The following is a 111450-nucleotide window of genomic DNA, read 5'->3' on the forward strand; positions in this document are numbered from 1 at the left end:
AAAGTAATTTTCTTTTTTTTTTTCCCTCAAAAATTGAAGTTTCAACAATTGCTTTTACTTCAGTGCAGAAAAAAATAAAATCAGAACCATATTAAAATCTTCCAAATCATGATTACCGCATTCACCTGAAATATATGAGATTCAAAGTTATGTCTTTGCATTGAATTAGGCAGATTATTGACATTGCCAGGTCTGAAGGTTTTCCTTCCTTAGTGGCTTTGGCCAGGAATGCCATTCTGATCATGTGAAAACTTCATAAAGAAATATTCATAAAAATATGTATGTTCTGCTTAAATGTTTTGATTTTTATAAGTTGGAATTAGCTAACAAAACTCCCCACTACATCTAATGCATCATTCTTAAATAGCAGCAGCTTTTAAACTAAACATCAACAACAAGGAAGTACCACCTGCTATTTATGTATTTTTTGTTGATAAAATTGCCATAATCAATACCTTAAGCAATAAACTGTGTTGGCAGATTTTGTTTATATCATAATTAATTATTTGACTCTTTGGTTTATGTGATTTAAGTTCAAAGTAATTGTTAATTATTACATGATTATTGCTGCATATCAGCCAAGGTTCACTCTTTTCTTTACCACAGTCTAGATAAAGAAAAAACGTGCTCTCACAAAATCTCAACTGCCTTCTAGAAATATGTCAGAGGAAACTTCCTTTATGTGCAATGACAGAGGAAAGGCTTACATTGGGCCCTTTGGCATTGAGAAGCATCCTGAAGGTAGGAACAGCTTTAAACTATCAGCAAATCCAAGATGCTTAGAGAAGCTCTGTCCCAACAGGTTACTGAGTGCCCTCAAGCCCAGGCACACTACAGGGTCACTCCTGCTGGAATAAGCTTTGTACTGCAAAAGGTAGGTTAATTTACTCGTGTTGCTGAGTAAACACTGGCTAAACACATACTGGCTAAATCATCCACATCCACTCCACGGCCTACCAGTAGAAAAAAAGTATGAATCCTTACAAGGCAGTGGCTGCTGCCAGCTGTGCAGAATTCAACACTTAATTCATGGAGGGCGGGGAGAACAGGAGTCAGTTTGGAGAGGCTGGGGGTTGTCTCCACCTGTCGGTATCACAGCTGATTTTGAACAATCAAGATATGTGCCTGCCAAAATAGGAGCACTGGGGATGGTGTATTGACTCTATAGCTGCCTTAGGTGAAATCAACTGAATTTCTTCCTGTGGACATGCACATGTTAAACTAGGCAGTGAAGGCACAAACAATGGATTTCACAAAGGCAAGGTCTATGGAGAATTTAGGAAAAGGAAAGATTCCCACTCCATAGGTCAGCCAAAAATTAGGATCAAGAAGCATCTGAGCCTAGATAGAAATCTAAAAAATAAGTGTAAAATTATCATCCCAGCAACTGAAATTATTCTATTTAGCTGCCTTTGTTATTTAGGGATCATTTGCTTTTTACCTGAGAAATTCCTCTGTTTTGGTTTTCTTCTCAGGTTAAGCTACAGAAAACTGAATACCTGTACACAGAAACAATTCCAAGATGTAACTTTACTTTCTTTTTTTTTATCCTCTGAATCTCTGAAATCTGTGGTTGTGGTCTCTGTCAGTCTTCCCCCAGGTTTTTTTAGCACAGAGCAAAATGACAATTGATTTTTAATGATCAGCAAATACACTCTCCCTTATGACTAGGAAAACCAGGAGTCACTTGTGTCTTGAGCCTAGTATAAGCATTTGTGTTGGTCAGGCTAATGTAAGTACCTGGAAGAAGGATGTGTAGTGAAAAATGACAAAGCTGAATTTGAAGGGATAGAGAGTCATCGTGGGACCGTAAGTATTAGGGTGAAACATCACACACAAATTAAATTTTGAGTGTTCCTTAGGTCTCACTATTTGGGATTTTTGGTGAGTATTGACAGAAAATATGCATGAAAAGAAAGTAGGGCAGAAACACAGAGAACAGAGAAGTAAGAATGGGATAACAAAAACATGGGAATGAGAAGAGTACAAGAGGGAAGTGTGGAAGATGCCCAGAAGAGTCCTAATACACAACAGAAGAATTTTCATTGAAACTGGAACTGAAAGAGTACTTTTAATACACCTATCATTTTATAAAAGGTTTTGGTTTTTTCTTTGAACATAAATTATACAAAGTATGAGGTGTCTGGTGCTATGTAACAACTTATCTCCCTGTCCCATTCCTTTTTCCCTTCTCATTAAACTGCCAGCTCACGCAGACATATAGTCCCTTATAGAGAGGGCTTTCCTTAATGGGGGTCATAGGTGGTGTCAGTGTTTGTGTTTAGTACTACCCCACTCCTACTAAATTAGATTCTAATGTAATATAAGTGTGGGGGTTCATTAAAAGCAGTAATAGCAACAACAACAACAAACAAGAAAAGTATCACAAACTGCCTGAAACGTCTGCCAATTTCAAAAAAAAATTGACTGAAAATGAGGGTTCTGGTAAAAATCCCCTCCACTTACTCTCTTTAAATTCAGTCTTGTCTTGAAATGAGCCGTGAAAAATCCAGCTAATTTCCTCTACCACTCTACTTCTCAGCCAAAACCATTTTCACCTACCTCTTTGATTAATTCATCCTTACCCTAGACTTCATTTTGTTCACTTAAACTGGTAGTAATGTGTGAGGGATGAATTAATACATTGCTTCTTAATGTGATTTCCAAGGCTCATATTAGTAATACTAGGGGGCCCCTGGTGGTCTAGTGGTTAGGGTGCAGGACTCTCACCGCTGCGACCCGGGTTCGATTCCCGGCCCCCCGGGCAGATGGAGCTCGTCAGCCCTGTAAGGCAATCCATCTAAGAGAAGGTCACTCTAAACAAACCTACGTCCTGGGGACCTCACTGCCACTGTCCAAGCTTGCTCGGCCCCGGCAGATGAACCTCAGGATTAAAGGGTGGGCTCAGTTCAGCGCACGCTGTGTCTCACCTAAAAAATCCACTGCGCAGGCTCGAAGGGTTAATGACCTTTCCCAAATCTTCGCTCGCAAAGACTGGCCATTATTATTAGTAATACTGTAAAATAGTGCTCTGTAACATCTCTTAGTCCAGCAGTTATTTGTACAACTCCTTGCAGTTTAAAATTGCACAGCTGCACGAATTTCACTTGGAGAATGGTTGGCAAAATGCCAGCTATTGAATCAAATAAATTCATTATAAATTCATATAGTTCTGCATTCATCTGCATATAAACCACATTAATTTTCACTAAATCATAGTTATACTGATACAATGCTATTCACAAAAATTACTGTTCTATTTATACTGTTCTATTTATACCATGTATACAGTTGGCATTATGGCATAAAAATATACACTGGAACTATATTCCTTTCAAATCTTAACCTGCTTATGCATTTAATAGATATTAACTTAAAAAGTGTACATTTCCTTGTAGAAAGACAGGAATGACAACAAATGATTTATGATGGTTTGTATTGCATCAGGAGATTTTTCAAAGTTCACTTGCCAAATCTTTTCTGTTTAGATTTATTTATTTTCCTTTATGAAAATTCTCAGTTTGACAGGGTTGTGCTTCTTAATTTCATTTCAGCTTAAACAGATTTGTTTCAAATGCTAATATTGAAAGTTAATTGTAACTTCTACCTCTAAATTAACACAACTGAAATACTGTGTGTGCTTTCTAGAGGAAGGAAACTGATATAATTTTAAGGATTTCTTTTATTTTTTAGGAGTTGTTTTAGCTGAAATTGTCTTTTACCTCAGCTCTGAAAAAAATTCCCGAGAAGAAATCATTACAGGACACAGATTACCTGAAGGGTATGTATAATACTAATATAAGACTTATAGTAAATAGAAATCTTCCTTGTGCAATCTTTCTGAAAGTCGGGAAATAACAGCTGTTATGTGATATGATATCTTTATTGCAAACATAATACTCAAGTTAGTGCTTTTCATTACTGATACAGGATGAGGTCATGGGAGACTACATAAGGGATTCCATAAAGAACACACAAGAAAATGGAATCTATTAATAAATACATAAATGCAAATGTCTTCTTGTACAACTACATATTTTGTACAAGTTTGTGTGCTCAGTAAACTCTTGGTTAGCATGTTTTCATGCACCTACAGCAGATTCATGATTGTCAGTTCCTACCTCTGTCCTGTGTCCTACTGAAATATTAATGAATTGCACAAGAATTCCCTGATATCTACAGTCATTTGATACCAAGCCGACTTAAAAAAATTCCATAAGCAGTCACAGGTACACTTTGAACTATTAACTTGTTGTTGTTAAGCAAAAATAGCATGTTGGCATTTTAACAGTGTTGTAAACCTTGTTTTGGAAGATTTTGTGACAAGGAAAATTATATACTTTTGTAGCAGTTTAGACCAAGGCCTTAAAAAAAAAAATCTTTAGAAATGCTAAAATTCCCACATCTCTTTGAGGTAGATTTATGGGTGTTATACTTTCAACTCAGGGGCATATTAACAGCTTTTCTGTGCTTATGCAGTACCTAACACCTTTTTTTTTTTTTCCTAGTAGTGGTCTATCTCCACCAGCAAACTCTGAATTGTCGTGTAACTCTGGTTCCTATTGTCATGGGTAGAACCCCGCCTAAGGGCAATCAGAGGCGTGATCTCAGCTGCAGCTCTTCCATAGGAAGTCTAAGCCTTTGCTTATCTGTAGAAAAGATCCACTAGAGAAGGCTTTCTCATTTTTGTAGCTCTTCGGCAGGTATTCTTGATCTATGATATATTTGTCTAAACATTATGGTTAGCTTCAGCACTTTCAATAGAAAGATTTATTTCCAACCCAGTTATCATTTTGTGGAACTAGATTTAGGAAGAAACATGAATATAAGATAGGACACTGGCAGTTGTGGTGCTGTTTTATCATCTCAAGCTGAAATGTTTCATTGTGATGTGATGGTACTTGGAATAAGTTGTGACAATAAAAACGGTGCCAACAGCTTGTCGCTGTTCATGGTTCATGGTTCTCTTAATATCAGCAAACAGAATTGATAATAACAACTACCACTATCAACAGGGCTCAGCAAAAGGTTACACAGATGATCAGCTGCTACTTACTTCCAGCTGTAGTTTTCTCTCTCTGATGGCAATGCACAAAAATGTTACTCTCACATTGGCTAGAGCCATCTGTAGAACCTTTACAAAACTTAAGAGCAAATCTAAAAGACATTTGAGTGCCCAAGTCATGCTCTGGAAAAGATAAAAAAAATGTAGATAGGATTTAAGTTGTTAGACACTGAAGTATTTTTCAGGTCTTTGTCTGCCACATTTGCTGAAGGTAATGAAGGTATTTTGTTGTCTGTCATGCTTCCTAAAAAGAGTTGGCAATTCCATCTTCAGATTGGTTCCTACTTCAAAAAATTCCTGCATAATTTCCTTTCCCATAAGTAATGAAGAAGTGGAAATAAACAACCCAAGATGTTTCATTATTTGAAAAGAGATCCAGTCTAATTTGAGGCCTGCACTTGCTTTGAGGTAATAATATCAACATTTCATGGAAATTTATAGTTTTAATTAATCAGTAATTGATTTATAGAGTGTCTGCACAGGTTACTTAGACTATGAAAAACTATTTAGCTTTTCTCCCAAGTGACTGAAATAATCAAAATAATTTCTCAGTCTTTCAATCACTTTAAATGAAAGCTTTATCCCGTTCATTTTTGACCTCCTGACAGAATCAACCGTCATTTAAGTAAAAAAAAAGGTAGTGTTTTTCCACAGAAAGTCACAGAAGCAGTAGACTGCACGTGAGGCCAGCTGGGTTGTTCTGGAGCACACAGTAGAGGAGAGGAGCTGCTTCTGTGATCTGTGGAAGGGTACCCCCAGATCTGCCCACTGGGAACACAATGGTTTGTTGCCTTTTTACCGCAGAGTAACGATTATTATGGGTCCATCTGCCTACAGCACATAACATGGATCATGCATGGTATCAAACAAACGCTATCAGCAAGAAAACAGGTTTTAGAGGGAAAGTGAGAACCTTCTAAAAGGTCTCACGGTGTAATCATTCGGAAAAAAAAAAAGACAAAAAGAAGAGGAGAAGAAGCCAGATAGTGTTTTTAATATAGCACATCTCAACAAGCAGCTCCATGCAGACCTAAGTGGAAAGCCAAACCTTGCCTGCTGGTGTCCTTTCCCGGGCACCGTGGGAAGAGATGCTCTCTGGTGGACAGAAAGAAAAGCTGGTTTGAGAAACCTGCTGCTGTGCCCTCGGTGAGCTAGATGAGGCTCAGGAGAGGACGCAAGGCTGAGAAGCGGCAAAGAGTGCATTTCATCTATGACAACCTGCCGGGAGAGTGGGATTGAGGAAGGGAGTCTGACCCATTGCCCGCTCATCCAAAGCGCCCGAACGGAGATCTGTGGATGTCCTGTGCACCCGGCTGCGGACTAGGCGCGGACCCCGGGCTCCCATAGGACAAGGTGGCTGGAGCGCCTCAGCCTTGGCTCCGAGCGCCAGGCAGGGCAGCTCCTGTCCGCTCCCGCCCTGCCCAGCGCCGCGCTGGGACGGCGGGCACAGCCCCGATCCCGCCGCCACCCTCGCACAGCTCTCCGCCGATCCCGCCGGGTGCTCTGTCAGTCAGGGCATCGCCGTCCCCGCACGGCAGCCTCTGCGGGAGCGGCGGGAGGCTCCGCCTCCGGCCGTCCGGGAACAGCCTGATAAAGGCAGGTGCGGGCAAGCAGCTGGACCCCAGCTCGAAGCATCTGCCTGTGCGCGGAGCCCCTGACCCGCCCTTGGCCACCCCGCGCAAGGCGATACCCGAGCCCGCCGGGGCGGTGTGGGACGGGACGGGACGGGACGGGACTGGAGCCTCCCGACGCCGGCCGCGCGCGCCGCTGTCCCGCCGCCTTGAGCCGTCGGGCGCGTCTCTGCGAAGGGACAAGGACCTCGCCCCCAAGGACCTCCGAAGAGGCGGGATTTCTCCGGGAAGGGGAAGCAGGATTTTGTTGTGTGACTTGGAGATGAGGCAGGTATCTGGAGTGGGGCTCCTCTTGGGGCTGATGGCTCTCCCAGTGGCGCTGGGACAGAGAAGCTCGGAAAGCGCTAAAAATAGCAACCAAAGCTTTGCCATCGTCTCTTTCAAATGGGATCACGTCAAGGAGCCTTATATCATTGCACTCTGGATACTTGTGGCCAGCTTGGCCAAAATCGGTAAGTCCGGAGTTATATATTAATACATGTCCTCTTCCTTTCCCTTCCCCCTTCCCCTTCTTGCACCCAACGTAAATGAGGAAAGCTTGTCATAAGTCCACTGACCCGTTTTCAGGGGGTTTACTGTACTCTGTCCTGATTTCATAATACAGCCTTACACAGTGCTTAGTAGGGTGATTTTCACCTGCCTCAAGGTGTTACCTAGTTCATTTTCACCGCCCAGACTGTGTCTTCTGCATCTGTCTCCTTGTAAAGCCTTGCAATTCCTTGAGACCTTTCATTCCTGTTGCTCCCGGGAAAACTTTTTGCAAAAGTGAAACAGAAATCGAGCCTTTTAGCTTACACAATACCTGTTCCACTTTACGGTGTGCCATTCTCCTGATTATGATTGTTAGCTCTATCAGCCAGTAAAATCAAAAATAAACACTATAAACTACACGTATGAACGTAGCATTCTCAGCTTTGAAGTGCATTGCTGAATTAGTGAAAGAGCATGGTTTATAAAGGTAAAAGAGCATGGTTTATAAAGGTAATATGTATTATCAGACCATTTGATGTAGCTGAAAAAATTCAAGCTTTCGAGCACACAGAATTTTCTTCAAGAAATTAGAATCAATGAAAAACAAGGACTTAACCTAACTTCGGTATAGTTTAAATGAATTTTTATTAATGCTCTAACTCTTGTGTCCTGAACTTCGTGACTCTTCTGAAAGCATTTTTATATCAATAATGCTCTTTGCTGAACTAGAAGAGTCATTGTTCAATTGGAATGTATTTTATTTCATATATGCTATTGTTTTCAGACCTTTTACCTTGAAACTTGAAAAGGTAAAAAGACTTCCAGTTTGGCTAACACTGTAAATGTCATTTCCATTTTCAAGAAATCTTCTCTATAATCAGTTTCAACTCAGAAGGTCAGCTGAAAATCCTATTAATATTTTTCTGAACTTGTACTCTTAGTACTAATTTGATGTACCAGAATCACATTCTACGGATTTTACATGTCACAGAGAATGAAAGATGTAAAAAGGTATACTCAGGTATATTCTGTCTAGCACAAAAGACAAGCACAGTAAGACTTGCGTGGAAAATGCTGTTTCCAAATCCAAATAAAACATTTTAAAAATGAGTATTAAGTTATGTAAAAGTGATACCGTACAGCACTTTTCAGCAATATTTGCATCTTGGGTTTCACTTGATTAACCATAGATATATAACTAAATACCTTTATCTGAACCTTTATCTAAACCATGCAAATAGTTTGTGTTCAGATGGTTGCTGCAGCACCTAGATTACATAAGAACCAGTTTTGTTTTAATTGACTTTTATTGATGGGTTATAGCAATTAGAAAGCTGGGGAAACCACATACAGGAAAAAACTGACAACACTGAGTCGCTATAAAATTGTGCAGACTAAACTAAAACAGGCTACTCATTTGAACCTTCTTTTTGTGATACTTTTCTAAATAAGTATAGTTATTAAGGCGGCTTTGTGTTATTTAGCCTTTGCTGCTCTGTACATGTGCCACAGTTGTACAGAGTAATATTAGTACTGCACAGCTATATCAGTGTGTCTCTGAAACCCAATGAAGCTAACAGAACAGTTAGATTGTACTCTCTTTATATTACAATGGCCTGGATTGAGATTCATTGTGATTAAGATGAACCATTTTACCATGAAGTCCTCAATATAAACTCTTAATAAAGCACTAATTGTCAGGAGCTGAATGGTACTGATTCTGTTTTAAAGTTCTTTGTACTTCTTTCAGAGATGCACAGAGCATGTCACTTACTAGTAGATAGTACCTATCATCAACTCCATCATTTTTCTTCCCCGAAACTCTCAAGCTTCGTTCCTTTCTCTCTTCACATTTGTGTTTGCGATTCTATACTACTCTGGACATTTTCTCTGAAGAAGCAATGGACGACTGCTGTATTCCCCTGAGAGCCTATGAATGCTCCTGCTTTCCCCACCAGTCACAAATAACACATAGACAAGCAGGAATGTACATTCGCTTTCAATAGCTTATTAATGGAGAAAGCCTGAAGGGGTTCATAAAAGTCGATGAGAAAGGGAACAGAAAAAACACAGCTTGTCACCTTTCTATCTACCTTGGTGTGTCAAGGGTTCTGGAAAGTAGGTCAGAAATCTATCAGAAGATTTTGAGTGGCAAGAATCCTCTGCTTGTTCAAAGAAGATTTACATATCCGAAAAGGAGACAGAAAAGAACAGAGAAAGAAAATACAGAACAGCTGTCCTTCAGTCTCTTGCTTTACTACCTGAAGGAGGGCAAAGGTAGCGCTGTCAAAATGCTGGTTTTGCTCTGGGTTTTTCAGCAGGGGAGGAGCTGATCTTATATACTCAAGCTCACTTTTCCACGGCTACAGAGATTGAGAGAGCTGTTTTACTAGTGGATGATAGGCAACTGGGTCAGCAGAGAGTGTTCTGGGAATTGCAGTTGGTAACTGGGGATAAATGTATACAAGAATACTTTGCCTTCTCTTGCATTAGAATAGCCTTAGGCATTCTGTGTTTGTTTTGTTTGTTTGGTTGGTTTTTTTAGTTTCGTTTTTTTCATTTGTGTGGAAGTTTTTTTTAAAAAGTTTCAGTTCATGGTGTCATATGGCTTGGGACTGTATTTATTAGGAGATTCTTACAGATTTTCTGAGGTTTGATGTTTATGTTGTGTACATTCAGAATGCAAATTAGTGCTGACAAGGTATTCTGCAACATAAACTATTGTATGTGAAACCTCATAAGCATCCCAAATACATGAAGAAGTGGCCTAGTGTTTTGGGCTCCGTGGGAAGGAAGCTGCTATTATAGTTTACTTTAGTTTAGTTTTTGTCAAGTCTAAGTATTGCTACAAATGAAACTGTGGAAGAAGAGTCTTCATACACTTGGCTTTCATGCATAATAGGAAATAAATGAATTTGTATCTCGTATGAAACTGCTGATGCATCTTGGTGTACTGTTTTACATATTATAATTGATTTGATTTAACCCTCTTCATTTGAAGTGTTCTAACTCATCATTCTTCCACTTCAAGTGGAACTTTCATAAGGTTCACAATGTTCCATTTTGGCTAATGGTCTTTATTTCCTCTTTTTGATAGGCTTTCTTATCACTATAGATGTGTATCCATATGGGATAGGGCCAATAAACTACTCACAGGTGTAAATCTAAGCCAGAAAAACATCTTATCTATGTGAAGAAGGTACATGAGGTACAACTGAGAACCCTCCTAGTGGACTTTATGTGTCCACTTCCTGATACCTCAGCTTTCCAGATGAAATAAGAAATACCACTGAAAAAAACCCAAACAAACATGCGTTTATCGCTATAGACTAGGGCATTTCCTACCAAAACTATGCAGGTAGAGGGTGTACCATTTTTAACCAACTGCGTACAGAGTACAGTTCTAAGACAAAAGACGTGTACACTGACCAGACTTGCATATGCTTTTTAAATTCACTTTGTCATGTACTCTCCTCTTTCTTTATATGTCTTTCATGGAACATATCTTGAAAATAATCTTTTAATAACAGACCTGTAGAAGATACAAAGAGTGTCTTGGCAGAAAAATCTGCTACAGAAAAAGCCAGAAGTAGGCAGGAAATCAGAAAACAGCTGTGGAAACAAGTGGAAGAAGGAAAGGAATAATGAATCCAGGAGCTAAAATTAGGTAAGAGAAGAAATAGTTTAAACACTAAATATTGTAGACAATTTTTTTTCTTTTCTGAGGATATCTCTCAATTGCAAAAAAAAAAAAAGAAAAACGAGAAAGAAGAATGCTTTCTACTTGGGGGTTATCCAGTGCATGCTTCTCTACTTGTTCAAAATCCTAGGTAACAGAGAAAGATGGTATTTATATTTTCAATGGAGGTTATGTTGGGGAACTTGGAAAATTCCTTAATTCCTTCTTGTAGTTTAAATCCTTTTGTGTACTGTAACATTTTTATGACATTTTTTTCAGAAGGATAAGCAATTAGTCCCCAAATAGTAGTAGTAGTAGTAATAATAATAATAATAATAATAATAATAATAAACAACTTACAAAGCAGTCTATCTGTCTGTCTAGCTGCCTGGATTTGTTCAATATGTGCAGATAAACAACTAGAAGAAATGGTGGGAGAGTGAGTGACTGTGAACAGGAATGAAGAAGGGTACAAAGCCTTTTCACTATTTGAGGCAAATGTCCTGCCAGCTGTTTTTGTTGGTATAGTTTATGCTGCATCTAAGAATGCCACAAAAGCTTGGGGTTTTTATAATTTCTGTGTATTTGTATGTATATTCTAAAGGCTTTTATATTAGAAATTTAAAAGTGGGAGCGAAATATGAATCCAGGACAGTGGGTAAATCCGTCTTCAGGAATGCCACAATGCTTTGGAGGAGGGGGAACAAGTGATTCAATAACAATGAACAAACATTTAGGAGAAGGCTGGTGAAGATACTGTGTCAGATGGACTAGTTGAGTCCATCAGCTCTTGAGACTCCAGGAGGACATGATCTGCAAAACACAATGCATCTCTAAACTTAGAGATATGGATCCCTACAAACACACTAGTTTCTGCATGCCTAGGCTCCTTCACATTGTCTCAAAGTACCCTGAGAAAGGATCTGTTTAGAGTATTTTGTGAACACAAACAATTGCTGTGGAGAATTTTAAGCATGTTAGGGATGGGCTAGGGAAGGAATTGTGAAATGCAGGTCTAACCACCCATCTAATTTCGACTCCTGGGGCAATATTTTCTTTGAAGAAATCAATAACCCTCCCTCCAAAGCAAACTGTCAAAACAAAAGCCCATTTGACTCCAAAGTTTCTCCTCCTGGCATTCTAGGCTACTGATAAGTGTCAGTTACAAAGCGAAAATGATTTAGGGTATTGTTTTAATGAAACAAAATGTGAGAATTGCTCTTCTGTTGCCAATTCTTCAGTAAATAACATCTTTAGGAAGAAATGTTAAAGGATGCTTAGCAGAACTTTATTGGTTGTATTTAACTGAAAATGGAGTTAGAAATTAAAACGTAAAACGGTGTGGATACTATCAGACCCTATAAAGTTTAAACTACCAGCCTTTCCCTGATTGTAGTGCTTGTTAAAAGCTGCTTTCATTAGCAAGTGATAATATGAAAAAAGGCTTTGCACTGTGATTTAGGAAGTCTGAATTGGCTACCTTTCCCTGTTCTGAACAAGATAAGGGAACATCTTTTACCTTTATTGTGAAGTCAGTAGAAGCTGGAACAGGTTAACACACTTCTGGTGGAGGCATATGCATTTCCTTCCCGGATATACATAGAAACGCTATAAATTTGTGCTGGCAACTGTGTTATATATCTGTGATATATATATCTGTGATATATTGGAAAATGCTGTATGTCCTTTTGCAAAGTGCTATTTAGAATACCTGTGATCTAGGAATGTTAAGTACTGTAAAACCTCTGCCTTCTAAGGAATTATCTTTTGTATCCAACATTTTATATATCTTAGGCAGCTGAAAAGAACATTTCCAACATAGAACAATAGCTTTGCATTTCCAAGGCTAGGAACAACTGTGTAAGCCATATTTTTATTGAGTTTAAGAACTGTAAGTGCATGCCCATTCCCACGCTTTATTTCCATTTTACTCTTGTACCTTACTCATCCTTTTCCTCTACTTCCTATCTCTCTGAAACACACATCTCTCTTCTTCCCCCTCCCCCTCCAAGTCTTGCAAGTCTCAAGTCTTAATTATTTAGAGCAGGGAAGAAGATATCAGGATAGTATAATTTGACAAGATTCAGATTACATCCCCTGACTAATAGCAAATGTACAATGGCAACTTGTGTGAATTACATAAGAAAACAATGGCATTTTGAGAATGGCCCTGAATTGAATACAGTTCAGGCATGCATACCTAAGAAAGGATCTCTGCCATCAATTACTTTCAGGCACCTGTGTGCAAAGTGCTCGGCGTTCTCTGCAGAACAATGGAATCCTTTTAATACTGTAATCTTGGGATTTTTGAAACCATTGATTTACTGTCTTCAGAGCTAAAGCCACTTATTACTAAAAGTGATCTACAGACCCCCGAAGTGACTGTAAATCTCCCATGTAGTAACGCAGCAGACCACAGTCCTGCAAGAAATAAGGGCAAGCAGTATATCCTTTCAGGTGTACACAGGTTCTTCAAGCAAAAGGGTCTCTCTTTGTTTTTGTGGGCCTTTTTGAGTCAGAGATGCTTAGCAGGGAAGCTGCAATGTAAATCCTGAATTATTACTTTGTTTAACTCATACAACCAGAAGCCAATAAAAAAATCAGTGAGTTTCACCACCAGTTTGCTTTAAGAAGTGTTTTGAATTCAAATACAAGACTTCTTTTCCCCTGTTTACCAGAGTTTTAATTGCTCTGAAGTAAAGGGGTAATGGATTGCTGAATTCTTCTGTATCTTTCTTATGTCTTGCTCTATTCCAAGAGGAAGTATTGAGTCCAAAGTCATAGAAGAATATTTCTTATCCGAATATTCCATTTCCTTTCAGGAAAATGTCTCTGTGTTTTGTCATCTCTCTGTAGCAGTGCAGTTAAACTAATGTCCCAAAGAACTAGAGGCTCTAATTGTTCTTCAATTTGCTAACAAGTGGCAGCCATTTAAAACTAGAGACCATGAAAAGAGTCCTGGAAAACCACGGAGCATGGCAGATTGGCTGTGGTTAATATTTTGATTGCTTTTTGTAAAACAGTTTGCAGAGTATTCACCCCTATGAAAGGAGTGACTTGATACCCCATTGGATGCTATGTAAAGCACTGTAAAGTCATAAATACTGAAAGTACAGGCTGACAAGGAAGAGCTGACTGAGTTGGAATGCAAGACATCAAGTGGAAACACTTTTAATTAAGGCACGAATATTTAATGTTCATTCATGGAACAAGAAAACTGGAAGGTATTCTGAAAGGCCTGCACAAAACCAGAGTTTTTATGTAGATGGATCTGGAGAGTTTTTTCCTTCCAATAACTGAAAATAGAAGCACTAGTTCTGGATTCACTGATATGCGCCTAGGAGAGAAGTTCTGCATTTGTCTATTGAAAGAAAAAAAATGCCTTGGTGTTTTGTCAAAGCTGAATGTTAAAATAGCAGTAATCACACACCAGGAAAGAAAATCTCAGTGTAGATTGTATACTAATTTTCAAAAGCATGTGGTTATGATTTTTATTTTCTTCAATTACAGATTTTTACAGATGGAAAAAAAAGTAGAAAGGGAAAACTTTATGGATTCATTCACTTCCATAAGCTGGGCTTTGAGGAAATATTAAATATTCAGAAGCCTGCAAAGGTCTTGAACAAGTAAGATTTCATAATGAAAATCTCCCAGGTGCCAACAGATTGTAAACTGATGGAGAAACTTGTTAAACACAAAACTCATAGTTAAAATATTCTAACTCCTTTATTAAAATAAATATTGTTACATTGTTTTGATGGTACAGTAGCATTCCAGGGACTAGGTGACACAGATTGGTATAATATGGCTTTTTGTTAATATTATGTTATGCTAATGTTAATACTGATATACTAGCAATTGTACTGGAGGTATAGTTGTTATGTGACCACATATAAAACTAAATATAGTTGTAGTATGGAGGAGTTACAATCTTCCTACTCCAGTGGAATATCAGAACTGCTGAATATTTGGAGGAAGATTTTCAGGCCTTGGCAGCATAGACATTCTGGGGATGACTTTGGGACAGTAGTGAACTGGGGAAAAGCGACCTTTTAAATTGGGTTAGTCTGTGTTTAAAGCTGAAGTCAGTGATGCACTGCTCATGTGATGTAACTTGTCTCTGAAGCTGATGGATAGGGAAAAAGAACACAGGACTACATGCATTGTGTCCTTTAACACAGACATCAGCTTGATATTTTATTGGATACTGGAACTCCTATAGATTTCACAGAAATCATGGAATAACAGACTCACAGACTGGTTGAGGTTGGAAGGCACAACATCTGGTTCAATGCCCCAGGTCATCTAGGGTGACTTACAGCTGGTTGCCCAGGATCATGTCCAGACAGCATTTGATTATCTCCAAGGAAGGAAACTCCACAATGCTTCTGGGCAACCTGTCCAGTGTTTGGTCACGCTCATACCCTCTGCCAAGCTGGTGTCCAGCTGGATGGCCCTCTGCATATACTGGTGTATGGAGTTGTTGCTCATCAGGTGCAGGACTTTGCATTTCTCCTTGCCAAACTTTACAAGGTTCCTGTCAGCACATTTCCCCAGCCTGTTGAGTCCCTCTGGATGGCGGCCTGACCCTCTGGCCTATCAGCCACTCCTCCGAAATCTGTGTCATCAGAAAACTTGCTGGAGGTACGCTCTTCCCCATCATTCAGATAATTAATGAAGATGTTAAAGAGGACTGGACCCAGTACAGACCCCTTGGGTACACCACTATTTAACAGCCTCCAACTATACTTTGCACCACTGATCACCACCCTCAAGGCCCAGACATTCAGACAGTTTTCAATCCACCTCACTGTCTGCCCATCCAGCCCCTACAACACCACCTCGAGGGGCTGCGAGGCTTTTGCGGAAGACTGTGTCGAAGGCTTTACCTTATTGATGACTCAGTAGACACTAGTCGATTCTCTCCTCTCATCTTCCAGGTGCATCAGTTCATTGTAGAGTTTTATCAGATGGCTTCATGAAGCCATGCTGACTACTCCTGAGGAATTTCTTGTCCTTCATGTGCCTGGTAATGGTTTCCAGATTTAGTTGCTCTATCAATTAGTTCTGTAGATCCTAGTCTTTAAATTAGCAGTGTTCACACGTGGATGGACCTTTATCCACATCCTACGTGGTTGAAGTAAGCAACACATCTGCATGCCGTAGGTATACTTTGATTAACTGGTGCAAAATTGCACGCTACCAGAAGAGAGAAGAATACATGGTGGCCATATAGTGGCCACAATGGTCATGCCATCATGAATTAAAGAAAGGAATGACAGGGTACCAGTATAAGGTTTATCTATCCTGTAACCTGGGTGCTTTCTGGTGAGAATGGCTTCAATTTCCTGTTCCAAATGGCTTCCACTCATATGTCATCCACTCTTCTCTCTTTCCTTATCTGATACAGTATAAGTTTCATCTCTTATTTTAGCCAAAGCTTTTTCCAGGATGAACTGATATTCTAGTGAATAGTACTAGTTGATGGAAACGTGCAGTGAGATCTATTAACTGGTAGTACCAAGCTCAAACAGAAGCTAAATGAGTCAGCAGGAAGATGTGTAAACCTGGAGTTGGTGGTTGGAGTGTACAGTGTTTCCTACAAATCTCTCATCTGCACACAACTGTATGCCAGAAAACACAGCTCTGTAGTTCTCCTCTGTACTGTGCAGGTATTACTTCTGTGTCTTCCACTTGCAGCACTGGCACTTTGAAATCCTATTTCAGTTTCTCTATTTCTAATGGGATTTTTCTCAGGAAGACTGCCCTTGTTCTTCTAAGAAAAGAACCCTAAAGCAAAAAAAAAAAAAACCCACACCAAACCAACCAACTGAAAAAAAAAATTTGTTAGAAATAAAGAACATAGCAGATTCAGAAACTACACTATTTTATTATTTCACAGTGAGATAGATACGGCATTGAAGTCAGTGAAAAATAAACATTTTGTAATCCACCTTCACTCCTTCCTTGCTTGAGTTAATTTGATCTTCTGCTCTGAGGATGAGGTTATTACACTTCACACGAGTCTGAAAAAAACGGACTGTCACATTTTTCATGGAGTTAAGGGGAGCAGCAATTCATTGATATATAATATACTAATCTTATTTGAAACCTTATGTTCTCTAGCTTTTCACTAAACAGAAGTACATCTTGTTTTCATGTCTTGAATACTTGTACTGAAGAAAATGGTAATTAAGTGAAAAACCATAGCTTTTTTTTTTAGGAAAATCTATTACTTTTGAGCACTTAATAAAGCATCTTAATTTTTCAGCCTTTCTTAAGGAATAAAACATGTTTGACCTTACTAAAACCCATAATTTTTAAGGCATGTTCACTTGAATCATGCTGTTTGGTGTTTGAAAGTATGAGGATGTAAAAACACCAGGAGGAAGTATGAAGTTTCCTTCTGTTTATTGTGATTTATAAGTAAAGATTAAAAGTAGTCCAAGATAAACCTGCCACTGTAAGTGGAAATTCAGCTCCTATGTGGGTACGGAAGTACTTATGTCAGGAAAGACCTACGCAAATGTAAGGATGAAGGGTCTTATAGCTGTATTTTCCTCTTGGTGCCTGGTGTAACACATGTTGTTTATCACATAATGGAGGATCCTAATGTGTTGAAAGTCAGTATATCTTGTCTATATGCCCTCATCTGATAAATTTTTTCTGATTGTAGGCAAGTGAAGAAGTACTGAAGCCAAGAGTCGGGTTTGTTCTGTAGTACCTAAAACACAGTGTCCTGGTTCTGGCCAGGACAGGGTTAATTTTTGCGGTAGCCAGGAGGGGGCATAGCTAGAACCCTGAGGTTATCCTATACCACCTCACATCATTTTCCAGGATGGTGGAAGGGCTCCCATTCTGGGTTGTAGGGTTGCAGAGGGAGCAGTTGGGTGTTGTCAAGGGTTTTCTGTGGGGAGTGAGCAATAACATTTGAATCATTCACCTTTTTTCTTGTATCCTCTTTCATTAGTATTGTTGCTGTTCATTGTCTCATTTTATTGCTGCTTTCAGTAAATTGCTCTTATCTCAACCTATAATCTTTACCTTTTGTGCCTCCAATTTTCCTCTCCAACCCACAAGGGGAATGAAGGGGGAGTGATGGAGTGGTGTGTGCTTTGGAGTGTTTCAGTGGGAACACTAAATTGGGGAATACCATTCCAAAAACACAACACACAGTATCTGTACCTGGCTTGGTAAAGAACCCCATACTTTGGGAACTGCTTATCAGTTAAGGATATGATAGAAATGTAGATAAATCATCAAGCAGGTTCAGCTGCTGAAAAACTAAACACTCATAACAGAAATGAAAATTCTAAAAAATATCCTGTATATCACATGCTTACTTAAACGCTAGTGAACGTGGCAGAAAATGGAAAATCCATAAATTTAAGGAAAATTCAGCTGAAAATTGCCTTCTGTCTTGACATTTGTTCACCTTTTTTGCCTTCCTGTCAGATCTAACAGCATATTCAGGTGCACAATTTCAAGAGATTATTGGAAAAACCAATATTAGTAGAAAATTGTGAAGTTTGGCTTTTCATAACACTTTATAGTTCAGAACAAAAGAAGGACTTAATCCACTAACATTTTTTATTTTACAGTTGGTATGAAGCAGTATCACTTCATCTGGGTCTTTCTCTCAGATTGACGCTTTTCCATTCCAGCACTCTTTTTCCAGAACTTACCCTGGCATTTACATGTACATGAAGATGCTACACTAATCCTTTCAGAATTAAATCCACATATATAATTTTTATTCAGCTATAGGCTTTCTCTCATTTATGATTTATATATGTGTAAATAATTGAACTCCTTTTATTGGACATGACTCATCAATGTGCATTCATGGCCCAGAAAGCCAATCATGTCCTGGGGTGCATCAAAAGAAGTGTGGCCAGTAGGCTGAAGGTGGGTGATCCTCTCCCTCTGCTCTGGTGAGACCCTGCCTGGAGTACTGCATCAAGGTCTGGGATCCCCAGCACAGAAAAGACACCAGTCTGTTGGGTTGGGTCCAGAGGAGGGCCATGAAGATGATCAGAGGGCTGGAGCACCCCCCCTATGCAGACAGGCTGAGAGCCTTGGGGTTGTTCAGCTGGAGAAGAGAAGGCTCTGGGGAGATCTCATTGCAGCCTTTCACTACTTAAAGGGTACCTTTAAGAAAGATGGGGACAGACTTTTTAGCAGGGCTTGCTGTGATAGGACAAGGCATAACGGTTCTAAGCTAAAAGATTCAGACTACATATAAGGAAGAATTTTTTTTATGGTGAGGATGGTGAAACACTGGAACAGGTTGCCCAGGGAGGTGGTTAGATGCCCAGTCCCTGGAAACATTCAAGGTCTGGTAGGATGGGGCTCTGAGCAATCGGGTCTAGTTGAATGTCCCTGCTAATTGCAGGAGGATTGGATTAGATGACCTTTAAAGGTCTCTTCCAAGCCAAATCACTTTATGATTCTACTGAGGTCTAACTCCTATATATGTGGTAATAGTAGTGTGGATAGTTTAGTTACATTTGATTCATACTGAATTCTTACTGCTCCCAACATTTAATTTTTTGCATAGATATTTTTAGGAACCTATGCAAAATCTTTTTACTATGTTGGAAGGGATCTGACTATATAAAGGACACTTACTTGTACAAAGCAAAGAATCCTATGTATCATAGAACAGAATCATGTTTTGTTTATGCATGTGACACTCTGGGATGTTTTTTACTTAGGAAGGGATTTGTATCTGGTTTCTACCCTCCCTTTTTTCTTGAAATAAGCAGTCAAGTAAGCAAAAGGTTTGAGTTGTGAGCTGCTTCAAATACAGCTTTAGCCTGTTTTGTTCCCCTCCTTTTTCTTTCTTCACTATGGAAAATCTAATCTTCTCATGAACTTCCTTTTGCATGCTAACCTTTCTCATTTTGCCTGAGTATGCACTACAATACACAAATGCATAACTGAAAAAAGAGCTGTCTTACCACCTTCCTTCTCCATTTCAAAACATAGAAGCTATTTTTGATGTACTACCTTTTGCAGTATAAGGACACTAATTAAACTACGGTTCTTCCTGCTGTTACCATCATGTACTTCACCTCTCAAATGAGATAATGAAGGTATGAGAGTTAATGTATTACTTAATCAGAGAAGCCGTAAGGACAAAAATCAAAAGCCATGTTAAAGCACATTGAATGATAGCAGTATTTCAGAGTCTTTTTCAGGAAAAAGTTAGATGATATAAACTAAGTCCACCTTGCTCTTCTTAAATCTGAGGGAAAATAAATCACGTACCTGGATTTCTGAGCAAATTTACTTTCTTATGGGCAGGAATGAGTGCCTTCAGTAACAAAGCATGTGATGTCTTCTGTTCTCTACTTCCAACACCCCTGCCATGGGCAGGCACATCTTCCACTAAACCAAGTTACCCATGGCCCCATCCAGCCTGGTCCTGAACACCTCCAGAAATGGGAGTCCACAAACTCTCTGGGCAACCTGTTTCAGTACCTCACCACCCTTATAGCAAAGAATTTCTTCCTAATATCAGTTTAAGGCCATCCTCCCCCTCGTCCTATCAACATACTTGAGTTTTTGAAATTACAGACAAGAGTTGTAATCCATCATGAAACTCTTCTCTTAGTTGATGGAGACTCCTCCAACATGAACTGTCCCCCCACATAAGACTCTGGAAAAACTTTGAAGCTTTTCAAGGTGCATGGTAGTATTTACTTTCAATGAAAACTAGCCGGGCATATTTTGTTAGTTCTCTGAAATTAAGGTTTTTTTCAGTTTTAAACAAGAGCTGCTTGACATGCTTACTTATTTTACTACTATAATCAGGAATACTTCCACTGTAATTCCATGCTATTGCAGCTGTACCAAGTAAAATCTTGCCAGGGTGGAATGAAGGGGACAGGAATGTTGCCAGTGCTTGAAAAGAAAGTACTGTCCTATGCCATGACTTGGAGCAGCCCTCATAGCTATTCCCTCTAGACCCTAGGCTTTAATTATGTCCCTCTTGCCCTTCTTAACAGGAACAATCCAATGCCTTGCTAGAAGCAGTACAGGGGAAGAAGAGGAAGTCCCTGTAGTATAGGGACATATTCAGAATACCATATTGGTATTCGCTAAATTATTTCTTCTTCATCTTCTTTTTCTTCTTTGTACAGTAGACATGAATCAGGGAGAAGAACTGGTTCTGTTTTCTGTTCAGACTTTGGTAATTCCTTACACAATTTATCATGACACCAGAACAACTGTTTCCATATATTACTAGTACCGCATTTCATTGCAGTTTTTAATCTGTATGAGCAAATGCCAAAATATTCCTATAGGGAGACCTATATTTCAATTGATTTATCATATTAAAATGAAGGTTAAAAGGAAAAAAATCTAAAATTCATAGTGAGAAATGAGTTAACTCATTTCTTTATTTAACTCATGTTAGTGGAAAAAGGTTTGGCATTTTAAAATAAAAAGATTGCTTTCACTATATGTCAATAAATTTCAGTGAATTTTGAAGACAGTTTTAAAACTGGAGCAGTTGCAATATACACCATTAATAGAAAGTAAATTCTACCTTGTTTTCATGCCCCTAAATGCTTTTTCAATTTATACTGTAATATCAGCTGGATTTTTAGACCTCAGACAATACTTTTTGTCATAACTACCTTAGTGATCAGAAAATAAGCACTAAGTGCACTTACAGTTATTGCTGACTCTTTAACATGCAGTTGGAAGAAGTAATGACAGAAATATGCTGGTTTTATTCTTTTATATATAGAATAGTTCTAGTATGTAACATCTTGAACTGTACTTCTTTATATTTGTGTTCAGTATGGAATATCATGCACTGACAGCAGCCTAAACACAGAAAATTCATAGTAACCCTTAACTGAGTTCAGTCTGTGAGGAATATTAACTTGAGCAAGAAGATTGTCTTTCAGACTTAATTTTAATACCTTTGGATAGAGAGTGAAGCAGTTTTATGAATCTTTTGCTGTCCTGTTTTATATCCTCTACTATACTTCAAGGTGTTTCTAATGTGTACTTTGCTCTCATTTTGAAATATTATTTTTGACTGTTCCCATTTTTCTTTCAGTGCCATTCAGTTCCATAAGGGCCAAATGCTACCACACTTGCACTGCAGTGGGACTGCTCCTTCGAAAAAGAACTATTTGGCATAATTATGATAAACTGTACCTGACTCTTTTAACTTCATTATGTTCTAAGTGCTTATATAGGTAATAGTTGCTTACTCACACACTCCTTTGAATTTGACTTGAGGCTATCTTATTATGTTATGACCTATCAGCTGAGAACATTGACCTGTATGTTGGTTGCATTTTTAATTGCTAACATATTTTGTTAATCGTTGGCCTCCAAAGAACAGCGACCTAAAATCTCCTGCTTAATGAGCTCATTACAATGCTGTATGCTTTGTAAATGGTGGTCATTACATATGTGACAAATAAAGCAAGCTTTCTTGAGCTGGATTGAACCAAACTCAAACCAGTTCATCTAAACAAGTTAAACATGAAGGACTTTTGAACCTTGCTTAGGAGAAATATATCCAAGACTAAATATAAATAGTATTAATAGTCATGTTCATGTAGTATATTTTAAGACAGTACCCAAGATCCAATACCAAAAATGGTTTTTATAGCTTGTTACATAATACATGTATATTATAACTCTGAATTTCTTCAGATATAAAATAACTCCAAGATTTTTCAGTAAATCTTTAAATTTTTGCTAGATTTGGTAAAAGTCTGATTTATAAAATAATTTTGAATTTGCCTAAGTAATATTAATTAGAAGAAATTCATAAAAACTCTTAAGGGTTTTTTACCACTTGTATATAAACAATTCAAAATGGTAACATCAATTCACAGTTCTTGCAGAATACTGTTGTTGCAAGGTCCACAGAACAGAAACTAAAGGACTATAAAATATGCTAGCAGACTCCTGACCAGGAAAAAATACCCCAAGCACACTTTGTTGATAAAGATTAGAAAGGCAAATATAGGCAATAATGATCAGCTTCAGTAATGACGAGTCTGCTCAAACACTTCCTGGACAGACTAGAAATGCAGTTTCCCTAATGCTTTGAATCCTTACTTCAACTGAATTCCTCTTAGGAAACAATAGAAGATTTTTTTCCTTGATTTAGACCTAAATTCATCCACTAATAAGATAGAGGGCATAACAGTTTCCAGATGGGTAAGGTAAGGATGAGATAAAAGTATGAAACCATAAGAAGATTATTTATCAGTCATAGGAAGTCACTAGAATTTAGCTTTTGGACTGATCTTATGCAGGGTTTGGGTTTTGCTTTTTTTTTAATTTACCACTGCATAAAGAGGTGGGGCATCTTACTGAAGGTTTCTGATGACACATTTTTGTAGGCATTACCAGTATTCATGTAGATCTGGCTATTGTACAAGAAAAAACATATAAACTTGAGGAGTAGGGAAGGGATGAAATTCAGTAATACCATGGGCAGTTTCACTCAGGGGCCAATGACAGGAACTGGCATGAGGTTGTGAATGAGAAGAGAGGTGCACATCTGTACAAAGTGAATACACGGTGACTATGAGTCACCCACGTGATAATGAATCCAGGATGTAGCTGAACTATAGATTATGATAGGAAATTATTAATGCTGTTGGACCTGCTTCTATGACTCATGCAGAATGCAGTCTATGTTTCTGATGACTCTGAGTCCACAAAAGTGAACTCAGATTGAAATAGAGAGCTGAAGACTGAAAATAAGTGGTTTGGTTTAAAACAAGCAAATAAAGACAGCGTGTTTTTCTCTGTGCTTATATAATAGGAAATGAAGGAATTAATAGTAGGAGAAAATAGCTATTTAAGAAAATTGATATCACTCTCACAAAAGGAAAATGGATATAAAATAGCTGTGAACAAGCTCAGGCTAGAAATCAGAATGAAGTCTCTAACTCTGCGATGAGAGCTGGTGGTGTGCCTTCACATAGACTTAGCTGGAGCAAAAATCCTCTGAAATGAGGATCATTAAATAATGGTGGTGGGATAATGAAGGCCTGGCCATGCAACCAAATACCTCTTCTAGTACTTATGGTCCTAATTAAAATTCCTAGATACTCTGTGCAGGCTACATAAGCAACTGTTATTAGTTGAAAGGTATGCCTACGGCTATGCAGGCAAGAAATGTGGTGTTTGGTAATGTACAAAACTTAGGAAGTCAAATAACGAAAGAGATCTTTAAAAAGAGATCTAGTACAACTGAGGTCAATGCACAAAGATGAAAAACTGGTGCGTCACGTGAAAATAATAAAAGTTACGAGGATAAAGCAGAAAATGAAAGATCTAAGAGTATAAATAAATCAAGGATAGCAAGTCCAGGAAGTTTATCAGAGGACTAGTAGTTGTAGGTGGGCATGACTGTTGAGAAGGGAACCATAACAAAAGATAAGAGAAATAAAAATACATCAAACTTCATTAAACAGGAAATTGTATCAAAAACTTTCCCTTAGTGAAAATTGGAGTAAGTAGAGATTACACTTATTAGCAAAACTTCTGGAGAAATTTGATCTTAAAGTGGTATCATGGAGCTATGGAGCAAGAGAGTGGCCAGGCATGCATGCCTTCTAGGGATGGTGGAAGCAAAATGATCCCTTCTTGAAAATGCGTGCTCGGTGTTATATTTTAGAGGATGTGCCCATTCTTTAATCAGGTAAACCAATACAATAGGAATGGATTGGGACTTTCCAGAGTCTTTTGAACTTCTCTAATGTCCAGCTACAGCTGATTACAGATGATACAATTTAGGTTACAAACTGACCTATACGTACACTTTGAGCTATTATACAAGCAAGATGAAGCAGATTTTTTGCCATGTCTGCTCTTGGATTTTTTTTTTTTTTTAATAATAACATATATCTGCAGAAGACACCACTGAAAAAGCTGCAGAAAGGGTAGAGCTAAACGGTTTTTGAATGGAATTCCCTTGTTATAATGCTGATAAGATAAGAAAAATTTCATGCTTGCCAGTCAGAGTCCAACTGCCGGAAGATGTTCCTTTGGGCAGAATATTCTTCTGTGAAACTTATCGTGTCTTCTATAAGGAGGTTTCTATGTTGTGCCGTTACAAAAATCTGATTCTATAGTGCCTTGGAGATAGTGTTAATTGTATATCTGAAAAATGAAGAATCACAAAGGAATTTGCAGCATTTTGTTCTCACTTTGGTCAATGGAAGGGTTTTCAGCGGTTACAGAGAATCCAGTCTTGGATCTCAAATTTAAAGCACTCATGACTTAGTTTAGTACAATAACTTCAGTTGCATAAAATAGACTAATAGTATACTGTCAGTGGATATTTGACCCACTAACAAAAATACAAAGACCACACACAGAAAATAACAAAAGACCACATACCTCCCTCTAGCAGTGATAGGAGGAGCTTAGAAATGTTTGCAAATTCATATCTATGCTTTCATGGAAACTATGGAAATTATAAAGCTGAGAATCTTTTAATTTTCTGAATTATTTTGTGACTCCTTGGATTTTATCCAAAGATACATGGAAAAGAAACCTCAGCAGAGAATTACTATCATAATTTCTGATTTTTCTGAATGACATGTTGTGTACTGTGCATGTGCAGTAGGTTTTGTGATGGATTGGAACAATGATATTAGCTGAAAAAATATTTTGTGTTTTCAGGGCCTTGGTTTTACACTGTCAAAGTTAATGGAAATGTAATTATTCGCTTGAAATAGTGCTGAAATGACTGCATAAATCTTGAAATTTAGCAGCATTTTTAACAGGTAGTTTCAGATTTTCATTTTTGTAGTTCTGTATTTTCTAAAGGCGGTAAATATACCTTGAATTGTTCATTTCAGCTGGAAACAAAGCAAAAAAAATCTAGAACTAAGGCATTAAAATGTTTCATTTGATAAGTAAAAATCAGTATTATCTAAAAATAGGTTTCATTAGAGACAATTTGGAAATAAATACGTGAAAACTCTACTTCAGAAAATTTTCTTTGTCTACAAATATTACATTACTTGGGAATGAATTGCACAATATCTTTTCTTTAGTATTTTTAAATTTATTTCCCTTGCTATTTAACCAGTCTTTCTGTCTTCATTTCATTGAGTAACTGAGAAAAATCTTATTTTGTTGAATCAGATCTTGCAAAGCAGTCTCAGACAGCCTTAGAAAGGAAGAGAATTCACCGAATGCTGTAAATTCCAGTGAAGAATTTCATCTAAGTTACTGTATTTTTAAAAGGCCATAAAACCCAGCTTACTTCTTAAAGTATGTTTCATTCTTTGGCTCAAAAGAAACTGGTTCCAGCCAACAAATCATAGATTGCTGATTTGTTTGGTATTTCTCATCAGATAGGTTAAATGCCATAGTACCTTTTTGTGGATCTCAAAGCAAACATATGAAAAGAAATCACAGGATGTTTATACCATGCAATTGTTTCTTAATTTTGTAGAAAGCTTCTAATTAAGCAATGCTCAGCCTGAATTTAAACAGTTTACCCACTAGCCAGTCCAATCCACTTTCAAACCAGGTTTAGCATGTACTGGATGGAAGGCATATGTTTAACTTTTTCATTAATACTGTGTCTAGACTTATGTAGATGAATTCTAAATGCTAAATGTTAAAATGGTAAATGTTAAAATTTATAGATCACAAAATTGTCCTGTGCACTGTTATTCCTCTTATGCCACGGACTGGCTACAATTTTTGTTTCTTTACCCTTTCCCTCTCCTCATTAAAACATATTAATGTACTTTTCCTTATCAATAGCAGTGAAAATAGACTTAATTTCATCTCTTGGTTCCTTACAGAGTAATTTATCTGAGCAGCACTGTATGCTATCCTTCCTGATATTTTTAATTTCTTTCATAACAGAATCAAACTAAACTCCTTGTCCATTAGGAGTTTTCAAACTGTGTTGGATTGTATTTTACTCTTCAGTCAGGTGCAATACCTCGTCATGCTATACATTTAGATGTAATTAAAGCTTCCAATTCTACTTTGTCATGGGGACATAATTCATTTGGTGGGACTATTTTTGGATCTCTTCTAGGCAAGTAAAGGCAAACTTCATGAAATGAAAGTACTATCATTAGGTGAGTTTGTAACACACTCAGAATGTATTAGGGACATCACTTCAGGATAATGAATTGTAAAAAAACCATTAAGGAGTGAATTTGGAATTAATCTCTGTCAATTTTCATACATGTAATAACTACTGATAATGCACAATCTTGATTAAATATATTTCATGCACATAGCCAAAAAACCCCATTAGTTATTGTAAGTGCAAATATGAACTCAAACATCAATATAAGTTCCAAGTGCATCTTAGTCTAAAGCTATTTAATTTCATCAGTTGTGGTATTTTCCTTTTATCTATTTCTATGTTTATAGACATGTTTCTGTTAATCATATGGCATGCTATCTGCCTGAAGAGTTAGCTAGGCAGTTATCTTAAACCAAAGAGAGTCTAGTTTTCAGATTTTGCTTGGGTCAAATGCAATAATGAAAAGAATCTTCTTAGAGGCTCATTCATGCAATGACTTTCCTGTCCATGGCCCTCATCCCTAAACTAACAGAGTGGAAGAATTTATGACTGCTAGTATTAAAATCTGGTACAGATAATCAGTCAATTTGAGTTAAAGGGAACACAGACAGATATGATAGAGCTGATTCCTGGGGAACATGTGATTTATAGGTGGAGACAATGTTATAACCAAAATCAGATTGGCTTCCCAGCATTCAAAACTGGTTTTGGTTGTAAAGGGGAGAATTCTATAGAATATAAATTTTTAGATGGACAAGCTTTCCCCCCTCCCCAAATGCCTAGTTCTAAAAAAATTTTCACAAGTTTATTTTAATTTTTTAACTTTAATGTCTTGTAGTCATGGCTTATCTGCTGACATGAGAGTAGGAAAAACAGACTTTAGTTAGTAAGACTAGCTCAGCAACATTCATTTTCAGGGATAAGGAGATAATCCCTACTCTGTAAGGTGATAAATTAGTTGATAATTCACTGACTGAAAATTCAAGGAATCAAGAATGGCTAGTAGGAAAGATTTTTGAGAAGTTAAATGCTGCAATTTATACACATGGAGTAGTAGCTGGTTTGTTTTACTTTATTTCATTTCTTCTCTCTTTTTCTTTTTTTTCTTTTCCTTAATGCAAGCCCAATTGATTTTATAACAAAGAGAAGAGATGAACTGAGAAAACCCACAGTGTTTGTTTCTGTGAAGTGTTATTCATCTCTTGATTACATGACACAGATGACATAGAAAACTGGCATGGTTTAGTCTGCTTCACTGAATGCAGTTTGTTTTCATGTCTGTTTGCTATTGTATTAATCCTACTTTTTAGCTGTGTTCTAAGATGGCTTCGTTTTCAAGTCTTGTCTACAAACACTCAGGAGCATCTACATTCATGCTCATTGTTGGTGTAGACAGGCTGTTATCATTTTTCCTTTTACGTTTTCTATTCTGATGAGACCAGGGGGGTTATACAGCTTACAGGAACCATGTTATTTTGGGGTTGCTATAATGATGGATGATGCGTCTAACATTGACTGTATAGATGCAGCCAAGACGAAAGCAGACAGTTCAGGAATGGGGCCCTTAAAATCTAAAGGTAACTAGTAAATGTTTGACTAGGACAAATACTTGGGTGGGAAGAAAAACAATGGTCTTTCAGTAAAGTAACCCGGTCTAAGATCTCTACATGATCATGGGAAAGATTCTTCCACTATGGCTTAAGAGTCTGGAAATCTTAATGATAGGTTCTTGTCCAAGCTAGTTTTGAGCTAAATTGCATTAGCATTGTAACAGCTTCAACACAGCTGATGTTCAAACTAGGAGAAAGTTCACTAAAGTGAAACTCACATTTTCAACACAAAGCTATGTAAGTGAAGTCGCATTTATTGGGTCAGTATCACAAAGGGGGTTCAGGGTTCAGGTCATCTGGGACACATCATTACTTAAGATAAACTGAAGAACAAGCTCACAGAAATCCCAAGAAAGTCAATTAAACCATCTGTGCTTCCTTATTATCAAACACTTCTGCCACTTCCTCCTATTTCATATTCCATCTGTTTTTGTAGAATTCTTGTTTTGTAGAATTCTTGTTTTTGTAGAATTTTTGTAGAATTCTTTCTGTTCTTCTTTCTGCTTTCTTTTTTCTTTTATCTGACACCTAACAAGGGCATTTTAAATATATGTTGCTACATGTGTTTGCAGTCTTAGTGGTGTTTCTGTCACTTTGAAAAGTCTGTTTTTACTGTCTGGTTGTGCCGTCTTTCTGTCTCTTTAGATTCACTTATGGCATTCAGTAATATTCCCTCCCTCTGATTATTGGCTATATTAATAGTTTTACCACATCATACCATTACATGTTTTTCTATGACAGATACCATTGACTGCTTGTCTCTATTAACAGATTTGACATATTACTGTAACACACAGATTTTGCGACACTTTATACAAAAGAAAGTAGCCTGTTGCAGAACCATTTTGCATGAATATATCTATATTTGAAGGCACCACTAAAGCCCCCATTCCCTCAGAAAGCCTTTGAATTAACTGAAATCTGTATTACGGAGGTTTTGAGGAAAAGGCTCAAAACGGATCTCCCAGGATATGAGCTTAATTTTGCTCCTGCTGAAGGCTACATTATCAGAATAGTCTATAAATCTAAAAAGAGTTGTCTTGAAACTTGTTCTTCTGTCAGCATTCTTCTCCCATCTTCCAGTATGCCTGTTAGTACACTGATCATTTCTAAACAAATTATTAGGTCAGATGTGTATTTTTAGATACAAAAATAAATAATAAAGTCATATATTTCTAGCATTTCCACCATTTCTTTTCAGTTTTGCACTTACTGCTTTGCATAGAACACTATCTTTCCCTGAACAGATCTTGTATGGAGAAGATAACCCAATAAAGGATAATAAATGTTAATGAATATTGTTTTCATATAAGTTAAAATATGCTGGATAAAATCTGAAAATCAACCTTTATTTTATTCTATAAGTGGCTTTTTACACCTTCTTTATCTCATGCATTCCATACATGCTTTTGGACCTAAGAACAATGAAAGCAAGAAGTTTGTGTGAAGTCAAAACTGCCAGCTAATAAGAGTTGTTGCTCAAATTGTTTCTCCATTTAATTTCTGACTCATTGTTTTCCTTTTTCTTTGCAGTTTTCCATTTGTCCCACAAAGTCACTCGAGTGGTTCCAGAAAGTGCTCTGCTGATTGTCCTCGGTATTGTTCTTGGTGGCATTGTATTGGCAGCAGATCACATTGCCTCCTTCACCCTGACACCAACTGTATTTTTCTTCTATTTGCTGCCCCCCATTGTTTTGGATGCTGGATATTTTATGCCAAATAGATTGTTCTTTGGAAATCTTGGCACAATCCTTTTGTATGCTGTCATTGGGACAATTTGGAATGCTGCCACAACTGGTTTATCTCTCTATGGTGTCTATCTGACAGGAATAATGGGTAAGTTTGATTTATGAAGGCACTACTGTATACCAACTGTTAGCTGGGTGATGATTTACAACTTAACAACTCTTTCCAGCAGAAAAGTTCAATTTTGACAGAAGCAATTTGTAATATCTTTACGAAATTTAACAATGACCTGAGAAATCTTCCCTGGAGACAGCACAAAAGCAACTTGAATCATGTCTCTCGTGCTGTCCTGCTCTAAATGTGTGTGTACACTCTCAGGGTAAAGCTCAGGATTCTTTCTGCTAATGGACGTCTGGACAAAAATACACAGTGAAGGGCTTGTTTCTTTCTGCTGTGATAGAAACCTCAGAAGTTACTGTGAAATGGAAGTGCCTTCCTTCAGTCAGCTTTAATATTAATCAAGGAATGGTTGCTGAGTGGGTATATAGGTGTGACACATTTCCACATCTCTTTTTTGTCTTCTGAGCCTGGAAATTGTAACTGAAGATTTAGAAATTTTAGACTTACAGAACGAGGTAGCAGATGTCTTACTGACAGCAGATGTCTTACTAAAAAAAAAAAGGTCATTTTAATGAGAGCAGTCCAATGGGGTTTGAAAGGGTGCAGAATTTCCCAGACCACAAATCTAAAAAGTGAAGATTCCCTATTGCTTGTGCTTTGCCCAAAGAAACTGTGGATGCCCCATCCCTAGAAGTGTTCAAGGCCAGGTTGGATGAGGCTCTGAGTAACCTGGTAACCTGATCTAGTGGAAGGTGTCCCTGTCTCCCATGGCAGGAGGGATGGACTGAAGGGCGTAAGAGGTCCCTTCCAACACAAACTGTTCTATGATTCTAAGATGCACTCTATCTCAATTATTCTATAATAAAAGGGCACAGAGGTGATAGAACAGGCCCAGAACAGCAGTGCTTAATCTGTACAGACTTGTTCTTTGGACACATGTTATTTAACTGCGGATATTTGTAATATAGACAGCTATGGTAAATTTAGCTTACATTTTATATATTTACCTTACTATAGCTCACATTTTGGAAGGAGCATTTTTTTTCTTTAGAAGTTACAAAGGTGAGAGCTCGGATACAAACACTGTTGACTCTTTATACTGCATCTACAATATCACATTTATAAATAAAATCAGGTTTTCAGGAACAAAATATATGACAGAAGGATGTTGCTATTGCAACATAGTGGGAAAGGATTTCTTTATTTAAATATCCAAGATGCTTCAAATAATTTTAAAAATACCACCAAACTTATTTTCTTAACATTGTGTTCTGGGAAATATAATGAACGATAATTAGTTTGATATAAATCATTAAAGGAAAAGGATTGATCTCTTTATAACGTGAAATGGAAAAGTCAAGTCTTTTCAAAAAAGTTTGTTTTAATTGAAAAATTCTCCTATCTCTTCCTCTTGTCCCAATCAGTAAACAACTCTCATCTAACTGCAAAAGCTGGATTTGGTGTCTACATGTTCTGCTTCATCATTATGCAAATCTTTTAGTGATAGTGTTTACTAGAACTCTGAGCTTACAGTTAAACAGCAGAATCAGCCCTTACCACAGGTCACAGCTAAAGCTCTACAAGATAAATATAGGGATGTTAACAAACGCAAACAATAAACTGACATGCCTGGTGAATTTAAGTTTAGAAAGAACATTAATTGGTATACCGTGGGGACCTGTCTTTGCCACGCCGACATAGTATAACCTACTAGAGTTCTAATTTCAGCTACTAAAAAGGCCAGAGGAGGCTGTCCCTGATTCAAACTGTGCCATTCTCCAGCAAAGCTGAGCAGGACTTTAAAATACCTGCTTGACACCTACTCACTAATCCACTAAATACATTGTGTTGACCTCCAAGATGTCAATAAGTTCTAAGCACCATACTTTGTGATAAACCTTGCTGTTGTTACTTACTTGCTGAAGCTAGGAGAATACCGAGTTACTCATTTTCTAGAAGAGTCTGTAGTAGCTTCTGGTTGAAGTTCTGTGTCATATTTTTGTTTCTATCCTACTTTTTCTACAATTGAAGTGAATAATGCTAAAAGTAATATCATTAAAATGTAGAAATGTAAATCCACTACAGACTAAGATGAACTAAAAACAAGTGACTTTCAACTTTGCCATTCAATGGGCTTGTAGAACTGTCCAGCAATATAAGGGTGCATAATCCAAATTAGATTGCTTAGATTTCCTACATAAATAAACAAAAGCAGCTCTTTGTTTGCATTCAATACCCTTGTAGGAAAATAGAGACGGTGATAAGGACAAAAAAATCCTTCTTTAGAAGTGAAATGAAAAGATTAGCACCTTAACTGTTAACTAATAGTCATATCAATCTGCTTTCCCAGAATAGGAAGAGTTACCTAATCCTAAACCTTTCTGGCTGATTGCACTGAACTGTTCCCCATCTGCTGGAGAACTAACACGTGCGGTATTGTGGAATAATTGTGGCTGTGACTAATGCTTAGAGCAGTTTTTCCTGTACCATCTAGGTCATAGCTGCAACATGCTGAGTGTGTCTAGAAGTCTTAAACTGAGCCCAGCAAACTTATCTTGCTCAGGTGTCGCTGCTGTCAGCTAGTCACTTGGAAATTACTTGTGTTATTAGTCTAAGTAAAAGTCTGATTCAGAAACTCCATGCCTCCTGACAGTGCTTTGTAGGAATTACAGATGTGTCCTAATCTCCCCATAAATATTTGCTCACTAGCTTTGCAAGTCTTCAAAGAATGTACCAATGATTATAATTGGTAACACATAAAAAAGATAAGCAATCTCAGTGAGCCAATTTATTTTAAAACCTTACATTCTATTATACCCTGATCTCTGATAGTTATTGTCATTGGACTTGTTCCTTCCTTAAGCATGCCAGAGGAGGACAACATTTGGTGGAATCATTACTTAGATTCAGGTTCAAGGCTATTCTCAGAATTTTTGGCACAGACTTAAGGTCACTCCTTCAACCCCACTCTCATGCTGAAATGGGTAGATTCAGTCCTTCTTCACGGCCCAATATGTCCAAGAGTGAACAAGACTATTTATATTTTTGAAAATATGAGGTAGTCATATATCTGTGCAAGCTATGAATTTCTGTTTTCAGGGCCTTGCCAAGATTCCCATACACTTCATGGAAAACATTGTAGATGCTCTGATTGGCGGATAGCAGCTAAGAGAATATATACATCTGCAGCTCCATCAGATTATTGGCCATTGTCACATATAACAGGCTGTTGTCTACTCATGTTTCTGGCTGCCCATATAAGTATCCTTTCCTTGAGTAAATATGCCCATATAATTTTGTATCAAAAACATTCGAAATCTAGTTCCTCTTTCAATTATGATCTAAGCACAAAACATTTTGAATTTGAAAAATTACTTCATAAGAATACTTTCTAGAGGAGTGGCCATGTTGTTCTGGAAGTACCTTACAGGCAATATTGATCCTGTGGCTACGGTTACTGACTATCATTGCCTGACTCATGCTTCCAAACCATTTAATCAGATGAATTTCTTCTTTACTTATAGAAATCATGCCTAATACAACTATAGATTAATTTTGGGCATGGGCTTCTGCACTGCATTCTAATGAACAAATTCTCAATATGTTCCTTCTTTGCTCTTCCTCATATAATTTTAGCACCATTACCTCTTAATGAACCTTGCTTACTCCTCCATCCATTAATGAACACAAAGGGAATTTTACTGTTCTATACTATTTCAGAAATCTTTTCCCCAGAAAAAAATGACTGGGGATACTACTACTCCTGATTTCATGAAGAGGGTAAATTGTGCAAGATATTTAGGAAGCTGATCAAAGAGATCTTTGTGGTTCTCCCTTTTCTGCTCCTTTTAAAGTGACAGTGATGTTTGTCTTGGTCTGTTTGCATAACTGAACAAAATAACATTAATAACTAAAAGAAGGTTAAAAAAATACCCAGTTACACTGTTGCCAGAGTTTTGTAGTTCCAAAACATTGTCAAAATTCCTAAGGGGCCACAACACAAATATATTGAGGTACATTTTGGTCCTTCATCTGTTTTTATGGTCCACTTGCAGAAAATTTAACAGTGACCTCATGAATCCTAATTTGGAAACAAGTGGCTTAACTGCACCTATCAATAAATGCCTACTTGAATAAGGAGGCCACAATTGTGTTCAACTGCACTGAGTGTAGTTAAGCCCCACTGTAGAAGTCAAATTTGACCTGTGACATGAACTATTTTGTAATGTTCACTTCAGAAGTACTGGTATAGTCCTCTTGACATCTTGCGAGTTCTCAGTTACCCTATGATAATTTACTTAAGTTAGACAAACCATACCACACACAGATACAAACTCAGTTTAAATATGGGAGCACTTTGCTGTAAGAACAGGCCTGTACTGGTCCTGCTCCCAGAAACAGCTTTGATCCACATGGGCCAATGCTGGATCCAACAAATTTGTAGGAAACAAGATGGCACAGTACTGAACTTCTTAAATAATGTCTGTACCATACTTTCCAGCTGATACCTTAGGATCCCTATTTTGAAGGATTTGACATTATCTCTAATATCACAGTCTGTCATTACTATAGATAATACAGAGCTGATTCCGCTTATTATTTGTTTGCTTTGTTTTTGAAGGCAAACTGAACTCTGGAGTGCTGGACTTCCTCCTCTTTGGCAGCTTAATTGCTGCTGTGGATCCTGTAGCTGTTCTGGCAGTGTTTGAAGAAGTCCATGTCAATGAAGTTCTATTCATCATTGTTTTTGGAGAATCACTTCTGAATGATGCTGTAACTGTGGTAAGTAAATTATACATCCCCAAGTCACCCAAACTCTAGGGTTTTTTTTCTGAAATGCATTTTCCCCTTAAAAGAAATACTGTAGTATCTGTGTGTATCTACGCATGGGCTATTGTAGTGTAGCTCATGGTGTCTTCTGTCTTACTTATGAATCCTATATTGTGAAGATTAGATGTTTCAGCATGAAAGCTATTTGGAGCTGGTAAGTGACATAAAAATATACAGTCCTGGGCTGGACACTTCAAATGAAGTTTCAGGGACGCATGTTTTATTTACCTTTGCTGTTCAAGTAGAGGTTTTATGACTTAATGAAATTAGTTCCAAGGATTTTAAGCCTTTCTTTGCTGTTGTTTTTTAATGCACATAGTCTTTTCTGCATATTTCTGTTATGCCTATAATTTCTATGCATACCTCAACCAGTGAGAAAGAATACTCGCCAAAGTGTTTATGCCTTCTCCCTCTGTTTTACTTCAATCAGATATTTATCAACACATATGTAACAAAGATCCAATTTGGAAAAACTTGTGTGACATTTCTGTTTTGTTTTGTTTTTTTTTTTTCAAACATGTTAATTTTCTTTTTTTATTTAGAAAGACTTTAATAGACTTAAAGAAACTCAAATTTCTACTGATATTTTTATTTTGATTGAAACACCTTTTCTTTTCACATAAAATTTTTTCTTACAATAAAATAGTCGATAGTTTTGTAGTGCAGTGTTAGTAGACAGGGACTAGAAAGTCCCAAGGCAGAAAGGTGCTGTGCAACCAAGTTGCTATACAGCTTCAGTTCACTTTTGGATCATTTCCTGTTTCTGCTCCTGCCTATATCCAAAGGAGGGTAAGACATTTTCACTAGGCTCAGTTTCTTAACTTTTTGCAACCAAGGAAGCAAGGCACTGCAAGGTCACTGGCTGCAGCCTAATTGTTCACACGAATTTGAAAACGGCTTCCAGAGAAACCTAATTGCCCTTTGATATCAGTATCATTAGTAGTTTTGGGGTATTGACAGGAAGAAATATTAAAATAAACCTTTGATGAACTCAAGTATCAACATCACTGGCTTTCAGAAGGAAATGAGTTTTTGTTACTGCGAAATGAACATGAACACTCACTCTACAAATAAAAGAAAATTTGATTCATTGAAGGAAATCTAGAAGAGAAGAGCAAGCATGATCAGGAGTCAGAAAGCACAGTCTGTGAGGAAATTTGAAACAAGTGGAGTTCTTACCTTGAAAATGGAAAGCCTGGAGAAGAAAGTAGATGATATGGCATTCTTTAAACATGAAAATGTAAAAGACTACTCTTACAAAGCAAAGTAACCTGTATACTGTGACTGGGTAAATATGATAAGAATTATCAAGGTTAGTTGCAACAAGGAAAGCTGAGAAAGCCATAGTAAAGTTCTCCTCTGTCACTAGAGGAATTAAGAACAATTTAAACAGGCATATGTCAAAAATGATGCTCATACAAACCTCATTAGGCAGGGGTATGAATAAGGTTATTCATTATTTTAAAAGCTTGTTATTTTAAAAGCTTTAGTACAATTATTGCAGTTTATTCTCTTTTATGTTCAACTTATGTATGTTCAATATATTTCAATTTAGTCTCATTATTAGCATCTTATTAATTATCTTATTTATCTTATACAGGTGATTAAATAAATCTGTCAAATATCTGGATTTTACAGTGAGAAGTGCCTTAGAAAACACATCTCTATGTAACAATCCTTCTTATCAATAGGAAACATTGAAATGAGAAATGGAAAATTGTGGTTTTTTCTTAAAAAAAAAAATTGTTTCTTCTTGCTCCACTGCGTTTTCTCCATTTTGAAAAAATATCAAATCTGCAAAGTCTTCTCCCTCCACACAGAATTTCCCTCAGCCACACACGGTTTCAGGATTCATAATGTTAAGGCCCATAATGAGATTATTTTAATAGGCTCAATTCAGGAGCAATTATTGAGTTAGTCTACTTTTCTTTTCAGGTCCTGTACAATGTGTTTGAAACTTTCGTTGCAATAGGTCCAACGAATGTGACAGGAATTGAATGTCTCAAAGGCATAGGTGTGTAGAATTCAATTCTGTATCTCATATGTGATATATGTGCATATGTAGTATTTTAAACAAAATATTATTAATATGCTATTGGTAACAGCTATTTTTCAACCCTTTTCATTATTACTCATATTACCACACTAGTATGGCATAGACAAATGTCTTAAGAAAACAATTAGATAAATATTCCTGAATATTTGGAAAACTTAATCAGATAGATCTGTTTTCTTTTGAGGAGACTCAACAGTTGTGGAATTAATTTGGTAAGATCACCAAACTTGGTATTTTCTTTGTATTTAATAACATGTCCTTAGTTTCAGCCTATGCTCTCCCTCCCTGCATTCCAGGAAAGTTGAGATTGTGTATAGGCATTCTCACCCCTTATCACTGATTGCCATCCAGTAACGTTTGCCAGTGACTATCAAGAAATTTTATTTACCTAAAAATAGAGTCCCTATTTCCCATTCCAAGCATGACATGATACTTACTACATTATCTTATGAATAAATGTTTTAACAATGACTTTGACATATTCTAGAATATGCTTTTGTGAATACATTTGTTTACAGAACATGGGAAAAAACAGTACAAATTAAATGTAGTGTCTTTTGTATAAAGCTAAAATGGTGAGGCTTAGAAGAAAGTAACCTTGATTTTCTACAGAATGCTACATTCACATACCAAATGCTCAAAAGTATTTCCTGTTGTTTCACTTTAGAAATATATTTTGACATGTCCTCCAAAATTTTCTCTCATTTACTAGCCATTTGCTGTTAGGTCTGTGCAAGAGAATGAATTCAAACCATTGTACTTTTACTGTTTAAGCTGTGTTAGGTTTTGCTTTTCAGTGTCGTTCTTTGTGGTGAGCCTTGGCGGGACACTGGTTGGCATTTTCTTTGCATTCCTGCTCTCACTGGTCAGTCGTTTCACCAAGCACGTGAGAATCATTGAACCTGGATTTGTGTTTATCATTTCCTACCTGTCCTACCTCACAGCAGAGATGCTATCTCTTTCAGCTATCCTGGCGTAAGTTTCTTTTTATTGCTCTCTGGGAAGGGGCTGAGAAGGAAATATGGTTTTTAAAAATATTGAAAGAAAGGCCTAAATTATATAGGACAGCTATAAATATGACACTCATGAAGCTTATGCTGGATAACAGTATTTTCACACTGCAGTAAATTATAATTTGCAAATACTGTCATTCAGCCTTGAAAAGGAATATGTTTTCCAGTATTTGCTGTGCAACATGAGAACTCCTTTACAAAAGACAGACATGACTCTTCCTTCTTAGTTATTAATAATACTTCAATCTTAACAGTTGTCCATTTGTATTGACATCTTTCCCTATAATGTGTAACCAAAGCAATATTTTTCTATGGCATTATGTGAATGTCATTATTCACTGCTCTCTCTGACTTGGCTGGTCTGCTAAGTTTTGCCTAAATTTTGCCTGTTTTGGCTTGAGTACCCCTGTGATCTCTCTTCTTTTAGTACCCATTGACTCCTGGCACACCTTTCTTCTCAGTTTTGCTTATCATGTTTGTAGATGATACAGTAAGTATATCCAAGATCAAAAAATCTTTCTGCAAAGAGGTCACTAGTTTATGTCTAATGTAAACAAGATTTAAAATTTTACATGTAAGACGTATGATAATCTGAAGAGAATTAAAGTCTGTTGTGATCTAATGAAATGCTATCTTCAGGCCTCTTGAGGTTATCTCAGAATGAATGTTTGAGATATGCTTTTTACCTAGACTAGACTTCACAAGGGCTCCTGAGTTTATTTTTTCTTAGGAATTAATGGGGTGGGTTTTTATCACTATGTGACAGACAGATGGAAATAATATTAAATGTTGCAGCAGATATTTTCTGAACAATCGCTTCTTTTTCTAGGATAACCTTCTGTGGCATTTGCTGTCAGAAATATGTCAAAGCTAACATATCTGAACAGTCTTCTACAACTGTAAGATATACCATGAAAATGATGGCCAGTGGAGCAGAAACTATTATCTTCATGTTCCTGGGAATTTCAGCTGTAAATCCAGATATCTGGATGTGGAATACAGCTTTTATTCTGTTGACTCTGGTCTTCATCTCAGTATATAGAGTTATTGGTAAGGGGATAATCTTCCTATTCTTGCACTGTGTTGCTAATGCAATCACATATTCTTTATACCCCTCCCTACAAAATTTGGAGTTCTAGGCTTGTTTCTTTTAAAACATTACCTTTATTTTGGTTGAATTTATGGTTCGGTTTGGGTTAGGAGAGTAGATCTCTACAGTAAGCTTCATCATATGCTGAAAATACAGCAAGATTTCATTTTTGATGATGTGTGAGGATATGACTAGCCCAGCAGCTAACATGAATCATCCAGTGGCTAACCTTTGCTGACCCAGTACATGGTATTGGCAAAATCTCCCAGTGAAGAGGACTTTGTTCTTTAACCAAATATGTGAATCCTGTCAGCCATATCATTCCTTCAGCTCTTTCAAATTTGGTAATAGAGAGATTGTCTTAAGCTAATTTTATGGTTGACTTCAGGTTTTAGACACACAGTGATATCGGACTATACATTAATTACACTGCATGGTCTCTGGCTTAAGAAATAATTCTCAGGGACTGATAAAAAAGTGAGCAAATAAGACTGTGGCAGGTAGTGATTACCTACTGTCAATTTACTGGGGCTGTATAAGTTTGCAAACATTTCAAAATACCAAAAATGACTTGCCCAGCTATGTACATAGTTCTACTGTAGTTTTGCTGAAGTCACAAAAAAGGCATAGAATGAAGCGCTTGTAGAGAGTAACACATGTAGTGATTTGGTGTATGTACTTACACCTGGGAATAAATTAAACTGGTTTATTTGCCTGTTTGTCTTGACTTAAATTCAAATAACAGGTTACATGTCTATCTAGCTGGCAAGTTTCCTAGACTCTGTGTTCTTATTCTGTCTCAGAGGTTCCTGAGCTGAATTAAGTGTCTAGCCCCTTGTCCTCCTTTCTGAACAGTCTGTAAGCATTGTTCATTTAACTGCTTCTCAGTAACTGCTAATGTGCCTGAGGTGTTCAAAAGAGTTTTCAATATCTTGTCTTTGACACTGTTTGTTTTCCTGAAATAAGTGTTTAACTATCCTGTAATAAATGTGCTCAACAATTAAATAGTAAATATTCAGCAATAACAATAAGCACCCATTAAAGTAATTGATCTTAGACACTGGCAAATTACTAAATACCTGATGATACCTCATGCAATTGCAGGTCTCATACCCTGAAGAGGTAGACTGGTGGCATGAATGGATTTTTAAGAGTCCCTTCTTACAGTGAACAGACACTCTTCCCTTGGCACAAGTTCAAAATTCTCTGAAAAGAGAAATATCTGTCTTGCATTGGTTAACAGCACTGGCATGCTGCAGTGGGACATGTGTGCCATGCCACTTGGAGGAGTGGTGAAACTGTTTTTCCTCTGTATGGTGGGAGCTCTGGAACACATTGGGATAACTAGAACTTTAGTTCTCCTGAAGCAGGCAGCATCTCACCTGTATGTCTGAAGACAGTGTTAGCATAACTAGACCACCCTTCCTAAGACAATGACATAAACATTCTCTTTAGTGATTTTTAAAGGGTACCACACTTAGTCCGTAAATCAATGCTGTTTTAACCCGTTTCTATTAAATGACCATGTGAATATCACTGGTTATGGTGCTAGAAATTCTATTCTTTCTCAGTGAATTTCAAAGATCAGGACGCAGCAGAACTTGCCCTGTAGTGCCTGTGCTGGAGGGCAGCGCTCTCAGAAGAAGAGCTGCTGGTTCACAGAAGCAGCTCCATCTAATTCCTTTGACCTGATGTAAAGGAGAAGGCACCAAGTGGGCAGCATAGTGCTACAGAGGGGGAAGTGGGTGGAGTAGATTGTTACGAAAGTGGTGTGGTGGTACCATTTCTGTTACACACAGTTGGGATATTGACATTGCACAAGGGTATTTCTAGACATGCTGACATTTGTTTTTTACAGGTGTAGTTTTACAGACATGGATTCTCAACCGCTACAGAACGGTCCAGTTGGAGATAATAGACCAGGTGGTGATGTCCTATGGTGGACTACGTGGAGCAGTTGCTTTTGCTCTTGTTGCACTTCTGGATAAGGACAAAGTGCATGACAAAAACCTGTTTGTCAGCACAACTATCATTGTTGTGTTTTTTACTGTTATTTTCCAGGTAATTTAACTACTTAAGCATGCTTCTTGCAAGGAGAAGGAGTCCCCCAAAAGTACTGAATGCTTAAAGCAGTTCTCAGCTGAAGGTTGCATATGGTTTCACTGAACTGAAAGAATAATTGAATTTGTAATTTTAGTAACAAAGATCCCATTTTATGTTTTCATATGGGACCACATGGGACAAAACACAATTTCCTCTGTGCTAAAAATTGTTCAGTCTTAGCCACTTAGTATTAATAGTGCCTAGTTAATATCTGATTAAACATCCTTCACCTCATACGAATAACTATAGGGAACAGTCCTTTTAATGGGAAGATAAGTCATTAAGCTGATCTACCTGAGTCTCCTTGCTTTATTATATTTAATAGCAGTGGGACAAGAAAGTATTTAACATCCAAACAAAATAGCACTTTCTGGATGAAAAAGCATTAATTTAAGTGGAGATATGTCAGTATATAGCAGCTTCTAATTTTATCTGAAGTGTATTACAGAAAGTTTAATTGTGGTCACAAACTCCTGATATGTGGAGAAAATACCACAATCAATTGTAAAAAGAATACTTATACACTTCCAGTACCATATTTTTATTATAGAAGTTGTTGGTTGTTGTCTTTTCAAACCTTTGTAACAGAAGCTGAGGGTACAGCATTTTATCTTCTAGAGAGGACGGAGATCAACTGAGAAAGTATGAGAACCACCAAGTAACACACAAATGTGCTCTATTTCTCTTTAACAACACCAGTTGGAGGAAAGTCTAGGAAAACTCAAGTATTTATTATCATGTTTCAATCCTTAGGGACTAACTATCAAGCCTTTGGTACAGTGGCTGAAAGTGAAGAAAACTGAACACAGAGAGCCAAAACTGAATGAGAAACTTCATGGCAGAGTAAGATATTTTAAAATAAAACTATGGTGTCTTTTGGGTGTTTACAGAGCATCTTAAGAGAAAACAAAAATATTAGAGAGAATTTCTTTCCTTGGAAGGGAAGGGACCATGAAATTTCAAGAGCAAAATTCTTCAAACAGTTCAAAAGTTATTTTTAGGTTACTATTTGTCTCCTCTGAGGGGATACTCAACTGAAAGTTCTGGTCTTTCACTTGAGAATTCAATAGGGCTGAGAGTGCTGGGGAAACAGCACAAATTGAATATGCTTTGTCTTCATTTAAAATGAATATTTGATTGACGACTGCTAGGGCAAAGCATGTGCAAGTAAGTTTATTTTTCCATCTTACAAGCTGTTAATGTCTGGAAAAGGTATGAAAAGCAGGCTTTGTAGCTTACATGTTACATAGAAAGATAGTCTACTGCCCAGTACAGATTAATTATATACTGAAATTCCCGATCAATGGCAATAGTTTTAATGCAGTGTGAGTGCTGTGTATTCCTGCATTTATTTACCCTTTTAAAAGATTTTGAAACACAATCTCTTCCAGTTCACTTTCACACAACATTATAAAATTCTTATTCAGTAAAAAACCCCATATATTTTCAATACAAATATAGGTTATAGGATGGAAGACTATAGACAGAATCATCAAGATTGGAAGAGACCTTCAAGAACATCTAGTTCAATCATCAACCCAGCACCACCATAATTACCCCTAAACCATATTTCCAAGTGCCACATCCAGATGCCTCTTGAAACTTCCAGAGACGGTGACTCCACTACCTCCCTGGGTGGCTTATTCCAATGTCTACCCACTCTTTCAGTGAAAAATGTTTTTTGATATATAGTCTGAACATCCCCTGGCTTAATTTAAGACCATTTTAACCTCCTTTCAGGTAGCTGGAGAGAGCAATAAGGTCACCCCCTAAGCCTCCTCCAGACTAAACAACTCCTGTTCCCTGAGCCGTTCTTCATAACACATGTTTTCTAGACCTTTCACCAACTCCAGCACCTCAATGTCCTTTTTGAGGTGAGGGGCCCCAAACTGACCACAGTACTCAAGGTACAGCTTCATCTGTGCCAAATATATCACCCATGTTCTTGCAAATCTAGCATCTGTATATTCTGCAGTAATCACTCCAATGTTCAGAGTAAAATGTTCACAACCACATGCAGAAAAAGACCAAATTGTACCTGCAGCTGCCTTGGTTTGAATCAACAATTATAAACCTTGGATTTATATCAGCCATCTAACATAATCAGGACAAAATTTTGCTCTAGATATTAAAAGAATGATGCCTACTTCTACTCTGAGGGGAGTATGGATTCCTGAAACATCTAAAAAGGCACACTAGGGAAATTGTTCAACTGATTTAATCATTGACACTAATAGTGGCTGATGTACTTCATAGGTCAGAAATGGAGATGGCAAAATGAGTCAATAAAAAGTTTTAAAACTGAATGTTAAAATGGGGGTCTGAGTACCTTCTTGCTGAGAACATTGTAATTCAAGAATAGTTAGTGAATTTATAAAAAACTGGTTAGAAAGCTCAGGACCTTTGAAGAAAAGCTTATAGTAGTTAGTATTTCTGTAAATGGGAAATAAATTTGCTTAACAGCAATAAAATTATTCTGCATAGTCACCTGGTCTAACTTAAAAAAAATTTGAGCTATTTTCTATTTATGCTTTTTTATTTCTTAACCCCACTTTCACTTTCCTAGGCCTTTGATCACATTCTTTCTGCTATAGAAGACATTTCTGGACAAATAGGCCATCATTATCTGAGAGACAAGTAAGTAGTAACTAACTTGGAATGTTGAAATACTGCTAGGAAATCTTATCTGTACATTATCACTTTTTAAGCCTGTGAGTTTAGGGAAAGCAAGGATGTAGAATGTAGTTTAAGAGGTTATATACTGAAAATACTGGAAATATAGCAAATGTGAAAACAGTGTATTTTTGTCCCCTTACAACTGGAATCTGTTCTACAGTTCAGATTATGCCTTTGCAGGTGCCTCAGTTCACATTCAGGAGTCAGATTCTCTCGAGGTTAGAGAACTGGCTATTTGTACAAGTTTTAAGCTAAAATGTTAATGTTGGTACTTTTCTGTAATACTACATTTCATGAAAAATATTTATGTGTGGGGGCATTAAAAAACCTCAGCTACAGCTGGGCTAGCTGCTTATCCTATTTCTACAAAGGATGTGTACAACATCTCTGAAAGTAATGGCAGAGGGTGCTTTAAAATGGCTCTGATAGTTTCAGCCTATTAGTTTGAAACCAATAATGAACTGTTCCCCTCTGTTTATAGCTGATTCGTCTTGAGAGAAGCAAAATTACTCAGCTGACAGATACACCATTTTCTTTAAAGCACATGCGAAGAGTTACCATTATGATGGGCACACTTCCACATCTAGATGAATAAGTGTGGAAAAAAGGACATTAAATCTGGACATCTTTAAGAATGTTATTTCAGGTTAGGCTGTTCTCTTCATGGAGTTAGGTCATTTCATAGGTGCAGGTAGTCACAGTTTTGACCTGCTAACCTCTTTCTGACTCAACATGCCAGTTCCAATCCAAAAGCCATGTGGCTGTGCTAGCTTTCTGCAGAGCACTCCCCTAACCCTTCCTGAGAAGCCAAGTCTATTAGCTTAGGCTTAGCATTATGCTTATGCAATATACAACTACTAGGCTGGAGCTAGACTGTAGTGGAACTTAAGCAGAATTACTCACCTGTGTGCATCCAGTTATAGGGACAGTCTCTTTCCTTTCCTTTTTCTCTTCATTCATTTATGCAGTGAAGAATTTTCCTGAGGCATTCCAGACAGAATATCTTCTTTCTTTTGGTCTAAATTTGTAGTTTACTTTTGGGCAATGAATTTCAGTGGGCTATATATAATATGGGAGAATACATCCCCAATTTTGAAATACTGCCTTGAGGATGGAGCTGTATCTTTTAAGTGGCAGATTAGAGTTTGACTTCTTACATGTCAGAAAGGAATCTCCTTGAATAACAAGGAGTAGCTTAATGTAGATTCATGGTTGAGTGTATGGTTTGGTGATTAATGTATTTTGAATAAGACCATCTTAAGGCTGCCTTTTGGACTCTATATGCATGAAAGTGCTTCCTCAGAGTAATGGCAGCTCCTGCCACCCTCACTGATGGTGACAATCTTGGAAATGTAAATCACAGAAAACACACATCACTACTATTCCCCAGAGCAGAGTACATCAATGGTATGAATAAGGCCCTCTGGTAGAGCTTTTAGAGGAGCACTGTTGTGATTTGATTTTCTAGTCTGGCTGTCCTACAATACAGCTGGGGAAAAGCAGATTATTTTCCAAAGGAGGGAAGAAAATTAAGTATAATCAGAAGCAGAAAAATAAGGGAGCATGATCTCCTAAAGTATAAAATGTCTTACTGAATTTGAAATGGGATACTATAGTCATAGCACTCTTGTTGTAGTAGTGTTGGTAAGTGAACGGATTAAATGCTTTGTGATAGCTGTACAAGTCTGTAGGAGGCTTTTCATTAACTTTACATGCTAATTGAAAAGCTTCAAAACACGATCATATGTTCATCATTTTTTAAAGAGTGTTTAGCTCAAAAAATATCATTTATACTAAATTAAAAATGCTGTGAAACTAAAATTGCTTGTTGCCATTAACACGGTTTGTTTAAATTATCAGGTGGTCCAATTTTGATAGGAAATTCCTCAGAAAAATACTGATGAGAAGGTCTGCTCAAAAATCAAGAGACCAAATCCTTAATGTTTTCCATGAACTCAACTTGAAGGATGCAATTAGCTATGTGGCTGAGGTACTTATGAATACTTGTTGACATATTATAGCATCACTTGGGATTTGATTTTTTAAAATTTATAATATAACCTAAAGTTGATATATTGCAGGAGATGTCTAAAGGAAAAATATTTCCATCTCTGCTTTTTTTTTTTTTTAAATATGTTTTGAATCTCGGTGTTACCTTTTTGAGGAGCTGTAGTTCTCAGTATTATGCCTGATCACCAAGAATTAGTATATTGTACTTACGTCAGTGTACTCTTCTGTTGGATTTTACTGAATATCTTTGTTTCTATATTTACTACATGAAAAAATACTGGAGGAATATTGTCTTTCTGAATGTATCAACAGAGTCTGGCTCCTGCAGAAGAGTGGTTCTATGCAGTGACAAATCTAATTTGAAGAAGCTTACCTTCAAGTGGTGTGGTATATGGCCAAAAGAGTGGACTGCTAATCTCAATCTGCCAGATCATCATAACACAAAAAAAAATAAAAAGTGGGAATGGCAACTTTAATTCAATGAAATCATAACCCCCACAATTCAAAAATTAGGATTAAAGTGATACAACAAATATCAAATGCAATCACAGAATTATGAAGTTAGGGAAACTTAAGATTTGCAATAGGAGAAGTTTTTAAAACTACAGAATAGAAGAAAGTTTCTGACCTTCTGCTGAAGTACCCATCTCAGACTGGAGCAATGTTACCAGATTGTGTAAGAATTCCCAATCTTCTTCAGTATGAAACTAGTCATCTTAGTTCAAATAACCACAAATGTGCAGTGTTCTCATAGTGTAAAAGACAGTTTTAAATGAAATATTTTTAAAGGTGATCTTTGAAATTACAATCTATCTATCCCTATAATCTCCATCTGAACTCTTTTTCACAGCTAGGTGATATATCAGTTAATTTCCTTAATTTAAATAAAATAAATTATTACTACAACTGATAATACTACTGCTACTAAGATCTTTTTTTTTTTTGAATGAGCTACAGCCAGGCGGACTTCTCCCAGTGGAACATGTAATTTCAAAGACTGAATTCAGAAAACAAGATGAAATTCATAAATTATGTTAGTGGGAAAAATGGGGAGTGGTTCAAAAGACAAGCAAATACTTCCTTTTGAGATTTTGTAAGTTACCCATTTGGTTTTCAGACCATCTGAGCTCAAAAACTAATTTACTTTCTTGTGATGCTTTCTGAGTCACACCTCAGAGGCAGAAAGTTAGATAATACTTTGATATAGATGAGCATGAAACTCATGTTCAGATTCAGTGTTGAATTTATTACAGTATTTCCTCTCTTTAACAGATGCAAAGGGCTGTATCACTAAACCATGCAGATTTAGCACCAGAATTTTTGACCAATAATGTCTTCAATTCCACATAGTATAGTCAGATTGCCAATTTTTTAGGAAAGGAAACACAAGAAAACTGACTTTTGCTACCTTAGTCCAAATGTTATTTTTGTATATTGTGTCTTGCAGATAAATTCTGTTGGTGAATGTTTACTGATGTGATAATAATAGACAAAGTAATTAAAAGTTCTGCAAGCTCTACAGAAGTTTTGCAACATAATTTCTTCCAGTGGAAATTAGTTACTAGTTGTGAATCCTAAAGTAATTTCTCTTTTGTCACTTGAATATTTGCTTCAGTGATACACTGCTTTAATGACTTTTTCTTGACTTCTCAAATATGTCTTTGCACTAAATATCTATTAATTACAAGCTGATATTGAAATTGAATCCTTTTCTTCCAGGACAAGTAAAGATCTGCTTTCCCCAGCTGCTTACTTCTCACTTGCAAGAAACTGAGGAGTTTAAAAACAATTTTATATTTTTTCCTTTGTTCAGCTCTGCTGTTATGCTGCATCTATATAACAAACAGGAGCTTGAGAGAGTTCAGTGTCAACCTAAATAAATTCCTTACAGTTGAGAGAGGAGAACCTAAGCCAAGCAAAATAAAAATAATCCAGAGCAGGTGAACAGAAGTGATTTAAAATACTTATAGTTCATAACTTGTTCTGGCTAAAATTCCTCCACTGATGATACGGTATGATGTATATATAAAACATTAAACTTGATTTGGAAAGAAAGTCAGATTCACTTAAGAAAATGGATGGAATGATGCTGTCCCAGAAAGTAATTTTATTAATCTCAAGTTTTCTGCCTGCAGAAGCCAGAGTGTACTGCTTAATGTCATTAGTCTGATCCAACACATACTGTAACATGTACATGGGCTACCACAGCAAAAGAAAGCATTTATTTGATTTGCTCTATGAATATCAAAATGTAAAGGGAACACAGTTCAGTTAAAATTGGAGAAATGTACAAAAAAACTTTTAATGTTCTGCAAGAGAGATGGCTTTTCTTGATGTATTCTTTATTGCTTTTTAAAATGTAGAGACCTGCTATGCGATTTCTCTCTGCCGTGCCTGTAACAAATGTGGATAGAGCCTTCCCAAATCTTTGTTCGCGAAGCCTAGCCATGATGATGATACTTCAAAACCGTAGATGGGTTCAGCCTATGTAACCACAATGTCACCCCAAAAATACCTTTCACCTAAACAAGAGATTACATAAGCTGCAGGGAGATCTGTGACAACATAAATCTGAGTTTTTCAAGCAGTTCACTTCTGTACACTAGTTTTAGAACTGAAAGAAAATCTCATCCCTTCAGTATCTCATTCTGACATGACATAACCTCTTTCAAATAGCCTTGTAGACTTCTATCACCACTTAACGTTTGCTGCTTCCAGTCTGGTACAGAACAGAAAACTTAGTCTTTTATTTTTGAAAATGTTACTGTTAGTGCAGTGATGCGTCAATCCATAGAAATCTATATGTATATTCCTATGCACTTGGCTTGAGACATGGTACAAAGTAAAATTGCAAATCTGTTGAGGCCTAAAAAGTCACTCACCTCCTCAAAATCAATTTAAAAGAGTGGAATAGTTTTACTCTTGGCTTTGTTCATGGGCCTAACGTCACTCAACATAAAGAAACCATAAAACCAAAAAATGGTTTGTAATTGTTACAGAAATACAGCTTTTCCCATGCCTCTTGTGCCGTTTGAGTGCAGCAGTCTCACAAATTATCGGTATTTTCTGATACACATTTTGTCCTAGGTGTTTACAGCTGTAATATGTCTTGTTTCTTTCTGTGACCAGGGAGAACGTAGAGGTTCGTTGGCATTTATACGTTCTCCAAGCACAGACAACATGGTGAATGTGGATTTCAGCAGCCCACTTCCAAGTACTGTGGAAAGCTCTGTCTCTTATTTACTGTAAGTAATGTGGACTGATGGGGACGTATATGAGAGGAAATTGAAACAATGTTTAAAAACCCGAAAAATGCAATTTACAGGGGCTTCATGTGCTACTTTTTTAAAACTTTAATTAATATTTTCTCTCACATAAAATCAGTATACACGGATTTATGTTGTTGCATTTTACACACAAACAGTTTTTTTCAGTAAAAGCTGGTAAGATGAAGCAGACATCCATTTTAGAGTTGTTTCATTTGCCTTTGGTTCACCAACTGCTCTATACATGGCTAGATGTTATTTCTGTATCTGCTCCAGAATAAGTCAAGAGAGAAATGAGGAAAAAAATCACCATGTGGAATTAATGATACATCCACCTGACAGAAAAAAACATAATCTTTTCACATTTCCCATTAGGCATTTGCTCGCTCATTTCCATTTAGCCAGTTCTTACCCTTCCTTTTCTTTTTAAAAAACTTCATCTTCTTTTCTCCCTCTTGTTCCTCATCTTCCTGCTTATTACTCCTCTTCAACAATTAATGATTTTAAAAACTGCTGTTTGTTCTCTTTTTCAGGAGAGAAAAAGCTGGACCAGTTTGCCTCGACATGCAAGCTTTAGAGCAGAGGAGGAAAAGTATCCGGGACACAGAAGATACACTTGCTCATCACACCCTACAACAGTACCTGTATAAACCCAGGCAGGAGGTGAGAGCAAAAGGCTAGCATTGAACTGTTTTCCAGTCTAAAACTAGGAGGTATTATGAACCAAAACTTGGGAGAGAAACTCAAAAGGAGACAACTCGCTGCAAAATCTGCACCCTTGAGGAAGATGGGCTCTTTGTCTGCGTGCTTTCTCACTTGAGAACATGCCTTTTTAACACAATTAGTGTCTTTGAAATCACTGAGGCCAGTGCAGCGCAGAACTGTGTCCAACATAGATTCTAATCAGGATTAAATGGGGTGTATTGACTGAAGTAATTCAGATACTTATAGGGAGAGGCTGACTTTGAATGACAGTCCACTCTTACGTACTTAAGATTCTTGGACTTACACCTGTTTCATAGAGAAGAAAGAAAAACAGAAGTTTCATTAATGCCTTCAGACTAGTTTTTGGTTCATTCTTTCCTATGGAGTTGTTTACATTTCCATGACACTGATTGAATGCATTGATTCAGGGCTTCGAGCTGTATTTCTAAATAAATGAATATTGTCTTCCCTTCCTGGCCACAGCACAAACACCTGTACAGTCGACATGAGATCATGCACAGTGAAGATGATAAACAAGACAAGGAGATTTTCCATAGGACAATGAGGAAGCGCTTAGAATCTTTCAAGAGTACCAAACTAGGAATAAACCATCCCAAGAAGCTCAATAAAATCCACAAGCGAGACCGGGGCCAAAAAAGGGTAAAATACTTTCACAAGGACCCAGTTAAAGCCACCTATTATACAAACTAAGGGCTGGGGAGGGCAGGGAGGACTCTGAAGGGTCCTATGTCCTGCATTTATCTCTGTCCTGTAGAACTTCATGAACTTAAAGGACCTAAGCAAGAAGAGATTAAACTATGAGGTAACTCAGGGGGCATCTTCTCACATTCTCCTTTTCTCTATGTTTTGAGACTCTTCTGGGTGAGAGGTTTCTGATCACTTGGAAAACAACAGACCCTGAACCATGCTACAACACTGTGGGGAGATTTTGCAGGACAGAGGTAGCAGAGAAGCACTACAGCATAGAGCATTCAACCAAATTGATATGAAACTAAGAGGGAACACAGAGCATACAAAGAGACAAAGATTCTGTACATACTATCAGCGTAGGTGGGAAACTAATGGCATTCATATTGAGTCTCAAGCACAGATTACAACATATTTCAGGGTTATGCTGCTGGACTCGTCATTTCAAAGGATGGCACTGCCATTGCTATTTGAAGACATTGGCATTTTTGGTCGCTTTGTTTGCTTTCTTTTCAGAGGAACAGCAGTGTCATACCAAATGGAACCATTCCTTCAGAAAATCCAGTACAAGATTTTACTTTGAAGGAAAAAGGTAAAAAGATTCTTAGATGATTTTCATTAACTGCATTTTACCAGCTACATTACTAGTAAAGCATCACTAAAAGTTTTTGTGATATTTAACAGTGAAACTGCTATTAAAAAGGGGCTTCTAGTAATAATTTAGAACTCAGACTAGTGATCTTCTCCATGCTTAAATGTAATGTCTCTATGGTTTAGAAGTGATTTTTCTAGGAAGCTGGATGACAAACATAATTTTAATTGGCCTTTTTACTCACATTTTTATAATACCACATTTAAATTTTGAAAACAAAACAATGTAGTGGCTACAATACTGCAGTGAAATGAACTTTCAGCTTCCTTTTGGTTAAGGTGCACAGAGCTTCTAACATTTTTCTTTTTCATCACAGCAGGATATGTCTGCCCAGCATATCAGCCATATAAAATTGAGCAGTTGAAATGACATTCTAATCTGGGTTAAAGTCCATTGTTTTAGAAGGGTCTGAATCAGATTTGAGGCTAAGAAAGCACGTTAGTATTCAAGGAGAGCATAGCTTTGGAAGAATAACAGAGTCAGAGACCAGTTTCAGTGCTGAGTCACCCTTCATCATCAAATCTAAAACACAGATCAACCTTGAAATTGTAATCAGAAGCTAACCAGTCTAGGGAGTACTCCTTGCAAAAGTTGGTTTTTCATATAAAGCCCCAAATTCTTAAATATTTTAGCCATTGATGTCAGGCACAGCAATATGTGATGGATGCTTATATGTTTGTTATATAATTATAAAATAATATATGTCACTTTAAAACACTTCAAAATGTGGTTAAAAGCCACTGAACTAACTTTTATTTGTGTTCTTTTCTCTGTTTATGCCTGCAACCCCTTCATGTCAAAGAGAAATCAAGTGAAATAGAGAGGGATTCATCTTTTCTTGATAGCTCCAAGCAAAAATATTTTTCTTTATGCATCTTCTTTGAACCATTTACCGAGTGTTATTTTTCTTTTACTGACAGGGGCAGTACAGGTTGGCTTCCTAAGTGTAATTTTCTCAAACTTTTTTGCATGGGAAAAGCTTCCCAAATATTCATTAGTAAGTCATTCAATGTTGTCTTATTAAAAAACTCTGTAAGATGTTATCATCTACTTAAAACAAAAAAAGCTTAATTGTAAGACAGTCTTAACAAGTGGCCTAGCAGCTATTGCAAAACTTATTCTAATGCAGTAAAAGCAGCAATGACCTCATTAGGTCTAAAATTAGTCAGGATACAAATGACCTTTATAAAGTGATGAAAATGCAGTCACTGCTCATTGTGATGGGGCTTTTGTCAACTCGTGAGCATTTAAGTCACAGAACACAGCAGGAGCAGTGGTGCCATGTCATATGTTGGTGTGTTTAAGTTCCAGGAAGGCAATTCTGTTAGGCAAAAGTTTGGCTAGAGTGTGAAATCTCTTTTTATCACAGCACCATATGTTAATGCAAGCCAGAAACCTGCACTGAGTTTCTTGATATAATTGGTATCTAAGCTGAAACCTGTATATACATTCACATTTCAGTGCCACAACTGTTGATTAAATTTTACCCTTATCTAGATCCTTGTTAAAGATGTATCTGATAACTATGCCAGCATCAAACCAGCATGAAATAGCATTTTCTATCAGAATTGATGAAAATCTCTAATCAAATTGGACTTTCTTTCCCTCCCCCTGCCCCCTCTCCCCAACAGATTTGGAGTTTTCTGAATCAGAAGAAAATAATGATTATGAGACTTTGCATCTGGGCAAAGGAGTTGATTTCCTGGCTAATGTGACGCAACAAAATTTCACAGATAATCCTGCCGGTAAAACTATTTATTACCTACAAAGGTTTTTTTTCTCAAATTTTTTAAAAAATTATTAGAAATGCTGATGATTTAGCCTGGGGTTTTTTTGTTGTTGTTGTTTGCTTTGATTTTATGTGTTCTATTTGAAAATGTACTTGCTTAATATTAGTGTTAACATAACAAGTTTTGGATATCTGGATGTATGGAGAACATCAAATTTGCTACTAATAGAAGTTGTGAACATGACTACCTAAACCAGTTTTAAAACCATTAATTATTTCTAGCAACAGAAATTTTAAAATTGTCTTACCTCAAAAGAGCAGTCAATATTAGTCCTTTGGAACTGCCTTCTACTTGCATTGGAAGCACTTCATTGTGAGAAATTTTGTTTTTCTTATTTCAGACAAGATTTCTCTTAAATTCACAACTCCCTCAGATTCTTTACAGGTTCACAGAAGTCACTGAAAAGAGCAGATTTGCAACATTTCTGGAGCACTCATTGCACTTGATTTCCAGCTCTGAAAGGCTCCAAAATATCAGCTTGGAAGCATATCACTATATATAACAGAAATCATATAATATGATTTATAAAGTTTTAAACACTTTTGTGTTTGAATTTTTCAGCATGACATTGTTTGCTTCATATGTAACGTGGTGCATATAGTGAAGAAAAACGCTTGTGTCTGTACTCTTTTGGCAAACATACTGATACAGTCTTCTCACTGTTTTGTGGCAAATTCTATGTTTGAGTATGTATAAAAACACCCAGAAATAAGTGGGTGGCAAGATGCAGGCCTAAAATGTTTCTGTAAAAGCATTACAAACTTGATAACTCTATTAACAGTCTCCTGTAGCTTACTTTTGACTGTTTCATGGCCTGTTTTAGCTACCTCACACAAATCTCATTCCTTTATAGAGTGGTGAAATTGTTTTGGGTTTTTTGGGGGTTTTTTTGCATGTTGTCCCATCTTTTTTTTCGTTTTTGTGGATTTGATAAGAATTTTCTGCAGTTATTTTATGTTGTGCTTTTTTTTAATTAAAATGTTTGGGCTGATTTCTTCTTTTATTGATTTTTTTTTTGTCTCCAGATATCCCAAACATAACTGCATATGGGATATAATATCCATTTTTTCCCTTTAATAGAAATCCATATATATCTAGCAATAACCAAGGTGTATGTGTGTATAACGATCTGTGTATTGGCTTAGTCACACCTATACCAGTGTGCATCAGCGTACTTTTTTCCACCAACAACCATCTCCTTTACAAAGCATCTTGCTGTATTATCAAGATATTATTTTGATTAATTTTACTTGTCCCTTGTGAATTTTTTGGTTTTAGGAATTGATAACCCGGTATTTTCAGCTGATGACGATCAAAGCATCTACATGAAATTCTCACCATGGTTATCTAGTGAAGATACTGTGGTACCATCACAAAGGGCCCGAGTGCAGATCCCATATTCTCCAGAAAACTTCAGACGACTTGCTCCATTCCGGCTCAGCAATAAATCAGTAGATTCCTTCCTTCTAGCAGATGGCCCAGAGGACCGACCCAGAACTTTTCTCCCAGAATCAACACATATGTAATATTTTAAACAATATTACCACCTTTATTTTTAACCAGCCTTCTTATCAATCCTGACTACTGAGAAGTAAACTTACTTTTCTGATTTTTCTTCTTCTAGAATATCTATTTCCTTCCTGATTTCTTTGTACAACTAAACATCTTCTATTTTCCTCCAACTTAATTAACAAAACATCTTTCGATTTTCCTTCTGCAGAAGAGCTGTTCAGCTATTTGGGGTCCAATGCCTTGCTATTTTTACAGCAGATAATGATCCTTCTCTTTGTTTTGACTTGAATATTTCAAATGCCAGAATATTGTGCACTCATTTTCAAGAGGCTTCAGGTTTCTTTGTTAGTGCTGGATGATAAAACTGATACCTGAATTCCCTAAATGGAGTATGATTTTTACTGTTTTGCTAAGAAGCCTTGAGTCAGTTCTGAATATTTGTCCAGACTATTTACCCAGTGCCCAGGAAGGAAAATGGCACCACTGCTACAATACAAGTACTCAGTGACACTACTGATGTATCATTACATAAGAAAGGAGTTTAAAATGAATCATGTTTACTAGAATGTATCAGTTCCCTTTTGTGGACAGAGATAATTACACCACAGTATTGTGGAGAAGCAGTATTCCAGTTAGAGCTTTATCCTTAAATTATGAGTTTATCTTAATCCATATCTTATTCTGAAACTAGAAAGAGGCTTAGCTTTCTGATGCAGTGAATAACTTTTTCCTTCTAATGTGTTAGAGGCTTAGAATTAAACTTACTCTGGATTTAAATGAATATCCTAGTTGCCCTTTAGTTTTTGCTGTGTGGAAATTTTCCATACCATAAAAAGCAGCCTTCACTTCTATAATCAAGTTGGGCAATGCTTCAAATGAGGTTGGCAGGTCACAGTTCAGATATCGTAATTGAATAGAACACAGGGCATCGCAGGGATTGTGCAATGAAATGCTGAAGTCGGTGTCATCATGAATTCACTTTTGTGGAATACATGGTCACAAATCTATGTATGAGTGTCCTCTGTACATCAACAAATAAATGTGGTAAGTGGAATGCCCTTCTGTGGTTAGTTGATGAAACTTTGTTCAGACAAAGACTTCAGGATAAGAGTGAATGCTGCTAATCTTGACTTGAGAAGAATTTCATAACCTTTTGAAAAGAAATAGAAAGGGAAGACCTATTTTTCTTCTATTCTGGCTTCTGTCCTTTCAGAAAATGTGCTAGTTTAAGTGCAATTAGAGGAAACAGACCACTTTCTTTACTGAAGTGGCCTGTGGGTCTGTGTTTGGTTCTAGTACTCAGTTCCTTACTAATACATCTTGGCTTATTTTTTAAATGATGTTTTAAAATAAATACTGGATTAAAAAACTATGAATTACAATCCAATATCCTGATTAAAAGTGTGAACAATGAGCAACACTCCAAGAGGAAAATTTCTCCTTGACACTTAGCCACATTGAAATTCTCTTTATTTTTTCTTCCCCACTAAGAACATTGTCACAGAATATTGACATATGACTTGCTGAACATTTTCTTGCTAACCTTTGTTCTTTACCTCCATTCAGTTGCCTAACTTATCATTTACTTTATTATTAGGAAGTGGTATTTGTAAGTTCTTGTGCAGGTAACTTTTACATATCAAAATCACTGGATTTTTTACTGCTGCGTTTCTTAACAAGTGCTTTGGAAAATTAGATTTCCCAAGCTAATAAGCTTAGACCTTGATTATTCTCAGAAACAGTCCTCTGAATGATATCCTTAACAAAATTCTCTTAAAAAGAGAATGATATTGAAATTTCAATTAAAAGTTTTTAAAAAACAATGGAAACTGAAAGCCAAGAGTGAAAAGGTTGTTTCTTTACATATCTGACATATATCAAAAACTGATCATAGGTTCTGATCAATAAGAAATTGACTCCCTGGAGATACTCTCTGCTACTTCACTGAAAGAATGTAATTTATATAAAAAAATTCTGAAATATTTCCTTACTGAGCATCAGGACTAAGCATTTCAAGATAAAGATACACTTTAGTGCCCAGAGGATGGCTCCATCTCCTTAACTATCTGAAAAAGCTAGTCGTTCATTACAAACACTGAGCCAAGTTTTGCCTGACACTCAGCAAGGATAAGAAGTTTAATTAACTCTCTTTAGGTTGTCCAAGATAGAACTGGGTATAGAGTAGAGTTCTTCAGAAAAACAAACGAACAAATAAACTTAAACCACCCCCTTTCATAAGACTTTCATAAAAATAGCCAAAAGCAAAGCCCAATAGCCAGCATACTAATAGATAAAGTATGTACTACAAATGTTTCTATTTATTTGTGTTCTTTAGGTGATATGGACCATGATGTTGAAATGACAGAATACTCCTCTTCAGATGATCAACTAAACCAAAATGGAAGTGTTTCAGTGAATCCCCTCCACTTCTTCCCCTCTTGTCTTCAAATGCCTTGGACCCAAAACTATTCTTCATTGGAAAATAGAGGGAATATATCTCTTTCTTCTGTCTCTGAGTATATAGCTTCATGTGACCCAAATGTACCTGATCTCTTCTGGGAATCAGGTACAGATACGAATAACAAAGAGACAGTAAACTCAGGTTATTGTTCTGAAGTTAGCTACAAGTCAGAGAATTCACAAGAAGAGAATTCTCTACTTATCTTTGAAGGGCTGGAAGACTCTTACCTGAAGGAGCCCCAAGAGAAGAAAATGTTGCTTGATGTACAAGGAAATTACAGGTCTGCTGCAGCCAGACGTGTACAAAGCCGACGCTCTTTTCACAGGCCAAAACCTCTGCAACACCCTAAGCTTCAGAAGCTAGCATCTCTTCCAGCATCTTGCCATGTCCCTCCACATTCTTTGGAACAAGAGGAAACACAGTTGTGAGCCAGGACTTACTTGAAAGAAGAAGATGAGAGAGAATCACTTGAACAAAGGGCTTCTGTAACAATAGAGAGCAACCTATTGGTTCATAGGATCTGCTCTAGAACAGATGGAAAGGGAGTGGGGTCCTGTGATGTCAGAAACACTGGAGCTTTTCTGCTGTACTTACATTTTTGAGTTCTTATTCATAATGTAAGGGTGCATAGTGAGGGGGAAATATGACTCCTTGTTATTTTTTCATGTAGACTGTTACAAATAATCTATTGTTTTTGGAGGGCTAAACCAAGAATCTTTTCAAATGGTAAATCGTTGATGGTTTTTTTACATGGAAATGGTTTATTATGCCATTATGCCATAAATACATTTAAAGAACTAGACTGTATTTGCTTCTTCAGTAATGGAATTAAATATTTATGCTATATAAAATTAAAGTAGGAGAAGCAAGTGGTTAACCTCTTCCGTGCTAAGTCTACTCTGATTGAAATTGATTGGTGGCTTTTATAAGTGCAAGCTAAAGAAAAACATTTTCCTGCTCTTGAATATTTGTGTCACTGAGTAATAGTGGGATATTGACTCTCGTGGAAAACTTTCCAGGGAAAGGAAAGTCCTGGCATCTTGAAATTTAATCAAGTACTCCAGGAGGGCCAGTTCCTTCCTTCACCTTTATTCCCTCAACTCAGTAGCACTGGAATGAAAGAACACCCAGAATTAACTCAGCATTTTAATTTGTGTTGTCACAAGTGATTCATTTCGTATTCTTAATTAAACTGCTCTATTTTAAATAGCCTCACTCAGATAGGACTGTAAATATTTGTCATTTTTACTGCTGCTTTGGAAGACACCTTCCAAATACTTTTAGATTATTCTGTTAATTTATGTATCACTTTCAATAGCTGATCAGGATAATGGTTTCTCAGATGGTATTCTGAGTTTTGCCACATGGTTTAAGTGCCACAATGACTCAGGATGTTGACGGTTCAAAGTATTGTACAGAAGCATGTGCATATATATACCTACCTGTTTGTGCTAGGAACGTCCTTTATTTTTTTGTGTGTGGTTTTCTGTTAAATTGCTTAAGATTGCACTAGACCCTTATTGCATATGAATTAGATCTACATCACCTTGAAGATAGCTGGAGACATCAGTGAAAGTCAACTCAGATGAAGACTAGATGAAAGTGAAAACTCTGAGACCTCTCATAGATGCGTAATGCTACATGCCAGCGTATAGTCCTCTGACTTATGTGTATTTTGCCTTGGAAGATTCCAGTCCTGAAATTTTGGCTTGAAATCTTCAGTGGTATAAGTTGCAAAGGTTCTATAACAGCAATAGAAGGTGAGTGTTTGGCCAGTTCTGTGATCCTAATGTGTTCCTTATTTCTGTTTTATATCCGTGTAAGCCATTTGTAAATGAACTAAGTCACCTTCAGGGTGATATCTGATTTGTTTGAGAGTGGATCCTGGACAGAGGCTTTTCTAGTAAATTTTACTTTATCTATAGGAATTAGTGATTGTTTCACTCTGCCTGCCCAGATTTTGAATGGCTTCTAGATGATTCTGTGTCAGATGTCAAAACAGAGGTTTACCCAGACACCCAAAAGGAGTGGAGAAATATGTGAAAACTCATGTTCACATCTTCTTTCTATTTTTGTCCTCTTTGCTAAAAGAGGTTTGACTGGTGCACATTGCAGAGATGTGATGGCAAATGTCATATATAAACCTAGACAGACACAAAACACACGTTTAGAGATTAGATACAGAGAAGTGGTTCTTTTGATATCAGCTCACAAGCAGCTGCCTGTTTGGCAGTCATCTTGGGCAATGGTGCAAATCAATTGGAAAGCTTCATCACCCACAGCTAGTCTTGTTATAATTCAATAACGTAAATACAATTTTTGTGAACTGAGTACGTATGAACATATTATTTTGGTGAAGTAGAGCATATTAATACTGTTCCAGATATTACAATTGGAACAATTTTAGTAATTGGCATATATAACAGGACCATTACCAACCCCAAATATTAGGACAGATAAAGTGCAATGTGCCAAAATCTACCCTTCAGTCTTACAGCATAATGCTGAAGTACTAACACCAAAATTGGCAAGATGCTCATCGGGTGTTGGTTTTGAAATAAAACTTTCATTTCTTATTGCTTCTGTACAGAGGTCGTTGCTGTGCCGCAGTCAGGAAAAGAACCACACTGTGGACTGCCTCTTGCATGCTTGTTAGAGGATTCCCAATCTATTTGTGTACAGGCTACCTCAAGGAAACGTTTTTAAATTGTCATCAGCAGGTGGCAGTTTTCACCAGATAAATGTTGCACAGACAAGAGTATGTAATTTTGAAAATCACAGGATACACATTTTTATTGTTTTTGTAATCTTTCATGCTAAACAAGAAAGGATCAATAAACGCCACTATATTTACAAACACAGCAGCCTGTGAAAAGCCAGAAGGATCCTGTATGCTTTTGAGAGGGCTGTGGGTTGTAGGAGTTTTATAAAACAAAGAGGAACATCATGCCATTTTAAACAACAGAAAAGGAAAGACGTATATAAAGGGCTTACCTCTTCATTTCCTTAGGCATTTTCTCTGTGTTGCATCACTATAGTTAAACAGATGAAGAATAAAATGGGCCATTCTGACAGCAAAGAGACCTTCCACTGGAATATCTTGCATAATTTCTGAGGCTTTTATGCCTCCCAAAGAGGGTTTCTAGTAGAATTGTTTCTACAGCAAGGTTTTGTTTGGCATAGTTCCTCAATTTGAAATGTGATGAAAAAACTTTCATGTCCCCAGTTTCCACATTGAGAACATACTCACAGCTAGAATATAATGGATTATAGTTCTTGGAGTTTTTTCAGGGCAATTGTTCCCAATGTCTACCACAGTATATACAAAAAACAGGTTATAAGTGTTCATCATCTATTTCAATTGTTTTTCCCATACTCTTTGATTGTACTTTTACATTTCCTGTGGTATATGTACCTGTGGGTTCAATTGTTTGGTTACTTCTTCAGCACACTTTAATGAATAAAGCACCACTAATTTCTATTACAGCAACATAGATTCAGAGCTGCTGAGGATCTGGCTTTTTTGGTTTTTTACCCTTGTTTATTAGATTGGAATATCAGTTCACCTCTGGGGAGCCCAGTTAATTTCTTGCTTCCCTAAAACTATCTCTAAATTTTTTTTGTGACATTCACTGTCAAAGAAAGGCAAGCGGAACATTCCACAGCTGATATTTATTGAACAAGTAACTATGGCCTACCTTGTTGCAAAACGATGAAATGAAGAAATATTTGATGTTTCTTTTATATATTTTACTCCATGAACAGGGTTCTTTTTAATGATGTTTATTATGCTGCACTATGACCTAGCAATGTTAAAGAAAAACCCAGAAGTGTTGCCTGTATTGAGATGAATTCTGTCTCTCTGAGCTGTGAACCTAGTTATTGAAATATATGAAGTTATGTTTTACAAATATATGGTCTATTCAGAGATTTATGTAACAAAGGTTGCAAAATAATCACGTGCCTTAAACTGTCACTCGTTGGAGTGCTGTTGTTTGGACATACTTGTATGTACTTTCCAAAAGGTGTCAACTTACTGCATATATTTTTAAATGAGTAAAGATGTTCTGCTAATGTCTTTATAGAGATGTTTTAATAGTATATCATAATGAGAAGTTTGACAATAAATTATATCACTTTGGTGGAATCACACTCCTTTGGCAACTGATTTAGAGAATCATTTATTTATTACATTTAGAAAAGACTCCTCATATACAAGACTTCTGAGAAGTATGCATTTCTGCTCCCAAATCATAGTTAAAAAAGACAATAGAGTGCTGATAATTCATGTAATTTATAAACCACAAATCATCAAAAGCAGCAACAGAAGCCGTAGAAGATCTCCTGAGGCTCTCTCTGACAACTATCATACTTTTTGTATAGTTCTAGCCTCACAGTAGAGAATGATAGAATTCCCATTGACTTCATAAGGCAGTATTTCCATCTATAGAACAGAAGGGTCCATATTTTGTCAAGTTATATAGAGAGATGTCATCATAATAACACTATAATTTAAATTTTACATAAATGTAATATAGCATCTCATTATTATTATGCACCTGGATTGGAGCAATCCAACATCATAGAAGCAAAGATTGGACCAGTCTTAGAAATGATTTAATCAGTTTCAGTAAAGTTTTAGAAAAGTGAAGTGATAAACACAAAACCCTACCAGCTATAGGAGGTATTCATAATTTTATATAGTGTATTTTATTTTATTTATATAGTTATATATAGAATATATACTATTTATAAGGAAAGGAGCTTTTCAGACCCATTGGTGAATTCAGCAGTGCTTTAAGGAAGCACGTGTGTCTATGCATTAAAGGGACCCTGAAAGGCAGTATAGCTGTATTCATGGCTGAAAACAAATGAAGAAAGTCTGAAACAGAAGGATCAGTTTCGTGCTGCTAAGATATAAGTAGCTAAGAATGGGAAAAAAACATATGTGGGCTAATTATGTGCATGTGAATGTTCAAAATAGAAACAATGAAGACTGATATGGGTAAAGCTGACTTCAAAGGAAGATAATGTAGACATGTGCAAAAGATACATATCACCTGTGTAATAACCATTGCTTAATTCCTTCCCACACATACATATTTTCAAATTTTAACTCTATAATGAACAGTTTTAGCTGACAACTTAATACGAACATTTCCTTCAGTGTAAAAGCACTAGAAATGCCAGTTAGTGTAGTTACAAATAATCCTGGATTGACAACTCAAACTGTGAGAAAAAAATTCATAGAAGTTGTAGCAAAGAATTAAAACTGTTGCTACCAAATGTCTGCAATAAGGTCCCAAGAAACGAAGTGATGATTACAAAACTTGCTATCGTCCTATACTCACTGTCTCAGAACATTATAGAATAGAGAGCATTTCACCCAGGAAATAGAAATGAATTTTGGTCAGAAGACAGAAAAGACTGAAGTGACCAGTTGTAGGGCATGGCCAAAAGAGCATACTGACAAGCAATCCGTTTACATGCAACCTGTCCCTTAAATACCCTTACATCTCTATCTTCTTACACTCTTTTACCTCCCAAACACCTTGATCTCCCCCTTTCCCTGTCTGTTTCATATTAAAAACATCTTATAAAATGTCTTGCAGAATACCAAGCTTTATCCCATAACCAGTAACCCTCCTTGGTCTGTAAGGTGATCCAGTTGATTGATTTTGATGGCTTTCACCACACAGAAAATGGAGTCCTTCTGTGACTGCCCTGGAAGAAGCCAGATCAGAATGTTCCAGTTTCTCTACTTCAGTTATAAAGGTTTCCTGACGATCACTGTCCCTCTGTGCACCTCTGCCTCTGTGAATATAAACTTCTTGTTTCATAATCTAACAGTTTCATTCTAGATTCTGGGGAAAAAAAGGTTTTAAAATTAAAAAGATTTTCTATTTTTACTTTTGTATCACATGATTCAAAATCTGTGAACTGATCAGGTTTTGCCTGCGATAAGTGGTATTTTTTATGTTGCTGGGATTATCAAGGTAAGTAGAGTTACCTGCAACAAACTGGTTTCTGCAAAAAATTAGCTGATTCTATCAACCACCTGACATGCATAAAGAACAATAGCATCATTACAAATTGGCAATTATAATTTAGTCAATTGACCTCTTCAGATAAGAGTTTCAGTAACACTATTTATCACATCAGTCCAACAAACTCCCACTTCCTTTGAAATGTTTAAAAGCTGGATCAAACTGATAGGTAATGTACAACCCTAAATTTAATCAACCGAACACTGCCTAAGTTTCTTGAGTATTGAAGCTATTCGGGCATTCTGAATCATAGAAAAGACCCGTAAGATCATTGAGTCACACCGTTAGTCTAACACTTCCAAGTCCATCACTAAACCACGTCCTAGTTATCACATCTACAGATCTTTTAAATACCACTACAGATGGTGACTCAGCCACTTCCCTCGGCAGCCTGTTCCAGTGCTTGGCAACCCTTTCAGTGAAAAAATTTTTCCTGCTATCCGATCTAAACCTCCCTGGGGAAACTTGAGGCTGTTTCCTCTTGTCCTGTCGCTGAGGAATGAGGCCAGAATGCTGAGTTAAGAGATGTATGAGATATGGATATGTTGGGGAGCATCAAGTGTAGGATGACTGTAAAGTCTCTCGCATTAACATGGGTAGGTCTGTTGTAGAAATATATTACACATGACAAATAGAACACCCAAAGTGACAATGAAAGAAGATCTGTGTTAAATTCATCATACGAGTGATTCCTGAACTTTATCAAACAGAAAGCCTTGCTTTCTTTCCCTTTCTGTGGTGACATCTGTGAAAATTAATCAGATCTTTTTCTAACTACTTTACTTGCCTTCCGAAGCCTGCGAAACAAAACTCTGAAAATGAATTATCCTAAATAAAGGTTTCTTCTAAAGCAAGAAAGACCTCTTAAGAAAGATATATATAAAGTGTTTAAATTTTCTGTAGTGAATCAACCTTTTGTGAATTTAGAAGAACTTGAGCTAGTGGAGACTGCAAAGACTTTGAAAAATAGCTACGCACTTTACACATCATAAACTACCAGATCCATATACTGAAATGCTGAGTGCTGGTCTAGAGTCAGAATCTCTGATCCTATTGCCCTTGCTATTGGAAGTCAAGGGTTCAGTTGTCACTGACCATAGGGAAGATGCTATAATTGTAACAAAGACCTAAATAAACTAGATGTTCTGCAGTATCGTAAAATAGACTTTTTGGCTGCATTAGCACATGAATGGTCTAATAAGAGATGTAAGTGTGCTGAAGAAACAGCTGAAGTAAAAAAACTTTTATTATACAAAAGTAAGCAAAATAGTGAGAATATATATAACAATTACCATATGGATACAAAAACTGGCCTAATTTGGAGAGAACGCAATCCATTCTTCCTGTCCTGCAAGTGCTTTTACTGTACTTAATCTAATTTCTACATTGCTTACTTCCTTCTTGTTTTGAAACAAATATACATTTCTAAGAAACTCTAATTCTTATACAAATCTTTAGGAGACAACCTTGTGTTGTGAATGTTTCATTTCTTTCCCAAGCTTGCACTGTAAAAAATGTAGACATTTTTTCAAATGGCAATTTTGAAATTACATGAAAGTGGTTTTGCTCATGGTTTTGCATCATGTTAGAACTGTGCTTAGTTCTAACATGAAATAGATGGGAGTACAGAAGTAGTTTAACCTATGGTATATCTTCCCATGCAAACACTGCCATTGTGCAACTAATTTCATATGGTGGAAAAGCAAGAGCTGACTGTCTTCTGCTCTTTTATCCTCTCCCATATCTTGAAACATGTAGCTAATTTCTTCAAGAATTTCCAGATCATATGGTGATTCCCACATGAAAAGGAATCTGAATGAATTTTTCTTGCTTTGTAGGTCTGATACACTCTGGATAGGCCTAGAAGAAAAAAAATCTATTATGGAGGAAGGTCTGGGCCTTTTGCTATTCACCTATACATTAGGTGAATATGTGAAGAGGCAAGCAAACCAAAGTGACTACATTTTTGGGAGTAATTGATTTTAAGAGTGCTAACCAATAGACCCTTTTCACTAGTTTTTACTAGGATTCCTAATACCTGTAGCTGTTAGCAGTAATACCAGTTTGCAGGAACAGAATACTGAGTTTGAATAGCCAATGACCAACAGATCAGGTTACAACAGTTTGTAGTAACCTTTGTACAACAGGGTCAGAAAAGGAGAAAAAAGAAAAGTCCATGACTGAACAGCCAGAATTACTTGGTGCAGAATTATCAGCTTAAATATCTGTCATGAGAGAATCCAGACTCTCATCTACATTTTTGTCATACCTAATGAGAAAATAGTAGCAGACTCCAAGTAATCACTGACCCATCTCAACTATAAGTCCATTTCATATTACATTCATGTTCAAACATCCTTGAATAAGTAAATAGGTAGCAGTTACACATAAAGAAACTACAGACATCTAGATAATGTGAAGAAATGAATACTTAGGCTTTTCTGCAAATAATAGATCTAGTTCCACATCTTCATTAACAATGTATTTCCTTTCATTTTAATGGACCTTTTACTTCACAATGACCTGTAAAATTGGGCTCACTTTTAATCATGACAAATATGTATTGGGCAATCCGGATGGCTATGCAGCCATATCCCTCAAAAAGGGAATGTTGCACAAGCACAGAGTATAGCATATGACAGGTGTTAGCAATCCATGGACAGAATAGTTTCAGATAAACGCTTTGTGAGTAGCTTTATGAGTTTACGTTTCAGTTTGCCTTGTGAACACTTAGAATTTTACTACAGAAGACTACACGGAAAAAGGCGATTAGATCAGATCGCTAGATTAGATTAGATTAGATTAGATTAGATTAGATTAGATTAGATTAGATTAGATTAGATTAGATTAGATTAGATTAGATTAGATTAGATTAGAAGAGTTACTGGACCCGGCGCTCACGATGCAGACGAGCTGTTTAAAGTGGTTAAGCTTGGAGGCAGCCTGGGCTGTAGCCCGGCACCGGCCGAGCTACCGCTGGACCGGAGAGGTGGGATTACCGCCCGAACAGGGCATGCGGACGGACTGGGCTGGGTTCTGCAGGGCAGGGCAGGTCAGGGATGTTCTGGAGCCTGAGCCTCTCCGGGATGCTCCGCGCCCCGCGCTCCTCGCTCCGGGGCCACTCAGCCCGCGGGTGGAGCCGCTTCTCCGGTGCCGTGGGTGTGGGCGGCATCCTCGGGTCCGGCCTCCGGTCACCCAGCGCTGCCACCCGCTTGAGCATCGCCGCTCTCCGACCTCGCACCGCCCGGCATGGTAAGTCCCGCTGCGTGCTGGGGGGGGTTCCTGACCCAGAGCTCCGCTTGGTCTCCTCCTGCCCGCCCGGCTGCACCTCTCTGGTTTCTGCGAGAAAGGCGCAGAAAGGTATGGAACGAACAAGTTTTAGCAAAGAATTTTGTTCTAGCTGGCAGGATTTCAGACCTACAAACCTCTGTCAGAAAAAGGGACGGCAGGGCTCAAACTGCTCCCGTGTTCCAGTTTAGCAGTTTCCCTAGACAGTGTTCTCCAGGGGCTTTCCAAATATCACCAGCTGGTTTCAGCTGGGCTCCCCATTGTCCTGTTAGTTATGACAGTTGTGTTCATACTGAATTGTTAGGCTTTCTCCTCTATTTCTTTCACTAGCATGAGTTTAACCTCACTGATAGCTACAGTTTTACGTGAAATATTTAGGAAGCTCTTTGCACTATGGTACAAAGGCCTTTTATTTAGGAGGGAAAAAGGCATACTTTCCCCCCATGCTCCAAGTGCTTGATGGAGAAATGGACTCAGATTATAATAGTCAAATACCACCACATACTATGATTATGATACCACATACACGCACAAACAATATGACCTCCAATCTTTATGCTGCTGTGACTAGAAAACAAAGTTCTCTTCACAAGCCCCTGAAAGGTATACTTTGGGGAATTAACATCCTGTGTTAGCATCTGCAAAAACCATTGCTCACCAACTGTTAATTAATATCATTTACTTCTCCTCTTAGAATGATAGAATCATTTAGAATGGAAAAGATCATGAGTCCAACCATAAAACTAACACTGCCAACTCCTCCACTAAAACATGTCCTGAATCACCATACCAATGGGTCTTTGAAATACCTCCAGGGATAGCAACTCAGCCCCTTATTTCCCTGGGCAGCCAGTTACAGTGCTTGACAACCAGTGAAGAAATTTTTCCTAAGATCTGATCTAAACCTCTCCTGGTGCAATTTGAGGCTGTTTCCTCTCACATGCTGTCATTTGTTCTTTGGAAAAAGAGGCCTACACCCACCTTGCTACAGCCTCCTTTCAGGCAGTTATCCAGAGTGATAAGATCTTCCCTGAGCCTCCTTAACTCCAGACTGAACAGCTCCCTTACCTGCTCCTCACTAGAGTTGTTCTCAGGACCTTTAACCAGCTTCATTGCTCTTCTTTGGACACTCTTCCTCAAATTTAACATAGAGATTCAAGGCTATTAGTTCTCACCTTTAAACTGTGAAAACAAAAAAATCAGAGCATGCCATATCTTGATTTTTCTATATTCCATAACTTGGCTATTTGCATTTTAATCTCTTTTCCCCTTTGGCAGATTACCCAGTCTTTCCATCTCATGCCCACAGGTTTGAGTAGATCAGAGCTACCTCTTTTGCAGCTGCAGACTACACACCTTCAACCAGTATAGATAGATAATATATTTTTAAGCAGCAGACCAGTGTGTTAATAATTTACTAAACTCTCAGTAAAACACCACAGCTCCTTTTGACACAGAAGACTTTTCTTCACTGCAAGACTCCCTTCTCTGCCTGAAGCTTTTGCATTCCACGGCTCATTCTAAACTCTCTTTGTCTTGCTGAGACTTGATAGCAATGAAGTTTATTGATCATGGCGCTTCATTCTCTATTCTGAAGTGATGCAATCATGAGATAATCACTTTCCCCCTCCTCCTTTACTCTCTTTCTCATTTGGACTTTTCAGCTTTTATAACCTCTTTTCAGGTAATAAGGGATTGTACGTACATGATTGCTTTCATTCAAATTACCCAGATTTTACAAACCTTTTATTTTTAGTGTCTTCTAATTACTTGGAAAATGTCTACTTTTAAAAACAATCTAAAGTTTGAACTGTTAAATTGCAGCTGAACTATACCAAAGATTTAGTACATATAGATTAATTCAAAGAACTAATCAAGACATGCCAGAATTTATAGGTTTTTTTTCAAAACCAGCTAGCACTACTTTCTGCATAGTTTATTGTACCACTGCATAACAAATCCTCTTCTAAAAAGCCAAGAGAATTCTTATAGAAGTTGAAAAACTGATGAATTATGAGCAGAATCTGTCTTCCCTCAGGTTCTAAAACACAGTCCTAGCCAACCTAAAAGAAAAGAAGACACAAACAAACTCTTCTTCTTTCTATTCTGTAATTTCCTATCACTGACCACAATATCTTTGTTTTGTGGAGTATCTCTAACAGTTACATTTGAGGACAGTAAAAATTAAAGGGAAATTATTAATTTCACTTTGTGTACAGTCTACCCATTTAATTTCAAGGAGGTTAATTATATGGAATTAGAAGGCTTTAGATACTAGTATTCACTGAATGTTCTTAATTACTTCCTTCTTAAAATTAGCACAAGAAAAACAGAATCATGCACAATTGTCAGATTTGTTGTTTTGCTTTCACAGTAAATCTAGTAGATTTAGATTGCACCAACATTGCTATCATTATAAGAAACTTAACAACAACAAAACTATTGTGATGGAGCTACTCGTTATTGTCTTTATCAGTGTCTATTACTAAAGAAATGTTACATTTATAAAGTGAAATGTCCTTCTTCCTGAGTGTGCTGCTTTGGTGTGCCCATGATGTCCAGTGACTAACAAACAAATGCGTTATGACGTGAAAAACCTATATTTACCCTCTCCTTTCTCTATCACTTTGCCTTTAACCTTCCCCAGATGGATGGAGATCTTTTAGCTCCTGGCCAGGCAGTGGAACAGCTATTGTATGGTTATTGCTATCTCTCTTTTTTTTTTTTTTTTGTGTTTTGGTGTGGTTTGGTTTTCTCGGTTTTGTTTTGGGTTTTTTTTTGTAACTGAGAAAGTTACATCAGCACACAACACGAGGTAGGAGAAGAGCATTTTGCAGCATTTGGAAGCAGTTACTCTAACCTGGGGGAGGTGTGTGTGATTTGACAGTGAGGAATGTTTCCTGGGAGCACTTAGTGTTTATGAAATTGCATAAAGAAGGGTGGTGTAAGCTGAAGGAAATGTCAAGTGAAATTTAAAGTGACATGGATGTCAGTGCTTTCATAGTCTTGCCCAAGTGCCATTTATGCAATCTTTTTTTGTATTAAAATTGGAACAGAGGAAGTCTTAACATGAATCATCAAGCCCAAGCTCCAAAGACAAGTGATGATAGCTGTCTAGGTATAAAGGTATATTGAATGCAAGTGCTTTCAGAGAAGTGATAGCAAATGTGTGTGGCCATAAAACTTGAGACAACAACAAGTATGTTTATAGATGTTGGTGATAATTTTCTGATTATGATAACTAATCAAGAGGTTCAGGCAGCATTTGGTAAATTCTGCATTTTGCATCCATGTTTTCTTTCTTCCAGGAGAGACAAACAAGACAAATATGATTAAACATTCACATTTTTCAAGAATAACTTGGTCCCTGTGTATAAGTTATGAGGGAAGGGGCAACACACCATCCTTCCTTCTGCCTTTGGCTCTCAGCTTTAGAACAGAGCACATTCAACAGGCTGTTTCTCATTTTCAAAAAAACCAAAAAGAGATCCTCACTCTTCAACTATAACCATTGGTTTTTATTATTAATAGAACTTTGCATTAGGCTTAACAGGTATGACAATGAAGCAGGAAAACATGACAGTGCTAGCTGCATACAAGTTTTTGAAAAAGGCTTTGATTGGGAGTCATTTCAGTAGATGAAGATTGCTAATCAACAATGTTTTATATGTATATCAAATTTGAAATAAAAGAGCAGGTGCATTTACTGTTATTGGTTGGAGAAAAGCACATGATTTCCCCCCCCCAAAAGTTTGTGCATTAAGTGTGCAAGCAAAATAATGCCAGAAAAATGCTTGAAAGGAAAAGAAAGTGCTTTTAGTATCCAAAAACATTGCTATTAAAGAGGAAGTTTTAAAGAACAGACAAATTTGTTGATCTGTCAGGTTGCCTTGGTTGTTTTTTTTTTGGGTTTTTTTGGGGTTTTTTTGTAACTGAGAAAGCTACATCAGCACACTGATGTAACTCTATTGCTATATCCCCATAATTTACAAAATATTTTAAGTGTTCAGTGCTTATATTTTGCTGTCTGATTCAGTGTATATTCTAGCTATACAATACTTGCCATGAAGAAAATTCAAGCTCTTTTTTTATACATTAACTAAAATAGAAAGGATACCTGTAGCGTTTTCCTGTGCGGTTACAGGGAAGCTCAGCAGCTTTGACCTTTGTCTGGTACACAATGAGGAAGATAACATTTAGTAAGTTTAACAAATCTGTCATTCCTGTTGAGAAACATTCTAGGTACAGCAATACTTGGTTCAGTGGTTACACTCTTTGAACCCTCTGTTTAAAATCAGTTCAGCATGGGGGAGAAGTTAAAGTTCAGTAGATAGTTCAAAAGAGAATTGGAACATTTTGAACTTTTTTTTTGAGTTCAGCAGTGTCTTGCTATGAAGACTGAACTTAGCACCCTGTTTGTCTTTGAGCTTTAATCAGCAGGTGAACCAAGTTTACCTCCTACTACTTTGTCATCTACAGATTTCTTGGGGCAGTAAGTGAATCTTTAAATTGTGCTGTGCATCTGATAGTGTTTTTTCTGCTTTTTTTCATGCTAGCAGGTAGAAGCAACTAGACATCCTTGTAGAAGGGACACTAAGTAGATCAGAAAAAGTCAGGCAATCAAAATCTAGTTTTCTCTCTCAAAAATTATTTCTATTTTGTGCATTTTCAGAGTTCAAAGTATGTGCCGAAATAGCTGAAAAAGAAGACTTAAAATTTAACTTTAGAAAACAGATCAAACTATTTCTTTTGCCTCAAGGGACCTTGCCTTTGGAAAATATTTTCTCAAAATCAAACCTGGTTTTAATGTTCAAGAATAACTTTGTTGCTACCAAATACACAGAATTGCAATTACCTCTGAGATAAATGCAGACTCTGAGATGCAGCCGATGAGGAGATGGATCCAAAGGGTCTGAAGTATCTGAAGTACTGTACTTAGAGAAAGGCTAAGTCTATGTAGCAGCACTAACAAATGTTTCCCTGACTAGCATTTGGTATATGACTCTAAAGGTTTTTACTGCAATACGAGGCTGGCATAATCTTGTATCAGTAGAATTGTTGTGTGGAATTTTCTGGCATGCATGCCAAAGAAAATAAGGGCAATGTGCCAAAAAGAATTGGGAGGTCTGTGACTGTCTCATTTTCTTCCTGCTTCCAGATGAGTGAGCTGGTGGGAAAGTGAGCTAAAACTGTACCTTTTCCTGTCTGCTCTGTGTGAGGCGGGCACCACTCTCAGGATCGGTGTTTGCTCCTCTTCAAGGAACAGAGATTCTGAAACTTAGCAAATGCTTAGAGGTGATTGCTTCTGGAACAGGTTCTCTTCATGCTCTGCTTCCACATGAATAACACCATCCATCCCTTTATATCTTACATCAGAAATGTGGAATATAGAAAAAGATTCTGGCATATGCTGTGTGCTGTAAAATATATTCAGATTCTGTGGGACAGAACCCTGGGTCACTCTGAACCCTTCAGTCCAGTTTTCTGACTTTAAAACAGCACTTGTAAAACTTATCAGATCGTTGCAATGCCAGACAAAGCTCACTCTTCTGTGGAACATCTGGAAGTCTGGGCTGGAGAATTTATCACTTCCAGCTTGACCTGGAAGTCATGAATTCATTACTGGCTGAATGGCAGATCCCAGAGTGTCGTGATCAGTGGCACAGAGACTAGCTGGAGGTCTGTCACAAGTGGTGTCCCCCAGGGTTCTATATGGGGCCCAGTATTGTTTAACTTGTCCATCAGTGACTTGGATGAGGGAATAACGAGCCTCCTCAGCAAGTTCACTGATGATACAAAACTGGGAGGAGTGGCCAATAACTCAGAGGGCTGTGTAGCTCTTCAGAAAGACTTCAACAGTTTGGAGAGAAGGGCAGAGAAGAACATTGTGAAATTCAGCAAGGCCAAATGCAGGGTCCTGAGCACCTGAGGAGGAATAACTCCAAGCACAGGTACAGGCTGGGGCCTGACCTGCTGGAAAGCAGTGCTGCAGAGAAGGACCTGGATGTCCTGGTGGACAACCAACTGCCCATGAGCCAGCAGTGTGCCCTTGGCCAACGGAATCCTGGGATGCATTAGGAAGAGCATTGCCAGAAGGTCAAGGGAGGTGATCCTGCCCCTCTGCTCAGCCCTGGTGAGGTCATATCTAGAGTTCTGTGACCAGTTCTGGGCTCCTCAGTACAAGAGAGACGTGGCGCTTCTGGAGCAGGTCCAGTGGAGAGCTGTGAAGTTAACTAAGGGACTGGAGCATCTCTCTTACAAGGAAAGGCTGAGAGAGCTGGGCCTGTTCTCCCTTGAAAAGAGACAACTGAGAGGGGACCTCATCAGTGTATATAAGTATATAAAGCAGTGGGTGCCAAGAGGATGGACCCAGGCTCTCCTCAGTGGTGCCAAGCAAGTAGGACAAGAAGCAACAGGCAGAAACTGGTGCACAGGGAGTTTCACATGAATATGAAGAAGAATTTCTTTACTATGTAGGTGACTGAGCACTGTAACAGTGCTCACTGTAACACTGTAACAGAGAGGCTGTGGAGTCTCCCTCACTGGAGATATTCAAGAACCATCTGGATGCAATCCTGTGCAATGTGCTCTGGGATGAAACTGCTTGAGCAGGGAGGTTGGACCAGATGACCCACTGGGGTCCCTTCCAACCCTTTACACCCATTCTGTGATTCTGTGATCAGTTTATCTAAAGTGTCTTAAGTGCCATGACACAAGATGTCATGATGATGTTCTCAGTCCATGCTGCATAACATGTTCTGTTTCTCAGCAGTCTTAAGATATAAAGCTATCAGAAAGCATCCACAGAAGGGCTATAAAGGGGGTGAAGGCTCTAGAGGGGAAGCCGTATGAGGAGTGGCTGAGTGAACTTGGCTTGTTCAGTCTGGAGAAGAGGAGACTGAGAGGAGACCTCATAGCTGTCTACAACTTCCTTGTGAGGGGAAGAGGAGGGACAGGCACTGATCTCTTTTCTGTGGTGACCAGTGACAGGACCTGAGGGAATGGCTTGAAGCTGTGTCAGGGGAGGTTTAGGTTGGATATTAGGAAAAGATTCTTCACCACAAGGGCAGCTGGGTACTGAAACAGGTTCCACAGAAAAGTGGTTCCAGCACCAAGCCTGTCTGAGTTCAGGAAGTGTTTGGACAACACTCTCAGGCACATGGTGTGATTCCTGGGGTTGTCCTGTGCAGGGCTAAGAGCTGGACTTTGATGGTCCTAATAGGTCTCTTCCAACTCAGCATATTCTATGATTATATGATTCTATGAATTTTTGTGTGTGGACATTCAACACCATGGGCTTAAAATGCTGGATATCTTGAAATACCTTTTTTATCACCTATTGCATGTTTCGGAAGACTCCATGTTTTCCTTTTTGAATACTAATTTAAAAAAAAGAAGTTGTCTTCATAAAATGCTTATCTCTATGATATGTGCTTTAGAATGAATCGACAGCTTCAGAAACTGGTTTACATCTCTCCACATTCAGAATGTACTTCAAGATCCATCCTTTATTGGATGGCAGGGGGGAACATTGCTTCCAAGGACGAGGAAAAGGCTGAGGTACATAATGCCTTCTTTGACACAGTCTAACAGTGAGACCAGTTATTCTCAGGGCATATGGCTCCCTGAGCTGGTAGACAGGGACTGGGAGCAGAATAGACTCCTGCAATCCAGGAGGAAGTAGTTAACGACCTGCTGAGCCATTTAGACTCTCATAAGTCTATGGGACCAGGTGAGATTCATCCAAGGGTACTGTGGGAGCTGATGGAAGAGCTTGCCAAGCCATTCTTCATTATTTATCATCAGTCCTGGCTAACCAGGGAGGTTCCAGATTACTGGAGGTTGGCCAGTGTGATGCCCATCCACAAGAAGGGCTGGAAGGAGGATCCAGGGAACTATAGGCCTGTCAGCCTGACCTCAATACCCAGGAAGGTTATGGAACAAATCATCTTGAGTGCGATCACACGACACATACAGGACAACCAGTGGATCAGGCCCAGCCAGTACAGGTTTTGGAAAGGTAGGTCCTGCTTGACCAACCTTATCTCCTTCTATGACCAGGTGACCCTCCTAGTGGATGAGGGGAAGGCTGTGGATGTAGTCTACCTGGAATTCATCAAAGCCTTTGATACTGTCTCCCAGAGCATACTCCTGGAAAAACTGGCAGCCCACAGATTCAACAGGTGCACTCTTGGCTGGGTTAAGAACTGGTTGGATGGCTGGGGTCAGAGAGTGGTGGTGAATGCATCCAGCTGGTGGCTGGTTCCCCAAGGCTCAGGATTAGGCCAGTCCTGTTTAATATCTTTATTGATGACCTGGATGAGGGGATTGAGTGTACCCTCAGTGAGTTCACAAACGACATCAAGTTGGGCAGGAGTTGATCTGTTGGAGGGTAGGAGGGCTCTGCAGAGGGGTCTGGACAGGCTAGATTGATGGGCTGAGGCCAACAGTATGAGGTTCAACAAGGCCAGGTACTTGGTCCTACACTTTGGTCACAACAACCCCATGCAGCTCTACAGGCTGGGGAAAGAGTGGCTGGAAAGCTGTTCAGTGGAAAAGGACCTGGGGATGCCTGCTGCTGAATATGAGCCAGCAGTATTCCCAGGTGGTCAAGAATGCCAATGGCATCCTGGCTTGTATCAGAAACAGTGTGACCAGCAGGACAGGGAAGTGATATTCCCTCTGTACTCAGCATTTCAAATCCTGTGAGGCCACACTTCAAATCCTGTGTCCCTTCTGGGCCCCTCAATTCAAGGACATTGAGGTGCTGGAGCATGTCCAAAGAAGGGCAATGGAGCTGGTGAAGGGTCTAGAGGGTAAGTCTGGTGAGGAGTGGCTGAGGGAACCGGGGTTGTTTAGCCTGGAGAAAAGCAGTTTCAGGGGTGACCTTATTGCTCTCTACAACTACCTGAAAAGAGACTGACTGTAGTCAGGTGGGGGATCGACCTCTTCTCCCAGGCAATTAGCGACACAGCAAGAGGAAATGGCCTCAGGCTCTACCAGGGGAGTCTCAGGTTGGATATCAGGAGCAAATTCTTCATGGAAAGGTTGTTAAACATTGGAATGGACTACCCGGGGAGGTGGTGGAGTCACCGTCCCTGGAGGTGTCCAAGAAATGACTAGATGTGGCACTTAGTGCTATGGTATTTTCCATCCTATAAAATAGTGTGAGTCTGTGATTCATCTCTCTTACTTCCATGCAAAGAGTGTTAGGACATGCCATAAACGCGCAACATTTCAAACAAACTTGTAAACTATCTTGATAAAGTATTATGTCATTTGAATTTACTTCAGATTAACTTCCCAGTATGATGAAGCAATGAAGTAATTGCAAATAGGTGTTAAAAATTATATGTATCTCAAATGAGAGGAAAAATAATGGATATGTTAATACATAAATTATATTAGGAAAGTTGTCTGCAACTATTCAAAGTGTGTATTGTTTATTATGCAAAACAAAGCCATATTTAGGTGTTTCCTTTAAAAGCAGATTCTGGTTGAAGTGACCTTTTTTAACTTGATATGTCACTGGACCTTTTCTTTTGCTGACAGTGTGAGTAGGAATGCAGCTTTTTTAGTAAGCTGGTGGCAAGAGCCATAAACATTCAAAAATAGCCTGAGCCTAGACCATGTGCTTTTGGACAAAACACAAGACATAGATGATGGACTACTTTAAAACTTTAGGATTTTTTTCCCTTGCAAATGTTTTCAGTATTTGGTTTTGGACTTGCCATCAGCTCTGAACCTGGGAAACTTGTTAGTCTGCACAACCCATCTGCTGTTTCTCTCTTTGATCCTTGGAACATGAAATGAAACAAGTTTTTCTGGTCAAATTAGTTCAAGGTAGTCAGCCAGTGTATCAGATTATTCAGCGTCCTGCTGCCTAGATGAGAATACACAGCGGCAGTAAAACTTTGCAATCAGGAAAGAGCTGTAATTCTTGTTCTTTGCTTTACTTTATTCACATTTCCAAGAAAAACTCTTTTAGTCCTTCACTTGTCCTCTGCTGCTCAGTGTCACTGATTTAGTGTTCTTTTGTGTTTAATTCATATATGGTCTAAAAAGAAAATTCATATATGATCCAAAAAAAATCAGGATATGGGAGTGCACATTCTTCATGTAAGCTCAAAGCAGGAAAGATGACAGTGGTCAAGGTAATACATTATTGAGACTCTTGTCCTGAATTCTCTGAAGAGTTACGGACTGCTACGCTCAGCTTCCCTTTGTTACAGAAGACTGAGCTCTGAAATGTATCAGGAAGATGAGAATAGGATTGTGGAGCACTGGTAACTATAGCTACTTTGATGATTGGGACAGAAGAAGCACCACAGACCATCTAAGTGACTTGGAAATGGAGACTGGGGAGGTTACTAGCTATATCCACCAAATGTGGAAAAGTTTGAAAACCACACCTACTCACATATTCTTGTGCCAGCTAAAATACACAGCTGTACCTCAGGAAAGATGAGCTGTCAGTTCTCTTACTGTAAGGTAGCCATATCCTGTTGTGCAGCTAAGCCAAGACAATCAACTTAAATAAATGTTAAAGAGAAAGATTAGTTAAGTTAACAAATGCAGAGATATAACTGAAGTATGAGTGGTTATTGAAAAAAAAAAAGAAAAAGAAACAAATCTACTGCAAATATAGATTTTGGCTCTACTTAGTGCATATAAACTGTCATTGGAATTAAAATGTTCAGAAATGTGACACATTTGCGAGACCTGACTACATATCTTATTTTTGCACACCTTCTAATTTTTTCAGAGCTGCTGGCTATGCCTAACCAGCATAAGCAGTATGAGCAAGGCTTCACTAGGAGGTAAGGTCCTGTCCAGACATTCAGTTTTCATTATTTCCTTCTATGGATAGATACAGAATGAAGTAGCATTTTTATTCTCTGGTATTTCAGCTTAAGGCAAAAGTGGTTTTCTTGTATACTATTATCTTTGCCAAGATTTCCATGAAGGATGCAGACATTATCTTTGGCCTGGCTTTCTGCAGGTGCTGGTTTTATAATGTATTTTAGATAGTCTGTCTCTCAGCTAATACAGAATTGCAGAAACATGGCAGAATTCCTCAGCTCTGCTGGGTGTTGTATGTTGTTAGTCTGAATTATTTATTGCCTAACTGTGAGATACTGACTATAAAGCTGCAGACCCACAGGCAGATTTCAGTCTCTTCCTCCTTTGTGAAAACTGGGTTAACGTTGTCTCTCTGCGTTCAGAGATCAAAAAGAGCCTTCTCTTGATGATGTATGTAATTGCTTTTTACAGAACATTCTTCTCACCCTTATTCAATAGCTTATTTCGATTTACAAGTATCCTGATGTCATCAAAGCCTCTTAGAGTGGCCAGCATTATCCACAATTATGCTACATGTAGCTGCCACCCTCTAGTGTTAGTATGTATTGCAACAGGACCATCAAGATTGATGCAGTATCTAGAAGTACTGAATTGGTGAGAAAGAAGGGTGCTGGTGCATTTTGAGAAAGATAGGTTTTAAAGGACACAAAGACTTCTGCATATTTCTTCTGGAAGGCTATTATGGAAGTCAATGATGAGTGACATTGTGAAAATAACCAGTAAGATGCCCAGTAGATAGTCAGGCTAAATTAAGAGGCAACACATGGAAAGAAAAAAAATATCAAGCTTCAGGTCAGTAGTATAGGTCTCTTGAACAGTAAACTCCCTGACTCCTGACTTTCTACTAGTTAATCTGTGGCTGGATCAATGTCAGAGCAACTGAATCTTTCAGAGACTCTTCACTGATTTATACAACGAGTACGTGAGGAGATTTATTTAATCTTAGAATGCTTACAAAATCAGAAACATGTTTGAAATACACAAGTAATTGTTGACATAAATAGCATGAATTAATCAGAGGCCTATTATTATTACACAAAGTGAAGTTCTTGCATTTGCAACTTATTAAGTACTTATTAAGGTATCAGTAACAGTGGTGTTTACAGAAAACTAGTATTAAAAGTAGTATTGATAGTGATAAATAATATGAATCTTGAGAGACATCTGTAGTTCTTAACACAACATCTTTTCTTGATGTCAGTTGGTACTTAAATTCAGCTAAAGATTACATGAAGGCATTGTAATTATTCTTTTTTTTTTGCTCAAGCAATAGCTAATAGAAGTGTGTGATTCTCCTATTAATTATTTTGAGGTGATATGCTAATGTTCAAGTTCTATGTTTTGTCAATTTCTTGTTTATAATTCATTGAGTTGATTAATTCAGTTTGGTGGGATAAAAGTCCTAGCTAAAAAGAATGGATATTCATTACCTCAGTAAGACAATAACTAATCTGAAAAATAACATAGAGGTTATCTAGGTGTTTTACTTAGCAGCAAGATGTCACGCAGTTTGTGCCCCCCTCCTTCCAGGGGCATAAGTGGAAAGCATTCAAAAATTCTTCAATCTTTTTTTTTTTCCTTGAAAGACTGAAACAATAATCAATGTTTGCACATGTGAATGATCTGTAAGGGTAAAGGGAATTACTAGATGAGGTTGTGGTAGATTACGTAAACTGTTAGATGAGCTAAGCAATTCTAAATTAAAGAAGATTGTCCATCTTTAATTAAGAATCCTTGAGATCTGCAGTTAGTTGTCTAATTTATTGGAACACAAACCTTCCTGCCTTTTTCTGACTTTTCCTTGTTGTTTTTGCAATGAAGGAAATTTTTACGTAGCAGCAGTTTGTTAAAAAGAATAATAAAATGCCAATGTTGTGACCTAAAGCAACTTCCTTGTTGTGGCAGTAGTTATTAGCTGTGACTGTTGCATCCCCATCTTCCTGATGCTTTAAGCCCTTATTTATATTCCTTTGCGATTGAGAAGCTTCACTTTAGGTTTACCATTAAAACTCTTTTAATCTGGTTTTTGCTTTTATCTATGTTATCTGCCTGTTCTGTCAGCCCACTTCATTTAACTTCTATGGCTGAAAACAAAGCAGGCTGAGACAGGTCTACTTTAAGTCTTCTGGACTGCTTTTATTATCTTGCTAGCTGTGGGAATATGGCAAAGTTTATCCACCTGATGCAATTCATTAAGTCCTCTGTCCTAGAGATTAGTTCTGAGAACAGCACTTTACCTGATAGCAGCGGCTGTTGGCAGGTGGAGAGACTGCTTGAAAACAGACCAGGAGCATCCCCCATGTCAGACAGAGCTACTTCCAGACAGCTCCAGGATGGACCCATTGCTGGCCAAACCTGAGTCCATCAGCAAAGCTGGTGGCATCTGTGTAATATATATTTAAGAAATGGTAAAATATGCTGCGCTGCAGCTGTGAGAGAGAGGAGTGAGAGTAAGTGAGAGGAAGATCCCTGCAGATCCCAAGGTCAGGGAAGAAGGAGAAGGGGGAAGGTGCTCCAGGCGCTGGAGCAGAGATTCACCTGCACCCTGTGGAGGACCATAGTGAAGTAGGTATTTCTCTGCAGCCAATGCAGGACCCCACAGTGAAGGAGGCAGATGTACCCTGAAGGAAGCTGCAGCCCAAGGAGAGCCCACGCTCCTGGAGCAGGATCTTGGCAGGAGCTGCAGCCTGGGGAGAGGAGACCATGAATACGCAGATTTTTAGGCAGGAGCTAAGGCCCATGGGAGTCCCACACTGGAGCAGTTTGTTCCTGAGGGACTGTACCGTGGGGAGAGGACACATGCTGGATCAGTTCTTGAAGAATTGATGGAATGTGGCCATGGAATTGTGGTACGATCCCACACTGGAGTAGAAGAAAATTGTGAAGAGGAAGGAGCGGCAGAGACAAACTGTTATGGACTGACTGCAAACCCCAGTTTCATGTCCCCCTGCGCTTTAGTTGGGGGAAAGGTAGAAGAGTTGTAATTGAAGGAATGATGCTGAGCCTAAGATATGGGATGGGGGAAGGTGTGCTTAGTTTTGTTATTGTTTCTCACCATCCTACTTGATTTTTAATTGGCAATAAATTAAATTCATTTTCCCCAAGCCAAGTGTGTTTTGCCTTTGGCAGTACTTGGTATGAAATCTCTCAGTACTTGGTACATAATCTCTCTGCCTTTTTGTCAATCCACAAAATTTTCCATCTTATTTTCTTCCCCTTGTCCTGTTGAGGAAGAGGAGTGAGAGAATAGCTAGTTTTTTATGGTCAGGTGTGAAAATGGAAGTAATATGGTGTATTAGCTGAAGCTGACAACACATCAGAGAAGATTAAACTGATGTTAAGATTGCCCTATAATGCAGGAAGGATCAGAGGAGAAGAAAACTTTGTTCATAGGACTCTGAAATTACAGCAGGTGTGATGAACTGGAAGTAAACTTGTTCTGAGGATATGAGTGGGGCAATGTAATTTTACTGTTATAGAAAAACATTTTCAGTTCACTGGTGAATGCATATCCTCAACAGACCTTTTGAGAATACAAAATAGGCAACACATGGACAAATCTTGATGCAAATTCACAGAACTGATCTTCACTGCAGCTGAGCCTACACTGGCTTCGTCACGTCCTGTTGAGGCCATGTACTCCATAGCAATGGCCTTATGCCATGTCTTCACACAGAGCACAAGTCTGTCTCACACTTAGGAAGTACTCTATTGTATCCCATAGATTAGGCATATCCATTTGATAAGTCAGGAGCAGTTTCAACCCTTAAACATCAAAACGACAGATTTTTAAATGTGCTTAAAATATACTCTCCTAACAGGAGACACTGTTCACCAAAAACCAGTACAAACTAAAATATAGGCTCAACTTCAGAAAAACATCATTTAATCTATAGAATGGTCCAAGATTTTAGTACCTTTAAAATTTTTTTAATTTTTCAAAAAAGGGATCTTACAGAAATGATGACACATCTTGATGCTATAACAAGTCTTTTGGCTTAAAATTCCATTTTAAAAACACTTAGCAGCAATATAGCTCATAGGCTAGAATCCAACATATTTAAGCTCACAAAACATTTGAAAAATTCAACATTAGCTTAGAAGGGATGATATTCTAAGGTACTCTGAACTAATCAATATTAATTTTGTTTTAGAATAAACAGATTTATGTAAAACTTAAATTAACTTCCACAAACTAACAGCAATTTTAGCATGAATTATTTTAGCATAATGGAATTTACCTGGAATTTACGGGTTGAGGTGGTGTATTAAAGAGACCAAGATGCTTCATGTGAACCAAGTTGCCTTCTGGATTATATTCTGAGTAGAAGTTAAGACAGAGAAACTTCTTTCTGTAGTGTCATAAAAACCAGAAGATAGTATGATATTCATAGTAATGAATTTACTCTAATTTCCTCTCATCATCCCTAACAGAATAAAATTCCTCATTCCATTCACAGTGTGCTAATATTGACTGATAAGGAGGGTGCTTTTAGACCTGACTGGGACACAGCAATTCAGGTAAGTTAAAACTGCTCGGAGTTGTCAAAACATTTATGTAATCTCTGGTTATATTAAACCTTCTCTACTCCAGCGTGATGCAATATTTTTAATCTTAAGAGATTTGTTGTAACGAGTGACTCCTAGTCTAACAGCTCCCCCTAGAACCTGGAACTTGAGAGAGGGCATTTCTGTCCATAGAGCTACCTGTGGTATTCAAATAGCATTTGTATGTACTAGAGACTATCTTGAACACCAGTACGGTCACAGTTACAAAAGAGAGAAAATTGGAATACTGTCTGATGGGGTGTGCACCCAAAAGAGGTAGAGACAATATAATTTTGTTACAAAGTGATTCTTAGTTAATTAGGCACAACAAACACTGAAAGTTTAAGGTTAGGTAGAAGTACGGCTAATTATAACAATGTATTGTAATGCTGATGCTAACTGGAGGTCAAAGGTTGCATGCTGCTAAACAACTGCTAGTCAGTCAGAGCATTCACCTCTTTAAGATTAATTCCCTTATATATAAGTTCTAAAGTAAGGTGCAGGTGTCTTTAACCTTTGGTAAAAATCCCTGTTGTCTCAAGGGACCACTGTCAGCAAGACTGCCATAGTGTTTGATCCCCTGATGTTTGCAAGATTTTGCAAGGATAAATACAGTATATGATGTAAGGACATTACATGACTTCTGGATCTTACAAGCCCATGAATTTACAATCAAAACTGACATCTGACATCTAACTGCAGTTGGATACAGTTGTGCATTACCAGCACTTCTGTATACATGTATGGCTAGACAGGGAGAAACAATCCTGGTAAAATCAGTTTTGGAATTTTAGAATAGCTGAGTGCAATGCATTCACTGCATGCATGCATATATTTGTATGTATAGAAATGTGACCAGCAGAGGTCTGCAAATTTATTCAAGGAAGTAGATGAAGCAGAAGGAAATATTAGTGTTAACAAAAGTAATAGTATTTTATAAAGGGATAGGAGCAGATATGAAGGCACAGTGCTTAACTAGATTCTCTTTATTAGTCAAATATGCAGATAGAATGACAATACTATTCCCAGCTAGTATTTGTTTTTTATTAGGAACATATGTAAATCTGTTTCATATATATGGTAGAAAAAGGACTAGGCTCTTCATTTTGGATTAGACCAAGTTTAATTTGCTGGCCAGCATGGATCCAAAGCCAACGCACCTTGAAGCATTTCTCTACACAACCCATCCCTAGAGATTGCTTTACTTTATCCTTTTTCACCCAGTCATCAACATTAACCTGCATTAACCTTACTACCCAGCCTGCTGGGAAACCAAGGTGGTGTTACAGTATTGTCTGTGTTAGCTCACATGGATCTGGCAGGTGTGGAGTCGTGTTGGTGCTGAGCTTGGCTTCAACTTTTCTACATAATGATGTTAATGTGTTACTTTCAAATGCTTCTACTTTATGGCTGACATGTTGCTACATCTCTGCTTCTACTTTGTCAAAGCTGCTGTCTTTTGTGAAAATTTTCTCATTAAGAAAATTTCTGTTCTGAGGCATTACTTACAATCTGTGTGTGACACAAGTACATCAGTACTGAGGTTAAGATGAAAGGTATGCTTAGAAAGGCTTTTTCTAACCACTCCATGAGCAAAGAAAATGTTATATTAATTCCTGTGCCAACCCCCCCACTCTTGTGAGTTTTTTTAATGCATTAATGTGCTTACGTCATTCCCACTAATAGTAAGGTTGGTTTTAAAAAGGTTTTCCTTTTCCATCAGAACAAAATCTCTCATGTATTAGATCTCTCAGCAGTAGTTTGACTGACATATAAACGAGTAACATTTTTCTCTTAAGTACTAGAACTTAAGGAAAGGAAAGGAAAGGAAAACTCTGCTTGTTGCCATATTTATTTTAAAATAGCCAATTATATTGGGATATGGGTGAATTTCCTAAATCTGTCTTGCATGCCTTAACAATATTAGAAAGCTTTTTGAGCTTGAATCACCTCTGTAGCACTTCTTGTAAGAGTAGTCTGGTGGAAAACTTGTGTGCACCTCCTTCTTGCAAATTGTTTTCTTATTTCACTTGAATGTTCAGTATTTCTCAGACCACTGTCACTTTGGGAGCTGCTTATAAGTATAAGAAATGATGTAGTATCACAGATTAAACCCATTCTCTGACATAAAGCAGAGCAATGCATTTTTACCTGTGTTTTGTGATTCATGTGTATTAAATATGTACTGACAGATATTTCAAGTACTGAATTTTAGACAGTGCTGTTTGTACCAATTTGATAATCAAACAGAAAAAGTGCAAATGAACTGACTTAATGCCTTTTTGGACTGGATCAGATTGTTCAAGTTATGGAAGGTTGCCAGACTCTCTGAGTGTATGGAAGGCTGAATTGGCCACATGGGTATTAGTCTGGGGCAAATAGAACCTCCACCACTACTCTGTTAACTCTCCTGCTTCCCATGCTCATTAGGAACCTCTGTCATCTCTAAGTTACCGATAGATAGTGTCATAATATGCTGTTCCACTGCTGTAGTATCCAGGAAATTAGTCATGACCTATATCCACCTTTCTGGTCATGCTGACCAGCAAGTATCACTATGGGTTATATTACACTTAGGGTGGTCTACAAACACAACCTGGTTTTGTGCAAAGATAGTAGCTTGCTGAGAAAGGAAATATATGGAGTTTTCTTTCACAGACAGAAAAATTTATTGATCACATGCTTGAAGTGCTTGTAAAGCCTTAAAAAACTTAAACTGGAAAATATCCTCACCCAAAATATAAATTTTTGCCCCCAAACCAAATAATATTTGAAATGAAACAATTTTAAGTAGTGTTTCATAGAATCACAGAATAGTTTGATTTGGAAGCGATCTTTAAGTCCTATCTAGTTCCATCTAGTGTGCAAACTCCCTGCAATTAACAGGGACATCTTCAACTAGACCAGGTTGTTCAGAGCCCTGTCCAACCTGACCTTGAACGTTTCCAGGGATGGATCATCTACCCCCTCTCTGGGCAACCTGTTCTACTGTTTCACCATCCTCATTGCAAAAAATGTCTTCCTTATATCTAGACTAAATCTTACCCTCTTTTAGTTCACAAATGTTACATCTTGTCCTATTGCTACACGTCCTACTAAAAAGCCTGTCCTCATCCTTCTTCTAGGCCTCCTTTAAGTACTGAAAGGCCACAATGTCTCCCCAGAGCCTTCTCTTCTCCATGCTGAATAACCTCAGCTCTGTCAGCCTTTTTTCAGAGAAGAGGTTCTCCAAGCCCTCTGATCATTTGCATGGCCCTTCTCTGGACCCACTCCAACAGGTTGATGTCCTTCCTGTGCTGGGGACCCCAGAGCTAGATGTAGTACCCCAGGTGGGGTCTCACTAGAGCAGACTACAGGGAGAGAATCATCTCCCTCGACCTGCTGGGCATGCTGCTTTTGATGCAGCCCAGGATACAGCTGGCTTTCTGGGCTGTGAGTGCACAGTACTGGCTCATCTACACTGGTACTCCCAAGTCCTTCTCTGCAGGGCTGCTCTAAATCCTCTCATCCCCCAGCCTGTATTGATACAGTGAGTTGCCCCAGCCCTAGGGCAGCACCTCACACTTGGCCTTGTTTAACCTCATGAGGTTCCCATGGGCCCACTTCTAAGCATATCTTTTGGATGGCATCCCATCCCTTGCACGTGTCAACTGCACCATTCAGCTTGGTGTCATCTGCATATTTGCTGAGGGTGAACTCGTTGCCACCATGTCATTGAGGAAGACTTTAAATAGTACTTGCCCCTGGGGGACACCAATTGTTACTGATCTCCATTCAGACACTGAGCTGTTGACCAATGTTTTCTGGACACAGCTATCCAGCCAATTCCTTATCCATCAAATAGCTCACCCATTAAATCTATCTTTCTCCAATTTAGAGGGATGGATTTTGTGGGGGACCATGTCAAAGGCCTTACAGAAGTCCTAAGAGATGACAGCCGTAGCCCTTCCCTTGTCCACTGATGGAGTCACTCCATCATAGAAGGCCACTAGGTTGGTCAGTCATGATTTGCCCTTGGTGAAGCTGTGCTGGCTGTCTCAAATCACCTCCCTGTTCTCCTTCCCAGGCACAGAGGTAAGTCTGACATGTGAGTAGTTAGCAGGGTCCTCCTTACTACTCTTTTTAAAAATGAGTGCAATAATTTCCCATTTCCAGTCACCTGGGACTTCACCTGACTGGCATGAATTTTCAAATTTCTTGAATAGAGGCTTGGCAACTACATCGGCCAATTCCCTCAGAACTCTGGGATGCTTCTTGTCAGGTGCCAGAGACTTACGTACGTTCAGGTTCCTCAGGTGGTCACGTACCCAATCTTCTCTAAGAGTGGGAGGGACTTTGCTCCCCTACTCCCTGCCTTGAGAGGTGTGGAAAGAGAGATTGTCAGTGAAGACTGAGGCAAACCAATTTTTAAGTACCTCAGCCTTCTCCTAGTTTGTTATTACCAGTTTGCCAGTTGGGTTGTCAGAGGAGTATACTTTGACCTCCCTTTTCTGGCTGACATAAATTTAGAAGCCCTTCTTATTCCCTCCCTTGCCAACTTCAGTTCCAGTCATGCTTGGGCCTTTTTGACCCTATCTCTACACAACCAGGCAAAATTCCTATTCCTGTATTCAAATAAAATACAACAATAGTGGAGTAGTTTGTCTTGGATCTTTTGGACCACCAGTACAAATATAGTAGGCAAGCAGATAATGAGGTCCAAATGTACTAGATAAGCATATAAAAAGTTGTGTATATGCCTTAGTGACTAGCCCATTACATTTTTAAAGGCCATAAAACTATTCTTACAAAAGTTTCAAGCAATTTGTACATTTTTCTTGTCATATAGGGATCAGTTATATTGTTGCCATTTTGGGGATTTACAAAATTGCACAAAATATTGTAATACCTACATCATATCATCATCATTTGATATATATGAACTGGAGTCGAAAAACAGAAAAATACTTAATACCTTGACAAGTTCTATCTATTTCATCTTACTTGTTTTTTGCAACTCATCTATTTGAAGGCAAAATTAAAATGATACAAAGCAAAAGTCTGCAAAAATAAAAAGCTTCTTCAGCATGACACAGTCTAATAAGGATGCCCCTTCCTTGGTAATTTAAAGCATATTTATGTTTTTTCTTTTCCTTTTGATAAAATATTCCACAATGAGTTTACTTAAAAAGAAAAAAAAACGAATCTTTGAAGTGTGGCATGAATTTTTCACAGCAAAACAGGTGTGGAATTATCTGGAAAATCAGGGTTGGTACAGCTTGAAAAAAGGTCTCCATCCCTCTGTTTGCCCAGCAAAAGACATGAGAAGATACTGTAAGGGAGGTATCCCTCGTTGCTTCCCCTGGAAGGAAGTGCCAAATTGAAAGAAAGAAACATGCTCTCTGCTTTTGCGATAGCTGGGTGACAGAGGTTTTTCTCCTGGCAAAGGGCAAAACGGAGGGACATCGTTGTAGCTCAGTGGCTGTAGTGCCTCAATACTTCCTTATGGAGAAGCTCTGTGCTAACTCTGGGAAATCTTCCCCATTGAAATCAGCATGTGAATCCCCAGCATAGCATCTTTTGTGTAAGAAAGTGGAATACAGATCATGTTATATTTTTAAGTGGAAGTCTGAGTGCTTTTCTCTTATGTATGTGTGCTGCGCTGCCTTGATTTTACTGTTCCTGCTGGATAGTGGTCTCTATTTAGTTGAGTTAGCTTTGTTATAAACATGGGGGTTTAAGAGTTCTCTGACTAATGATCTCACAATTAGGTACTGCAGTGTCACGATACAGCTCCAAAATAGAAAGCAGAGGAACAGCATGTGACTGTCCACTCTGCCTTTCCAGCAAGGCTTCTGCTAGCAGCAAACAACAGCTGCAGACAAAAATAGAAGGTGATAAGCAACTAGAATCTTTAGTTAAATATAGAAGTCATTCTCCATGACAGTAAGGAGTCCAGAGCAACAATGAAGTCTCTCCGATTCCTTAGTGCCGAAGCATTCGTGTCAAATGAAGAGTTTGCCAGGAAGAGTCTCAGCGCTGTTGCCCATAATCTTTTTCCTCTTCTTTTTAAAGCCAGCTACTTACTGGAGCAAGGGGAAGTGATTCATGACTTGGTAGAGAACTGGCCACTTGTTGACTTTAACATGGGAAAGCTTTTGGGAGCTACTGTGGACTACCAGGAAGACTTGAGCCATAGAACATGCTCAGTGTGCTTGGAAAGCTGTCTAACAGGGCTGAGAGACTATGTGCTGAATAATTTTTCTCCCTACAGGAAAAGGTTGAAAGTGGTTGACCTGACAGGTATAAAAGATGTTGAAGTTCAGTTTTGTGAGTGCAAGAAGACAATGGGCAGGTGGGCCAGGACGCAGCTGCTCTCCAAGCTTTGTTTAGAATTGGTGGTTTACCTGCAACAAGCACAGTGCAACCCAGGTACATTTGAAATCAGTATTGATGTGCTAATTGACTTGTTTGTTACAGAGAGGAACTATGAGCTGGTCGTGGAGGCCCTGTTGAAGAAATGCTGTTGTCCACTGAAGATCTGCTGTGTAGCATTCAGATCTGACAACCTGACCTTGCAGAAATTCTTCTACATCATAAAACTCACTGATCCCTCTTTGTTGCGCAAACTGGAAATAGTTCACAATGTTCGCTTGGAAATGGAACACCTGGAAATACTCTTCAACAGTATCCACTTCCCTCTATTGATGTCCTTGACCTTGCCAGCACGAACATTTAATGTGCAGAGGTTCACAGCTACAGATGAACAGATGCTTACTAATATTGGAGAAAAGATGGGTGAAATGACACACCTCACTGAGCTGTGTATGTCATTTTCTATACTCACAGGAAGAATACAGAAACTGCTCAGGTAATTTGGTCATCCTGCTTTCAGTCAGACTGTAAAGAACAGCACTTTGTGCCACCAGCAAGCTAAGAATCTCTGAGAATAAGGGAAGTGAGTGTATCTTGGAGGGTGCGTGGGAAGGGGCAGCAGGAAGCAGGAAAGGTTATTTGTTGGGGAGAATTGGCAGCCAATACATACCTAATGCACTTCGAAGAACAGACTGTTTTTATTAGTCTTCCAGAACCTATCTGGTGAGAATATGCTTTTGGCTACCACATAAAAGAGTGGTACTCAGACAATTTTTATATTAGCTTATGTATTAAGCAGCTTGCATTGGCTTTGGTGCAAGACCTGAGTCATATACCAAATATTTTTTAGAGTCTCTAGTGAATTTTTGTCCTCTAAAAAAGATGCAGTAAATATACTAGGATTCCACAGATATTGTATTTTTAGGTGGGCAGGGGAATAGTAGACTTTGATTTGAGACTTTGATTTCAGTTGTTTGTGTGTCTCTTGATGTCAAGGCAAGAGAGATCTGATGCTTTTCTGTACTGCAAATTAAGCTGATACATAAATATTCATTATGAATTCCTGTGAAAAACTGGCAATTCTCAAAAAGATAACAAACTGCCAGTGAGCAGTGTTCATACTGGAACAGAAAATACAGTTAACTGCATGCTTTTCAGAGCATCTAAAAAAAAAGGCAGACAAAAGTTTCATCCAGACAAATCACCTTAGTCTAAAATTTCTCCCATACAAGGAGTAATTTTATTTAAAATTTATGAGTGGCATACTGCTTATATCAATAGAAATAAATTGCAAGTTTCTAACTTTGATCCAGCTGAGCTCTGTAACAGAAGTCTCACTAAGATTTAGTATGTATGAAAGGGATCTCTTGATTTTCATTTATCAGAACTATTTTATATTCAACTAAAATATCTGAGAATAATCTCACTTATACTTCTTCCAACCTTCTTTATTAGAATATCTCTTTGCAACTGCAGAATGCTACAAAGTGTAAACCTTTCAGGCATTTAAAAACAGCAAACCCTGCCCCCCCCCCAGAAACAAAAGAGATGTTTTGTTACAATACTGACTGGCTTTCATCTTGGAATTAATCCTTCCTTCATGGAAATTATCTAAATCTCTGGAATTATGACAGTTTTCTACAAGAAGCAGCCACCAATCCCTTTATGGAAGTAGTGATCTGCTATTAATTCAGCAAGTCATAGACACTTGACAACATAAAACTGGTTACAAAATAGATACATAGAAAGTTTAATCCCCATTAAAATAGCACAACAGAGTCACATAAAGAAGAAGCTAATTCATGGAACTGATTCCAGAAAGAAAATATACTTGTTATTTTTGGCACATGCTTCTGTTTCTCAAGAGAGGTAAGAAAAAATAATGAATGTGGTAGATGGTTACACTCATAATATATATAGTTGCATGTAATTTTGTAAATGTAGCTTTTCAATGTTTTATGCAATAAAACTGTTTTCCCTTTAATTCTGCAGCCCACTAAAAACTCCACTGAAGATGCTGGATGTTTCTAACTGCTCACTGAACCATGCTGATATGGCCTATTTAGCCAATAGCTTCCATGCTAATCACTTAGAAGCCCTGGACCTGAGTGGTCATGATATACCTGAACTTTACCCATCAACATTCTTTAAGCTGCTCAGCCATTCCTCTTCAGTGCTCAGGAGTCTTACCCTGGAGGACTGTAACATCCAAGATACTCATGTCAACATGTTGATTTTAGGTTTAAGCCCTTGCCAGAAATTACATGAGTTTAAGTTTGTGGGAAACCCACTGTCATCCCAAGCACTTAAACACCTTTTCACATTTCTCTGTGAATTGCCAATGCTGAAAAATGTGGAGTTCCCAGTTCCAAGGGACTGCTACCCTATTGGCATCACCTACCCCATTGATGATGCCAGTGTTTGCAGATTTGATCACCAAAAATATGAAAGTGTAGCAGAGGATCTTAACCTCATTTTAGTCCAAGCAAATAGGGAGGATGTGAAGGCTTCAACACCACTTTTTGGGAGTTATGATGCAGCTGTTCAGGAGACAAACAACGAACTGGGAGCTTACTTGATCAAGTCCTTCAAAGAGACTTTAGAAAAGTTCACTACTTCTTTTAACAAAATGAGTTAAAGTTGTAACATAGTGGTGATGATAATGCTCTGTCAAATCAGAAGTTAATTTAATTTTTCCTAGAACTGTACCTTCAATCATCAGTCATGTATTTTCTTTATTTTTTCAGCTGAATTTATTATTGTTTGAATAGCCTCTGATCACCTGAGGTATTGTAACTTATGATATATTTATTGCATGCACCTTACAAAGCACTACATGTTCACAAGAGGGGAGGACACTTACTAGTTTAGTATTTTATACAAAAGAACTTTGTTTCTCAGTATAGCAATAAGTATTTAAGCTTGGCTGATTTCTTATGCAGGTTTCTCTGGATTTGGCAATGAGGCTTGCAGCCCTGCAAAAAAGACAGGAAAGTCCTTTCTCAAGTCCAGCAGGATGTCCCAAAGGTTGTGCACATATCCTTATCTGTGGCTCCTGAAATTAATTTTTTTTTGCCCTGGGCCTTCTGAATTCACCAATCTGTGTTTTATCCAGTACACTCCCAATAGTGGGGGACATGCAACAGCCTCCACATCCCTGTGCCTCTCTTTCTTGTGCACAGGCAGGAACAATAAACACAATTTGTCTAATATATTGTGCTGGTGAGGAGTAAAATTCCATACCAAGGAGGTAGCAAACCAAGCGGTTGGCTGACAGGAGAGGATCCCACCCCACCTACCCCAGAAACATAAAGCAGCCTCTGAGGAGTCTCCTGGTGCTCTTGCAATGTGTATTTTAGAATGGTAGACCAGGACAGCGCTGCACAGCCATGCTTGTCATGTTAGCTGGTAAGTGCCTCAAGCCACTCCCTTCATGGAATCAGCTTCTTGGCTGGTAGAATGTACCCTGCTGCTTTCAGGTGCTTTAAAGAAAGTCTAGGACAGCGGTAATGCTGAAAAAAGAAGAGTGTTGAAAACATACTAAAAAAAAAAAAAAAAGAATCTAATGTCAATTTAAAAAATGTGGAAAAGGGACAAGGCTGGTTGCTCAGTAACTAGAAGTTCATCTGTGTACAACACTGCCTTCTTCTGTCAGGACTATGTGTTCTGCTACAGACTTGCAACCAGTGTCAGGAAGAATCACATTTATTTGTCAAGCTCCAGTGTGAGAAAAGTATTAGAGTGACAGAGTAAACAGAATCCCAGACTTCACGTATGCTGTGTTGGAGCATAGGTGAAGGGGTTAACAGGATGTTAGGATACAGAAGTAGGGCCACAAAACACACATATGAAGAGTACTATAATGGGGGATGAATGGTAAAGAACTGCCATAGTCTCCTTAGCTTCTCACCTGTAAAACTAGAGACTTGGTTAGCTTCTAGGTAATCAACAAAAAAAGAAAAAAAAAAGCTCAGGTTAATACCCACTACTCTGCCATTAAATGCAATTTACCAGTTCATGAAAACTTGATCAAACAGCACTGAAAGTGAATGTTGCAGCAGCAGTTGAGGTGTCATTGCAGTATTAAAGATCATTATTAAGATAACAAGGACAATTTATTTGAAATAATACTGGACTTCATCATCTGAGGGTAAGGAAAGTTTCTTCATTTAGGCAGTGCTGGTTTGTCAAGCTTTCTGTTTATCCACAATAAGAATATGCAAGCAACTGCTAACCTAATTTACAAAAACAGAAACCCAAAACAAAATGAAACAAAACAAAAAATTAATGGGCTGAGTACCAAGCAAAGCTTGCATGTTCCAGAGTGCATTTAAATGATTTTTTTGTTGTTTTCTTATGTTCATCCTTGCAACATGTTTTATTGATTAAACATATGATGGTAAAATTGAAAATGAATGGACATGACCTGTTTATGTTTACAGATCACTAAAAAAAAAAAATAAATAGTAATCCAAGTTGTCAAGCATCTGTGATTCAGAAAATGCCAGAGTTGTTTTCCACATGGCCTTGCATATATTTGGACAGAATTCCACATGCTCCTTTGTTCTTGCCTCTACTCTACCTTTTCCTCCCTCTGACCTTGCCATTCTTTTCATCCTAGAGTTGACCCATGACTTCTCAGCCAGACCTAAGTAATTTGAATTTTGCGATGCAAATTATCTACTCCTTTGGGATGAGTAGTGGCACTTCCTCTTGCTGGGAGAGGACACTCTTTGTACTGTAGCTGCAAATGTGTAGTGATTCCTCCACCTCCATCCTAACAGGTTGTACCTGGAGGTGAAGGTTGGCTCTTTTGGAACATACTGTGTTACAACAGCCAGTCCCTGCCTTTTTCAGTACACACAAAACAGACAGCTCTTATTTCAGAATATTTAGATACCTTACAACGTCTGCTGTCTACGCAGCTCTCTCTGCTTTCTCCTTGCTTAAGGCCAGTCATGGTCCACTCTTTTATTTTATTTCCTCCTTTTTCTGCACCCCACAAACTCTTGCCCATCTTCCATTTTCAGTCTCCCATCTATATGCAGGGTCTTGTGCCAGGAGAAGTATGTAGAGACCATAGCTTTTGTTTTAGTGCCAAGTTAGAGGATCACCACTATATCTATTTCAAATATTCCCTTTGAGCCTGCAGTATGGAGTGCATTGCATTACAGAAGTGGTGTCCATGCAGCACTTCATGCAGCGTAGCAGTGAATGACTAACAAACAGTTGGAGCACATGAATACACACGCAGAAAGGTTTTGGATCCTCTTCCTGGGAAACCAGCTGTTCTGCAGAAACACGCACACATGTTTAAAGTTTTGTGATCTTCTAAAATGCTGGAATTGAAGCAGAAGTCTTACTGTCTACATTTGCATGTTAAAATTTTATTGCAAGAAATATCGTATATAGAATGCATAACCTATGTATCAGTACTTTGAATACTGTTGAATCCAAAAGGCCAAACGGCTAATACATGAGAACTATTTTGTTGACACCAAACTCTATTTCCCTTAGAAATTCTCAAGATAAATGCCACATTTTGGGCAAGGAGGGATTTGTACACTTTTAGAATGGAATCAGATATTCTTTAAGTCACACAGTTGCCAACTCTAGAGCCAACTTTAGCGCTTTAGCTCTTAGATATCCCATCTTTGTCTCTTTGGTTTCTTTCTTAATTATGGTTGTTACTGTTGGTTTTAAATGCAGGTCAAACTAGCATTTTGGTGTTGGTCTGACTTCCAGCAACAAGGATTTGTGCCATCTCTCAGAAGAGTTCCTGTATCTCTTTTGCCCCAGCAGTTCTGATTATGGTTTGGGCCTACTCTTTCTTCCTTTTTCCAATGTGTAGAACTGTGGGACTTGGAATTCTGCTATTAGAGAAAAAGGACTAATGCTACAATGACCTAAACATATAAAGTTACCTTCTACTTTGCAAATGCAGACAGATACTGACTGAATCCTGCCTTGTGTCCCCTGTCTTCCTGTATGTGACTAATATCAGCTTCACTGGGTTCAGAACTGAGTGGATTCAAGTCCATTTGTCCTGTCTATCCAGAAAACTGTCTAAAGGCTTAACAACATACCACCTTGGGGTAGAGACAGTCTTCTAGGCTCCAGTTAAGTCCGCCCAGCAGGACAGGAGTTGCCACAACACCAAAATCACACAGATGTCAATGGAGTGGAGATGTCTGTGTTGTGAACAAAGGTGTATTCAATACCCTGCTACAACATCTGCTCGTGGTGTTCCTTTAAGTGTCTGAAGATGAACACTTGAACTCCCTTGAGGTTTATTTGCAAAAGACTCAGAAGAGATGCATGTAGAAAAAATACATTGAAAAAAATCAGGATAAAACCAACACCATTCTCACCATATTCAAGCAAATGTTCTAAACACAAAACACAATAGTGGGTATCATAAAGAAACTAAAGGCTGACTTTTTGTTTGAATAAAAAGAAAAAAAACCTGCTAAATTTGTATTTATTCACCATACTTAATTTGATCCACATTTTATTCACCAAATAGTTTTTTTTATTTATTAGCATGTTTTCATTTCTTAATTGAGACATACATTATTCAGCAGCAGTTGCTTCTAAATCTTTCTCTGAGGCAGGGTGAGAATTGCCAGAAGAGCTTTCTGCTGTTGCAATTGCTAAGCTCCCCTATTCAGTAACTGTGCATAGACCAACTTTAGTTAAATACTTAGTACATAGCGTATAATGATTCTACTTTGACAAACTTTATGAAATTGAAGAACAGGTAAGAAATCTCTATATACTGCACCAGTTATTTTCCTGATTTGGTCTACCAATTTGTGACCACAGAATTTGAAATTGAAGGACAGACCTTTCCTACTTCTGATCTCTTCATAACTCATCATATTATGTTTTGGCCACACAAAGAGCAGTTGAAAGAAGCAGCGGGAAAAAAAGATGACAGTCAGATTTTTACTGTGGAAGAAGCAGCACAGCAGCTATGTGCTTGGAGATTGCTACCTGAACAACACAGAAGCCTATTAATAGAAAAAGGCAAATAAACACAACTGTTGCAAGAAAGTTGTCATTAATGAAACTGAAACAAGCTTCTTGATATAATCCTACACCTTCAAATTAATATTCTTTCGATCAAAAGTTGAGAGCTACAAGTCAATTCTTCTGAATTGCTTACAAAACTCTTCTCTCTCTCTCCTTAAAACATGCATCAGTCAACAATGGAGCAGGACTGCATGAACTACTCTTGCAAAGAAGCAAGGGAAGGAGCTGCTGCTTCTCTCCATACTGCTTTCTAGTAAAAATACACTGTGAAAATTGTTGTGTGTACGATAATAATTTATGATGGAAATTTAAATCCTCTTTCAATGAATGTGTGGCCAAATGTCCAGATCTGTCTCTGTTTAATCCCAAAAGCTACAATTGTAAGCATTATTTTCTAATTCTTTTTTTTTAATAGTCTTATACCTAGATGAAGCAGCTTTAGTTTTGAAGAAAACAAACACTTCCTATTGAATTAGTCCAGAAAATTTTTCAAAGTGATTATATAGAGCTTTTAATGGATAAAGGTCTAGTTACAAAGGCCTTGGCAGTTGTTATTTTTGCCTTTCTGCAGTAAAGGAATATAATCAGAGTTATGGAAATATTTTCCACCCCTGGAGATGGACTTATTAACCTTGAGCAGCTTAACTTTGAACTAACAAAACTTCTGTCAATTTTTATGGGCTACACATGTGCTATGCCTGAGCTTAGCAGCTTACTTCTAATATATACTCAATTACACACAGGAAACGGGTCTGAACCTGTAGTATCTTCCTCGAGAAAGCTGTCAGTGGCTGCCACTTTTAATGTAAAATTATAAAGAAAAATAATATTGACAGTTTTTTTCAAGTTTTTCAACAATTTCACAGCATTCATTTCAGAAAAAGCCAAGAAATTGTTGCATGAAATGAGCAATTAAAAGCTCAATGCAGGTGGATGCATCATTCCATGCAGATTCATGACATTACTGACAAAACCACACCAAATGTTTTGACTCTTTATGGTAACAAAAACAACTTTCAAACATGCTCTAAATGTGAACTGAAGTATTTTTTTAATCTTTTGCTGGCTTCCTGTCAGCCACGGGAGTCCTGGTTTGCAGCTTGCAATGCAAACAACAAAAATTGGGTCAATTTGCTGCTGGAGAAGGTGAGGAGCAAGGGCTGGGGCAGGGGAAAAAGGGGAATAAGAGCTCAAATGAAAGACATTAAGGAGTTCACAGCAGGAAAAAGCCAGCCCAACAACATCTCCCACATCATTTTGTGTTTATCTGCAGCCAGCAACATACTGTGACTAAACTTGGGGTTTTTATCCTGCACAGGGAACAGTAAACAGATCTTTCATGCCAAAAACCTCTGTGGGAAACAGGTAACCCAGTTTTGCAAGAATTTGTCCAGCTGCAGCTGGACAGGGAGGAAAAAAGGCCCCCACAAGGGTTCTGCTCACACAGACACACCTGCAGGAATGTTGTGGCTTTGAGGAGTTTGGAATATTTCAGCTATGAAACAGCAATACTGAAGATAAATCCATACTGTAACAGAGACCCAAACTGCATCCCAGCTCCATGCTACATCCAAAACCCAACAAATTCTGAGTTGTGGTCTCTGCTTCTTTGCTAAAAACATAAAACTGGATAGATATGTAAATCCATGACAAGCTGGGTGTCATCAGCTACTGCCTGCATCATGGTTCTCTCCTCCCATAAAAAGCCTAAAAAGCTAAACCCATAAAAATGTTACATCTTCCTTGTAGGAATGGGGAATATGGAGTAAATTAGAGTCAAGGTGATTCTGAGCCCAATCAGACCTAACCTGTGTCTGGCAGATGATATCAAGAAAATGCAATGAAATAACCTTCAATAATAATAGCAGCAACAACAACAATAATAATAAATGATACAATGCAGACAGCCTCCAGATGCTTAGTGAACCAGGGCATTTGTACTCCTGTGTCGCGGTCCGAAGGGAGGAGGGGACAGGACACGAGGAAGGGTGCAAGCAGAATTCTTTATTCAGGCGTGTGTCCGATTCTTAACCGTCCCGCCAGGGAAAAGGGGGCAGAACATAGGGTGGGCTATCAGACAGAGCAAATCAGAATAGGGCACAGGCAAAAGGGGGAGGAGGAAGCCTGGGCATGTGCAGTTGTGCACTGTGTAGAAACCACATAATAACAGTAAAGTCCATATGAAAGTCCTGCCAATTGCTGTATGCTTTTAACTGTTCCCATCATGAATCTTACTTCTCTACACTCCTGGAGACACTGCAGGAGTGTCTCCAGAAAGGGGCTTTTGCATGCGACTCAGTCACTTTGGGCCACAAACAGGTGATGGGAAAATTTGCTTTAGTTAGTTATCAAATGGGTAAAGATGCCATCTCACCTGCAGAAAACTGAGGAAAATGGTCCTTGGGCTCTGTATCAGAATGGAAGTGTTAATTCCCTGATTACTCAGGGAAATTAACTTTCTGCAAAAGCAAAGAGGAACCGGGGGGGAGGAGCCATGTTTGAGGGCTGCTCATGCTGGGGCAGGTGAGCAGCACTGGTCTGACAACTCTGGACAACACAGACCTCCAGTTTTTACCAGTCAGGTACAAAGCGGCCAAAACCATCAAAATTCTTCCCTGTTTGGTTTCTCTGACAGGCCAGGGCGAGGAGGATCACCTCAAGAGATGAACAACGGCTCAGTCTCCATAGCAATTACTCTACCAATAGCACCACCAAGACCACCGATGTGCAGCAACAGGGATGGCTCCAGAGATTGTTGGGCATGTGACATTATTTTGCTCATGAATTTTGGCAGAAAATGTCAAAAACCTCCCTCTCCTCAAAATCCAAACCCATTTCTAATCCTGCTGAGGATCAACATGGTGTTTCCTCTTCACCTATGCTAACTTTAGCTTTTAATTAATCAACAAGTCATAATAAACTCAGTGAAGGCAACATAATTAGCTAGCCATAGTCTGGCAGCTCATTTCCCTGAAGTTCCTAATTCACCTTCTGCAGGTCCCAGGGAATTCAGAGACAAGTTTTAGTACCTCCATGATGGAAAATGCAAGTGAAATGGGACTGAGGTTAAACACTAAGCCACTCACAATATTTAAAGCTCTGTGTTTTGATATTAATATATCAATTTCTGATGGGAGAGTCGGAAAAGGAGGTTAAAAGGTAAAAAAATAAAAAGCTGATGCTCAAAGTTAAGTGGTTTGTTGGGAAATATGGAGCTCCATACCAAGGTAGCTATAAAAAGTGAAGGGTGTGGTAACACTCTTGCTTGTGCTGCCTATCTGCCCAGTTTTGAAGTAAAACATTCTACTGTACTACTAGATGAAATTTAGCTACTTCTGGGAAAAAAATCCTCATCCGGAGGATGTATTTTGAGTATTTCTCCTTAAGGAGAATTAATTTAGCTTTAAGCCTCTCACATTGTGAAAAACCAAGCATAAAGAAATGCTGAGTCACAAACTGTTTCCTCCAGGCTCTCTCCAGTTCCTACACTGGACTTGATTTCTAGCCTTCAGACTATTACTCAAGAGATACACAAGTGTAAGTTCTAGCTTCCATGCTGTTAGGACATACCACACAGTCTGTGCACTTGTGCACAGACAGGAAGAGATCAGACAAGCACATTGCTTAAAATGTCACATATTAAGGCTCTGAAATAAGGAACACTTGACTTTGAGATGGGATGGGATAAGAATTTGTATCCAAATAAAATCAGGAGGCTGCTGTGTGTTAACACCAATTCACTGCTCTTTCTTCTCACTTCCTTCTAATGCTTTTATAAAAAAGGGAAAAAAAGCAATGACTTAGAGACACCAATTCAGTGCTGTTCCAGTAGCAATGTCGGTCTGTGTTCTAATCAGAAGACTGCAGGAGCTCAGAGATGGATTGTGGTGGATGCTGGGATTTGGATGACAGTAAACTAAAAATCAACTGATTATTTACTTAATGTCTTAAAAATTACTTAAAAGTTGATTACTGTGAAATACTATCTGCCTGGGTATATAGAAGCATCATTCACTTGTTATTCTGAAGTTAAGCAGCAAATGGTGTTGGATAACCATCAGGGTAGAAGTATCCTGTCACCTTATCTCTCACTCTAGGATTAATGAGCAGAATAGAAGGTCGAATAATAAACAATAGTAGCAATAATAGATCAAAAAATCAGCACTATTAGTTTAAATGCAAAGAATTCACAGCTAAAAAGCGAAATAGATGTAAACAAAGAGTCACCACAGATGTCAGGGGATGAGGAAACAGCCCCAAAATGCCACGATTACAGCAGTCACCCTGAGCACAACAGAACTAGTGGGGTGCTCCTCAGCACGGCACCTGAGCATGGCACAGGCAGCTCCCATGTGTGCCACAGCAACCCTGTTTAAGAGCATGACTTCTGTCACACAGGATTAGTCCACATCGATATTGAGTCCTGTTGCACTGCACCTGGGCGGGGGGGAGGGAATCAAACTCCAGAGGCTCCTGCACCCTAGTTTCCCTTTGGGTCAAATTAACCTTTAACCAGTTCAACTACTGCTCTTCAACAAAATAAAGTTTATGGCGACAAAATGCACATTCAGACATTTAGATACTGAAATGACACCAAGGCAGATGGGATAAATAGGATTACCACAGCCAATGGAGGGAAAACCACGTCAAAAGGAGAGCTTGTTCCCTGGGTTTGAATTACGAAATAACTCCAGAGTCCACAAATACCAAATCCACAGAAACCAAATCCAATGCCCTAAGTCATCAGTGCAAAAAGGCAAAGCCAAAACACGATGTAATTACTAAACACATGTGAAATTGAGCTGTGAGTGGCAAATGAAAACTAGAAAAGAACTGGAAGAGCAACAAGCTGTGGTTTATTCACCTGATGTATTTTTAATGGACCGAGGAAGCACTCGGTGCCGTCACACATCAAACAGTGGCCATTTGGTACCAAAACCCACCTCAATTAATTTTACCAGCAGCCGATCCCCCCACCCCCAAGGTTCTCACCCCTCGACAAATGGGTGCTGATGGGGTGAACTCGCTGTAACAGGCCGGACCGCACGTTTGTGGTTTCACAGAAATGCGAGCCGGGGAGGATAAGGTGCTGCCTGAATGGTCGGGCTGCGGGATGGCTCGCAGCCAGGCAGCAAGGGCGGCCGGGATGCTGCCCGGGGGTGGCACCGGGACGGCCCTCACGGAATGCCACAACCCCGCCCCACTTCTTTACAGACACTACGGCCCCTCAGTGCCCCCGCACTGGGGCCGGCCCGCTCGTTTACAAAGCCCCCGCACCTCATTTACACACCTCCTCTCAAATGCAATTTTCAGTGATTTTATGTGGAACATCATGATCAAGGCTACAGAAATCCCAATTTCCACTTTTTAAGAGTGATTTTAAAAACAGGCTTTTAAATAAGAACTCTCAGTGCCTTCTGGTGGACAGGAAGGACCAGGCTGTATGAAACCCCTAATCCATGTGCTGAGCGATGAGCTCTGATCCTCAGCAGTCTTCTGCAATGCTGTGAGCACTGTTTCCCTGAAACAGAGCCACATTACAAAAAAGCCCCAGGCAGCAATTTCCACCTCCAAAATTTCCCACATCTCCCAACTCAGCCCTGGGGCAACCCTCAGAATATTACAGGGTGGGCGAAAACACTTCAACCCTGTTTCTTAGCTTGATTCTTTTGCCCAACAACAAGTCTCCATTCCACGTGCAGCCTACTTCCTCAAGAAAGCCTCGTTCCCCTGTGCTGCCTCAGTCATATCCATCTCTGAAGCTTCCTTCTGGGGAGAAGCCTTTGTCCATCTTTGGAGGTTCCTTCCTGTAAGCGGCCACCATTCCCTGTGGGAGCCTTCTTCCCCTTGCAAGGCTCCTTGTGCTGTGGTGCCTGTGAGTCCCTGTGTGAAGCGTCCGTCATCTGTGATGCCAGTGTCCCTCAGTGTTGGCAGGGTCCCTGTGTGGAGTACCCTTCCTCTGTGGTGTCAGAGTCCATCTGTGAACCTCCTTCTCCACTGAAGCCTCCTTGATGTGTTTTGGATGAGTGCCCATGAATCCTCCTTCCAGTAACAAGCCTCCTTTCCTATAGAAGCTTCTTCTGTGATGACAGAATCATTTGGCACTGAGTTAGTGATGCCTGCTTGTCCAGTGAAGTCTCCTTCCCTTGTAAAGATTGCTTCTCTTCGCAAGCCTTTTTCCTCCGGAATGTCAGAGTCCTCTTATTTGCCGGAGTCCCTTTGTGAAACCTCGTTCCCTCCTGAAAGCAGAATCGATCTGTGGAGCCTACATCCCGTCTCGAGCATCTTTGTCCCTCTGTGAAGTCTCATTCCTCAGTCATCCCAGAGTGCTTGTGAGAGTGGCCTTTTCTAGTGAAGCCTCCTGCACAGAGTCTCCATGAAAAGCCCCCTTCCTCTGTTCTCCGGTGTGTTTGTTATGCAGGAGTCCGTCTGTGACACTTCCTTGTAGGGCGAAGCCTTTGTCTATCTGTGGAGGTTCCTTCCTGTAAGAGGCCTCCAATGTTTGTGGGAGCCTCGTAGCTCTTGAAAGGCTTTTATCCCTGTGGTGCTTCCATGCCTATGTGAAACGTCCGTCATCTGTGGTGCCAAAGTCCCTCAGTGTTGGCAGGGTCGCTGTGTGGAGAATCCTTCGTCTGTGACGTGCGAGTCCATCTGTGAAGGTTTCTTCATGTGTTTTGGGTAAGTCTGAAGCCTCTCTGCAGTGATGAGCCTCTTTTCCTACAGAACCTATTTCTCCTGTGATACCGGAATCACTTGGCAGTGATTTTCTGGCAGAGGTTCACTCTTCCTGTGAAGCCTGCTTGTCTAGTGAAGCATTCTTCCCTTGTGAAAATTCATTCCCTTTTGAAGCCTCTTTCCTCAGTGATACTTGAGTTCTCTTAGTTGCAGAGTCCCTCTGTGAGGCCTCCTTCCCTTCTGAAATTATAATTACTCTTTAGTTGTTTGTTTACCCTTGGTTGACACCAGGGACTCACAACAGACAATCTCTCACTACCCTCTGCAACTGGACAGAGGAAAGAAATAAAAAACAATGCAGGATGCATGAGTTGAGATAAGAGCTGGGAGAGATCACTTAATGATCACCATCACGGGTAAAAGAAATTAAAAGTGGGGATATTAATTGAATTTATTACCAACAGGGGTAGGACTAAGGAGTGAGAAGTAAATAATCTGAAAAACTCCTTCCTCCAACCTCTCTTTCCTTCCACTTTCTCCCTGCTCCCACCCAGCATTGCAGGGTGATGGGGAATGGAGGTTATGGTCAGTTGTTCTTTCTGACGCTGCTCAGGGAGAGGAGTCCTTCCCTGCTCCTGTGGAGTCCCTCCCACAGGAGACAGTCCTTGATGCACCTGTCCGGCATGAGTCCACCTGTCTCAGTTTAATGAGACTGAAGTGTTTTGCTAAGGAAGATGAGTTATGAGGAAGACCAAATTCCTCCCGCTAAGCAATTGTAAATCAGAAATTAAGAGGCTCCAACTGAGGAAGTATGGAAAAAAGGAAAAAAATTACAGCCCTTTATTAAAGGATATATGTGTATTGGCTGAACAACAAAAGAACACAAAAACAACTAAACAATAATCCTGTACCCAAAAAAGTCCCCCTCAGAAAGGGAAACAGTTCAGTACTTTCTGGGTTTTTTTTGGTGCAATTCCAACCACGGCCAGCAGGGGGCGCTGTTGGATCGCTGGAGGAGCAGAGCCTGCAGTGCTCAGTGTTGGTCGGCAGGGGGCGCTGTTGGGCTCTGGCAGTTGCCATGTGGGGCCCTGGTGTGAGGGAGAAGCCGAAATGGAGATCTTCCCCCCCACCGAGAAGGGGAAGGGGAAAAGGGGAAAGAAGGTGGGTTCTTCCTACAAAACTCACGCTGGCTGTGGCTGGGATTTCCCCCCGTTTGTCAATGAGCACAAACCGTTGCCAAACACGGGAGTGTGGGAGGGAAAAGGCTGACCTCCTCCCCAAAAAGTTCCTCTGCAGATGGGTCAAACCTCTCCAATGAAGTCTGAGTAGATCTGGGCTGGGGGCAGAACAGGGCGCAGACAAGCCAGGGCCAGAAAACAGTCAGATGACCAGGCTGAAAACAAAACGACCTCAGAGCCTTCCAACACACACCTTGCCTGAGTTAAGGCAAAAGTGGAGTGCCTTGCCGTTTTCCCGAGGAGAAAGAAAAAAACTCCACAGGTCCCTCGTCCATTCCCACCCCCACCCCCACCCCCATCTTCTGAGGGCTATCAACCTGGAATGTGGGCTGTCAGCCAGTTCTTTTGAATCACCCTAGGCAAACCATCCTCCCCCATTCAACATCTTTCTTTTACAGTGGGGCAGGGGAAAGAAAAATTCTTGCTTGGTTTTTTAGAACAAGTAAACCTATGACACCACCCCAACAACAGTTCTTCCTAAACTGCTGTCCCGTGGGTCACTTCTCCATGGGATACAGTTCTTCACAAATGAGCTGCTTCACCATAGGTCCCCCACAGGGGCCAGAAGTCCTGCCTGGGAAAAATCTGCTCCACTGTGGGCTCCTCTCTCCACAGGCTTCAGGTCCTTGGCAGGACCCTGCTCCATGCTGGGCCTCCCACAGGGTCACAGCCTCCTTTGGATATCCACCTGCTCCAGCATGGGCTTCTCCATGGGCTGCAGGTGGGTCTCTGCACCCTGATGGTCCCCCGTGGGCTGCAGGGGCACAGCTGCTCCACCATGGTCTGCACCAAGGGCTGCAGGGGCCACAGCTATGATGCCTGGAGCACCTCCTCCCCTTCCTTCTGCACTGACCTTGGTGTCTGCCTTGCTGATCTTATGTTCTCACTTCGCTCTTCCCTGGCTAGAATTTTCACTGCACAGTAGCTTTCTGTTCTTAAATATGTTATCCCAGAGGCATTATTATCACTCTTGATTGGCTTGTCCTTGGCCAGAGGCAGGAAGCCCGTCCTGGAGCCAGCTGGCATTGGCTCTACCAGACAGGGGAAGCTTCTAACAGCTTCTAACAGAAGCCCCCCCCACTACTAAAACCTAGCACAGAAACCCACTACATCTGTGGAGCCTACTTACCCTCTTGAGTGTCTTCCTCCACATGTGAAGCCTTATTCCACAGTCATCCCAGAGTCCCCCTGAAAAGACTGTGATTCAGAGTCTCTTTGTGATGCTAGAGTCCATCTCTGAAGCCTCCTTCTGGGGAAAAGCCTTTGTCCACCTTTGGAGGTTCCTTCCTGTAAGCAGCCTCCATTCCCTATGGGAGCCTCCTTCCCCTTGCAAGCCTCCTTGTGCTGTGGTGCCTGAGTCCCTGTTTGAAGAATCTATTGTCTGTGATGCCGGAGTCCCTCTGTGTTGGCAGAGTGCACCTGTGAAGCCTCCTTCCCATGTTTTGGGTGAGTATCTGTGAAGCCTCCCTCCTGCGATGAGCCTCCTCTCCTGTAGAACCTTGTTACCCTCTGATGCCAGAGTCACTTATTGAAGCCTGCTTGTCCAGTGAAGGCTCCTTCCCTTGTGAAGATTCCTTCCGTTGTTTTTCCTTAGCCAGCATGACCTTCTCTGTCATTCTTCCAGGTTCTGAGGTTAAAGATAGTTCACTGTGCTGATATTGATCAATTTTACCCAAGAAATTTTTACAAAGAAATCCTAAACATAATTTTAATCTCGAGGTAGAATGTGGAAACTTTATGGAACATCACAAGATTGTAAGTGGAGCACCACTGTCTGTAGGAGGTGTGTCCAGGGTGCAGAGGATGCACCGAGGGCGGGGAAGCCCAAGGGACATGCGCTGAAATAGATAACCCCACTGGTCACAAGGTCACATGGTTTTAAGGGATAAGAAGGAGCGCCGAGTTTGAATAAACCTCTTTGATTGCCATCTCATTAAGGAGCTGAGTCCATTTATTTATTATATAAAGACTCCATGCTACAACTGTCTGTCCAGAGCAAAGGTGGATTATTTTTCTCTCTGTGAAAGATAAGTAAATCTGCACCTTTTTCCCAACTTGAAAGTATTTTAATTTCCAGAACTGAGAATATTTTTTCGCACATCTAAAAACATATGTCAGCTCTTGGAATTAATAATGAAAGAAGATGGTAGTTTTCTTTTTTTCTTCCTTTTCAATCTTCCAGTCGGAAGTAGGTTTTTTTTTCTCCTAATACTTCTGCTGTGAACTGTGGAAAATCATGCACTATGCCTCTGTCTTTTCTGTTTCCACCTCCTTCTTCACTGGGCTAAAGGTTTCTCTTGAGCCTGATATCCACCGTACAGCATTGGTTTTAATTCTTATAGCTTTCATTGTAAGAGTTTTTACAGACTGAAAGACAACCTTGGTTATGCTTCTCATTATTTTCATTTTTATTTTGAGTACTAGCTAACCTGCTCCTAATGAAGCAGAACTATAAGCTTCATTGATGCTTAATAAAAGTTTTATTTGTTTGTTTGTTTGTTTCTTTTTGTTTTCTGGAGTGGTTTGATATTTTGTAGCTCTCTCTTTGTCTGTCTTGCCCACTGCAAGCTTGGAATGGGAGTGAACTCTGCTTTTCCCTTGGCTCCATTTCCCCAGGGAGTCTTGCTTGTGCAAAAGAGCCTGTGCTTGGAAGGGCTCCAGACTTGCTGCACCATTCAGAGCTTCTGCTTCCCGGCTCTCCCTTAAGGCGACGCAAGCTCTGGGCAGGCACTAGAGCACTTTTGATGCCTCCTTGGCCCACATACACAGTGGCAGAGTATGTTTTGGAAGGAAAAAGGTGTGCTCATTGTCAATATGTGTCCTGCTTTGGAAAACATCCCGTGATATCACACACCTCATTCTTCTTTTGTATGTGGTCACTACCGATCCTCATTCTTAAAGTTCTCACTTTCATTCATCAACCAATGTAAAGTATTGTTTCCACTTGGAACATTTTGTGTCTTTGAAAGTGTTTTTAGAGCTGTTTTCTGCAATGGTTTGATATTTTGGTGTGATGTAAATAAAGGCAGCTATTCACCAGTGCAACATGTATATTGAAGCACATTGATGTGGCCCCAACACAGTGGGAATGCTGCATGAAGTTCTTTCAGTATTTAAGTCCAGTGCGTCTGACTGAGTTTTAAAAGCAATATGCAGTGAGGCATGGCTACTTCCTCTACTGTAATGTTGTTCTCTAGGGTCATTCAAGATCATGTTCACAAGGCCTGATTCCTGGATATCAGTACAGAACAAGCTCAAAACCTAGCTGCTAAACACAAAGGGAAATAAGAAATTAACTTTTAAGTATTTCCTTACATTATTTTTGTGCTAAATCTATTTACTCCTACTTTGTTTTAATTATCAAAACACTAATTTTTTTTTAACGTTTGCACAGTAGAGGGAGCTGGAAGTTTAAAATATGTATTCAGTGTGTAACTTGCCTGTAAAGATGAGAAATGTCAGTGGAATAACAAATGAGGTTTTAGCATTGCAGGAAGATGATGGACATTTATTCCAAGCCATTAAGTTAAATGAGTCAGAGGATTTTAAGTCAGTGGTGTTAATGGTCTTACCTGGGAGCACTATCCTGAGACAGCAGAGGCTGCTCAGCCATATGCTTTGCAGCTGATTTTATTAAACTACAGCTGGCATTGGCTCCTTGATGTTGTTTGTGTTCAGAAATACTCATTTAATGGAAAAATTTAAATATATATATTTCGGTTACCTTTTAACTAAATAATCTTTCCAGATTCTGTAAGTGTTGAGTTTTTTTTCTCCATCTTTGTATTTTAGTTGCTGTCAAACTCATTTCAGTTGAGCCTGAGATTCGGTCCATTGGAGCTGCCAGTATAAAGGCACATGTACTTGCCCTTGAGCCTATTTCTATGAACACAATCTTCTCCCATCTCCATTAGACTAAACTATTTACGGAAAACCCATTTTGATAAAACCAGGCAAGGGAGAGGGTGCATGTTTAGCTGGTCTGTTAGAGTTGAAAGAGTTATCTCTTGCTGTCCCAGAGCTCCAGGCACCATGCACATCCTAATGAAAAGTCCCTCAGTCAGTTTATTTCCAACGCACATGAGAATCATCAAGAAACCCTCTGAAAAAAAGCCCTGTTTTCCTCACTGTCCTTTGACTGCGTTAGAAAAATTACCTACCTGGCAGCAACTCTACCTGATCCTGCCATTTTAGAGGCATCTCTGACCACATGCAGAGAAATATAGAGCAGCACCTCTACTCTGGTGAGGGTAGAACTTCTTTTAAGCAATTCACCTGGGGCTCAGCTGCTTTCTTAACTGCAGAGAGGGTCCAGCTTAACTTGGTGCCATTTGGGGCACATCTGCTGCATGGCCTCTGCTGCAGCATGGCCTCTGCATGGGAGCAGCAGAGTATAGCAGAGGAGGTGAGGAGACCTCAACACACAGCTTGGGCACATCATTATACCACATCTGATCAAAGCTGCAATGACATCTGGGGGTGTGAGTTCTTGTGGCTCTTACTGTTGGGGGAGAGTAACTTTTCCTTCATATCCCTTGTTTGGGAATTAGAGAGATCTAGTGGTAATGTAAGTGTACAAAAGGCAGATGAGGAACAGCTTTGAAGGATCTTTTAAGTGAAGACAGGAAATTTGAAAAAACAAATTTAAAGCAGTAGAACTTCCTTATTGTGGTGAGCTGGTGGGAGTGCCTGACACTGATGGCAAAAGTGTTTATTGTGAATTGAGTTAATACAGAATGTGACAGAATGAGAGCTCTAGCCACATGGACAATCACATCTCAGGCAAGGGGAGAGAAAGGCACAGAAAAGATCAACACTTTGATTTGTGAGCTTAAAGATGAGCTTAAATTAGTAAGTGGCACTTTGGAAACAGAATATGGCACTTTTATATCAGATCTGTGCTGTTGTTACCTGTATGATTCAAAGAGATGGCTTTATAAGCAATTATTTAATCACAATATATCATTTACTCTGCTGTTTCTTTGCAGGTGACTGCAGGAATGACAGTTTAGGCTGTTACCACAGGGTGTCTCTCCTTGGTAGAGTCTGGCATTCTATCTGCTGTGACCCATATAGTTTTCCCCGCTGATAATTACTTTCTCTTATCTGGTCAAGAAAATTCCCTTCAAAGGATTTCTTTGATTGAGGAAATTCATTAATATGATCTTGAGATAATATTAATGCTTCTTTGCTTGAGTCTTCTCAGTTACTCTTTGAACAGCACATTTTTCCATAGTTTATTAAGGAAGATTAGCATCTTTTGAAGTTTACTTTAATGGAAGACCTTCTATCAATTAATTAATATTTTCTAGGTTCCAGAAAAAAAAAGTAGTTGAGAAAAGTAAATCTGTGTATTATTATTGCAGGAAACATCTGTGCCCACCTCTTAACACAGATTTATGTAAACCCTTGGAAGTGTTCACCCAAGGAATGATCTCATGCTCAGGCTTCCTGAACCCATCTCACAAACTGTCATACTCATAATCAGCAAAACAGGCAAATGAAAGAAATGTTCAAGAAATTAAGGTCCTTTTGGCTCTACGAGGAGCAGTTAAAAGGTGTGATTGTTAATAGTTCCCACGAGATGGCTCCCGAGGTACAGAAGTGATGCAGTGCCCAGCATGGATAAGGTTCATGACCAGCAACTCTATCATGTCGTAAAACACTACTGCAGAGAACAACAGAACTATAACTTTAGCCCAGACTCCACTGAGGATAAACATTACCGCAGGGAGCACATACACCGAGAGTGGTGTTATATAACGTGCCTGTGAGCACGTATGCAAATGAAATAACATGGTGACCAGCAACTACTAAACCAATACAATTGTTGCTTATAATTAATTTGTTTTAACATGCTCTGATCAGGTCTGTTTTTATCTCAATACTCCGGGCCCTATGTTGGGAACCAAAAATGTCTGTCGTTGTTTAACTGCAGCCCTAACTAAGTACTGCACAGCTGCTACCTCACTACCCTTGCCCCAGTGGAGAGGAGAATTGGAAAGAATAGGTAAGCCTTATGTGTTAAGTACAGTTGAATAATCAAAATAAAATATACTATTACTACAACTAATGATAATGACAACTGCAATGGAAAAAAGAGACAGAGAGCAATAAACCCCAAAAGAAACAACTGATGCATAGTACTGTTGCTCACCACCCGAAGCCTAGCCCTTCCCCCAGGAGCGATCAGCCCCTCCCAGCCAACTCCCCCCAGTTTATATACTGGGCATGATGCTCTACTGTATGGGATATCCCTTTGGCCAGCAGGTCAGCTGTCCTGGACATGCTCCCTCCCAGCTTCCTGTTCACCTGCTAACTGATGGAGCATGGAAAATTGAAAAGTCCTTGGCTCAGGGTAAGCCCTGCTGAGCAACAGTTAAACCATCAGTGTCTTACCAACATGAGTCTCACACTGAATCCAAAACACCGCACTGCACCAGCTATGAAGAAGAAAATTAACTCTATCCTAGCCAAAACCAGGCCAGATCTTTTTATTTATTTCTTCCAGAAAGGAAGAAATATTACAAGAAATCTGTTAAAGGAAATTTATTAATTTAGAAGATGGAATTTCTGTCTCAACAGATGAATGCAGTTTTTCTCACAAGCTCAGTCATATGCCTTTACTTTATTCAGAATTAGAATAGCAATGTTCTGAAGAGTAGAAAAAAAAATGAACAGAGTTGGTTCCAACAGAGGAAGAGCTGAGACATATGTGCAGAAGACAGAACAAGTTTAAACTATTTGGAAGTAATACAATCTTTTAAAAGTAGTTGCCTAATTTATCGTGTGAACAGGTTTTTGGTTTTTGATTAAATATTTATGTTTTTTTTTTCTCCCAACATGTGCTTTAAGCACTTTTGGGTAATTATAATTATGTTTTTATTTTGAGCTGTTCTGTTTGGAGTTGTTTTTGAAACGCATATTTATTTGAAGCTTTGATGGATGTGAACTTTAAGTCTTGGTTTTGCTTTTGGGCTGGGGGAGATTTCATATTTTCTGATAGCTCTTACTTCCTCCACTGTACTATGAAGCACTGTACTATGCTTGCTAGAATCAAGCAGTAAATTCCACCTGAAATCATTGAGCTGCAACTAATTAATCAGCCAGCTGATATAGTAGTTGGGAACGCCAAGTATGCACGTGTGCCAGTGGTACACCACCTGCTCTGCCTGTCATCCACTTACTCACATCCTTCCTCTGATTTAGAAATCTCTGGAGGCAAAGGTAAAGATAGCTCACCTTTGGAATATTTTATGTCTGTATCTACCAACAAAATAATTGCCTATCTCAGTTAATCTAGATTATTTAAAGCACTTTTGCTCATCTATATTAGTTGTTCACTTCCCTTCCGTGGAAAAATTTAGTATCCGGTAAATTTGACTTGTTATGGTAACTATTGTTATCTCATTTTGTTGTTTCTGATCTTTTCTAAATTTAAAACAAAAGGAATTGATGGTAAGAAATCCTGAGTAGGATTTCACTGGTAATTCCATGAGATGCAGAAGACTTTACTATTAGAGTCAAAAACAATGAGATATTTTTACAGCAATTTGATTAAATATGAAGGGCTAGATATTCTGTTAAAGGTAAATTTATGACGAATAAAACCTTTCATAAAAGTTAAACATTTTAAAAGATAATATTTCTTCCTGTCTGTATTTTATACTTTCATTTGAGGGTAGATATTATTCCGTGTTAACTAATGCATAAACACATAGTTTACTTTTCTTAGTAATAGCAGGAATTTCCTTAAAATTTAGGTTAATTCTCAGTGAATCACAAATTGAGCACACCCATCTCAGCTGCATACACTGCTGTTTGATATAGGGCAAAGAGAGTGAGTGCTACCAAGATAAATCTTCAACCCACTGTTCCCATCCATGTCCTTTTCTTATTTTTGTGCTGCTCCAGATGTTTGAGACACATCATTTTCTCAAATGAGAGTTGTGGTCACTTGGCACACTGAGATATTCTCTGTCATTTGAGGTTAGTAGAACCCAAGCAGATGCTGTCATTTCTGTAAGTGCAATAAACTCAATTATACCTTCAATTGATCCACTCATAAATGAAAATATTAGTTTCATTCCTATGTGGGGGAAATAACTGGTCTCCTTTACTGAAGTTATTTGGAAGGAATCCCAAGACTTATGAAAGTATTTGATCAAAGGGCAAAAAAACCCTTATAAACATTTGAGATCCCTGGAC

General features: G+C 38.6%; 2 protein-coding genes and 2 long non-coding RNA genes across 12 annotated transcripts in view; 3 read left to right on the forward strand and 1 right to left on the reverse strand.

Annotated features, from left to right (window-relative positions):
- Positions 1–6876: 6876 nt before the first annotated feature.
- On the forward strand, positions 6877–61475 carry SLC9A3 (solute carrier family 9 member A3). 6 transcript variants are annotated; one of them, XR_001875979.1, is made up of 17 exons: positions 6877–7148; positions 30050–30352; positions 34944–35104; positions 37088–37166; positions 38006–38183; positions 39051–39271; positions 41170–41372; positions 42168–42257; positions 43981–44051; positions 45951–46080; positions 49230–49345; positions 49900–50029; positions 50555–50731; positions 51296–51371; positions 53063–53176; positions 57069–58954; positions 59785–61475. XR_001875979.1 is itself a non-coding variant. In XM_017821935.1 (17 exons), the coding sequence occupies exons 1-17, from the start codon at positions 6959–6961 to the stop codon at positions 57070–57072; spliced, it is 2487 nt and encodes an 828-aa protein (XP_017677424.1). In that variant the 5' UTR covers positions 6877–6958; the 3' UTR covers positions 57073–57369. The 6 variants fall into 6 exon arrangements, 5 of the variants coding, with proteins under 5 accessions (XP_017677424.1, XP_017677391.1, XP_017677414.1 ...); XM_017821935.1 differs by lacking the exon at positions 59785–61475 and adding an exon at positions 54500–54743 and having other exon boundaries at positions 57069–57369; XM_017821902.1 differs by having other exon boundaries at positions 57069–61475.
- A 4917-nt stretch (positions 61476–66392) lies between these two features.
- LOC108500757 lies at positions 66393–67915 on the reverse strand. Its single transcript, XR_001875986.1, has 3 exons — positions 67813–67915; positions 67598–67711; positions 66393–66580 (listed from the first exon to the last, which is right to left on the reverse strand). It is a non-coding gene; the product is annotated as an uncharacterized LOC108500757 (long non-coding RNA).
- Positions 67916–87885: 19970 nt separating this feature from the next.
- Positions 87886–94237, forward strand: LRRC14B (leucine rich repeat containing 14B). Of its 2 annotated transcripts, XR_001875981.1 has the most exons (3): positions 87886–88790; positions 90287–91702; positions 94004–94237. XR_001875981.1 is itself a non-coding variant. In XM_017821956.1 (2 exons), exons 1-2 carry the CDS (start codon positions 87886–87888, stop codon positions 90930–90932), a joined length of 1551 nt encoding a protein of 516 aa, XP_017677445.1. In that variant the 3' UTR covers positions 90933–93287. The 2 variants fall into 2 exon arrangements, 1 of the variants encoding a protein (XP_017677445.1); XM_017821956.1 differs by lacking the exon at positions 94004–94237 and having other exon boundaries at positions 90287–93287.
- Positions 94238–103068: 8831 nt separating this feature from the next.
- The window catches only part of LOC108499831, a 10684-nt gene continuing 2302 nt past the window's right edge, over positions 103069–111450 (forward strand). Inside the window, exons 1-4 of one of the 3 annotated variants that reach the window (XR_001875658.1) lie at positions 103075–103165; positions 109181–109252; positions 109879–109992; positions 111157–111231. This is a non-coding gene — a long non-coding RNA (uncharacterized LOC108499831). Of the gene's footprint in view, positions 103166–109110; positions 109253–109878; positions 109993–111156; positions 111232–111450 lie in introns of all 3 variants that reach the window. The other 2 variants (XR_001875661.1, XR_001875659.1) reach the window with 2 other exon arrangements.

This window comes from Lepidothrix coronata, unplaced genomic scaffold, assembly GCF_001604755.1.
Source record: "Lepidothrix coronata isolate B3197 unplaced genomic scaffold, Lepidothrix_coronata-1.0 Scaffold3, whole genome shotgun sequence".
NCBI classification, from domain to species: Eukaryota; Metazoa; Chordata; class Aves; order Passeriformes; family Pipridae; genus Lepidothrix; species Lepidothrix coronata.

What these genes read in the sequence shown, in the direction of transcription:
- SLC9A3 (XM_017821902.1), top strand. Translation starts at nt 6,959, where the DNA reads ATGAGGCAGGTATCTGGAGTGGGGCTCCTCTTGGGGCTGATGGCTCTC. An exon ending in CTATCTGACAGGAATAATGG is followed by an intron (nt 30,353 to 34,943) that starts GTAAGTTTGATT and finishes TTGTTTTTGAAG; the next exon opens with GCAAACTGAACTCTGGAGTG. An exon ending in TGAATGTCTCAAAGGCATAG is followed by an intron (nt 37,167 to 38,005) that starts GTGTGTAGAATT and finishes TTTGCTTTTCAG; the next exon opens with TGTCGTTCTTTGTGGTGAGC.
- LRRC14B (XM_017821956.1), top strand. Translation starts at nt 87,886, where the DNA reads ATGAAGTCTCTCCGATTCCTTAGTGCCGAAGCATTCGTGTCAAATGAA. An exon ending in AGAATACAGAAACTGCTCAG is followed by an intron (nt 88,791 to 90,286) that starts GTAATTTGGTCA and finishes TTAATTCTGCAG; the next exon opens with CCCACTAAAAACTCCACTGA.